The sequence below is a fragment of the Mauremys reevesii genome, linkage group 16 (genome assembly GCF_016161935.1).
Source record: "Mauremys reevesii isolate NIE-2019 linkage group 16, ASM1616193v1, whole genome shotgun sequence".
Lineage (NCBI taxonomy): Eukaryota > Metazoa > Chordata > Testudines > Geoemydidae > Mauremys > Mauremys reevesii.
The window spans coordinates 18,431,877-18,576,055 of record NC_052638.1 but is presented as its reverse complement, the minus strand read 5'-3'; the positions used below and the strand labels follow the sequence as shown (position 1 = coordinate 18,576,055).

The 144,179-nt window shown below is 41.5% G+C and overlaps 4 protein-coding genes across 14 annotated transcripts in view; 2 read left to right on the top strand and 2 right to left on the bottom strand.

Moving 5' to 3' along the window:
• ZNF423 (zinc finger protein 423) overlaps nt 1-59,960 on the bottom strand; it is a 402,730-nt gene extending 342,770 nt beyond the window's left edge. For 2 of the 7 annotated variants that reach the window (XM_039503474.1, XM_039503473.1), the window contains exons 1-2: nt 57,026-59,958; nt 52,737-52,869 (exon numbers count right to left, since the gene is read on the bottom strand). In XM_039503474.1, the coding sequence (XP_039359408.1) occupies nt 52,737-52,827 (91 nt within the window). In that variant the 5' untranslated portion in view covers nt 52,828-52,869; nt 57,026-59,958. Of the gene's footprint in view, nt 1-9,505; nt 9,524-52,736; nt 52,870-57,025 lie in introns of those variants that run through there. The other 5 variants (XM_039503481.1, XM_039503470.1, XM_039503476.1 and 2 more) reach the window with 5 other exon arrangements.
• A 3,046-nt stretch (nt 59,961-63,006) lies between these two features.
• On the bottom strand, nt 63,007-93,804 carry LOC120384591 (nuclear receptor coactivator 5-like). Of its 4 annotated transcripts, none has more exons than XM_039503534.1 (12): nt 93,589-93,804; nt 90,038-90,104; nt 85,758-85,790; nt 82,399-82,479; nt 81,518-81,600; nt 80,512-80,727; nt 75,559-75,685; nt 72,688-72,887; nt 71,534-71,809; nt 70,608-70,826; nt 68,207-68,344; nt 63,007-63,376 (listed from the first exon to the last, which is right to left on the bottom strand). In XM_039503534.1, the coding sequence occupies exons 2-12, from the start codon at nt 90,094-90,096 to the stop codon at nt 63,315-63,317; spliced, it is 1,494 nt and encodes a 497-aa protein (XP_039359468.1). In that variant the 5' UTR covers nt 90,097-90,104; nt 93,589-93,804; the 3' UTR covers nt 63,007-63,314. The 4 variants fall into 4 exon arrangements, with proteins under 4 accessions (XP_039359468.1, XP_039359469.1, XP_039359470.1 ...); XM_039503535.1 differs by having other exon boundaries at nt 80,512-80,724; nt 93,589-93,800; XM_039503536.1 differs by lacking the exon at nt 85,758-85,790.
• Nucleotides 93,805-97,505: 3,701 nt separating this feature from the next.
• CNEP1R1 (CTD nuclear envelope phosphatase 1 regulatory subunit 1) lies at nt 97,506-105,025 on the top strand. Of its 2 annotated transcripts, none has more exons than XM_039503339.1 (6): nt 97,506-97,606; nt 99,445-99,516; nt 101,565-101,638; nt 102,844-102,953; nt 103,059-103,113; nt 103,663-105,025. In XM_039503339.1, the coding sequence occupies exons 1-6, from the start codon at nt 97,582-97,584 to the stop codon at nt 103,702-103,704; spliced, it is 378 nt and encodes a 125-aa protein (XP_039359273.1). In that variant the 5' UTR covers nt 97,506-97,581; the 3' UTR covers nt 103,705-105,025. The 2 variants fall into 2 exon arrangements, with proteins under 2 accessions (XP_039359273.1, XP_039359274.1); XM_039503340.1 differs by lacking the exon at nt 97,506-97,606 and adding an exon at nt 97,672-98,016.
• A 3,887-nt stretch (nt 105,026-108,912) lies between these two features.
• On the top strand, nt 108,913-142,906 carry HEATR3 (HEAT repeat containing 3). The gene is made up of 15 exons (XM_039503338.1): nt 108,913-109,266; nt 116,107-116,279; nt 117,482-117,569; nt 121,038-121,150; nt 123,623-123,732; nt 124,453-124,593; nt 126,009-126,292; nt 127,500-127,590; nt 131,072-131,229; nt 135,775-135,857; nt 136,202-136,338; nt 138,414-138,502; nt 140,199-140,342; nt 140,443-140,619; nt 141,596-142,906. Exons 1-15 carry the CDS (start codon nt 109,132-109,134, stop codon nt 141,716-141,718), a joined length of 2,046 nt encoding a protein of 681 aa, XP_039359272.1. The 5' UTR covers nt 108,913-109,131; the 3' UTR covers nt 141,719-142,906.
• Nucleotides 142,907-144,179: the final 1,273 nt, after the last annotated feature.

The following is a 144,179-nucleotide window of genomic DNA, read 5'->3' as shown; positions in this document are numbered from 1 at the left end:
CTACAGCTTAGTTAGCTCTTCTTCTGAGCAGCCAGCATGAGCCAGGATAGCAAAACATTATTTTGCAGGCCTTCGCAAAATCCTCTGACAAAAGGAGAGAGTTATTTGACAATTTATTATGTGGCTGAGGTTGCATTATCTCCACACTCGCATCCAGGAGTCAAGACAACAGTAAATGACTCCATGAGAGGTGCCTTCTAGCTTTCATACCCCACATAGTGAACGGTAAAGTATTTGTTTTACTTCCTCGAGAAGGCGAAAGCCCTGGGAATTAGCAATGGGGTACAAAGATTTTCAGGTGGGAGGACTTAGGCGCACAAGACCTCTTGAATTTCACTTTTGGGTTGCTGGTTTAAATCTATTTGTATTGACCAAAATCTGTTACCATTTGATGGCTCTTTTATGGTCTGTCTGAAATGAGTCTAATTCATGTTGAACGGGAGCTCTCATCACAATGTCACTGCCACTCTTGGCACGAATTAGCAGGCGCAGCAGAGAGATCGAGACATGAGAATGACCTTTTCTATCACTAGCAGAAGCAGTTCCTTCAGTATGGGATGTTTGCACTTCTGCTGCCATGCTGCATTTCCCCAATGATTGCAGTCTACCAGAATGTAAAGTAGTGCGCAGGAAAAGATCTGGTCTAAAATTTACTTCAAAGTAAATACAGGAGCTTACATTTTTAGGCATTGATATTAGTTCATGAAGCAGCTAACCATGGAGTAATGGCATTTGTCATTTAGCTCTGCTGTTGGGGAGGAGCCAGTCTGTTTTGTGTTTGTGCTAGCTCAGGACTGGTGGAATCAGCTACTGGCCAGTACATAGACCCACGCTCCTATCTCTTAAGACATCTTGGAAGTAACATAATATTGCCTTTCCTTCCCTTCCCCTGACCCCAGTGCAAAACAGTAATCTTGCAAGCCCACAACTTCCATTACCAGAAAAAAAGACAAGAAATATTATTAACCTGTTTAAATTTTATTTTCCTTTTATACTGCACAGCCAAGCCACTGAGCCGCAGCGAGCTTAAATCGCTTGCCCAACGTCCCACAAGACATTGATGGCAGAGCTAGGAACTGAACGCATGTCTTTCATAGCCCAGTCCATTGTCTTAACTACAAGCCCATCCTTCCTCTCTGGAACTAACCCATGTATTTTACATATCCAAAAAGAAATTTTCCTCCCTTTATCTGTGTTTGCAATACATATTCATGTCCATATCTAACTGGATCATCTCCATTTGTGACTTTGTTCCCCTATATTGTGGATCTCCACGATGCTAGATGCTGAATACACATGACTGAACTAAAGAACTTCAGGAGAAAGTACACAAGAACTTTGCAAAATATATATTACATCAGAGTCCTTTGTATATAGAAAATATTCCATTGTGCTAGGAGAAAAAAATTCTGTGGGCATTTCAGACAAACCTACTTTATTAATACAAACTGCTAGATTCAACATGTGAGCAAAGCCTAAAAACAAAAGAAGAAAAATAAATACATCTATAGTAAGCCTTCTGCAGTCCCTTAGGTCACATAACCATGGGTCTGTTGATTGGAGTTAGAGCTGAGCAAGGAATAATAATAATAAAGGTTTCCTCCAATATTTGTTTGAAATTTTAAATGAAGTCACTTCAGCCCTGCTTGTGGCCGTTTTGTATTTGATGTCCACTAGAATTCAAGTGCTTTGAGTTTTGCTGGCCAAAATCTTAATTAAATGGCAAGCAAATTTTAATCTTTCATGAATATTCATAAAAACTGATATTTAAATGTGCATGTATGAGTGTTCACACATGAAATACTTCTGAACTCACTCAGCCAGGGAACAGAAACTACCATGTGATTTATGTGACCCATCACTATTCATACACAATATGGCTCTAATATAAAATATTAAATCAATACATAGAATAAGATTTTCTAAAAGATGTTCCAATTGATTTCAGAACAAATAATTTGAAGACTGAATAAATAATATGATAAAAATTGCCTCTTTTGTTGAGACACAGTGAATTATTTGCTCAGCTCTAATCAGAGGATTAGGAATACAAATGTTTGATAAAATGATGCTGACGAAGAATTCCAATGTTAGTGGGTCAAAGTAAAACAAAAACAAAAACCACAAACTAGAACACCCGTAAATCAGCAATAAATGCAACAAAATGAGTCTTCAACAACAGAATAGATGTCAGAATATAACTCCAATGGGTAAGTACTACTGAAATGGTCTATTTAAAAAAACATGAACGTCCTCATTTTATTATTTTCAGCTATACATCAGTGCAAAGATTTTGGCATGATACAAAGTACCAGACTGGTGCCAGGAGTGGAGACTCATAGAAGATAGAGAGAGCTATGTTATTGATTTGCTGTATAACCTTGGGCTAGTGAGGTAGGGCTCAATTTTCATATCCACATACAATTACTGTAATTGCATGTGCAAATCGTTTATTTGTGCACAATGCCATGGTAACTGTGCATGTGAAAATACATTCACAGATATGAAAATAAGGCCCTCAGACCTCTCTGTGGTTCAGTTTCACACTCTATAAAATGGAAATAATAACTATGTAATTCACAGAGATGTTGTGAGCTTTAATTAGTATTTGTACTGTAGAACTCTTAGAGATCCTTGAATAGAAAGCGCTAAATTAGTGCAAAGTATTATAATAGATATTTGTAGACATTTATGTTCCATTTATTTGTTTCTAAGCCAAACTATAAGCATTTAGCTCTTTTAATCTTTTCTTTTCAACCAATCTCAACTCCAACCCTTTAAATATTTTTCAGAATACATCCGATTAAGTGGGCTTTAGCCCATGAAAGCTTATGCCCAAATAAATGTGTTAGTCTCTAAGTTGCCACAAGTACTCCTCATTCTTTTTTTTTTTTTTATATTTTTGCAGTTCTTCCCTGGACTCCCTCCAACACTCTATTTTTTTTTTAAATGGTGAAATGCCTAGATACGAGCTCCATTATTTCAGCTGCAGTCTCATCAGGGTGTATAACAAAAGGGTGTATAACACTCCTGTATTACCACACTCACCTTGTTTTCTGCCACACCACATTGCTGATTCATTAATCCTCCTTTCAGCATTCCTGCTTTTTTAGTTTTTCTTTACCATCTCAAGAGTGAAACTTCAAATACAGAAAAATGTTAAAGGGGTTTGAACTAAGAAAAGGGACAAGAGACAAAGTCAAGGCATGGAAATAGTCCTGCGATATTCCTGAAAACTTTAAGGTCAAAATTAAATTTACATTTTACAAGGTACTAGGTCATTATTTTTTGCCACAATTACATGAGACTCTCCTGATTTTACATGAAATTTATCACACATGCCTGAAGCCACATGTATAACAAAACATGAGCAGGACAAATTAAAAAACCCATAAACAATGGAGATATATACTATAGGAATGCAGGACATGTGCAGGAGTCTATGATCTGCATTATTTCTTTGCTTAAGGCCACCTAGCAACAGCGCGTAGGTTAATTCTCCATAGACTGAACAGACAGCATCAGCCAACAGGAAAACAAAACATCTCTGGCAGAAAAAAAATCAGAACAAGAATTACCCATTTGTGAAGCGGTTGTAGGGAAAGATGACAGCAAATAAGAAAACGCATGCATAAATCTGCTTTAGAAAAGGAGATTTCCCTTTAAATAAACTATTTCAGCCTTTTCTTGCAGACTTACATTAAAACCAAGGTTCTGGAGTTTGGGATTTTTTTAATCTGCTGTACTCTGATCATACAAAACCACTGTGGGAGTTATAAGATCCTGCTACAAAGGAAATTTGGACAGTCTGAGCTAGGCTGTGGTCAAGGCTGGGTTGCCATTTAAGAAATACCTGTATTCTTTTTATTTTCCCTTAAACTACAAATCTTTGGAAACACCGTTTGCCAGGTATTATCAGTACCATGCCCACCTGAAGAAGACAGCAGCTAAAGTTAAGATGCGCAATAATGCAAACTGGGAGGTTCGTCATGGGGTGCTTGTGCTCCAACTCTGCGGATGTCAGCTCTTGCCACCTCGTATTTGGTGGAGGAGTACTGCACACCAGTATGGAGCTGATCGTCACACACCAAACTGGTGGATACGCAGTTACATGCTGCCATGTGTATCATCTCTGGCACCCTGCATCCGACTCCACTCCCATGGCTCCCAGTTCTGAGCAATGTTGCTCCTCCTCAGATCAGATGAGAGGTTGCCACTGGCAAGTTACTGGAGAAAGTACACGCCAACACACGCCTGCTGCTGCACAATGACCTTTTTTAACGACCAGCGGCATGTTTGCTGTCATGTCACCCATTATGGTCTCATCCACCACGCCAGGATGTTAGGGCGGAAACACTCCGGCGAGAGGACTGGATATCTGCTATAATCCCCAACCAGTCCCTAGTTGCCAATCCCTCAATTTGCCCACCTGGTTTTGACCTGGCCCGTCACCTATGGTCCTTGTTGAACAGGTTCTGGACTGGGCAGGGTCTCTGTGCAGCCAACCAGTATCTCTGGGGCCTTCGTGACAGCCCTTTGTGCAGCTGCGGCGCAACATAGACGATGACACACATTGTCGAGGAATGCCTGCTGACTAGGTTCCGCGGTGGCCTAGAAGAACTGCATCACGCCACTGAAGATGTCATCGCTTGGCTAGATGACTATGCACATGCTAAATAAATCAGTACCAACAAGGGCCAGTTCAAAATATCCAGGGGTTCCTCTTAAAATAAAATAATCTAAAAATACTTCCTTTTTCACGAGCACTGAGTCTGTGTATGGATCACAGACAAATTTTATTAAGGCAAGTGAACACAGAATCAAATTGGGAAAACACAGCAACAATGGATAATGAGTAAAACACCCACCCCTGTGGAAGGGACCTGTGGGTCATCAAGTCCAATCCCCTGCTCCACGGGTTACCGCATCATATAATCCTATTCCTGAATTTATCAAGATCCATTTTAAACTAAGTAGGTAGTTTGCTGCCATTCCCGGTCTATTCCTATTGAAAGGCCACTCAAGAACCCCACTCCTCTGATGATTAGACTCCTAACCCCGGACTAAATCTATTCATGGCCAGTTTTTACTCATTTGTTTGTGTGACAACACTGTCCTTTAGCATAAAATAGCAATTCTCACTCCTTGGTGTTTACCCCCTCCCCAAATGTATTTGTAGAGAACAATCATATCATCTCTTAGCACAGGGGTGGGCAAACATTTTGGCCTGAGGGCCACATCTGGGTGGGGAAATTGCATGCAGGGCCATGAATGTAGGGCTGGGGCAGAGGGTTGGCATGCGGGTGGGAGTGCGGTGTGCAGGAAGGGGCTTAGGGCAAGGGGTTGGGGCAGAGGAGGGGTGTACGAGGGGGCTCAGGGCAGGGGGTTGGGGTGTAGGAGGGGGTGCGGAGTGCAGGACAGGGCTCAGGACAGGGGTGCAGGGAGGAGTGCGGGATGCATTGGGGGCTCTGGCAGGGGGTGCAGGCAGGGTGCGGCAGGGGGTTGGGGTGCGGGGTGCAGGAGGGGTTTGGGATGCGGGCTCCGGCCCGGTGCCACTTACCTGGAGTGGCTCCGGGGTGGCAGCAGCACACACCAGGGCCAGGGCAGGCTTCCTGCCTGCCCTGGCCCCACGCCGCTCCTGAAAGCAGCCAGCACCACATCCCTGCGGCCCCTGGAGGAGGGAGGGCAGAAGGCTCCGCGTACTACCCTCGCCTGTGAGTACCTCCCCCAAAGCTCCCATTGGCCGCAGTTCCCCGTTCCCAGCCAATGGGAGCTGCAGGGGGTGGTGCCTGCAGGTGATGACAGCATGCGGAGCCCTCTACCCCCCCATCCCCGAGGGGCCACAGGAACATGGTACCGGCCACTTGCGGAAGTGTCACGGGATCTGTGGGGTCATGGGGGTGGCAATCCCGCAGGCTGGATCCAAAGCCTGAGGGGGCCGGATTCGGCCCGCAGTCCGTACTTTGCCCACTCTGTCTTAGCATTTGATTTGCTAACCTAAACAAGCCAAGATCTTTTAGTCTCCTCTCCTAAAATAGGCTCCCCATTCCCCTGATCATCCTAGTAGCCCTTTTATGCACCTGTTCCAATTTGAATTCATGTCTTCAACATGGGGGACCAGAACTGTACACACTATCTCAGATGAGGTCTTACTTATGCCCCCATCAAAGGTATTAACATTTCCCTATCGCTATTGGAAATACTGTGCCTGATACAGCCTAGGATCTCATTTGTCTTTTTCATAGCTCTCTCATATAGGATAACTATGGACTGCTGCCAGTGATTGACTAACACACCAGATCTTTCTCCTGCTCTGTCATTTCCAACTGATGAACCCCCAGTTTATAGCAAAAATTCTTGTTACTCATCCCTACGTGCATGACCTTTTAGTTTACATTATTACATTTCACCCCATTTCTGTTACTCTCATCATCAAGACCATCCAGTGCTTCCTGTATAATATTCTCATCCTCTATGTATTGACAGTGTCTCCCAACTTTGTATCATTGTCAAGACTGATTCCCCACTCTGGGACTTCGAGTGCAGAAGGTGGGGGTCTGCAAGGATTCTAAACCATCATACTGGCCGCTCTGGTCTTGTATTAAACTCCCAAGGTTACAGCTTTTCTCTGACCTTGGATGGGTTGGTGCTAACACCACCCAAGTGCAAAAACCCTTTTGAAAATCCAGGAAGGTGCACTTGGGAATTCCTTCCTGTAGGGTAAACTCAAGCTCTTTCACCCCCCGGGGACGAGCTGAGAAAGAAAACAAAGGAAATCAGCCGTTGCCACCAGCTAATTAAACAACCTGTGCAGAAACCTCTTAGGGACACAAAAATCCAATCCTGTTCTTAAAAAAAGGTAAATTTTATTAAAAACAAAAAGAAAGAAAATACATATGGAACTTTGTTTTTTTTTTAAACCTAGCAAAAAGCCTATTACAAGGATTAAGCATCAAGATAGCTTCTTGAGGTCCAGTTTAAAGATTACAAGCAAAACAAAAGCACTTGGGGTTAGCACAGAGGAGTCTACAAGCCATAAAGAAATAAAAAATAAATGAACCTAACCACATCTTGTTAGACATTTCCTGATCTACTTACATATCTGGGGTTTTAAATGAGTAGTTTCTAGGTATGATCTGATTATTTTCCATACCTGGCCCAAATCTTTTTACAGCATTGCTGCTCTGTGCTCCTCTTCCCAGCAGAACAACAACAGACTGACAAAGGGGATGTTTTTTTCCCCCATTTTAAAAGTTCTAGCCTTCCCATTGGCTCTTTTGGTCAGGTGTCCACTCCCTTCCTTTAACCTATGGACTTTTTAACCCTTTACAGGTAAAGCAAGTAGAGAACAGCTAATAACAGGGATTTTATAGCTAACTGGCTGTCTGAGTGTCCATAAAAGGGAGCTACCCGCCTCCCCCATCACAATCAACAACATATTTAATTAGCACACTGGGGCGCAAGGAAGGGTGTGGGCCCCAGTCCTCCCCCGCCTTGACCATAGATGCTACAGCTCACTAACACAATCACAGTTTGGGGCAGAGGCTGAGACACGTCCACCTAAACCCTGTCTGTGGCTGTCCAGGGCCTGAACCCTTCAGAGCCACACTCTGCAGAGACACCCCTCACCCTGAGAGGCTCCTTGTCCCTTCTTTGGCTTGGCGGTTCTGTGGCTCAGGCATTGTGTGGGGGATTATGAGCTCTGGGCCCCGCCTGTGGTTTGCTCTGGTCCAGCATGGAGCGACTCAATGAGATTGGGCTACTGAGCTTCCTCCGCACCTTTGAAGGCAACTGATTCCACAACACAGAGCTGCTGGAGGGATTCAGGCCGCTGATCCAGCATGGGGGCTGGGGGAGGTAGGAGTATGGGGTTGACGGGAGTTTGAGGAGATTATAGTCCCTAGAAGGGAAGGCTCCATACTCCTCTGCACTGGAGTGGAGCTTCTGTCTGTGCCCCTGCAGATGGGGATGCCCCCATGGGTCTTTGAGCACCTCCAGGCCCAGCACAGGGGGGACACTGGTACTGCCCCAGAGACACAGATCACAAAATCCATCTCCGAATGAGAATTCTAGTGGAACCCTGGAGAGACTCATGCCCCCTCAATCATATGCTCATCCCCAGGGAGACCCCCCAAATCAGCACTCTCTGGGCCCCCTCCATAGGAAAATACTGGTTATGCTCCTGTTAGCATACTCCTACTTTCTGTATCAAAGCCATTAATAAAATATTACATACCATCAGTCCCAAGAATAACCCTTGAAGAACTCCACTAGTAACCTCCCTCCAGCTCAGGAGAACTCTGAGCACAACCCATTGTCATCTCCCATTTAGCCAGTTCCTTACCCACCATACTATTCTGGTACTAATCACCATCTTCTCCAACACAAGTTATAATTTCCCTTGTGTTACCATAGCAAATGCTTTACTAAAGTCCAGATAGATTAGACCTACCACATTCCCTTATCTACAAAATCAGTCATCTTACTTACCATCTTAAAGAAGGTCTGCCATGATTTACCTTTGGTAAAGCCACTGATAAACTCCATTCCTTACCTGCTGACCAGTGTGACCAGCTGATGAACAAATGTCCCTTGAACACATCACTGTCCCCTTTTTCCCTCCCCTATATGCCACTAATGATTTGGTATCAGTCCCAGAGGCCATAAGTGCCCTTGTGCAGGCCTGTCTCCAGCCCCAAAGGGAAGAGCTGCCTGGTCTAGTCCCAAAGCCCCACCACCTAATCCAGCTATAGTACTTTCAGCTATGTGAGTGGCTGGATAGGGGGACCTGCAATGGTGTTCACTCAGTTCTGCTGCTGTCCTCTGTAGCTTCACTAAAATGCTACCTCAGCATCATCTCTCATCCCAAAGCCATTTGTGTATCATCTCTGAAGGTTCAATGGCATATAGGACCCTTGAACAGAGTCCCTACTGCCAGGGATGCACTCTTTATACTAAGGCACGAATTTCCTTCTTTTTCAGCTCAGCCCACTACCCCACCAATTCAGAGTTCATGTACAGTTCTGGTGAGTCCCTAAAGTCTCAATAGAGGATTTCTGGGTAGAAAGCTTATGCAAATGAAGCTCTCACCATGGCCATACTTTCCCCTGTTCACCAATAGAAAGACAGATAGGAAAGCAGCTGTCTGTCACTATCTGGAGTTCTGGGTAAACCACTTAACAAGCAGCTCTTAGCTGCTCATTCTCCTGTTCACCAACAGACGATAGTAGCACACTCCTCCCCTCTATAGCTTCAGGCCACAGGGGTTGCAGGAAACCAGACTCAAGCATGCTGGTTTTTCAGCCAATACCTACTGCAGCCTCTCACATCATCCATGAAACTAACATGCACTGGCAAGCCATTGAAATTGTACAAACCATGCAGGGCTGACTCATGATGCTGTTTTACCACCAAGTGAGACCTCCACTTTGGTGAACAAAAATTGGGAACAACTAATGTTTGCAGTAGTCAGTGATGGCGTGATGTGACTCAATCATGGGCTTACCTTAATAAGAAAGAGCATTTCAGTGGCATGCCTGGTGCTGTCTGGAACCCTGTAATAGAAGTCAGAGGGGTGACTGTTTTCACTAACATAGTTCTTCTGCCTTGAAACCCTTTGTTTACTGCATGCTGCTCCCCTGAGGCTGCTGCACAAGTCAAACTTGCCTTCAATGTTTCGATATTTTGTACCATGTTGATTTTTAAAGCAAGTCATGAGGTAAAACCAAATATCTTCAGCATAATGTAGTACGAGACTCTGGCAATGGCCATTGCACTGGGTTTGTACTGTTTTCAGGAGGGTGTGCAAATCAGGACGTCTCTGTTAAATCAGTACTTATAGAGTATTTCAGGAATGACACATGGTAAAATGCACCAACGTGTGTCATTTTCAGTGATGGGCCTGCACCAAAGTCCTGGATCTGAACTTGGCAGCTTTCTCCCATCTGCATTAATGCACAGAACCAACTCTCCAGATCTCCATCCCAGGCGAAATTGGGAAAATTTAGGTTCAAACTGTGCAGCTGGGGCCCAGCTCTTCTTTAAATTAACCATTCTCAAACCACAGAGTTGTGAGTGGGGAAGTGTCCCTTTTGGGAAAATTCTTTGCCACCTCACAGGATAAAGTCCTAGAAACACCACTGAGGAGTGCTTGCTTCAGGGCTTTAGCTCTAGGCACTGTCTGTAGGCAGGGGAGTGGCAGAATCCAGAGAGGGGACATTCTCTCTTACAGCATTTGGAGATGGGGCTGGGTTGAGACCATTGGCAAAAGCAAGATCAAACCCATCCAGTTTCATTCTTGCTGAGAACCCTCATCCTTCATCAGCCTGCATTCCTACTGGGCCCGTTCTCTCCTTGCTGTTGGTCCCCAATAGATTTCACAGGCTGAGAATCAGCCTGGGAGAGGTGATGCTTTTCAGAACTGGAATCAGAAGGTAGAATTGGCATTGGAGACCACAGTGGCTTTGTGCACAGAGGGAGAGCTGAAAGCCCTCTAAAACAGCTGTGGAGCATCAGCCAACTAGAGGTGAGGGGCTCACAAGGGGGTAGAGGGGAGTTCCAAGGAGTTTAACTGGTAGTGAAGTCAGGTGCATGGAAACATTTTGCCCTCAGTTACTCTGCTGGTATTTAGCCCATAGCATGGGATGAAAGTCTCAGATTGTTCCAATGAAATACAACATGCAAATCAAAAATGTGGTTATAAAGATTCTCTGCTTACAGGGAAAAAACCTACAACTTATTCGGTGACCTTACTCAGGCAAAACTCCTGCTGGGCTGAATTTTGATGCACCCAATTAGTCTATGGTCAAACCACCACTGAAGCCAGAAGTAAGGACTGAGTAAGAGCTAATTAAAGACCTCAGGATTTGGCCTATAATGAAAGTCTTCTTTAGGGGGAAAATAAGTTTGCTTTAGGAGTTCCCCTAATCCTGTAAAGTGCTGTGAGATTTGCAAAAGGTGCTATATAATCAATAACTATTAACAAAAAGGTGACCAAACGACAGCTACCACTGATTAAAATAAAGCCCCTGGTGTGTTGCAGAAAATAACAATGCAACCATTTCTCTAGTATCAGAAACAGGTCTTTCCTAGTGCCATATAACTCATGTTAAAATCACAGCAAAAAGGCAGGCTTCCTTGAAGCTGTTCAGAAGTCTTTGGAGGCTTCTGTTATGCTTCACCTTTTTAATGCTTTATGTATTACAGCTTTATTTTCACCTAAGGCTGTGATCCTAAGCTTCCTCACAGCCTTATCTACGACTCACATTTCAAAGCCTAATTTTCTTGCCCCCAAATGTAGAATAAAATAGCTTGCAAAAATGGCTGCAAGGAAACTGAAAGTTCTGTGTTTTTACAGCCTTTCTTCATAGGTTCTATATAGGTACAATTCCTCAAAGGCCTAAAGACTTCCTAGAGAAGTAGTGTAGCTAGAAGATATTTCTTGACCTAGCATAACACTCTGTCCACCAAGGCTGGTGGAGAGATTATGAAATTTTAATTGGTCTGAGAGCAAGATATCACTATAATTGGAGCCCAAGTGTCTGAATAAGCCTGAGAGCCAGGGACTTGTTGGAATTCTGTAACACTGTAGTAATTCTAGTGCCAGAACCTACCTATGCCATCACAATAAGCACAATGAGAGTCCGTTGCTCCCATTCACGTTTCAGTCATTGACGTCTTTTCAGACTAGAATGTTGGACGGAGAGAAGGATATTAGTCTTTACTGTGTTCAGGCCCATGCTCTTTTCTATTCCTTACCCGATTGTGCAGCAAATCGTAGCATTAGGAAATAACAAGGTTTTAAGAATGTTCAAGTCAAACACAATCAGGGCTGAAGTCTGTCATTTGATACACAAGTTTCCCGCCATGCAATTAATCTGTGTTTGAGAGCTATCAATGACCTCTTCATCAAAACAGTTGTTCCCCTGGGACACTATCATTCTCCCAAAACCATGCTAGGCCAGACAGTTATACCTACTGCAGCTGTGACAACACATCAATGGGCACAGGTTGCCTGGAAGTGTCAAGTTTCAGGCCCATGTACTATCTATTTGTATACTACCCTCTGGTGGAAAACAAGAAACATGAACAGCCTCTGCCACTGTGCAGCACATAGAGTCCTTTGAATGGAAAGAGCTGCATACAATATAAATGCAAAATGTTTAATTATTTATTATTACTGTACATATTTAGTCAATACAGTGTCGCCTGGCTACATGCAATCTTACAAATCGTTCTGCTGACTCGGAGATCTAAATGTAGACTCCAGAGCATGGGGATTTGTTACACACTCAGAAGGTCTTTATGTCCAGAAACGAATGCGTGGATTACACTCGCTCACATGAGTATCTTCTAAATCTTTGCCAGACATGACCAAGGCATTGTACAGGTAAACTGTAGTCTTGATTTCATCATGAAATGTATCTTAAACAGTTTTCAGCAAAAACTGATTGTCTGGCAGAGACTGTCTTTATCTAAAGGTCAAAGCAAATTTCCCTTGCAAAACATGCTCTTTTTTTTCCAGATAAGTATAGATTCTAGCTCTGAGTTAGACAAATGTTTTCACTTCCTAATAGCTGTCTGCTACTACAATTGTACACATCTCTTTTAGCTCTAGACATCCCTGCTGCTAAGGAGTTATCACATTTCTGCTACAGTGGGAAATCTTGACTCCTGACATCAGAGTTATAAAAAAAGGCTGTTGATGAAGCACTGTCATTTTAAAAATGCAGCACAGCGAAAGTTTTGGCTTCTTTTCTACTGCCAGGCATAGGTTTGCAGCAACTCCCTATAAAGTTAGCTCAATAGAAATAGCACCCCTGTATTGAAGGAAAGAATTGGGCCCTCTGATTAATTTAATTGGAGTTATTCATGATTTACAGTGGTGTGAGTGATAGGAGACTCAGACCCTCTGTGACTGCCCATTGTCACTTCTGGAACTGGTGCTGTTAACACCAATGCTGGCAATAGGAATGTGGACACTAATAGCAGGTGTCTCCAAAGTACTGACTAGTTTGTCCAGGTCATTAATTGTGCTGGAGAGTTGAATATTTATTACTGACAAAACAAGCAGCCGAAAAGGTAGAAGTCTATTTTAAAGTGGTTGCATAAGACAGGAGTTTGCCTAGTTGGGCTGTCTGCTAGTGCAGCTTGCTGTGTAGTTACTGTTTCTAAACATGATGGGTGAATTGCTGGCCCTATTTAAATAAATGGCCAATTCCCATTGACTTCAGAGGGGTCAGGATTTCACCTCCCTCATATGAGAGCAAAACAAAATGAAAATTGTTCCGACAACAACAAAAGAAGAGGTTGTAGCATTTTGTGGCATGTAGCATGCCTCCCAGTAAAAAGATGAAAGCATGTCACAGACAGCTCTTTGACTGTAACTTGTAACCACCTGAGACAGAAAACTGCTATACAAAAAGTAAGAGGAAGCCTTGTTTCTGGAAAGGCCATTCTGATGCAGTTGCAGATTGTGCAACACTTGGAACGAGGAACAGCATTTTTAAATGGCATGAAAGTCAGTCTAGCTTATAGGGTTCAAGAATGTAATTATATTTGGATTGGGGGCCTGGTCTTCTTCAGTGTCATGACAGTTAAAGTGAATTTTTTTTTTTTTTAAATAGGAGCTTGGACTACAAAGTGCTTTTCCCTGCCAGGGCCGAGGCCTGCTATAGAGGCCAGACATATGTCTTTCTTGATCCCATAAACGTTTTGTGATAGGAAGCAGGCAGACTTTGAAGAAATTCCTTTTGTGATTCTGACTAGCAGAGATCTGTTCCCTCATGGAAACTGTGATTAGTTTTGTGGTTTTTCCCCTAAAAGTTACCTCCACTGAATTGTTATAACAAGATTTACATGATGTTGAACGTGTCCTTATTTACTGTAATAACATGTTTCTTCTCTATGAGGAATCCCAGTCTCTGAGGAAAGTAGCATGTGTGCCCCTCTGTAGGATGGTTTCTTCCTAAGGGCAGGTGTGTAAGTCATAGAGCTCCCTACGCATATGTGCTGCCCCGGTGTGAAGAAACATACAGCTCAGTTATCCAATGTTTCTGTTACAGAACCGACCCTTATCAGAACGAGGAGTACCTTTGCACAAGGTGTGGAACCGGGTCTCCCACCAATCTGTGTATAGGATCGTATTTCCACCACAGATGGGTTCACTTTTTAAGAGTGACATGTAAAGGATAGATGTTGAGTTTGTGCCCTCTTGGCTTCTTTATGGTCTGTAGAGGACCTGGCTAATTTTTATTTTGTTAATCTAGGGTGAGGCTGGGGAAGCGTGTGCAGATCTGTTTAGTGATTGTTAAGAAATTCAGGTCTTGCTTACTCTGAAAGACTGTATGGGTGACTGGAGCACTAGGTGTTTATGACATCAGATATCAAGGAAGCCAAACCTGATTAACTGAAAAGGGGAGTGATTTTTATTCAAATTGTTTTAACTAAACCCCCCTGGGCAGAAAGCTCTGTTTAAGGCCCCAGTACCCCTGCATCCCCTTCACAGTTAAGGACTGAGAAAGTTCCCAGTACTCAGCTGAGTCAGCCAATTGGTCCTCCAACAACAATCAACCCTTCTCCTTGCTGCCCAGAGGGTTGCCAACCCTCCAGGATTGTCCTGGTGTCCCCAGGAATTAAAGATTAATCTTTAATTAAAGATAATGTCATGTGATGAAACCTCCAGGAATTCATCTAGCCAAAGTGGACAACCCTAGTTGCACACAACATGACACTTCTTGGTATTTTGAAGGGAGGTGGACAGAAGCAGCAGAAAAAAAAATTAAGGCATTTTAGTTCATTATAAAGGACACCACCATTTCTCCCCTACCCCCATTCTATTCACCTTGGTGTGTGCAGTGCATTGGTCCACAGGCCTACTTTGGATGGAGAGCCCTGAAGGTGCCTTTTGCCTGTACAAAGCAAACTATTACTTCTTATGTCTCTAACACCAACTCCAGCATTTGCGCTGCTCGAGGGAAATTAAGCACTCTGGCTCTCATAAAATGACTTATGAAAGATGGTGCAGTAGTGATATCACATGATGCTTTCACAAGCTAACGTTCCTGAAGGAATTCTTGTCTTGCCCACATCTTGTATCTTTGTCCCACATCCTCTTCAGATATATAAACATCTCTTAAAAATTATTATACTGGAAATGAGTCAGTGACAGACACATTGCTGATATATTCATTGCTAAATCCAAAGTATCTGTAGCAGCCTGTCACAGGGCAAGTGCACCCCGTCCAGGGCCAGCTCCAGACCCCAGCGCGCCAAGCGCGCGCTTGGGGCAGCGTCCCGCGGGAGGGCGGCGGGCGGCTGCGGTGGACCTCCCACAGGCATGCCTGCAGAGGGTCCGCTGGTCCCACGGCTCCGGTGGAGCATCCGCAGGCATGCCTGCGGGAGGTCCACCGGGGCCGTGGGACCAGCGAACCCTCCGCAGGCACGTCTGCAGGAGGTCCACGGGAGCTGCGGGACCTGGGGCGGCACAAATCCTAGAGCCGCCCCTGACCCCGTCCCCCTTTGAGGGTGCGGCAAGGGCATCGTAGCCCCATGGTTATGTCTACCTAACTACCCTTACCTTCAGGTCAGTGAGGGTGAATGGCCAAAGTCTATATGGTCACCCTTCCTCACAGGGTTAGGTGACCTAGTGGCCACCTGAGTCACTATGTCTGCCCTCTGCTTCAGGGTGGAATGGCCTAACACCCAGAGCCTATGAGGCCACCCTTCTCCACAGGGCTGAGTGGCCTAGTGGCCAGTCAGAGAAGTGGACCCTCACCTAGGGGTGGGTGGCAGCCATGGTAGGGGCCTGGGCCCTCCCTACTCTACTGAGTCTCAGCCCAGGGCTCTGGCAGTGGCAAGTGTACTTGCACCAAATCAGCAGAGATCCGACTGAAACACGCTAATGTCACCTGGCACAAGGGCTAGTCTCCTTGGGCTACTTCCTACCCTGTCCCCAATGCTGTGGTCTGTGCCTAGGGTTGCCAGGTGTCCAGTTTTCGACCACAACACCCATCAAAAAGGGACACTGGCGGCTCTGGTCAGCACCACTGACAGGGTGTAGCAGGGTGGACCCTGCTCCGGGGTTTTATAGGGTTAAAAGTGGCCTGACAGAGCTGGGCTGATTGGGGAAGTGGCTGCAGCTGGAGGCCACGCCCCAAACTGAAGCCCTGGGGCTTATAAGAAGCAGGGAAGCCAGAGCCCAGGAGTCTCTCTCTGCCTCCAGAGAGAGATGGGCCTGGCTGCTTAGAGGCTGAGACTAGATACCTGAGTGAAGCAGGGCTGGGGGACAGGCTGAGGAGCTAGGGAAGCTCCAGCCTGGAAAGCCCCAGGCTGCGGCCTAGCAAAGGGCCAAAGGTACTGGGAGTTGCAGAGGGCAACCTAGGGGTAGGACGAAGCAGCAGGTCCAAACCCCCTTTGCCTGTGATGAGTGGGCTGATACTGCAGTCTGCCCCAGGGTGTGGGGCTAGACCATGACTGACAGTAGCCACTACTGAGGCAAGGCGGGGATAGTAGCGTGGGGGTCCCCTGGGAGGGGGAGACCCAATTATAGATAGCGGGCACCGGGTCCAGGGAGGGACGCCGGGGCCAGAGAACAGGCGGGTCACCAGCCTGCTGAGGGCGCTCCAGGGCAGGACTGAGTGACAATCTGAGCCCAACCAGCAGGAGGCGCGGCAGGGGTGAGTACCGACCCTGTTACACAGGGCCATTAAAAGTCCAGCTGGTGCAGGGCTGACAGGCTCCCTAGCTGGCGCCACGTGGCTCCTGGAAGCAGCGATATGTCCCTTGACTCCTAGGCTGAGGGATGGCCATGGGGGCTCCCTGCGCTGCCCCCCCATGCCACGAGCGCCTGCTCTGCAGCTCCCATTGGCCAGGAACCACAGCCAATGGGAGCTGCGAGGGTAGCGCCTGCAGGCAGAGACAGCATGCAGAGCTTCTGGCCATGCCTTTGCCTAGGAGCTGAAGGACATGTCACCACTTGTGGGGAGCCACCTGAGGTGAACGCCACCCAAGCCCATACCCCAAAATTCCTCCCATACCCTGACCCCCTGTTCCAGCCCTGAGCCCCCTCTCGCACTCTGAACCCCTCGGCCAACCTGAAGCATCCTCTTGCACCCCAAGCCCTGCTTCCCCAGTCCCACCCCAGAGCCCGCACCCCCAGTTGAAGCCCTCACCACCACCCAGTACCCCAACCCCCTGCCCCAGCCCATATCTCCCTCCTGCACTCTGAACCCCTCATTTCTGGCCCCACCCCAGAACCCACACCCCCAGCCCAGAGCCTGTACACCCTCCCACACCCCAAACCCCTCTGCCTCAGCCCCACCCAAGAGCCCACACTCCAAAGCAACTTAGTGCACTATACTAACAGGAGAGAAGCTGGAGTGGAATGTCTACTAAGCCTCCAGGAAATTAGTACGAGCAATGGCTTGCTATATCTATGGTACTTCTATGGTCCCCATAGCTATCCCCAGAACACTCTTATGAGCTAGGGAAATACTCTTATTTACCTTTTCTTCGGAGTGGGAAAACTGTGCCAGAGACACTTGCCAAAGTCATTCAGGAAGTCTATGGCAAAGCATGGAATTGAATCCTGGTTTTCTTTGCCCTAACCACTACTCCCATCATTCCTCTTGTCCAATGCCATGACTACTTTAAGCTATTACTCATGCCCTTCTTTACTATAGTTCCCTCCCACAACATGCTGCCACTTTTCTGTTTATCTTGCTATTTCTTCTTGTCAGAATCCAAGATGTGATCTCTGGGAATGGGCTGTCTGTATTTTACTGCAGTGAACACTGCCTAGCACAACAGATCTTGATCCTTCACCGAGGCCTCTAGTCAATACTGCAGTATAAGTAAATAATACTGAATGGAAAGGGAGGAAAATAATAAAGAAATCATAAAAACATTTAGCATTTCTATAGCACCTTCCATCTGAGCAAAGCATTTTGCAAATCTTATTGAATAAATCCTTAATCAATGAAGCCTTCATTTCTTAATTAACAAATTAAAAAACCACAGTACTAAATATCTTACAAGTGAAGTAATGGTGCAATAGGATATGCTGAATATATTAAATCTATTTATTTCTGTATGAGAAAAATTAATAAAAAAGGAAAATAAACTAGTTCTATATTGAGTGGGAAGCGAAGGAAACTCAGTTCCTTTGTTGTAATAAATTATGTATATCTGTACATATAAATCTTCCAGTCATTCCATTCAGCAAAGTACTGCAAAGATTTCCATTAATTTAAGTATAGACCTTGCTATTGCCGTTAGGAAACTAATGATTGTGCCTGGGCTTCAGAGCTGACTAGTTAAGAGGTTTTCTACTGTAACCTTCATGCTCTACCCAGTTTGTCGTTGTGGGTGGTACGGATTTGTCCAAGCAATATGATGAAGCAGTCAAAACAGTAGGCGCACACCAATTAGCATAGATAATTGGTTTTTCAGCATAAATGTCCAAATGGTTAGTTTCACATTCAGGAACCTTGTGACACTTAGAAAACTAAAGGTTGAAGGTTCATTACTAGGGCAGGGAGCGTATGAATTTTTCCAAAAGACTTCATCGACTGGAATCATCTCTTGATCCAAAAGATAAACTCTTACGAAAGCGGATAAGAACTAGATTCCTGCTGGAGTTTATTGCCATTAGGTTTCATTATAGCTGACTTTTTCCACATTATTTCACTCTTTATGAAACAGGCTTTATTTTTTTAATAAAGAGCTGTTACATGTATTTCATATCAACCAGGGTCTGGATAAAGCAATTCTAATAACAAAGCAAAACAGAATTGCAGATGTAAATGCTATTAATACATCCTTTCTAATTAAATTCCATCAGAAATCATAAACAGTATTTCTGGCCCCATCCTCATTCTAGTCCTATCATTTTTTGATTAACTATCCTCATGCACTAGGAATTAAGGTGTGTCCGCTAACTTTTTTGTGAACGATGTGCTGTTTTTAATATTAACAGCACCATCTTTTCATTGTTCCCTGAGCAGGGTTGGGAGGAGAACTATAATTACACACAATGGGTGTATAATTCATACATTCAAAGTAACATTAAAATGATAGGTAGCAAAATATAGCAATAGAGCAGCTTGCCTGTCATTCCTTTATTGGTTACCGGCACCCTTCAACACCATTACAAACAACTCTCTTGAGTGAATATGTCATGAAGACATGAGCTAGATTAAAGCCACCGGGCATCCTTTGGGAACTCAATACATAGGGGATCCTTCTGCATGAGGTTGCAAGATATCTAATTTAAGATTATGCTGAAACAGTATTTAGGCACACTCTGTCTATGGGGCCAAGCTGCTGGAGTCCACAGTGTGCTAGAAACAATGTGGGGAAGTGGGCATCTGTGACATATTTTCTGATCTTGCCCCTGTATTCAATCCTTCTGGAAAGGTGTGACAGGCCAAATATTGCAAATTTCTCAACTGTCATCTCAATGCTCCTATTAGGAAATAGCATTATGCAGTTTGATGCATTGGGGGAATCAAAGGCCCAGTACATAGCTGACTTTTTGCATCCAGAAAAGTAATTCTGTTCCCCTCAATATATCCTCTTTCACTAGAAAGATGGAACTAAGTTACCTCTGGTCACCCAAGAAAGCTAAGCACTCTCTTAAATATGGAAGCATTAAAAAAATTAGGATTCTTTATGCACAACTGACTTATAATCAGTCTCAGATCTATTCTGATCAGGAGACAGTTAGTGATCCAGTGGTTACAACAGGAGACTGGGAACCAGCATGATGCTTGAATTCTGTTACCGATGTTGCCACTGACTCATTAGGTGACTCCGGGTAAAATGAGTTCCCCACAGAAGCACAACCTATCCTGCTGGCATTGAGAGTTGAATGGGATTGCACAAGATGTAAATCAGTGCAGAATTTGGCTAAGGTGCATATCCTGAGTCCTGTCCATTGAATCTAGTCACACAAATAAATGTTTAGTGCTTTTTATTCCAGTTAGTCCCATGGAGCCAACACAGCTAGCTATAGGAGACAGCAAGTTGGAGTCCATTCTGTCTTGTGTATCATTAGCCAAATTGTTAACAAAATTCCAGTTGCAGAACCTTTTATTACTGGTTACGATGTATGAACTAAAAAGAACCCCAGCATAACAGTCAGATGCAATCTATTCACTTGTCAACCACACAAATCTGATATGAAGTTACTGAGAACTAACAAACAAGATTCTCTTTTACCTAGTCAGTTTTCAGAGTTCAAAGGTTTATAACTTGGGGCAATGGTGTAATTGAAAACATAAATTGTTCACCTTTGCCTGTGTGGAGAAAATTTTTAGTGATGGGTCCCTTTCTGAAATCTTGCTTCAGGCTTATAAATGGTTGGGAATTTTTAAAAAATTATTCACATACTGCTTCATACAGGTGCATTTAAGCACAATATTTAATTCACAGATCTCATTCACTTCTTCCAGATTCTGCCCAGAGTAAGACTTATCTAAGATTTTCATAAATATATTACATCAAGTTTTCTAGCTCTCATAACTTAGTGCATAATATTTGAGATATACATTTCAGAGTAACTCCAAATCTTGGAGCACAAGAAACATGACATACCAAAGTCTGAGGATAACAATACTATTACATTTTTCCTTGTTTTATCAACTTTTCTTTAAGTATAATTTCACTTTCCATTCTCCATCTCCCCATGTGTATGTGTTATATGGACCTGAGTAAAAGAAAGTGTGTGTAAGTAGATATATTTTCCAACTTTCAGTAGGCAGACATTCACGTATCTGTGCACCATGGCACCTGGAGTTCTTATTGCAATATTTTTGAATCAGCTATATTTGTTTTGACCAAAATGGAAATATCAGAGGACATTAAAATTCTGTCACAGACACTTAGGGCTGATTCTTTGCTCCATAAAGCAGCCCTCAACCCAGAAGATTCTCCTTGTGTTGGGGGATCCTTTGGGGGTGTACAGAAGCTGGGAAAGGAGACATGGCTGGAGGAAAGAGGTTGTGGCTGGGGCAACCCTGCACTCCACAATCTTAAACTGCCTTAACAGCCTGTTGAGCTCACATGAATTAGAGCAGTTTTAAGATTACTCTAGTTTATGTGAGAGACCACCCTGGCATCTGGACAGCCCCAGCACAGGGGCTGTACAAAGCCAGCTTAATCCACTTTTGTACTTCTTTCTGTCTCCTGAGCTGCACTGAGTGATTCTCAGCCATAGTTCAGGACTGGGCCCTAGAGTTTTGGAATAACGACTTTTCAGTGTTGAGAGACTAATTTAATCCAATTTTATTAACAGAATATTTTAGTTTGTCTTTTTAATACTCTCTGCATTGTATAAATGTAACACATTTAATGACATCAGATATAAGAATTTGATATGTTAATTACAATAGTTCCAGTGTTTTTACGGAGCTATATGGAATAGTGCTGATTGTAATAACCCCTGCGGAAAATAGATCACTGGAAATGAAAAAGCACTTTTTCAAATTGCAGCACTGAAAGCAATCAGAAAGAAATGGGTTTTCTTGAAGTCTAAAATTAACTGAAAACTTAATTGCCATGATGCCTATCCCAAGTCAAAGCAACAGACTTTATATGACAGAAATTTAAATAGCTCTTAGATTTAATTTGTAATTTGCAGAAAAATTAGACTCATCACACCTATGCTGTGGCTCAGCCTAAGAAAAACCACAGAACCTATGTGACTTCTTCAGTATCTAAGACACTGATCCTGCAAACGAACACTTATGCTCATGTGGGGTCTTGCTTTCGTTATCGGCTCCTGGAGATAAATAATACAATAACTGGCACCTACATAGCGCTTATCTTCAAAGTGCTGTACAAACATTAACTAAACCTCTTAAAAACCTTTTGCGATAGTCAGACAGTGCTAATAATATCTGGCTGAAGGGGAAACTGAATCACAGATGGGTTAAATGATTTGCCTGAGGTTACCCAGAAAATCAGTGGAAGAGTTGGGAGCAGAACTGCTGATACCTGGTATAGTGCTCATTCTTTTAGACCATGCCAGCATTCCAGAAGGTCAGGGCTAAGAGTTTTAGAAGGAGAAACCTCAAGTTAGGTTCCTAATTCTATAGTTAGCACCGTATCAGCATTCTGACAAAAAAAGGATTAAGAAAGACTTTCATGACAATTTTTCCTTCAGTCTATTCCACTTATCTGTGTATATAAAAATACTATGTGCTCCTAAAAAGAGAAGCATGTAAAACACGCTCCAGGGTAGAAATTACAGTCTGTGAGACTTATTTTATCTCTATGCAGACCCAAGTGAAATACATTTAGCAAAACAATGGGTGATTTTCATGCCTCTGTATTTCATTGCTTTGTACATCACGAAAACTTTCCTGTCAGATGGTAAATTGTGATTATTCAGACTGAACTATCCCCATAAAAAGTACATTTGTGACTTTTTTCCAAACAGCACAACTATATATATTCTAGTTTCTAACATATGGCATTGCAATAAATGGACTTCACGTTAATTACTGGTGGTCCATTAAAAAAGGTAAATGTGAGGTCAAAGAATAATTGACTCTTGGAAAAATGGAGTGCTATTGGAATGTGAATACAGGTTAGATTTGTGATTTATAGCAGGACAGTTTCATCTGGTATTTGGGTTACATTTCATTTTCTTTGGACTATTTGTTGCTAACAGTTGATTGTTAGTATGCCAAGAAGGTTAGATTAGAGAAAAGTTGGTTGTGCTTTTGAACTTTTATAGGAATAGCATCCATTCTGTATTTTTAAATAAGAAAATTGTAAAATGTTTTCTGAGTACAAGTTTACCTCAAAGTGTCTGTAGTTCTCTCCCTCTCCCTCCCCCCTGGACCTCCACATACATATACCTAGGGTTTCCAAAAATTTATTTAGTGTTTTCTTGTGCTACTTGAAGAAAGGACTATTTAACAGCATCAAGGCAATGGCATGAAACTCTCTCATTCTACCGGTTTGGTGGTAATGTGACTCCACTGACTTTAACTGAAGTACATCGGCAGAAAACGGGTGTAGCAAACTGGAGATCCCAAAGATCCCAGCATAACAGCTGGAACAAAGTCCCTGGCAGTAAAGAATGAATATCTATGTAGGCAATGACATCAAAATCATCACTGTGGCATCTAACAGTAACAGGCAGCTGACAAGTCTGAAATGCAATAATATCCATCAACTGCTTTTTTTACTAGACAAAATTACCATGATTTTTTTTAAAAGTATTTGGGACCAAATCCTGAGGTTCTGTGCTCAGTCTCCATCTGGGGAAAAAAATACGGTGTTCTTATTAGAGTAAGAACTGAAGATGGATCTCAAAGTTTATCCCAGTGGAAGTTTTAGAGATAGATCCTCAGCTGGTGTAAGTTGTCATAACTTCATTGACTTCAATGTACACCACCTGAGGGTCTGCTCCTTTGTCTGAATAGGAACACAGGGTTTGGCCTCTACAAGTTGGAATAAAGTCTGTGATTTCCATATAAGAGGCTGCTCCCTTTAAACGATCTGAAATTAAAATAATTAGAGCTATATCCTGAGCAGGTGTAAATCAAAGTTGCCTTTAGAACTTAATTTATTAAACAGCTTCCCTGTATTTATTTTCTTAGCATAACTTAGTTTCTTTAACTGCTCTAGATATGTTTCAGAGAGCCAAACTGTGTGTGTTCATGCCAGGAAATAACAAAAGTTAGGCATAAAAACATAATGGGCCATATTTTCAGTGGCCTCAACCCAACTTCTGCATTTGCACGCACAAGGTTTGGGGGGACGAAGGGGAATTTGCCGGGATGACAGCTACCAGACTTTTCCACACACAGCTGCCATTTGTACCCAGCCATCAGAGTTCTTGGGCATCCACAATTGCTTATCCAGGTACTTCTGTGTGCTGTTCATGGCATGCAGATTTAGTGGTTGCTTTTGAAAACTGGTCCAATAGGGTCGAAATGTAATATCCTGGCTAGGGCTGTGCAAAGCTATTGCATGCTACTGACAAGTACAATTGTTAGGTTAAATATCTTACAAATACAATTTAAATACATTAAGGGTTTATGTGAAAGAATATGGTACTGTAGTACAAAGAATGAAAAGACTGAGGTGGATCCAGCTTGCTGGCTTTGTAGTAGCACAATGCTCTCACTCTCCAAGGAGGGGAAAGGATTTGCTTCACTTCTGAGCATCTCCTAGAGGCTGATTCTGATGGCATTATGTCAGACTTTGAGACGGTTTGGTTCTCTCATTTTCAGGCTCCAGGGAAGTTCAAATCAGCATCTGCCCAGGGAGGAGGAAGGTTGAAATTCCAGCCCAAATCCTGATTTTAAAATTGTTCACGTTTACTTCAGTGGGAGCGAGATTGGGCCTTTTAAAAGGAAATTGAACATGGTCAATGAAATCCTGGTCCCCCTTAAGTCAATGGCAAAACTCCCATGGACTTCAATGTGGCCAGGGTTTCACTGGTTAGGGTGGAAAATAAAGCCCCACTTTTGATCAGCAAAATGGTAAGGAGAGCTAATGCTCAAGCCCCTGAAAAAGAGCATAAAGAGAGCTTTCCACTGACTATCCACTGTTACCGGAACAGTGCAACTACCGAATAGTGCAAATTCCTTTGTATTTAGGTACCTATATTTAGGAATCATCTCTCTCCATATTTTGCCAGTTTATTCTTCTCATTCTCTTCTTTAGAGTAGAGGAGTTTATTTTTGTTAGAGTTGCTGAGTAGCCTGATGAACAGGAGAACAGTCGTGTGCCAGCAGGTGGTTTTATCAGTAGGTTTTACATACAGAAGTGGGATTAACACAGCTCAGGAAATACTCACTACAGATTCAAGATTGTTTTTGGGTATGTACTTTGTCCTGTAAATCACCTATACATTTCTGTCTATTTAGTTGTACTGTAATAATCATAAAAGTATTTTGCTGGGATTGAATGACTCAGGGGGTTAGGAATGGGCTATGCTGCAGAACCTTTCACTTTTGGATTGCAGGTTTAAATCCAGCCGAGGTCAGTGATGACCCACAGCGACACCATTTGATGGCTCTTTGGTGAGCTTTGAGAAATGTGTTGGATATCCTGAATCCAGTTCCCAGCTAACAAGTGACAATAAGTCTCATGGATGGACATTCATAGTAGGATGACTTTAGGAAGGAGAAGATACCAAGACAGAGTGAGTGGGCTGGGATTGTTAAACTCCCTTAAAGACAAGTAGCCAGACAAACCAGTTCAGAAAGAGAGGATAATATTTTGGTATAATCCGCTTCTACATAAATCCACCTGTTTTTCCATTCTTTCTACTGGAAGGCTACTATACATTGGCTTTAACTTACTCTAACCTTTAAGGTCTTCTGTAAAGAATCCTGTATTATGAGGAGATATATCAACTTTGTGAGCCCAATTTTCAGAGATGATGAGCACTTGTAACTGTTCTTGAAGTCAATGGGAACTGCAGGTGCTCAGCAGTCAGCACCTCTAAAAATCAGGCCATGGGCATGTCAGATTTGGCTTCATTTCTCATAAGAAAGAGTGTAAGAGGGAGGGGGAGAAACCATGTCCAAATCTTATGGTTATATGGTCTTAAAGCCCAATAACACACTTGTGACCTGATGGGAAAACAGTAAACCCATTGAATCCACTAATACACTTCTAGGTCTTTGATTCCCACAGACAAAATATGATGAACATATGAGAACCAAGTATCAGAGGGGTAGCCGTGTTAGTCTGGATCTGTAAAAGCAACAAAGAATCCTGTGGCACCTTATAGACTAACAGACGTTTTGCAGCATGAGCTTTCGTGGGTGAATACCCACTTCTTCGGATGCAAGAAGAAGTGGGTATTCAGTGGGTAATATTCTTCTTGCATCCGAAGAAGTGGGTATTCACCCACGAAAGCTCATGCTGCAAAACGTCTGTTAGTCTATAAGGTGCCACAGGATTCTTTGTTGCTTATATGAGAACCAAGAAATCTTGTATCTTGGGATCAATAGAGTGCTGCCTACATGACAAAATTTCTCATGAGAAGTTACACTTTGTTTTTCAGAACGTGTTCCGGAGAATGGTATATCAAGTTGACCATATATGTGCCCAGATGTCCCCCACAGTTTCTATTAGCCACAGTAAGTATGTTGTTGCAACATATTTTCATTTACAGAACTACTTGGTGGCAACAAATAATCATGTTTTGTGACCCCATTTCCCCTGGCATTGGGAGCCAGTGATTTATTTTATTGTTGTTCATCCACATCTTTGTCTCCGCAAGAAGCTATATATTAAGGGAAGAGACTATGCAGCTTCTTAGTGATTCGTGATCACTAATATCTTGTGTCAATTTGTGTTTTCATCTTCTTTCTTGAGCTAGACTTAACTTCAAGAAAAGTGATGCTCAGGTCTTGGGTATGCATTATTATGTAATATTTATGAAAGCTGATACTGACTTACCTCTTCTATGAAATCTCTTCTTGTCACTTTCTAATCCTCCCAAACTCAGCGACACAAAGCTCCAGGATACACTTTTGAGATACTGTTTTGACAATACCCTTTAGATGTCTTTACAGAATTGACAAAGCCACAAGAAAGTTGCTAGGAAAAGTTTGCTAGGAAAAGTTTGTACAATATTCTCCACCTGATAGTTATGAGCCCAAGGAGAAATCAACTGCAGGCAGCCAAGCAGCTAACATTTGGATTGGACTATCCTAGGGATCCTAATTGTGTCATACATCCACATGCACAATGCAAGGAAAATAAAAACAAAGCACTTTAGTCAAGAAAATTGTTTTCTAAGTTAAGAAATTGCTTCTAAAGAAAGAGCAAGGGAAGAAAAAGTGGCAAGACACATGATGATTTTAACAAAATCAGTTTACAGCACTTGTGCATGGAGACTCTTGGTGGTATGTTTCCCCTTCTCTTTCTCTTTGGGAAAGAGCAATTGTGAGAAAGGAGATGCAGAATGCTGAGCAAACAGAAAAGTGGAGACCTGTCATGTTTCTTCTGTGGACAGTCTGGTTTAGTTAGGTTTTGGAATTCCTTGTAACTTTCATTTCACCTCCTCTGGGACATGAGCAACTGCACTGGGGTGGGGCTGTTGGGCTTACCAACTTGGTGGTTGCCTGGATAGTCACCTGATTATTCTATTTAGTGTCCTGCTCATTGAAAGTCTGCATTTATGAATCTATATTATGGAAATCATGGACCACAATAATAGGCAGCATCCTTGCCTCAGTGGCAGGAAAAGTTTTGCCAGTTTCTTCCCCTCTCATCTCTGTCTGCAGTTACCCTTCCTTGCTCTAGAATAAGGTCAGCCAGACCCACATAATTAGAGGAGATTGTGTAAGGTTGACCTTGTACCCTGTCAAATCCTTTCATGTGTGGGCAGTCTTTATCAGTAGCAGCATAGAAAACAGAGTGAGAGATGTGCTTATAGGTGTGAGAATGAGATGGTTAAGAATTTTTTTCCTCACTCTCCGCAAACTAAGATAGTACCTCTGCCACTTGGGTGAACTTAGGTTATTCCCACTCATATCTAGCAGCCCATGGTTTCTTCCTTTATCTTGACTTCTGCTATTTTTGTTCTGTGATGTCTCTACTTTTGCACTATTGGGAGTGGATTGTGTGTGGATCACTAACTTTTGGACAGGTCAGCTATCTCAGCCTGAACACCACTAGAAGGATACTAATAAGAGGAAACGAATACATCAAAAAACAATTCTCCCTTTTTCACTCCATACCCCTCTCCCAGGCACACTGCTTTCTGCTGCTCTCGCTGTTGCTGCCCTTTCTCGCTCTGCATTTATACTCTGGTTTCTGTAGATGGTACTGTACCAAGAAGAGATGAAGATTGACTTTTTAGGTCTGCTGGTCCTGCCTGAACAAGTCACAGTGGAGCCTGCAGTTCAAAAGGGGCAATGCAGAAAAAGATCATGAACATTACAAAATCTGCAAAATTGTTTCCATTAAAAAACAAACAACAACAACAAAAAACCACCATGGTAGTTGTTGGAAGAAAAGTGAAGCTGCTGTAGGGAATGTACCTATGCAATTTGAAAATGGCTCTCTGAATGTCAAATCTGATCCCTGGGGTGTTCTGGGGCCCCTAGTACAATTAAGAAGCAGTCACTGACCTCTGGCTGTTGCTGAAGCTTGGCTTGGGAAGACAAGGAAGACCTAGGATATACAAAGTGTATCTGTTCATTCCTTGACTGAAGCTGAGGTGCAGAAACCTTGTAATAACCGAGCTTCATTTTGCACAGCAGGATCACATGGAGTGCTGAGAACAGAAATATGGGCGTGGGGTAGGGTGACCAGATGTCCCGATTTTACAGGAATGGTCCCGCTATTTGGGGATTTTTCTTATATAGACGCCTCTTACGCCTCCCACTCCCTCCCTCAGTCCTGATTTTTCATACTTGCTATCTGGTTACCCTAGGGTGGGGGTTGCTTCAGTATTTTTTCATATGGCTGGGAAATGTCTAAGACTATGCCAATATACCTACCACACACTCTTCTATCAACCTGCAAGGAGTTCTTGTAAACACTTCACATTTGCTTCAGTTTATAGAAGAGGAACTGTGCAATGCAACCCAAGTCCTGTGTTTCATGAAATCTGTAGGGAAAAATATCTACAACTAAATCACGTGAGTTTCACATAAAATGATAGGTATGTAGAGGCCATTAGTACAGGTTTGCCTGGGAGCTAAGTAATGAACCAAGCTTCTGTCTCCAGAGACTTCCAATATCCCTGGAAAACTGGAACTGCAACCTGTATTGAACAAAAATGAGACTTTCACTCTACTTTCACCACAGAGGGAATTTCACACTACCTAGGTTCACTATAAACACCCAATTCCATATCCCTAAAATAGGCAAGGCTACCAGTTAAGTCAGTGGAATTTCAATGGGAATTTTGTCTGCCGAGGGATATTGGACTGGTGTCTTTGGGGATTCCCCTCTGGGGACCAAATTTGGCCTGCAGAATCTTTATTACTAATGATGAACCATGAAAAGGAAACAGCCCATTTGGACTCTCAGAGCCCAGACTGTGTTTACAGGGCTGGCAGTTAGAAAAACTATTCTTTTACTTGTATAAAATGAGCAAATTGATTTGGAATCAGTGAGCTACAGTCAACATGGAATCCCACAATAATATTTCTACAGTCACTGTACTTTAGGGATCTGCTAGGGCAAGCAGCAAGTGTTGTGTCCACTGAAAACCTGAGACTCTCCTCTTTCCACTGGGCTAAAGCTCCCACTTTTAGACCTGATAGATTACAAGTTACCAGACCTTAAAGCTATCACTGGTCCAGCAACCAATATTGTCCATTCTGTAGCCCAGATCACAGATTTTGCAGAAATTAGTAAAAATTTATCTGGCAGAATGTTGTGAACAAATGAAAAGTGCAGTAGTTTGAAGCTGCTCAGATGTTTGATGTAGTCTTAGTGGAAATAGGTTAGTACAGAAGTTCTCAAAGTGCAGCCAAGGACCACTAGTCTGCATAACTTTTGCTGGTGGTCCACAGAGAGCAAGCTGCTAACATGATACTGGATCTATGTAGACACTTTTGACTGCATCAACTTTTCCAAATAAGCAATTGCTGTAGTTGCCACAGGAATGTTAAGAAATTGCAAATGAGAGAAGAGGTGGTTGTGACTGGAAGGGGAGGTGGATAATCAGAATCTTTCCACACTAAGATCCACACTTATTGGAGAAGTTTCCAGACTCTTCGTTAGTGAAGAGGAAGAAAGGGAAGCAGACAAATATGCATGATAAAGTAATAGCTTTGTAGTTTGTCATGTGGATAACACCACTATATAAATGGTGAAGATTTATGTTGGAAAGATACTGAGATCTTGTGCACAAAAAACACGCAGGTAACATTTTGGAACCCAGATTTGAAAATTAAGTCTGGAATTTTTTTTTTTTTATAAATTCCAAGTCTTCATCAATTATTCATTTAAAAGGGCTTCACTTTATTATGGAATATATTTTTTGTTTGATTCACAGAACGTGTATTCTCTTAATAGGTTTGTTTCTTTAAGCGGAATTAATATAAATGAGTCCAGTTCTACCAAGGTTTCATTTAGATATGTTGTATTTCTTATTCCTCTTTATATGTAAAGTACCTGTCTGAAATTGTTTTAATGTCAATGCTATGCACCATCACCCTCTATGTGATAAAGTATGGGCTAGTCCAGGGCCGGCTCCAGGCACCAGTGAAGGAAGCAGGTGCCTGGGGCGGCCAATGAAAAGGGGCAGCCCTCCATCGGTATTGGGGCGGCATGTCCCGGTCTGCGGCGGCAATTCGGCGGCGAGTCCTTCAGTCCCTCTCTTCCTCTTCGGCGGCACTTCAGCGGCAGCTCAATCGGGTTTTTCTTTTTTTTTCCCCACCGCTTGGGGCGGCAAAAAAGCTGGAGCCGGCCTTGGGCTAGTCATTCCATGAATGAAACTTTTATATGGCATCTCAATTGGCTTTTCTTTTTATGAAATAATAACTATATTCTCCATTAAGTTCTAGGGCCAGCTGTTAGTTGCAGCTCTGGTTATTAATGAGTTAACAGGAATCACTGCCCATTTATTCTTAGAGGACCTGTTCCAAAGCCTATTGAAGTCAAAAGAAAAACTCATGTATTTTGGATCCAATCTATACTTACATTGTTAATGGTTCAAGTAATCAGAAATTAAACAAGAAGTTGAGGCAGATGTGGTTGCTGTATGTACAGACAGTGTTGTCTAGTGGCTAGACCATTAAACCAGGACTCAGGAAACCTGGGTTCTAGTCTTGGCTCTGCTGCTAGGTGACCTTCAGCAAGTCACTAGACCTCTATCAGCTTCAGTTTCCCTATCTGTAAAATGGGGATAATCATGCTTACCTCCTCTGTAAAGTGCTTTGAGATCTATGAATGAAGGGCACTAGGTGAGAGCTAGATATTATCATCATTATGGATGTTTGGAGCCAGAGTGCAGGGAATTGTTATACTGTACTCTTTATTGAGACCAGGATCCTGATAGGCTATCTCTACACTAGAAGCAACTTGCCAGTATAGTTATACTGGTGTGCTATACCTGCAAAGGGCTTGTACTGCGGACACAGCTTACAGCAGCAAAACTGAACTTTTGTCAGCAGAGTTTATTCCAGCTCCAAACTCCTTACCCCAAGTGGGAAAAAAATAACCACACCACCACAAAAAAACCTCAGTTTTGCTAGTAGAGCTGCATCTATGCTCGGGACTTCTGTCAATATAGTTCTGTGGGTCAAGGATCACACCTCTTCACGCTCCTGACCCACAGAGCTATATTGGCAGAGGTTTGTAGTACTCAATCACAGTGGTGTTACCATAGCATTGTGAGTCAGTCATTGGACTCTGGTCTGGTTTGTTGAGATCATTCCACTTCATTATGACTACGTAAGTGGCACTTGCAAGTACATTCTTCACTTTATGTTACGGACCCATATTTTTGTTTTCAAACAGCACTGTTTCCATGCAGTATTTCAAAGACTAAAACACTAGTCACCTCTGACACGGTTTCTTTTTAAAACCATGCACATTTTTATGTAGGATGACATTTTTATGTAGGGTTATGTTATTCCCCAGTGGCTGTACTGGCAAAGTGCAATATGTTTAAATTTCTCAACATAGACTGTGGAAGGATCCTCCTGAATATTTTCTGTAAGGCTGCCTGGAAAAGTAGGGGGAGGAGCTCTGAAAATTGCTTTTAATTTTTCATCAAAATTTCAAAATCTTAGAAATTTGCTGACCAGCTGTCATTTTCTGCATTCTAGGGCATTTTCAGCCTGCTGACGGGGACCTGGCATGTTTTTCCAGCACACCCGTGTTCAGTAGAAAGCAGTTACCGTGTCACCATGATGAAACGTTCCCGTAGGAATTAATTGTGAATATTGGGATATTATGCACTAGTCAGATGTTTAACTGTGTCAGGGAATAGATAAACCTGGTGGAAACATTTTGAATTTCAAAATTTTTCTATGAAAAACAAAAAACATTTTCTGATAAATTAGCCTCATTTTCTAACCAGCTCTAGTGACAGATGATATCAAAGGGGGGTAGGGGGAGCTCTCCTGCTGAATTTCCTGTGCTATGAATGGGAAGGAGCATCTGCCAGGCAGTTATTTATAAGAAACCCTTGACTCTGGAATTCGCTTCTTGCCATTCCTTGATCTGCCAGAACCTAGATTTTTTTTTTAAAACCATCTTATCTTGCTACACCGTCCTTTTCTCCCCTTTGACATTTTCAGAGGGACTGATTGCTCAGAGCAGGGGTCAGCAACCTTTCAGAAGTGGTGTGCCGAGTCTTCATTTTTTCACTCTAATTTAAGGTTTTGTGTGCCAGTCATACATTTTACCGTTTTTAGAAGGTCTCTTTCTATAAGTCTATAATATATAACTAAATTATGGTTGTCTGTAAAGTAAATAAGATTTTAAAAATGTTTAAGAAGCTTCACTTAAATTTAAATTAAAATGCAGAGCCCCCTGGACCGGTGGCCAGGACCTGGGCAGTGTGAGTGCCACTGAAAATCAGCTCGCGTGCCGCCTTCGGCACACGTGCCATAGGTTGCCTACCCCTGGCTCAGAGCACTGGTGAGCATAGCTATTTAGCCCCATCCTGCTATTGGTTCCAACAGTATGAGCAGACTCTTGTGCCTGTGAAGAGCCGCATTGACTTCCAAGGGGCTCTGCACTGGCCCATGCAGATCTGAGCTATCCAGCTAGTCAGCGTAATGACTTACAGCGAGATAGCATCTTTCCTCCCCTATCACTCCAAAGGGCGTTACAAACTCATTGACAAGATCTGAGTCTAGGAATTGCTTGCCTTCGCTCACCACTGAAATGCAGCTCCCTCTGGGGTGAAATGCTGCAGCTGTTTAACAGATCGTAGCTATTCAACTGGACAGTTTAGGACAGGAAGTGAAGAAGGTCATGTCCATTTACACTGCTGTGTGAGATGAGTGGGGTGGAATACCTCTAATTTCCCAAGGGACTGAAATCTCTATTGTTATGCATTGGCTCTGCTGCTGGTACTTCAGTAAGGCAATTCATTTAAGCAGCCTTGGTGGTAGGCAGACTGGAGTCCCTGAGATGCCAAGTAAAACAACTTTTTCCTGCACGGCTGATACATGGATGGAACAGTCTAGTGAGGGGGGCGGGAAAGTCCATTTCTGGACCTTTTGGCCTGTTGAATTGTTCTATTTGTAACTTTTTGTACCAAACCTGTAGCATGGGACCAATGATTCATAGATGCAGTTGAATGAATTAATACAAATATTGGTCCAGATCATACTGCTGTGCAGTAATACTCACATGGCAGCAGGAAGCACTGCCAGATTATTCTTGAATCCTCACAGGGTTTCCTCTGCATTTCTCCATTGCGGGGGCAGGGAGGTACGGGGTTCGCTTATGGGAAGAGCAAGGGATCAGATCCACAAATACTGTGAGTCTCCGAAGCTCCATGTGGGCTGCATGGACTACAAGGGGACACAGAAGCCTGGTTCCTCTGCAGCAACTCTGGTAGCCTCTGCCCCAGGCAACCTGAGTCCACTGTCAGTAACTCTCTTGACCATGCCTTCCCTCAGAAGCATCTTTCAGGGGAGTTGCAGCGTAGAGGGGCTCCCAGAGAGTGTTAATATATCTGTGAGTCCCCTGCTCATTCCTGGGAGTACCCTCCACCCAAACATGGATCCCCAGGCCTGGAAAACCCTCCTTTCAGGGGCATAGCAAGGCTCCAGAAGGCCCTGGTACAATAATATGATAAAGGACCCCTTCCCAGTTCCAAAATCTAAAATTTTGCTTTCCTTTACTACCTTGGAAAATCAAAAAAAAAAAAAAAGAGCCATCTTACCCATAAATACATAAACACACTGTACAGGCTACCCAAAAGGTTCTACGTACACCTTTATACAAAATGCTCACTGGCAGCGATGTAGTGCAGAAGTCCTGCAGAAATGATCTCTATCTAGCAGTTCTGTCACATGTGAGATAGTCGCCAAAATCTATTGTACATGATGTCATCAAAAGATAAAGCATCTATACTCAAAACTTAACTTTTACAAGTAAATTTTATCTAACACACATCATATCACCATAAAACCCAAGTAACTCAGCTTTTATATGCCAGCTTTCAACTAAGTAGCAAGGCACATATGTAGTTAGTCAAACAGCCCAAGGGCTTGAGTCACCATTGTATTACTCCAGTTTCGAGTTTGTGCAACTCTTCTGGAATTAAGAGAACAGAGTTACACTGCTTTAAAAGGGGAATAATGCAATGGAGAATCAAACCCCAGATCTTTAAACCTGAACCCACAATTTTACCCATGGAGCAAAACTTGCAATTTGAGCATAAAGAGGATTTTACTTGCATTCACAAATCACATGGCTGGGCACCAAATGCAAACAAGGGTTGTCATAAATATACAAAGCACTCTTGAAAATGTGGTGTCTGAGTCACAGAAGCAGAACACAAGGATCCATACTGCCATACAAACAAACGAACAAAAACCACTAGTCTATTAAAACAACTACTCCCTCAGCACTTTTTCAAATATGATAGCTAGTCCATTTCACACTGCTATCTAAATCAAGCACTTATTGTATATCTGCTTCCGTACCATAGAAATGTTAACTGGTCTAGATAAAAAGCCAGCCACCACCACCAGCTGTAACATCTTCCAAGTATCTCTAAGATGCACTATTCAGATAGGGTTTGATCCTGCCCCATATGGGGCAAGTTTCACTACCAAGCCCCAGCTATCTTTGGACCACTCCATAACTCCAACTAAGTGGCTGATCAGACCAGGTTGATGATGGTTTTCCACTGTCAAAATGTTCCCTGGGAGCTAGAGTACACCAGTGAACGTAGCCTTGTTCAGAGAACACATTCTAACAGAGTAAGGAGACTGATTCTGATCAAGGGCTGCTCCCTATCTGTCCCCTGCAACCCTCCCCTGGCTGCCACCTCCTCTTTCACTTCATGGGGACGGAGACCATTCACCATCTGCCCTCCACAAACCTCCCCCAGCCTCCTCATCCTCCACCCCAAGGGGGCTGGGGCCTCCTGCCCACACCTGCAATTGTTCCCCTGGCGTTGTTCAATTCAACCACAACAGGACCCAGGAACCCCCATCCAGTCCCCTGCCCTTTGCACCCCACCTGCACACTGCACCCCCAGCCCACATACCCCGCCTAGGCCCCCATCCTGCCCCCGACACCTGTCCAGATGAGCTCCTCCCTGTTGGAGCAATGGCCATAGTGTGAGTTCATGGTGGCAGTCAGGAGCTGCCCAGAGAGCAGGGCCCTTGGGGGCTGGGCTTGCCATGAAGCCCTAACCAGGAGCAGGCCTAGCTGCTCAGAACCTGAGTCACAGCTGCAATCTTAGCCAGGGTGGCGGTGGGGAGCCCAGCCGGGGGCATTTCCTGCTCCTTGGAGCCCCATCCGCCTAGACTGTGACATAACTACAATGATGCCGAAGGTAGAGAGGTCTCTGCTAGTTGGGTCCCCATAGCCTCTTGGGCCCTGGTGTCACTGCACCACTTGTGCTCCATTGTAGCTATGCCACTGCCTCCTTGGAGGGTGCAGGGGGAGGGAGAAATCTGCAGGAGACCGATCATAAGGAGATGATCTGGTCTGTTGTATTAATAAAAAAAATCCCATGTATCCCATGGTACAATATCTAGGAACCAGCAGATGGGAACTGTTGAAATAAGTGTTTGCTATGGATGGATTCTATTCCTTCCTGTGCATCATTATCAGAATTATTTACTACATTCCAGTTATAAGGCCAATCAGTAAGACCTATGCAAACCCACTGAAGGCAAGGGTGCTGTTCAGGTCTGAGCAAAGGCATGATGTGGCCTGCTAAAGCTTTATCTTTAGTAATAAATAAAAAGAAAACCCTCAGCTTGGCTCTCAGCTCAGGCAGAATTTCCAGGGGTGATACCTGGGAGGAAAAAACTTTGCTCACAGAAACTGAACACACTGGATATAGAACAATGGAGACACCTAACCAAGCAACCCCACAATGCTATTTTTATCATCCCTTTTCAAAGTAGAGCTTCATTTTCTGTAAATGTACAAGACTGATAATTGTGGAGATTAAAGTCCTCATAACCCCCCCAAAATTACAGCATGAGCAGCAAGTTCCCCCTTTGCTTTTACCATCTTCTGCAGGGATCACTCCTATACAGTACTGGTAATATTAAATTCTGAAACCTAGTTCTTATACAGCGCTCTCCATCAATAGATCTCAAAGTCTTGGACAAAGGAGGTCAGTGTCATTATCCTCACACTTACAGAACTCGAAACTGTGGCCCAAGGAGGTGAAGTGACTTGCCCAAGCTCATCCAACAGGCCAGCAGTTGACCCTGGTGTCCTGAGTGCTCTATCCAATAGGTCACCTTGCTTCTCATAACATATAGTCACTGCCCTTTCTGCTGAGAATGCCAAGAATGGTGCCGATGAGGGACAATGAGGAATGTGGTTTTGTAATGTGAATGCCTGTCCCCTAATAACCATACGGAGACCAAAAAGCAAATTTCACATAAGCTACCAAACACCTGCCAGTAAAGCTTGGAAAACATGTGATTAAACAAATGAAACAAATTCTTTTACCTTCCTAATTTTCTAAATGTCCAGCCATTATGCATTTATTTAGAATTCATTGCCATGAAGTCATTGTGTATTCAGGTGGAATGTAAAGTGAACACCATAGGAGTTTGACAGTAATTCGGCATTAGTTAAGCATTAGTTGACAGATGTACAAAGCAAAACCATTATTTCTCCCATACATTCTGTCATGACTTTTTTTTCCTATTGTGGTTTTCATCCAATGAACTGCCTCTGAGCTCTATATAAAATGCTGAAATGAAAGCCTTAGCTTACAAGAAATGTTAACTATTGTATGGCTATTATCGCAAAGGGTTTTCAATGATAATTAGAGGTGAGCAAGAGGGAAACAATTTTGTTTAGGATGGAAACATTTTGCAAAACATTAGGATTTTTCATTTAATCTGTGTTTCTCTTACCCAGATTTCACCAGCCTGAATTTCAGGTATGTACAAAATTTCAAATATAATGTCTTGCCTAGATATACTAGGATAAGTTATACAGCTAGATATATTTAAATAAAATTCAAAATTCACAATCGTTTATGTGAATCCCAAATTTTATCCAAGTAAGAGTTTATTCGAAATTCAGCTCATGATACTGTGAAATCACCAGAACTCTCTGGAAAATGTTGCCTTTAATTAGCACATTAGTATGTACAGTACACACTGACCACAAACACTATCAATACTGAACTCATCAGGCATCTTGCACTGAAATAAGCAGGATCTATAATTATATAAAGGAATAGATCTATATTATTATTCTATAGAGTAAATTTCTGAAAATATTAAACAAAAACTTTTTTTTAAATCAATGCAAATTACGGCTCCACATGAACTCAGATTGTGGTTACTGGGCACAAACCTGGAGATAAGTTGAGCAAATCATTAAATCTATATTAAGTACTTGTATGTCCCCGTTTACTATAGTATCTGAACGCCTCGTAATTTTCAATGTATTTCTCCTCATAACAGACATGTGAGATAGGGAAGTGCTATTATCCCCACTTTACATTATAATCATTAGAATAGATCTAATATTTATACACCGGTATGGAAGGATTCAATTTTTATTGGTAAAAGTCAGTAAACATCAATTTCACGACACACAAACTGACAAAAAATACTTCCATTGATGATAATCAAAATTTACAGATAGGCAAAGAAAGAAATATGCTGCTTGAGAACTTAGAGTTTGATTTAAGGATATTTACTGTGTATATTTTGATATGTGATGCTGACAATTAGTGTTTTACTGGTTAAAATGTTTTAACTTTTTGAATCTCAACATCTACTCATTAAATAATTATTGTCCAGCCTCCCTCAGTGTCTGACCTTCCCCATAATTTCCCACAACTGTGAACATTTAAATCGATTAAAAAAAATTAAAACACATTGATATTATCCATTTAAATTATTTAAAAAAAAAAAGAAAAATCTAATTTGCCAGGCCAACTTAGATAGCACTTTACATCCTTAAATCTCAGAGCACTCTAGAGGTGAGAGAACATTATTCTTCCCATTTTACAGACAGGGAAACCAAGGCACAGAGCAAGTAAATGATTTGCCGAAGCAAGCCAAAGTCAGAGCCATGAATAATGCCTGTGTTCCCTGACTTTCCGTCCAGTGCCTTAACATCTGACCCAGATTGTCTCCATAAACTTTGTACTGGTACAAGGAAAAGAATGTATACTTACTGTTGGATCTCAGCCTTGGTAGTATGCTAGGAAAAATAGATTGCACAGTTCATAGCTAAATTCACCAGTGAGAAGACAAGTGGAACCAGACCCTGTGCTTCCATGAGTAACTACTGATAGACTTTACATTCTGTGTTCATATTGGACTAGAAAGTCTTAAGACTTCGAAGTCCTTATGATCCTACTGGAGTTTATTAAATGTTTATGTTCAACCATTTGAATAGGAAGGTTTGTTACATTTCAGCAAGGTCAGTCGCTCCTGGTATTAATTTTTAGTGTTTTCCCCTATATATTTTGCTGTGTTGTTTCAGTCATTTTTGAGCATACAGCTGGACAGTGCTAATAGTAAAGATATTTGGCTGTAACAAATCTTTTTGTTTTAGCTTTGTTCAAAGGCTCATTGGAACAAGAAAATCAATTAGACAAAACTGGCCAGCACATCTAAGCAACAACAGTCTATTGAACAGTTGTGCAGGGGTGACCCTGGCATTCCCATTCTTTGGGCAAGTGGAGATCAGGAATATTTTGGCATTTAATGTTTGATTTCCAAGAGGATCAAACACAAACCATTTCTCTAGCAGTGAATAATGGAGCATTAATGCAATTCTTAAAAAGGCCACAGATTTTTCCCACTAGCCCAGAAAATAAGTGCCAATTAAGAGTGAAAAAGAGACAAGCTCCCAAATGGAATTTGCTCCAACTTGGGGTTTCCTGCACACACACACACACACTGGAAGAAACTAGAGCATCTCCTGTTGAACACACTTCCTAGCACTCTAAATATCCAACTCAGTACTATGCCAGTTGATCAAATGTATTCTTAGGGCTTGTCTATATACAAAAGTTGTACTGCTTTAACTGTACCAGTATAGTTAAAATGGTACCCCCTGCCCCAGTGTGGATGCATTTATATGGGTATAAAAGCACTTTATACTGGTGAGCTATTTTCCTCTCAGAAAGGGAATAAGGTATACCACCATAACATACCCTATACCAATATAACTGCATTCGCACTAGGGTTGTACTGGTATAATTAAATCAGTATATCCTATAATCATGGATAATATTTAACCACCTGTGCAGTGAGCTGAGACAAGCCCAGAGCAGAGGCCATAGTGTGGGCTATGATGTGGTATGACTTGAATACTAGTGTGGACAGGGTGGGGAACAGAGAGGGGTACTGAGTTTCCTTTAAATAAAAAGCCTTTCAAAAATTAAAATAAATAATAAATCCCAGGAAGAAGAAAAGCTGGTGAATGAGCAGCAGTTTGCTGAGACCCCAAAAATGCATAATGTGTCCTCTAAAACACTTTTTATAAATGTAATTTTAAATTCAAATGCAGGACTCAGGTTGGTGATTTTATCATATTTTATCTTATCCTGTAACTTTTGACTAGTTCATTATTTCCTGCAAAATTTGTGTGGCATATATCACCGTCTTCAACAAAATAGATGAAGGCTAAACAGCAAGTCTGTCCCCCTCTCCCCGCGGTATCATGTTGCTTTAACTACTTAGACACCAGCTAGCTTTTAATGATTGTCTGGAATGTATTGTTTTCCTTTCCTATTTCATATCAAACTATCCTTTTTCACTTCCCTCCCACCTGTTAGATGCCCCTCTTAATAAATTATTAAATGCATTTATTTAGATCACAGAAGGAAGACAAAGAAATTAGATTAAATTGATCCATGGCAATTTGCTCTCAAGTCATTTCTCCATGAAATCCGTCCCATGTTTTATTCATGCAGACATCACTAGCTAACTCTTATTGCCATAGTTCAGTAACATTTTCATTTTGCTCAATTTACAGTTACAACTGCAAGTTACACTTGGGATGGGCGTGAGTGTCTGTATATAGACACCACAATGGCCTGCATCTCAGTGATGCCTCAAATTGTCTAAGTGATGGTGTCTCAGCCAGGCAGATGCTTTGAAGCATAACAGACGGTGATTCTAGTAAGATCTAGCAGGCTTTGGTCTAAGGGAAAAAGGTTTCAGAGGGCAGTCTAAGAGAAGATACAGTGAGCTATAATGAAGAAGCTACTGCTCTTGAGGGAAGAAGTGCTGAGGGAGAAGTGGTCCCCACTGAATAAGAAGAAGTTTCAGGCAGCTGTTAGTGCTAAAGGAGAGAACTAATAGTAGTCTCTACCATGACCACAGGGTCAGCTTGAAGGAAGATGTCGGCCATGACCAAATCCATTCAGACTCAGGTTCTTATACTAAGGCTGCAACGTGTCCCTAAAGAAAGGTTAAGCTTTTCAAAACTTAAAAAGTGATATTTTCTTTTTTCCCCGGCATTTTCACTAGAGCAGAAAAGACCAGACAGTTGGATTTTTTTTTGAGACTTTCCCAAAGAACAAATCTCTCACTGAAGCAAATAAATGTTGACAAATCCAGCTGTGTTAACCTTCAAGGGTATAGTGTGTGACAGCAGACCTCTGATAATGTTTGGATAGCTACATTCCACAGTAATGAGGTTGGTATAGCCAGCCTCAGAGCTCTGCTGTTCTAAAATGCAGGCATGAGGAGACTTTCTAGCTAAATGCCTTTTTTTTTTTTTTAAGTACAGACTTTCTGTTGCACATTGAAGGCTTGGTTTGCAAAGATTGGCATCAAAATTAGGCCACCAAATCCTGCAGTTAGGCGCTGAAGCCAGCACAATATCCAAAGTAGTATCTAACTGCAGACACTACCCAACAAATAACTCTAACAATCGTATTTTACATACACGGATAAACAGTATCTTTCACTAGAGGATTGCTAAGTGCTTTGCAACTATTCGTTAAGTCCGACTCATTCATAACCCCCTCTTTTGTAAGGTAACGACTCCAATTGTACTGAAGGGCAAACTGAGGCACATGTAATTGAAGTGTTTTGCTCAGGGTCACATGAGGCTGGTCCTCTCTGGTAAATTGCATTCCAGAAACTAACTGAGTGTAAAACACTCCATGTGGATCAGGCCTGTTTAGTTTAACATCACATCAGCTAGTTGTGGTTATTCCTAGGGTATAGTTAGACACAACCAGATAACAGGATATTAAATAGGACAGTCCTTGTCTACACTGAGTGCTAAGTTCTGTTTTGTAAACTGCTAATTAGCATGTGGTCTAACATGTTGTAATTTCCCCGTGTGGATAAGGGCCACAAGGAGCTGGTAGTAGGAATCCTACTCTGACCACAAGACAACACTTGACAATGGTCCACACTATGAAAAGGGGCCCGTTTTCCACTGTAGCCTTATCAGTTACAAAATATGCTTGTTTTTAATCTTGTCATTTTGTTTATTTTGGGTCTAATTCTGCTTGTCTGACTCACATCAGTAATCCTGACATCCAAGAAGCTATTGTGAGAGTAAGAGAGGCTGGATCTGTGCCTTGTTTTAACACTGCTTTCTAGTGGGATCACATATGTTTTATCATCTCTGTCTGTGACCTGTGATATAACAGTATCTTTTTATTGCTTGAAATTTAGAGCAATGGCCTGAGATTTTGTTTTTAATTTCTAGTGGCAATGGGGTAATGAATCCGAGCTGGAATACAGTGGGTGACATTATTTCAGACAGCTACGAATCCAGCTTGGTACATTGTTTTGATTTACAGTTTGGTCTCTAAGTACATTTATTTTTAAATCAATACATCTCTGCTAAATTAGCATTTTGGAGGCTAAACACGTGATATTCCACAGGCATAATGTTTACAGGGACAAATTCTGCCCTCACCTCTGTATGTGCTCCTTTAGCAGCAAAATCAGTGCAGTGGGGGGCAGGACATAGGGAGACCATGCAGGGGGAGATCACACCCTGAAAGTGGTCTCTGATCTGCTACACGCAGGGAAGTTGGGAAGTTAATGGGCTGGAGGATCTTTTGTTACAAAGCCCCCCTAGCCCATCCTCCCTCCCTAACGGGGGCTGTGAGTATCATGGAGGCGATGCCAGCCCTTAGGCTGTGGAAGAGGATCCCTTTCCCCATGGATCTGCCCAGACAAACTAATGGTTGGATTGACAGAAGCCTGCAATGACTTATTGACAGATGGCAGAGCCACAACTGAGTCATACAGGTCTACCCACAAGTGCTATTGGAAGTGATAAGTCAGTGAGAAGTAGAGGAGAGAGCTGTGAAAGAAAGGGTTTGGCAGGGCCTGCCAAAGTGAGTCCATGGGGTTCTACATAGATACAGTCAGCTGCCCTCATCTTTCCTATCTGTCCAGGTATTTACAAGGCCCTAGTCACCTTAGGGTACGTCTATACTACCTGCCGAATCGGTGAGTAGTGTTGGATGTATCGGGGATCGATTTATCATGTCTCGCCTGGATGCGATAAATCAATCTGCTAATCGACACCTGTACTGCACCTCGGCAGGAGGAATAAGCACAGTTGATGGGGGCATCACGACTCGCTGCCGTGAGAACGGCCAGGTAAGTTGAACAAAGATACTTCGATTCGAAGCCGCCCCACCCCCCGCCAGTGTAGACCAGCCCTAGTGTGCGAGTAACACTGCTTCCAGCGGAGCCATCTCTGCTTGGACCAAGGTGGATCATCATCCTTGTGGAAGGCACCTGTCCATTAAAGAAGAAAGCAAATACAAGCTGCTCCATTTATGTAAATTAGGTGCAGCTTCTTGTTGCCAGTGTGGTGCTCACTCATTTGGGCAAAGTTTGGACATCCCTGTTGTATAAACGTATCAAGTAAATTCTTGAGATGTTACGGATGTTACGGGTGGTCATTTTGCTGCCTTTGCATCCACGTCAAATCACTTTGTTTCATTTTGCCACTTTAGAAACTCGTGAAAACCAATATTGTAAGTTGACTTTGCCACTACAATGTGTTGGGCTGTTACAGGAAGGAGCCCATGAGTTTTCCTCAACGAGGCAGATTCAGTGGGAAACAAATGCTCTAAAATTGTTAAAGCACTTGACAGATAGAAGCCTTTCAATAGCATTTGTTGGGAAAGTCTAGGATTCATAGGAGAACCAATACAAATGAAATTCCATCTGCTACAGCTCAGTATGACAAATTAATACAACTTTTGATTTGAAGATGACGTCTAGGTTGAAATCACCTTAAATTTTGCAATATCCAGTTAGATGGTACACGCTCTGTTTGCCTCTTCAAAGGCTTCATGCTGTGTGGCTTAGGAGAAATCCTTAAGATGATAGGACAAATTCAAGGCCTTTCAAATGAAATCCTAGCTGAGGATTCAGGCTTTTCTGTTCCTGGCTATTTGAGCTGGGCAATAAATGGTATTGTCACTGAAAACATTCAGACAACATGAAAAATTGTTTCCCTTTTTCCATTGACATTTTTAATTTTTTAACAAAAACAAAAAAAACCCAAACTATTTGGGCTTGGAGGTTTTCAGAAATCCCAAAATGTTCAGTTTCCGTTCCCCTTCTCTCCTTTTTCCTATTTCCATTTCCAGTTGCAAAAAGGAAATTGGAGGGGCGGGGGCAGCGCAAGAAACTCTAAACAAATAGTTTTCCTTGTAAGGCTTTAATGAAAATTTTCATTTTGTGGGGGAAAAATATTTTGATTATTTTTTTCCTATCAGTGCTTTCAGCGAACTTTCCTTTGCATTTGATTGTCATAGACGCAGGGCCTTGTTTTTACCAAGGCTGTAGCTGCAAGACTCACCCACAGAAAATGGCTTTTACAGATGTCATTGTTCTTCTGTGAACACAATTTTCTTTTTGGAAATTTGAGCTTTTATCTCATGGTCTCTTTCTGCCCTATATCCCCCAACCTTGGTTTTTGGATTGTTGCCTTTTAACTCCGTGGTTTTCCCCTTGGTTATACAGTTTCATTTGAAAAATCCCATGTTATTCAGACTTACTTTTCCCTTTGTATTCCTTCCATCTGCGCATTATTTCATAGTTTGAGAGAAAGAGCTGTTTATTGGCTAAGCACACTATAGAGTACCAAATCCAGCACAAATATTTACACCAATGGAAAGACAATTCCTGCCAGCTTCCCCGCCCCTACCCCCCCCCCCCCCCAAAAATAAAAAAATATTCAAGTCAGATATCGTAGTGTTATACTTTCAGGGCCTGTGCCACTAAAATCAGTGACTTCAAAAGGCTGGCTCATCAAGAAGCAAAATTTTGATGCATTTTTTTTCCCTCCTGGGAGCTTCCATAAGATCAATCTCACCCAGGGGTGGCTCTAGGTATTTTGCCTCCCCAAGCACGGCAGGCAGGCTGCCTTTGGCGGCTTGCCTGCGGGAGGTCTCCGGTGCCGCGGATTCGGCGGCACGCCTGTGGGAGGTCCGCCAAAGCTGCGGGACCAGTGGACCCTCTGCAGGCATGCCACCGAAGGCAGCCTGCCTGCCGCCGACCAGCAGAGCGCCCCCCCATGGCTTGCCGCCCCAGGTATGTGCTTGGCGTGCTGGTGCCTGGAGCCGCCCCTGATCTCACCTATACTACCTTGGGTTATTCATATCACCCCTCTGCAAAGACCACAGCCAGTTCTGCTAGTCTTTTCTCCCTTCTATCTTCCTATTCCACTCTGCACCTCTCTACCTTCCTTCTTGGTTAACCTTCAAGGAATCACTTAAATAACCCAGTGAATCACAATAATGAAACTTTTGGCCAGAGCCCCAGATAAAGGGCAGGCAGGCAAAAACCACCACTGACAACACTGTCCAAAGGGTCAGCAGCATGGCACCTTCTCTGTTATGACTGATGGTTATTTTTACTTTGCTTATATAGAGAGAATATGGTGTGTGTGTGTGTGTGTGTGTGTGTGTGTGTGTGTGTGTGTGTGTGTGTGTATATATATATATATATATATGCAAAGTAAAAATAACCATCAGTCATAACAGAGAAGGTGCCATGCTGACCCTTTGGACATTATATATATATATACACACACACACACACACCATATTCTCTCTCCAGCCAACAAGTTTAGTGAATATTTTTGCTTTTTCATCATTTCCTTTCTTGCTGCACTTTCTCTCATTTTCTTCTTCTAAAATAAAGGCGGTTGTGTGGGGTTTATTAAACAAACACACTCTCTTCTCCATAGCCTCTTTCCTCCAGCAATCCTACCCCCGGAAAAAAAAATCTGATGATTTAATACCTGTGAATATATGGTTTGCTGTTTTATCTGTTTTTACAATGTTGACAATTTTGCCTGTATGGAAGAAGTGTTTTCCTGTGTATTGAGAAAAGCAGACCGTAAGTACCTAGTGATTTATTAATTTTAAAGCTGGAATACAAGAGCCTATCACATTTAAAAAAAAACACACCACACGATGATACAAATATAATGGTTTTCATTCTTAATTCACTCACATTGCTGTTTGTTAAATTGTCTTTTAGTAACATACCTCTGGAATCTGCATAACCTCGCTTTCAAAAATTACCAGAAAATACATTTTAAAATACCGTTATTTTTTAGACAATACAATTCTGCAAGGACACTAACATCCATTCCAGGATTTTTACCAAAGTTAGACATTTCCTGAAGTAGATGCACCACAAAACTGCTAAAATGTGGAGTCTGAGGCAGTTCGCAGAAGGGAAACAGCCCAGCTGAGCCCAGTTTGGCTGGGAGAAAGGAAAAGCTTATACCAGTACTATGAGCATCTTACTGGCCAAAATCTGACAGGAATAGAAAGGAACTGTTAAATGTTTTAAAATATCAGAGTTACATCTAAATCACAAAGATAAAATAGAGAAAGTCCTATATCACTAATAGGATTTTTTTCCATTGTTCCATAGAATATTTTTCCTATGGTGGGGGAATAATAAAATAATAGTTTTTATACTGAAATGTTATTTCCACATTGCCACGCTGTTTAGTACTGTTAACAAAATTGTAATGTCATTCTTCCTTGCACACAAGTAAATGGGAACTGTCCATATTTTAGTCAATGGATGCCCCCTTCTGGCAGAAAGCAAGTCTTTCTGTAACCAGAAAGTGTGAGAGGCGGGGCACTGTAATGCACTCTCACCTGAATGATGTGCAGTGTGATCGTGTAATTCACAAAGGAGTTGTGGCCAAGTTGCTTTCTAACTTTCTTCCAGGGGAGTTTTGTTTAATAGCAAGACCACCCTGTTTCATGCTTATTGCCCATATTTAAATTTTGCATGGGATCGCTGTGTGTGTGGGAGACGGAGTGGACAGATGAAGTCTAAAAGGTATTTTATCCATCTTTTTTCCCCCCTCTAAATCACTGCAACATTCTGTCTTTTCTCCCCAAAGCAGAAATGGCAGAAAAACCATCCTTTCCTGCATACCTCAAGAACTCCTGGGTGTAGCCCATAGGATTATTTTGCTAGCTATTATATTTTATTAATCCAGCCAGCAGTATCACTTAATATGTTTCTTTTTCTGAAATTCATCCAGTTTATTCTTATATTTTATCAGTATTAATTCCTTGGAATTTAGGATGTGTTGAGGCTATGTTTCCTAATAATAAGTTTTGCTGAAATGCAAGAAGCCTGCTGGCCTGTAAGATCCAGTAAGATCTGCTATATAGCAAAAAGTAGAATTAGTTATAAATATATCATAAAAGCTGGCAAACCTTTGGCACTGATAAGAATGGTCCCTGAACTATGGGAAACCAAAGGGAGGAACTATCCACATCACATCACAGGTTTATCTGGCATCTACAACCGGTTGGTAACCACAGGGTACACCACAATTCGAGGTCATCAAGAGAGCCTAGGTTGGCAGTTTTGGAGTGAGATAATCCTTATTAATATATTTAGAAAGTAAGTGTCATAACCCACTAACCTATAGAAGGGTACCCATAAATTTCTTAGGGTACAGAAATAAGATTTGGGTATAGTAGGTTGGGCCTGAATTATATAGGTCAGAATCCTATAAAATACCTTGTAAGAGAGCTCTTAGTAAGCTCTCGCTCCTCTAAATTCTAAGCTCTTCTAACTCCTGAAGCTTCGGTTACTTGGAGTCCTTTTCATTTATCTATTCTATCTTCTATCACACTATCAGCTCAGCTCGTGCAGTGTAGTAGAACTACTCAACATTCCTAACCACTGAGGAAGCCAGCACCACTGTGTAACTGGGCATGCCAGGAGTGAGGCTGATCCTTCACCTCCTACTACCGGGTGCTCAAGGAAGGGTGCGAGTAGGTCACTTACAATAGAAATGTTACCACCAGGAGTTTTGGAATTCTTTTACTGCTTTGCAGTTAAGTTTCATTGCATTCCTTATTTTTATGTTAATGGCAATAAAGATTTTAATCAATTTGGTATGGTCCTCAGTGTATGCATTCTTGCCAAGCACCCCGAGAATCCTCTCCTGATATAGAACTCTCTAAGTTCTTGAACTCTGTAGTCTGAAGCTATAAGTCTTCTGGTCGGATGCGATCAGTGGCGAGCCATAAAAACTAACCCATCAAATTCAGGTCAACATGGGTCCCAGTCCAGTGCTTCAGCTACTGGCCCACTCTTCTCTCTTGAAATAACTAAATTAAAAGGGGGTAAGAAAGAGGAAGGGGTGCCAGGAGGAAGGGACTAGAGGACCTTTTGCTTTGCCTCTCCTGGAATTGACACCTCCTCCTCAATTATTGGGAGTGGACTACATCCACCCTGATTGAATTGGCCTTGTCATCACTGGTTCTCCACTTGTGAGGTAACTCCCTTCTCTTCATGTGTCAGTATATTTATGCCTGTAGCTGCAATTTTCACTCCATGTGCCTGAAGTGGGTTTTTTACCCACAAAAGCTTATGCCCGAATAAATCTGTTAGTCTTTAAGGTGCCACCAGACTCGTTGTTTTTGTGGATATAGACCAACACGGCTACCCCTCTGATACTTTTGCTTAGTTTCAGTTCGTTTCTTGCTTCTGCCGTGTTCTAAGCATCATTTTACCTGAGAAGAACTGGCAAGAAAATGGAGTTCTAGGGGACCAAAAACTTTACTTTTTAGCCAGAAACTTTTTGGTTATCAAGTTTTTGATGAAAAGTCAAAATTCTCCATGGAAGACAGACACTGTCTGTGAAAATTTCAACTTTCCCTGAAAAACCTGATTTTTCATCAAAAAAACTGTTTTAATGAAAATTGTTGACCAGCCCAGTTTTAACAGCCTCTCTCTAATTACCAGAGCTGCCATGCGCTGACAACTGCTGTTGTTGGGCACAGGCTTCATCTGGAGCAAATTCAAAGAATCACAGGTGTGACGATCAGGAATACGTGGGAACGAAGGTAAGAAGGGGATCGTTGCTGTGTAAAAGACCTGAAACAGACACATCCTGTCCTGCTTGGAACTCCAGGAAAGGGGGCCAGGGAGAGGAAAATTCCCATGCAGCCTCAGGAGTGGAGTCTAGGATTCTGCTTGTGCCTCTGAAGTATAAAGCTCTCTCTATTTTATTGGTTTTGTTTATGTGAACTGTAAAGGCAAAACAAGGCTTGTGCTCTGGTGTGCATCTTCATGGCATATAAAAACCCTACAGTTTTAAAGCAATTCTTTTTCATTTTTGTCTTGTCTGGAAACACCTTAGACATGTCAGGTCTTGGTTTTCCTTCCTCGTGTTTGCTGGAGGAGTCCTTGGGAAGGCTAGAGAATTGGAGTGGGATCTTTTGCCTTCCCCAGATGAAGGGGCACAGGGGTTTCAAACAATTTCCACTTCAATCTCCCCCTTTGCAAACTGCCTTTCATAGATATTTTGTAGATTAAGTCTTCTTTGGCAAATATAGTGCCTGGCCTGGTAACACTGAATTACCCTGAACCATCTTAAAACTGGTTTCAGAGTAGCAGCCGTGTTAGTCTGTATCAGCAAAAAGAACAGGAGTACGTGTGGCACCTTAGAGACTAACAAATTTATTTGAGCATAAGCTTTCATGGGCTAAAACCCACTTAATCGGATGCATGCAGTGGAAAATACAGTAGGAAGATAGATATAGATATATACACAGAGAACATGAAACAATGGGTGTTAACAGATCATTCTTGTTATAGTGTGTATGGTAAGGTGAGCTATTACCAGCGGGAGAGGGGGAAAAAAACAAACTTTGTAGTGTTAATCAAAATGGCCCATTTCCAGCGGTTGACAAGAAGGTGTGAGGAGCAGTAGGGGGGAATTAAACATGGGGAAATAGTTTTACTTTGTGTAATGACCCATCCACTCCCAGTCTTTATTCAAGCCTAATTTAATGGTGTCCAGTTTGCAAATTAATTCCAATTCAGCAGTCTCTCCTTGGAGTCTGTTTTGAAGTTTTTTTGTTGTAATATTGCGACTTTTAAGTCCATAATCGAGTGGCCAGGGAGATTGAAGTGTTCTCCAATTGGTTTTTGAATGTTATAATTCTTGACATCTGATTTGTGTCCATTTATTCTTTTACATAGAGACTGTCCAGTTTGGCCAATGTACATGGCAGAGGGGCATTGCTGGCACATGATGGCATATATCACATTGGTAGGTGTGCAGGTGAACAAGCCTCTGATAGTGCGGCTGATGTGATTAGGTCCTATGATGGTGTCCACTGAATAGATATGTGGACAGAGTTGGCAATAGGCTTTGTTGCAAGGATAGGTTCCTGGGTTAGTGTTTGTGTTGTGTGGTTGCTGGTGAGTATTTGTTTCAGTTTGGGGGCTGTCTGTAAGCAAGGACTGGCCTGTCTCCCAAGATCTGAGGGAGTGATGGATCATCCTTCAGGATAGGTTGTAGATCCTTGATGCGCTGGAGAGGTTTTAGTTGGGGGCTGAAGGTGACGGCTAGTGGCGTTCTGTTACTTTCTTTGTTGGGCCTGTCCTGTAGCAGGTGACTTCTGGGTACTTAAAACTGCAACCACTGTTCCAGCCCAGCACAGACACTGTAGGGATGAGTGCATGTTACTCTTCTTCATATAATTTTCTGTTCCTGGGCACGTGCCAGGCTCATCATTCACATACACAACATTTCTGCACTCCGAAATGTGGCAATATAAACACAAGCTGGATATTTTAGAATGGGAGGTAGCGTGTGGCTGTCACAATATACATCTATATTTTTAAATACTGGCAGCCCTTCAGGAATAACAGAGCCAAATCAGTTCTTCTCTCAGAAGTTTCCTGGTATCTCTGATCGCTAAAAAGCATTCACCATCTTGCCTGTGTTTGGGCTTTTTTAACTGTTATGTGAAAACACAACCAGATACGCTTAATCAATGGGAGTTTATCTGCAGGAGTAGGACTGCGGGATTGTACAAAGTGTTACCCAGATTAGGATAGCTCAGAGATCCTCATCCTCCCATTCTCCATTTCAGTTTCTTCTGCTTGTAACACGGTTCTCTTTGTTGCTGGAACATTGATCTGCAGAGAAGTTTCTCACTTTGCCCATTATTTACCCTTGGTCAGGGATTCCCTTTGTGTCCATACTTTGTCTCTCTTCATTTTTGTATCTTCCAATGTCCATTTTTCTCACTGTGTTCTCTTCCCTTCTCTCCCATTCTGCACCCACTGAGTAATTCCATTACTGTTTAATGGTGACTGCACCACCTGTCATGGCTGCCCAGGTTTCCACAGGCTGCATGTCAAAACCCCTTTTTAAATATCCTCAAACTCCAAATGGGAATGGAGATTGAGACTGTTTACAAATATGGAGGGGGAAATCAGTCCCCAGACCATGCAAAATATCTTCAAGATATTGAATCAAGATTTTTACACATATGCAGCACAAAGAAAGGGGCAAGTACTGATCCTCCTCTCACAGGTTGGAGGAAGGAGAGGGAATTTTTTGGGAAACAATTTGAAAAGTAATGGTGCACTTTTCATTCTGCAGAGTGGAAACGTTTCCCTCCATTTCCTGTTGGGTCACTGCACTTAGCACTCATAAAACAAGGTGCCATCTTAAGTAGTCAGTAATGAGCTCACTATTCAGTGCCAGGTTTTGGTTCTGCCAAATCCTAAATAAAGAAAAAGCCACTGTTTTTCATCATTTGACCTCTGCTTCTTCAGCTATTCTTGCAAGAAGCTAGAGCCTAATCAAAGTGGCCATCCTCCCCCCCAGGGAAACACTGCTATAAGCCTATTACTACACATTACAAGAGGAGCAGACCATTGGCAAGTGCTAACTTGGTACTGGTTTAGGACTTCCAAATAATGGTTCATTTTATGTATAGGAAAACTAGTTCTAAGGAAGGACTTTTGGCACTAAATGATCTCTGGCCTTGGATTAGAATGATCCCTATAGAGGCAAGGAACCAGGATGTTCAAAAACATGCAGTTGTGCAATGAAATAAGTGCACCTGTGCGGCACAGGATTGCTAGAGAGAGTTGTCCAGTTCCCTTCAAAGGTCAGGCCCTCAGCCCAACAGATCCAATCAGCTTTAAATAAAACATTCAGAGGGTAACAATCTCTCAGTCTCCTCAGAAGTGGATGGCAATAGGAGAATGGTCCAGAGATAACCATCCCTCCGCAAGTTCCTTCTTCTCAGCAGAAGTGGAAACCATGACCTGCCAATCAGTTTGCTTTGGGAGGACTGAAGACCAGGAGTGAAATCCTGGCCCTGTTAAACTCGATGGTAAAACTTGCTAGACTTTGATAGGGGCAGGATTTCACCCAAAGTCTCACCTGATCAGCTACAACTAGACACCTTCCAGCATGAATGGCAAGTGATATTTTGTACAGTGGGCTGTGGTGGGTTGGGAGTGCAATGAATCAGCAATATCGTTAAATGGCCCAATAAAGGTGACACTACACCAGGACACTGCTTCAGCTACAAGGATAAGAATACAGCGAGTTAGCTGTGGAGTTGCATTAATACCAGAGCACAGTTTGGCCCACTCTAAGAGACAGCCACAGGGCAAGGAGAGGGCTACCGCTAGTGCGTACTCTTTTGCTGTGTGACAGAATACAGCTGGAATCAGTTCCTAGTTTTAATGGTGTGGTGGTTGTGTTGTAGAGGCACATTTAATGTTTAAGATTATTTACAATGGAGGAATGGAACCAAAAAATTACCTGTGATTAAATGTATTAACTAGAAGCACTTTGCAAAGTAACCACTTATGGGGAGGTCCATGAACCTATTAAATTAATTTTCAGATCAACTCCTCTTGCTTGAGACCCAGCCAGGCAGAAGTTATTTTCTGTCATAAGCCCTGAATTATGTAACTATGTCTTGGTACTACTAACTCAACAAAAAAAATGAAGGGCTAACAGTACTTTAACGCTGTAAGCTATTTTGTAACCTTTGAGGAGAGAATCTGAATGTTTTCAGTGAAAAGTTAATACAGGCTGAAACCTCACCTTTTCCTATTAAAAACAGTGATGTATTTGCTCTTGCAATTTCAGTTCAGCTCATGAGGGAAAACAGAGCAGATGAACTTTCATCATACACATTCTCATGCCTACATTGATGTGTCATATTCACCTTCCTTACCAGTGCCTAATGCATTTTTAAATCACGTCTGGCATTGTTCCTTTTAAAAGTCAGTTTACTAGCAAAGTCATCAACAGAAAAGACACGTAGAGTAGGAAAAGTTACTTACTCTTTCCATAATTGTCTTGTATTGTACTACACTTAAGAATTGCCATTGAGCAAATAGAAAATGGATTGCTACAGTTGTTGCTGTCAAGCATGTTACTCTGACGGGTTAAAAGGAACAGAAACTGTCAAGAAATCTGTAAAAAATGAAAGATTGTGACAGTTACATTTGCTCATAATTGGGAGCTCAAGCTTTTAAATTATGTAAAAGTGCATCTTTTAACAGTTTTAACATTAAGCAGAAGCTCTAAAGGCTAATTTCAATAAAATTCAGTAACGGGGTATGAGTGTCTCAGTTCAGCTCCAATATCTTCACAATTTTGTTACATATGACAAGAGTTAAAGCAACACACTAACCCAGGGGTCGGCAACCTTTCAGCAGTGGTGTGCTGAGTCTTCACGTATACACTCTCACTTAAGGCTTCACGTGCTGGTAATACATTTTAATGTTTTTAGAAGGTCTCTCTCTAAGTCTATAATATATAACCAAACTGTGTTATATGTACAGTAAACAAGGTTTTCAAAATGTTTCAGAAGCTTTATTTAAAATTAAATTAAAATGCAGATCTTATTATTTTAGTGTGATCCTTGCCCTTGCTTTTCCTTGCTGAGTTTTCCAATGTCTGGCATGTATTTGGATACTTTAGGCTGCACACAGGCTTCTGAGTGATCAGTTGTTGACTGGCTGGAACCCCAGATCGGCAGCTGAGGTGAGTGGAGCTGGCGGCTGGTAGGGCTGAGCAGGGCCAGAGACCTGGACCCTGTCTGGCAGGGGGCCTGTGCTGGAACTCCAACCAGAAGCCAGGTGAGTGGGGCTGCGGCTGGCAAGGGGCCAGCGGCCAGAACCCCAGAGCAGTGACTGAGCGGCTCAGCCCACCGCAGCTCTGGGGTTTCGGCTGCTGGCTCCTGCCCGCTGGGTTCTCAGCCCGCTGCCAGCCTGGGGGAAGGAACCCCAGGCCAGCGGCAGGTGCTGAGTGGGACCCTGGCTGGCAAGGGGCCAGTAGCAGGAACCCCAGAGCGGCGGTGGGCTGAGTGGCTCAGCCCGCCCCACATGCCATCAAAAATCAGCTCACGTGCCACCTTTGGCACACGTGCTGCAGGTTGCCGACCCCTGCACTAACCTATGAACTATTCCTTTAGCAATGCACATCATACAATTCTTTTGAAATCCAAATAGAAAGTCATTGTAGATAGGGCTGGTTGTGCCACCTATTATTTAGGTTGTCTGACACTTCACACAATAAGACTCTTTTTTCAGTTGCTTACAACTTCGCCAGACTTTAACTGTTTGGACTGAAATATTGTGTGCAGGGTGCTGGACTTTTCTGAGCAAATGTCAGCCAGAATGGTTCTGCCATTTCCAAGAACAAAACTAGGAAAACACATAATTTTGCCCATGTTAAAAAATTCAGATAACCCTTTCTTTGAACAGCTCTAGTGCCTCCATGCTTTAGAGCCGGGATTCGAAATTTGGAAGGAGGATGACCTCTGCATCAGGGCTGTATGTTTTGTCATCCACATGAAAACTTGCCCAGATTTGGCCATTATAAGCCTCTGGAAAAAAAAAATCATAATTCACACATGCGACGTAGAGACTTGATTTTAACAGCTTAAGTCTCTGAAGAGTCTCTCCTGGGTATGCTTAAGCCTTTCGTATCTCCTAGGCTGACCAGCCTGTACATGCACCATCCCCACAAAGCAACTGAGCATGCTCCAACCCATCACTGCTTGTGCATTGACCAGATTTGACCCACCCCCACAAAGCAACTGAGCACATGCTCCCTCCAGCTACAAGGGTGAAGTTGGACTTCCTCTTTAAAGGCTGCTTTGGGCTAGGGTGAGACCCAGCCCTGGAACGGAGAGCAGTGAACCTGTCTCTTCTGTGCTCACAATGACCTCCCTGATGGCACTCAGGCCGTGTGAAGGAGAAAGCCATGTGACTGGAATGTAAAGGGAACAAAAACTAGAGTAGGATGGGGAGGGAAAGCCATAGACAGAGACTGCTGGAGACTAGGACCGGGGTGAGAAGCCTGAGTAAGCAAGGAACGGGTTAAGGAGCCAGGGATGGGAAGACCGAGGACTAGGACAGTGACAGATCGGAGGGGACAGGGCAGAAGAGTGTGTCCACTAGGAGCATTCCAGAGATTGGAATGGAACTCAAGATTCCCAGGTCTCAACATTCTTCTGCACATATCTGTGAAACTCACTGGCAAAGCACACGTCTCATACCATGCAAGTGCTGGTCCACATAGAGGATGACAACCTACTGCTGCTAGTTACTCTGTTAGCTCAAGTGGCAGAGGTCTGTGAGGTGCATCTAGCAGTTTGGTATCTGTTTGCTTTTTTAAAAACCTAGGAAGTTATACACCAAACCTGCTATTTTTTTTCCACAGGACCTCTGCCTCCTGCAGCACATAGAATAGACCTGCCTTGGGAACGAATCAAGGTTGTAGAGTGAAGAAAACTGTTGGCTGCATGACCCCTGGTTCTCTTGTTGCAGAAGTTGGAAGGTGTGTGTTGAATGAGACAAGGCTGCAGGAAGAGAAAGGACGGTCATATGGCTAAGGAAGTTGAATGCTGCCCTGCAGAACTGAAATCTATCCCTAAGTCTGCCACAGAATTTGTGTGTGATCTGAGCAAGTCAATTAAACTAAACTTTTCACTGGTAGCCACCAATTACGCGTTCCTTATTTTCTGGATGCCCAAGTTCATACCCCCAGGTCTGATTTCCAGAAGAGCTGAGCACTTACAGCTTCAACTGAAGTCAATGGGAGTTGTGCTTTGAACATATGACATGCTATATAATGCCAAGTACTCTGACAAAGTCAAGCTTAGCAGGGACTTTTCATCTTAACTTCTCTGTGGCTCAGTTTCCCCATCAGTAAAATGGGGATAATACACACACACACCTTACCTCAGGGGGTTGAAGAGATAAATCAGTTAATATTTGTGACACACTCAGGTACTATAGTGATGAATGCTACAGAACAGCCAAGGACGGAATTAATAATTTTGTCTTCAGAACAGAGTTTGAATAGTGGGCTGCAAATAAGGCCTGGGGTCACTGACCAACAAGGGTAAAACAAAATATCGAACAGATGCTCATGTCTACCCTGTGGACTGAATGAGGCAGGGGTCCTGTTGAAAGATATAGTCTCTAATCATGTAATTAAAGACTTTATCGTGATGCATACTCATGCAAGGGCTCAATTAAGGTTGCACAGGCAACATTAATTCCTGCATTTCTTAACTTTTAGTGCTTGACTTTGCAACCTTAATATTCTTTTCACATACAGTTTTTATATGATATATTATACACAGTGCTATGGCAATACACAGATGGCAAGTTGATATCCCCCTTTTATTAATTTCAGAAGCTGCCATTCAGTCTAAGATCTACTAGGGAAATAAGGAATTGTAGTTACAGTGTACACAGAATATGAAAGCGAACAAGTCTGAATAACTAGTTCTCATTGAAGTGATATCAAGAAACCAACAAGATATCAAAGCAATTTAAGTACTGTTAAGCCAACAATTTACACCATTTCATTCATGACAGACCTGAGAATGGAAATCCTTCTCCCCACAAACACATCCCTTCAATATGTAACAATGTTATAGTTCATTAATAGTAAGTAGTAAAATAAGCTGCAAAAATAAAGTACTAAGAAAAATATGCAATAAAATATTTATTTTTACGAACATCAGAAAGCTTACAGTACACAAATGAACACAAAAGAAAGCAAAAGGACTTTGTGTTCACCCCATTTAACTTAGTCTACAGCCCAAGGAAAATCAAGTGCCATACAACATAATTAACTGTGTGTAACAAGTGGAAATCTCTCTTGCTGGATATCCATGCAGTTTTCCCCATCTTTAAAAGAACTCAAGTTTAATTATCACAAACTTTTTTTAACTATGTCAAAGTAAAAAGTATTTTGTATAACTGACCCATAAGCTGACGGACTACCACAAATAACTTCCATAAAAATGTTTGGGGAAGAATGATAGAATTAGTAAAATATTTTTTTAAAAAGGTATTACAAAAACATTAAAATGCTTATTTACCAAAATTTCAACATGCATTAATAAATAAAAGTAAACATTCACCTTCTCATAACAAGTACTACAATTAAAATATTAAACTTCATTTGTATTTTTCAGCATACATTTGTGAAAGTTTCATGGGTGCAGACTGATGTTTACTGCCATGACAAGCTGAATGAAGGTAGCCAAGCTTCTGGCCTGCATGCTTTGCTTTTAAGTAACTTGCAAAGAAAAAAGGAAACTTACCCTTTTCTTTTTTATGAGCCACACAGTTGCCCTATATGTTTGGGGATTTCTTTCTGTGCGTGTCTTGGAGGTTTTCCCCCCTAACGTAACAAAAGCATTGCAATGTTTGTCCTTAGAATAAGGCTCAGCTCTCCTTTCTGCACTACAAGGAACCAGCAAATGGGCACAAAGTCATTTCCCTCACCTTCTTCCAATTACATTTAAACAGCCAGCTCAGATCTAAACAAACCTCTAACTGAAGCAAGCTGTGCTAATTCATGGGTTATTCTGATCATAGACACATGTATCATAAAATAGCCATTTACCAAAGTACGCATTTCCCCCTGTACAAATACAGCATTATGGCTCAAGGTGTTAGCTGCCATTACAAAACTGCTGAAGCTGTGGAAATGTGTTAAAAGCTAGTTTGTGTTTCTTCCCCTCTACTAAAGCTATCTCAGAGACTGCTGTTCTGCAGAGGGGAATGAATGAGACTAGTACCTAAATGCTAATGTCTCTGCACCTTAAGGGTCCCCTTTGCCTCACTGTGCAGTACAGCTGAGCTCCCCATCCCAGACTGGTGTACAGCCCAGCGTCTCCCCTCTCTCTCACCGGCCATCTCCGCACACAGCTTTTTCCCTGCCCCAATCCTAGCTATATCTCTGGCCAACCACTCTCATTAATGCCACTGAACTCCCCTAGATCCCTTCTCAGCCACCCTGACCCACTTTCAGAACTCCCTTCCCTCCTCGTCTTCAGCCCTAACCCACACCCTTGCCCTCATCCACCAAATGTCCCTTCTGATCAGTCTGCCTCTAGCCTTTCCTAGACTATGAACACTGACTTGTAGTGACACTACATATAGAAAACCATGAAAATGCTCTAAATATCACTTTTAATCTATTCTGGGGCTGCAAACGCTAACGTGCATTAATCCTAAATGTGTTGTTATTGCACAGCCTCACTATGGGCAGAGCGAGGGCTGTTTGAGTGCCTAAATGGTATATTTTCTCAGCATAACACATTGGAATTTAGGTTTAACCTTAACTCTGAACTTCTTGCATTTGTACCACTTGGCTTTGGCAATCATTCCAACATCTCTGTTATGTTTATACCCTTACTTTATTAATATCAACTCTCAACTTTAGCAACCTCTTAAATTTTTTTGGTCTGGAAATTCAAATAGAATCCTTCAGAACTGGTCCAGGGTATTGCATTCTCTCCACTGCAGCCTTTGGATAACGCACTTTTAGCAAACATTCCTTAAACTGTTATGCTGAAAAGTAATTTTGTAAAAACTGGCATTGTGGGGTTCTATGCTTTGTCTCAGCTAATCCCAGCTCTGTTTTCTGAGTGAGTTTACAAGAAAAGATGTTTTAGCTGCTAGTCCTGCAAATTTAGCCAGGAATCTGAAAGACCAACTATTTAGTTTTGCTTATGTATCATAACCCATAATAAAAAAATTTCAGGCCTACATTCTTCCTTCTCTTTGAGAGGATATGGGGGCAGAAGGAATTTAGTTAAAAATTCTGCATGTGATGCATAAATGGACCATAATCCAGCACTCTCACCCCTAGCTCTGGTGAATGAGTAGCTATACAGGAGTAAAATGCTTTGTAAAGAATGGGGTTTAGTAAATTGCTAAATGACTCATCATGGTCAATTTCACTTCTTTAACAATTAATTTAGGGCTTATACCCAATTTCCCCTTTTCCAGAGTAGGTATATTAGGTACCACAGCCGCACCTGCCTGCAGACAGCCAGCTGCTGCTCCCAACAACAGAAGGCTGCTTAGATGTGTGTGTAAATAGCAACTGCTCCCAGCTCTCTTCAGCTGGGGGGCAAACACTATGGGTCTTTTTTATCCTCATTAAAATAAATGGACAGCTGAGGGAAGGAAATGATCTGCTTTGTCACACTCACGCTGCTGAGATTGTAGCAACTACAGGGTTTTCTCTAGACCCCTGGTAGCCCTTTGACCGGCTAGTGCAAGGGAACCCCAGACAGCCTTTTACCATTCTAGCCTGTGTGTAAATCCAGATTCAGAGTGAAGAGCTGGAAGAGAGGAGGGCAGGGTCCTGCTCTCTTTGTGTCAGCCCTTTAAACTGAAGTGCCCACAACAGCCCCTACAATCTTTCAAAGAGCTCAGAGGCAGCTTCTCTTTCCCATTTATTTTGGGGGAGAGGCCATGGTTCTTGCCTCTCTCTCTCCGCAATGTCTTCAGGCTGACGTTGCTATTGAAAGCATCAGACTGATGTGGGCCTGGCCTCAGACACTGCTGTATTAAGCTATTTGCAAAAGGGAAAATGAATCCGATGTCCCAGAGTAGAGTGAACTGATGTCCCAATACTGGGGCTTATATATAGGCAACTATTACCCATCGCCCTGTCCTAATTTTTCCTATCTGGTCACCCTATCCCAGAGTAACCTATTTTTTTAAACTAAGAAAGGTTGGTCATTAAGTCACCAGTATCTTCCCTTTTCAAAAGGGGAGGTCAAGTGAATAAAGCAATTACATTCCCCCCCACCACCACCACCAGTTTTAGTGTTAATTACCAGAACAGGATCATTGCTGAACAGGAGACTTGGCTTCATCAACAAGACTTCTATTTTACTCCAGTTCCTACACATATAACACTGAGTTCAGAAACAGACAGGTATCCATTGGAAAACTAGTGAAAAAGCAAGACATACTGCCAGAAAAGCTAACCAGAAATAGCTGGGGAAGGGTGAGAAGTCAAATACAGCTTTGTGAAACTATGATACTCAACCACTAAACACAGAAGTCAACTGAAGTCTTGGTGGTGTGAGGGATGTTTCACAATTCAAGCATCCCGGTGCATATTGGCTTCAAGTTCACAGTGAGTGTCTCTCTTCACTTTTTTACTCTAGTCCTAGACCAAGTTTCTGGTTAAAATCTCACCTGACTTTTTTTTTTTATTATTTTAAACATGATTGAATATTATAGTCACTAGATCAGGAGTGGGCAAACTTTTTGGCCTGAGGGCCGCATTGGGTTTCCAAAATTGTATGGAGGGCCGGTTAGGGGAGAGTGTGCCTTCCCAAACAGCTAGGCATGGCCTGGCCCCACCCCCATCCGACCCTCCTGATTCTCGCCCCCTCAGGACCCCTGCCCCATCCAACCCCCGTTCTGTCCCCTGACAGGCCCCAGATCCCATCCAACTCCCCCTCCTTCCTGATGGCCCCCTCAGGGCTCCTGCCCCATCCAACCACCCCTTCTCCCTGTCCCCTGATCACCCCCGGAACCCCTGCCCGCCCCATCCAACCCCCCCTCCTTCCTGACTGCCCCCCGGGACCGCTGCCCCCACTCAACCCTCCTGTTCCCTGCCCTCTGACCATCTTGACCCCTATCCACACCCCCACCCCAAGCACCACCTTGAACTCCCCAGCCCTCTATCCAAACACCGCCCCGCCCCGCTCCCTGTCCCCTTACCGAGCTGCCTGGAGCACTGGTGGCTGGCGGCACTACAGCCGCACCGCCCAGAGTGCCAGGAGAGGCAGCCGCGCTGCCCAGCTGGAGCCAGCCACACCACCGTGCAGCACAGAGCACCGGCTCAGGCTGCGGCTCTGCAGCTGCGCTGCCCGGCAAGAGCTCACAGCCCCGCCACCCAGAGCATTGCGCCGGTGGTGGGGCGAGCTGAGGCTGCGGGGGACGGGGAACTGCAGGGGAGAGACCAGGTGCTAGCCTACCAGGCCAGGAGCTCAGGGGCCAGGCAGGAGGGTCCCACGGGTCAGATGTGGCCCGCAGGCTGTAGTTTGCCCACCTGTTCTAGATTATACCTTGATGCAGCTAGGCAAAGTAAACTCAAGGCCTTGTCACCACTAAGATTTTATATTGAGATAGCTACCCTGACGTAAAAACCAAAACCCACTCTTTTTTGTAGTGAAGACATAGCCTCACTTCCACTGGCTTTCATGGGTGTAGGATCAGACCCTTAATGAATACAGACTATATTAATCTTTAAACCCTTCTTTTAAGAGGGAAATGAACTTGTGATTAAGGCATTACACTGGGGTTCAGGAGATCTAGGTTCAATTCCTAGTATTGTGACAGACTTCCTGGGTGCTTATGGGAAAGTCTTTAAGTCTGTGCTTCAGTTCTTCATCTGTAAAATGGAGATAATACTTCTGTACTTCACATGAGGGAAGATGCATGTATTAATGCTCGAGGCCCTCAGATACTACAGTGTTAGCAGCCAGATAATTACATAGTAGGAACTAAATGGGCTACAATCACTTCAGAGGACCTACGATAGCAGTTTAGTTACTAACATAAGGGCTTTGAAACCCATACCTACTTAGAAACAAAAAACCCCACAGAAGTTAGGGTAAGAGTTGATTAAAGAATAAATTACATACACGCACATAATTTAGTTTGAATAAAAGTTTCAGTTATCTGGCAGCTGGTTCTTAATTCAGGATGGTTTAGCTATTACTAAAACCAAAAAAGTAGCAATAAGATTGCATAATGCCAATTAAAATAGATTAGCATGCTTTGCTGCACTGTGTTTAACCTGCAGTAAAAACCAGGACTATTTTCCTACTGTTCGTGTTGGGGACTGTACTTTGTAGCAGCTCTGCTGAACTGAGACTTATAGATGGATCCTTAGCTAAAAAGTTAAATAAATGCATTTGTTGAAACAAGTGAATTTTGACACAGCTGGCCAACTAAATTCTTTCTACTATGAGAAGAAAATTGCACTGGAAGTTAGTTTTGTAAGCTTCTAACTGATCAAATGCTCTACTAAAGAATCTACAGTGAAAGTACTCAAGAGTGGCTATAAATATGACAGTGAAACACCAACAAAAATAGATTCCACGTTAGTCAGTGCTGCTTTAGCTGGATGTGTTAAGACTCGAAAATCCTGCATCCATAAAATGATTAAGAACAATTATAACATATACTTTCATATAATTTTGTCAGTTGTAAGAACTCTTCAAGTTAATTCCTATTCTTAGGAAGATACATCAACTTACAAAAAGTCATGTTTTTGTCTGAAAAAGCATTTTACCTATTGTTATCACAAGTGATACCTATGATTAGTATAACTGAAATGTTAAAGAAGTTTTTTCAGTTCTTTTAACTTGTGTTTGTCCGAAGTTTAGTTACTGAGCTAGCTCATTCTTTTAAGCTGTATTGCCATTTTCCCCTTTTGTTTGTGTGGGTCTTTCATAAAAGGTGCGAGGAAAAGGAAACCCACAATAAAAAAATAAAATTTAAGGGGCTAGTATTGTAATTTTGAACTTTGACACTGTAAGTGGGTAACTGGGTGCTAAACTATTTTTGGCAAGTTAGTTATTTTTTGTGATAACTAAAAAAGTACATGTCAGTTGGAACTATACTTCATGTTTCTGTGGAATGACTGTACACAATTCTTTTTTAAACATTTTACACAATGTAACTGTATAGCTTTAAATTAACAAGTTAAATCTGGTACATTACTGGTCTGTGTGAAACTACATGGAAATTAAGGTAGTTCTCAACATTAATTTTCTTAATTGCATCTGGGAGAGTACAATTAGTATAGAATTTTCCTTAATCCTTTCATATCCTGTCATTAAACTTCAAATTACACTAGAAATGGAAAGACTAACATTCCAACACATTGAAGACATAAGCTATCATGGCATAATATAGTAATAAACATGAGATCTCATTTTAAAATATTTCAAAAACATTAGAAGTCCTAAGCAAGTGACATACTGAATAAGGGTTGAGATATGGTCAACGTGTATTTATCTTTACTCAAGGAAGATGCAAGGAAAGTAGACAACACTTTTGTATTATATAAAAAACACAAAATCCCAACAACCCATAGAGACTTTTCACATTTAGAAAGAAAGAACAAGAAAGAAAAAGAAATTGTATCCCACCCTATCCAGCACAAGCACTGAAATGAAGTCTGACTGGGTTCTGCTTATCTTTCTAAAATAATCATACGGAAGAGTCAGGTAAAACTTAACCACAAAAGAATCAGTGATGAGTTGTGTAAAACAAATAGTTTATTTTGTGACCATATCTATTTAAACAATTCCTAATTTATAAGACCATGAATCTACAACACTGACCTTCCACAAATACCAATTTTGTTTGAACAGAAGAGCGCCCTGAAATTTTAAAAAGTTCCCATAGGAATGTGTATTACAGAAAATGAGATACATTTAAGTTTGTCTGGGTGTACGGACACTAGCAATACAAGTTTATCATGCTCTCTGCTGTCTTGGAAGAGGGATGCCACCATCAGGTTTAGTGTATTCCATTATTAGTCATGGTGTCTGTGATGTCGTCTCAGTTAAGCAAAGGCTTTGGTTTAGCTGCCCGTTGGTGTTGCACAGGTTTAACATGAACAGCTACGACAAAGATAAAAATAAATAGTGAGGCTGTTTTACATATAAATGCCCTGCCCCTTCCCTCCCCCCTAACTAGCTTGATGTGCCACAATCATCGAGGACTCCTCACCCTCTTGCACTGGCAAAAGGCTAACAGCTACCTCCACTTTAGAGAGTTCTGTAATGTCCATCTCCGCAGCTACTGTAAAGAACTTGATTCTTCTATAACTTTCCTGCTACTGCCTTCAGATTTAAATCTGCCTTCAAATTTAAGAGCAATTGTCCACAGCCCTGGAGTCATCTCAGATTCCATGCCACTGAAAGCCCAAATAGCAGCCAAAGACTTCCACAGAAGAGATTGCACCCCCAACTTTTTGACCATAGGTATGACCACCATCTTCATTACTGCAGTTCCTATCTAGGAACAAAACCACCCCTCAATGGAAAGGCTCCAACATATGCTTGAATAATATGTTTCCATGCTTGAATAATAAGAATATAGCAGTAGGGATATACTACCGACCACCTGACCAGGATGGTGATAGGGACTGTGAAATGCTCAGGGAGATTAGAGAGGCTATAAAAATAAAAAACTCAATAATAATGGGGGATTTCAACTATCCTTGTATTGACTGGGTACATGTCACCTCAGGATGAGAGGCAGAGAAAGTTTCTTGACACCTTAAATGACTGCTTCTTGAAGCAGCTAGTCCTGGAACCCACAAGAGAAGAGGCAATTCTTGATTTAGTCCTAAGTGGAGCACAGGACCTAGTCCAAGAGTTGAATATAGCTGAACCACTTGGTAATAGTGACCATAACATAAAAAAATTTAATATCCCTGTAGTCGGGAAAACATCAAAGCAGCCCAACACAGTAGCATTTATTTAAATACTTTTGGATATTTTCTATGTTTTCAAATATATCGATTTCAGTTACAACACAATACAAAAAGTGTATAGTGCTCACTTTATATTTATTTTTATTACAAATATTTGCATTGTAAAAAACAAAAGAAACAGTATTTTTCAATTCACCTAATACAAGTATTGTAGTGAAATCTCTTTATCATGAAAGTTGAACTTAGAAATGTAGAATTATGTAAAAAACTGCTCTCAAAACTAAAACAAATAATGTAAAACTTTAGAGCCTATAAGTCCACTCATTCTTACTTCAGCCAATCGCACAGACAAACAAGTTTGGTTACAATTTGCAGGAAATAATGCTACCCGCTTCTTGTTTACAATGTCACCTGAAAGTGAGAACAGGCATTCATGTGGCACTGTTGTTGCCAGCATCGTAAGATATTTACATGCCAGATGTGCTAAAGATTCATATGTCCGTTCATGCTTCAACCACCATTCCAGAGAACGTGTCTCCATGCTGATGATGGAGTCTGCTTGATAACAATCCAAAGCAGAGTGTTCATTTTCCTCATCTGAGTCAAAATCTCTTTTTTGGTGATTCAGGTTCTGTAGTTTCCGCATCTGAGTGTTTCTCTTTTAAGACTTCTGAAAGCGTGTTCCACACCTTGTCCCTCTCAGATTTTGGAAGGCACTTCAGATTCTTAAACCTTGGGTCGAGTGCTGTAGATATTTTTAAAAATCTCACATTGGTACCTTCTTTGTGTTTTGTCAAATCTGATGTAGAAGTGTTCTTAAAACAAACATGTGCTGGGTCATCATCTGAGGCTGCTATAACATGAAATATATGGCAGAATCTGGGTAAAACAATCCTCCCCGAAAGAGTAGAGTCACAAATTGAATTAATGTTTTTTGTTTTGTTTTTAAAAAGACTAACATCTTCAGCCTCTGGAATGGTGGCTGAAGCATGAAGAAGCATACAAATGTTTAGCATATCTGGCACATAAATACCTTCCAACACTGGCTACAAAAGTGCCATGCAAACGCCTGTTCTCACTTTCATGTGACACTGTAAATAAGAAGCAGGCATTATCTCCAGTAAATGTAATCAAACTCGTTTGTCCTAGTGATTGGCTGAACAAGAAGTAGGACTGAGTAGACTTGTAGGCTCTAAAGTTTTACATGGTTTTGTTATTGGAGTGCAGTTATGTAACAACAACAACTCTACATCTGTAAGTTACACTTTCACGATAAAGAGATTGCACTACAGTACTTGTATGAGGTGAATTGAAAAATACTATTTCTTTTGTTTATCATTTTTACAATGCAAATACTTGTAATCGATAATATAAAGTGAGCACTGTACACTTTGTATTCTGTGTTGTAACAGAAATCAATATATTTGAAAATGTAGAAAAACATGCAAAAATGTTTAATAAATTTCAATTGGTATTCTATTATTTAACAGTGCAATTTAACTCAAAAAAAATTGTGATTATCACATGAGTTAACTGCGATTAATCAACAGCCCTAATGTATAGTTAGGATTGTTTTCCAATGTGGATTACTTTGCATTTATCAGCACTGAATTTCATTTTGTTGCCCAGTCACTCCGTTTTGTGAGATCCCTTTTTAACTCTGTGCAGTCTGCTTTGGACTTAACTATTTTGAGTAGTTTTCTATCATCTGCAAATTTTGCCACCTCACTGTTCACTCTCTTTTCCAGATCATTTATGAATATGTTGAATATTCCTACCCTCTGTTTCCTATCTTTTAGCCAGCTATGAATCCATGGGAGGATCTTCCCTCTTATCCCATGACAGCTTACTTTGTTTAAGAGCCTTTGGGAGGGACCTTGTCCACACCCCTCAAAGAATTCTAGTATATTGCCGAGGCATGATTTCCCTTTACAAAAACGATGTTAACTCTGCCCAACGAATGGTGTTCATCTATGTATCTAAATAATTCTGTTCTTTACTATAGTTTCAACCAGTTTGGTCAGTACTGAAGTTAGGCTTACCGGCCTGTAATTGCCAGGACTGCCGCTGGAGACTTTTTTAAAAAATTGGCATCACATTAGCTATCCTCCAATCATCTGGTACAGAAGCTGATCTAAATGATAGGTTACATACCACAGATAAATGTGAAATTGCAGAACTACTGAGTTCTTTCAGAACTCTTGGGTGAACAAACAGTAATAAATTACCATCTGGTCCTAGTGACTTATCAATTTGTTCCAAAGCCTCCTCTGATGACACCTCAATCTGGGACAATTCCCACTTAAAAAGAATAGCTCAGGTGTGGGAATCTCCCTCACATCCTCAGCAACGAAGACAGATGCAAAGAATTCATTTAGTTTCTCGGCAATGGTCTTATCTTCCTTGAGTGCTCCTTTAGCATCTTGATTGTCCAATGGCCCCGCTAGCTGTTCTTCAAATTCTTTTTTGGCCCTTCTAATTATATTTTTTACACTTCACTTGCCAGAGTTTATGCTCTTTTCTATTTTCCTCAGTATGATTTAACTTCCGCTTTTTAAAGGATGCCTTTTTGTCTCTAACTGCTTTTGTGGCTTTGTTGTTTAGCCACTGTGGCATTTTTTTGGTTTTCTTACTAAAAGTTATCTTAATTTGGGGTATACATTTAAATTGAGCCTCTATTATGGTGTTTTTAAAAAGTTTCCAGGCAGCTTGCAGAGTTTTCACTTTTGGCACAGTACCTTTTGATTTCTGTTTATCTAACTTCATTTTTGTGTAGCTCCCCTTTCTGAAATTAAATCCTACCGTGGTGGGCTGCTGCGGTGTTCCCCCCCATCCCTGTAGCGATGTGAGACTCACCCCTGTGGTGCCTCCTGCTGGTGCCTTGGGAATTAGCTCATTTCCAGCCTTGGAGTGCCCTCTGCAGGCTGATATACCTCTGCTGGTAGGCCCCCGCATCCCTCCCTGGACTCCGGTGCCCTGTTATCTGGGGTGCTGCCCCCTGGCAGTAACCCCTCACTCTCGGGGTTTCCCCTCCCCGGGGAACCCCCACCTCTTATCCCCACTTCGCCTCAGTCAGAGGCTACTGCCAGTCACCAACTAGCCCCCGCTCCCTGGGGCAGGTGCAGTATAAGCCACTCATCACAGGCAAGGTTGGGTTTGGACCTGCTGCCTCTGCCTAGCCTTGGGCTGTTCCCTGCAACCCCAGTACCCGTTTGGCCTTATACTAGGCCGCAGCCTGATGGGGGGTTTCCAGGCCAGAGCTCCCTAGCTCCCGTAGCCTTCCCCCAGCCCTGCTTCACTCCAGGTACCTTCTCTAGCTCCCCAGCAGCCAGGCCCGTCTCCTTCTACAGCTAGAGGAGTCTGTGTCTGCCCCTGGCTTCCCTGTCTTTTATAGGGCCAGCTGAGTCTGTTTGGGGCGTGGCCACAGCTGAGGCTGCCTTCCTAAGAAGCCTGGGCTTTTCTTTACAGCCCTGTCCCAGGGCTGGCCTTAACCCCGTCAGGGCTGGAGTGGGTAACCACCCCGCTACAATCCCTCAGATTGTAACATTTTTTATGTTATAGTCACTGTTATCAAGCGGTTAGCTAAATTCACCCTTGGACCTGATCCTGTGATCCACTTAGCATTTTCCATAGCCTATAGTACATAAACAAACAGAAAGGTTTTTGTATTAAAACATCTTGGTTCCTTGGAGATAGTGTAATTAGTACAAGGGTTTTCTGATTCTATATGTTGCTTTCACTCTAATTGCAATCATTAAACATAAAGCAAACATATCTCTCATTAGCAGATTAGCCTTTTTTAAGGAAGATTATTGCATTTTTTTTCCACTGGAAATTTCAAAACTTTTTAGTTAGGAGAGAAATCTGGTTGGCTAGCATCAGAAAGTTTTTAGCTACAAGAATTGCATCTACTACAGTAAATAATATTAAATCAATATTCAGAAAGACAGCAAAGTAGCTGGTCTCAAAATATTACAGATTGTAAGAATCTACAAAGCTTTCCTATCCTTACCTGGTGTTGGCAAAAGTCCAGGTTTCTCTCCAAGTAGTGGTCGTTTTGCAGGCTGATGGGGTGAATATCCTAGAAGACCAGGTCTTTTAGCAGGTGCTGCTAGAAGAGGTGGAGGTTTACCCTTTGCACCGGACATCCCTGTTTGCAAATCAGGGTGATTTTTTTATTTTATTTTTAATAACAAGAACATTTAATTTGTTTGAGCAGGATACTCACATTATTATTTAAACAAACACTGATTTTAATTATAACAATATCTGGAAACATTCAGCTTGTAAATGCTGCTTCACTATTTGAAGTTTCTATAAAAAGTACAGTTGCAGACACTAGCAAATCTACTAGCATCATTCAGATTTTGCTAAGTCTTCAACCGATGCCAGTAAGAGCATTACTTTATTAAAGATCTAACACTACAGAAGTACAAGTAAAATCCTTCCAAGTTATTTAACACTACACCTACATGCAGGCATGCATATTGGAAAGTTTTACATCTCTACCACAAAGTACAGTTTTCCGCTGCATTAGTGGTGACCTGTAAACATGTTTACACTACAAGACAGACAGACACAAATTAAATTAATAGAGTGTCCTCGTTAGTAAAGGAAGATTGATAAAGACAGCAAGTAAAACAGGACTAAATTACCATGTTACAATTCATGTCAAATATATTTGACAAAAGACCCTAAGCAGACCCAATAACGACTAAGTTAAGACAGCAGGACACCAGTTGTGATGCAAATTTGTGCCTAGTATTAGCCCCGAGGCTGAAGACTCAGATCATGTACAAACAAAATTGTGAATGTCTTATATTCTTATCATTAAGTTATGCTGATTTCCCGATAATTGTTAATATGCATCCCAATCATAAAAGCAACAAGCATTTAATTTAACCCAGCACAGGCTTAGTACTACACAAGAGTCTTAAGATCTAGGAGAATTCATGTTTAAAACCTCAACTGCTCTCAATGTCCCCGACGCCCCTTTGATTTTCTATAAGCTTTCGTAACTTCAAAGAATTCTTTTACTAGAGCTTACCTTTGGCAACTGGAAAAGAAAGTCCCTTTACTATCATAATATTACAGGAGATTCATTTTTAGATAGGAATAGAATAGTTGTTCTCCTCTACCCCCCCTGTCCTGGAAAGTTTGCTATGAAAGGTAGTATGGCTAAAATCATCCAACTTTTCTTTTCTTTTCTTTAAGCTATTGTAGCCTTTTTATTTAATACAAAATTACTAAATTCAATATAAACTCCCATGGGTTCAGCTCCTGGTGCTACAGTTCCAAGCTCAAAGTGAAAATCACCTCTGGTGCTTCTCTCAAATTTGGAGACTCCAGGAACATGGATAGTGACCATAGAGACAATCAAGTACAAAGTTTTATCTGTACTACAAGTTTTATTAAACCAATAAGCGAAGCTATAAATTACCCATGCATATATAAATCCTACAAAACCCAAGACTGTAGTCATATTCACATCCTCAGATATTCTAGGGTCCGATGGACCTCTCAACAGATGATCATCGACAGAGGATGGTTCCTGCGACATCTTTCCACTTTTACCCAACCAGGAAACATCTTTTATATTGTTGTTCTGACCACACCTAACACCCTATGCATATGCAAGGGCGTTTCAACCCTCTTTTCCCTTATCTGTACTTCCACACCCCACGAATACTGGGGTACCTCATTTTTCATAGGTTATTTCTTAGTTCATTTTATTCTCATTAGCATCTACACACAACATGTAACCTGTGGTCAGGACATGATGTTACAATCAGGTGTCTCGTGCTCTTGGACAATACATTACAGTCTATTCCAGTTTTCTGTAACATCACCTAGTGGCACATCTTTTGCAGTAATCTTGTGACCTTACTGGCATAGGGTTATTCCTAGATCAACAACTCATGTCAAGCATTCTTAAGCCTATGGCTTACTATGGTGCAGCTAAAATCTTACAGGCCTCAGACTGTAGGCCTTTCATTCCAGCCATGCTTTACTTATATACCCAATACATACTCATCACTCCTAAATACGTGTAAGATTATAGAAGTGTGAGACTGACAATTTAAATCTATTTAGCATATATTGATTATATATGAAATAGCATATGAATTGACCATAAAAACAAAACACAATGATACATGGATGATAAAATAAACTAATTGGCTACGCTATTATTGAATCACCACTCTAAATATTTGCAAACGACTGATATTTTTGGGGTCCACATCCCTTCACTTTATTATACTTCCCGTAACATTGATAATAATATTTCTATTACATTTTTGTGAGCAAATCTATTGCGTGAATGATCGAATCAGTCATGAAAAAAAAATCAAGTTAGTAAAATAGTTTTAAATATAAAATTTGACATACGAGGAAGTTAAATTGTTACTAACCTGGTGTTGGAAGAAGAGCTCCTGATGGCCTATCACCCAACAATGCAGGTTTAGCTGGAGGAAGGGGCGACTGGCCTAAAAGAACATTCCTGTTGGGTGTCGGCAGAAGGGGTGGAGGTTTACTTAAGGTATGGGTGGAAGTGCTTGTACTTGGCATCACGTTTGCTTGATACAACGTGTCTTCAACTTCAGTTGAAGGATCAGTTTGTTCAACAAGGGCTAGTTTAAGAGAACAAAAACAAACAGCAGCAAAGTAACTCCTAAGAGTACATCATTACAAAGACGGCGTGACCTATAATGATAAGATTATTTCTAATTATTAACCCCTTAACCTAGAGATTCAAGAAGTTTCTATAGGGCTGCTCCTAGGGATCAAGAGAACACCAGAATATCTTTCCAAAACACACGTTTTCTGCAACTTATGCAAGTTTGTTTTATCTGTTAAAGTTGTTCTGCTGAATTTCTCTTGAATACTTTGCAAAATATATATAATGGTTGAATTAATGGTTTTTATTAAACCACATGTGAAATTCTGCATAATGGTTCCTTCCAAGTGACTTTAATTTAGAATGCTTTTATATGTGTATGGTATTATTAAAACTTAAATGTGTGTCAGTGTTAACAGAAGAGCTACAAAAATTTACTTGTAACAGTGAATCTTATGGGAGAGTGATTGCTCATTGGGTGGCTTGGATATAAAGATGAAGTGTTTGATGTGTGACCATTTCTATAGGGAATATGTATCTGATTTTAGGATAGATATACACGTGCTTTAATATACATTGACATTTACAGGTGGACTTTTGACCTTTATCATTTATATTTGTAGACTATTTATGTGTAATGTACCTGAGAGCTGGTTTTGTAACACAGGTTGATTTAAAAAAATGTTTAAAGTTGTATTTTGGGGAAAAAAGCATGAATACCTTCAAGCTCATCTTTCCTGGTCTTCAGGTAGTCACTTATTGAGTTCAACTCCTCACGATATAAATATTTTCCCTCACTTAACAGAAAGAGGAGATGTCTAACGCCTAGAGGCACACTGTAACTCCCACAGAGCTCCCGTTCTAGGTAGTCATCCGCCAGATCAGCTGCTTTGTGTGAAATTTCGGCACGCTCCTGCTGCTCACGCTCAGCAAAAATTTTCCCAAATGCTTTAACTACCAGAGCCAATGCATCCTCCATGGGCATATTACGGTGTACTACAGAGAAGAGAGATAGCTTGCTTTATCAGTCTTGTGTTCCCATCTACTTGACACATTTACAAAAAGACAAAAAACAGAGCTGTTAAGTCTGTGTGTAATTCAACTGAATGAAATTTAAAAGGTTTCTGTTTCAGTATTGATATGGTTACCCTGTAATTACAAAAGTTAGTTTGATTCAGCACAGCTATGTGCAATGTTACTTAACTACAAGTTACATTTAAAAAAAGTTTCCCCAATTAAAAGATACAGGTCACTTGTCATCTTAATTTAAGCTTGGGCTAAAAAGATTCCTGGTTTCACACTTGAACAGTTGCGCACACATCTGATTGAAATAAGAGGAAAAGTAGGATTAGCATAGACTTTTTTCTTAAATTCAGAACATATTTTACCTGAATGGGGGAACAGGACAGTTAGGTATTTTTCATTTAAAAAGGAAGTGCCTTTTTAATAATGACTAGAACAGCTGTGTTCTTGTTAAGGGGAAAGATGTGAAATCTGAAGTTAAAGTTTTAGAAAATTGAAGACTTAAAATAGATGGATTTTAATTTGATCCATCTATGTAGCAGTAAGATAAGAATGTGAACTGTAATCATGTTATTTATATATAATGCCCTACTATGTTTGACAGCTTTTGTTGTCTATTTCATGCCATTTAAGAAAAAGTAATTCAGGGCAGATGGATTTGTGTTTTGTGAATTATTGGAAATTAATTCAATGAAGTATTTACAAATTGTCACATCTTAACTAGGTCAGGCTTTGTTAGCAAGAGGTGTAATGTGTCAGTATTTAATATTTTAACATGTTCAAAGAAAATTAAATTGCAGTTTTGAATGGGGACTATTTTAAGTGACATCTCTACATGAAGCTAAACTTACTTTTGATAGACTCATGAAGCATGATTACGGTGCAAGAGGAAAGTGCTACATTTGACTGTTCAACAAGAATACAAAATGGGGAACCATCATTTTTAACTTCTTGGAGGGCGCGTGTGAGACCCAACTCAGATGTAAGGTATATCATTTCCACCACAAGGCCATGATCCTGCAACCGATGGCCTATGACTGTTGCATATTCCCTTAAAGAAAAAAAAGAGGCTGGTTATTTTACAAATAAAAGTCTGTGTCACTGTTAGTTGTTGCCATGCTGTAGTTCATGTTTTGTATGCTCTAAGTTACAGGTAACAATTCTAGTTATGTGAAGTGTAAGAAACAATTTTCTTTCCACAAATGGCATGTTCCTTAAATAAGACAAGCTCTTTTAGATGACAGAATGGAGATATTTAAAAAAAAACAAACCCAACATATACTGTACCGACTATTTTAGAAAATATTTGTATTAAGGTTCAACTGTTTGGCAATCTGATCCCTCCATATATGGGAATTTTTAATTGAGGATCCCTGTGGGTCATGTATTAAGTGCTATTTTTGGAAAGTATGTATATATAGTAATACATTAATTATTGAAACTATTTATATTTAGCATTTTATTTATTCTAATTCATCACCTATATATCATCACTGATATAGTCAATTAAAACTTGACTTCTTTTCTCTTTCCACAATAGTATAAACTGTATGACTGGCTTTAGTGTAAGCCTTTTAGTTACATTAACTAGTTGGCTTTTTAAAAATAAATGTGTGAAGATAAAGAAAGGGCATTAGGTTTAAAGGGTATTTATGCTCAGCAAATGTATAGCACACATCATACTATATGTACACTGCTCCCTTTGTAACTTCTGAGTCTTATCTGCTTATTTTGCAGTTGAAAGTTTATTAGTGTCAACACTAGGGAAGCAACATAGATAGGGAAAAGCAAGCCCTGGTCATTTCGGCTTCCTCATCAGAACTGTTAGCTAACAGCCAATAACTATATTATAATATACACAAGACAGAAATGCAGATAACTTTGTGTACCACATGGTACTTACTGTTTTGGCAGTTAGGAAGATTCTGCTTTAACATGTAAACTAAGTATATTTGATGTGAAAGCCAGTGAAGGAAAATGGAGATCAAGACAGAAATAATTGTGTGTATAATTGATAACTGTATCAACTTTAGAAGTCTATTTTTACTAACTGCTTAGAGAACTGGAGTATGATCGCTGCACTTCAGGTGACTCAACCAGCCCGGCTAAGTTGTTCCTTCAGACAAAGCTATAGTAATGGCAGTGTTTTCACCATGATTGCAGGTCTCTCTACTACTGAATACAGAAGAGACATTTTACAGAGCACTGACCCCCGACATCGTGCTATGCTGGGTACTGACAGAGGATTTGCCAACTGCATTTGAAGCGATCACCCACCATAACATCTTTCAGACCAGTGCCACAAATTAAGAGATGAGCAAAATATCTAGTGTAATCCAAGTAACATCTGAATATCAAAAGACTAATATGTCAGATGGAGAGAGGAAAGAAAGGGGATTCTCAGGTATAGTATTTACAGCACCAGAATCCAACACTTGAAGGACAGCAGCAATAACAGCACCACTTTAGATTGATGAGTTTGTTGATTCCCTTACTAGAAGTCGTGTAAGATTCTAAAAAGTACGGTTTATTATCTATAAGTTTCCATGTAGTTAACCCATTTAAAAATAGCATATTGGTAATTAATTTTGTATTGGACACTAAATATAAAACATTCACTTTGTTATGGAAATGTAGAAGGCAAGAGAGAAAGGAAATAAATACAATTTAAGTGGTGATGTTGAACATTAACTAAACACTGGATGTTAAAGTTAAGCTTTCTTGCACCAATCCTCCTGGTCCTCAAATAAATCCTATGACGAATGTATCAATGGATTGTCAAGACCTCCATATCGAAGTTGATCCTGGTCATCTCCAGGAGATGGACAATTATGATATGAAAGTTAATAGTTCTATGATAACCAAGAAGAAAGTTCTTTGCACTCTGCCTCATTTAACTCTCGTTTTGCCATATATATAATTTCATGATGTTTCAAGCCTTTACTTTGTATTTGTTAGAAAATGACACTGAATGCTTTAAATAGAAAACGTAAGGTCTTGCTATGAAGACTTCACTACTCAAAAGGATTAGTCTGAAAGAAAACCAAGTAACCTAAGAGGGAAAAAAAAACTAGAAAGTTTGATTTTAGTTTAAAGGGATGTTGCACTTAAAACTTTCAGAATTTTTTTTTAATTTCTTTTGCTGTAAGCACCATTTAACATGACTAAAAGATTAGAGAATAAAACCTATCTGAGTTTGCACATTTGATAGTGGCTTGTATATAGCCAGTTTCCCTTTTGCTTATGTGGATCTTTCATTTTGCAGCTGCAGAGAAAAACATTTTTTAAATTAGGAAAATATGTAAAATATTAAAATTGTCAAGGTGATTCAAGGACAGGTGTAGGATCTGAACCTACTTTTAACATTATTTTATATTGATTAGATTTCATGGTTTCTAAGAAGATTCTCCTATTAAATGCTAAAATGTAAACAAAAAAATTAAGAGTTGAGTCAGAGTTAATTTGCTTTAGAAGTAACTTTTTAAAGGTTCCTCCGTGTGCCCCCCATGCACACTTAACATGCTCAATGGCCTAGGAGATGCATAACAATTTAAAATACTTTAGAAAAGACTAAATAGAATTATGTTAAGGAATTTCAGAGAGGAAAAAGTAGGCTTAACACTCAAATATTACCTACATCCTCAGCTCTGAGAGAACAGTATTATTAAGTGAACATCTTAACTGGAAACCTTAAACACCTCATTTTTAAATTAGAAACCTACGTTTGTTCCTTGCTGATGGCCACAATGATACAGTCAGAAGGTCTTTCTTTATCATACTCTTTCTGTATCTGTTGGTAAAACTGTAGGTATAGCTTCTCCCTACGATCATCCCTGGTATAGTCATCATCTAAAATCAAAGAACAAATTGATTAAAAGGTAACAGTGACTGGAAACCAGCATCGGAGCTTCAGGTGTCTTTCCCACTCAGTTAAGTATTGTGGAAACAGAGAAGTCCACTAAAAAGTGAACTGTGAAACTAGTAAAAATGTATTTGTCTTAGACATGACACAAGGAATGTTATTTAACTAGGCAGCAATTTTATTAACTCGTCTGGGAATTATCCAGTAATAACTAATCCTATGCATGTCACCCTTCCTCCCTAAATCTGTTCTACCTGGTGGAAGACTGTCTTCAGACCCCCACTCCAAACCTGAGCCCAGCCCATTGTTAGCCCACTGCTCACCCCTCATATTAGGTCTAAAATGCTGGGGGGAAGAGTTGGTTCCTCACTGTACGAGACATTCGGAGGCCCAACCCTGTTCCCCCATCTTCTTTGGAAGATGCCTTCCCCTAAATCCACTTCCAACTCTGGTTCATCAAGGAACCAGACCTCTATTTAAAAAGTACTTCCACTGGAAACATGCAATCAGGAGGTGGCAGCAATTAGCTTGGCTACCTCCCCACATCCCTAACCAGGTTCCCATATGTTAACAACTCCTTCCCTAACATTGGCCAAAAATATACTCGGTCCCTGTCAGAGTCTTCCCTGAATAGCTGAGGTAATGCAATAGATTTTTACCAATTTAATCACTTCCTGATTTACACATTTTCTGACCTCATGAACATGTGGAGGCCTGGTGGCTCTCTACCATAATCTCTGCTGCAAGATTTCAAACCAGATTACAGATATCCACAGGAAAAGGTCCTGATTCTGCCCTGTCTCTTTGCCCTAGTTGTTAAGTCAACCCCCTTACAAGATCCCAAATTGTTTTCACCTTGGTGCACAATAATCGTTTCAGATGGCTACCAAAGAGCGTAAACAGATATCAGCTAATCCCAGAGTATGCTCCTCCTTCTATGCAATCATCCCCTCCCCAAGGCCTAATACTGTGAACCTTCTGGGCAACTGTCTGCCCACTTCTGGGCCCAATGAACAACATTGTGCTCACAGATCTAATCATTATCTCTTGTCATCTGCTCCCTTGATCCAGAAAACCAGGTATGCAGCAAAACATAGCACATTCACACCACTGGTCTCTAATTCTCAACTGGAGGCCTCATATGCACCAAGTATGCATTTGGATGCCATCAACCAATTATATCCCTCAAGCCCCTATTGCCAGTTGCACTGCAGAAGTTGCCCTGATCCTGAAAGAATGGCACCCAAATTCACCAGCAGGAACCTGATAATGTAAGCCCCTTTTATAAGACTGCCACAAACTGGAATTTTCTTGAGAAACTCCTGTCAACAGGAAGAAAGAGTGGCCTAGCATTAGCCAGCCTCAGCAATATGTGGGTCCTTAATGCTCGGACTGGACAAGTCCCTGCCTTCCCAAACTTCTCAAACTCTTGCAATACTATAGACTCCCCTTCCCCTCCCTAATCCATTGACATTATCAGAGTCAAAATGACTGATCGCTCCCCCAATATAAGTCCCTAAACTCCAAAACTCTACCTGAAATACCCCCTTGCTGATGTAGGCACGAGCGCATTGAATAAATACTAAAGACCATTAATACAGCTGCCTTGTTCAAATCTCCATACTGGCTCTATTAACATACCTGATGAACTCCCACTGGATCCCAAAGAATCTGAATAATGATGGCTCAGCAGGGATCTTCTGTAAGGTCTGTGGGGCGAGACCACCCATCTAACAGCCTCCTAACTAAAAACCCGCCACAAGGATCCAGAATATCCAACATCCTGCTACAAAAGGTGATTCTGATAAACAACTGAGACAGTCATTGATGCCAGCCCATGGCGTATCAGACACCACACACTTCAGGAACTGGCCAAATCTTGGGCAAGCCTACCCCAAAACTGAGTCAATTCTCTAAAACCCTAAACGTTCATTGGGCTGCTGATCTCTGCATTAATCCAAGCACAGTCACGAGCCAAGGTTCCAAAGGGCCAGCGACATCTGCTCAGGCTCCTTGTCAGTTCCTGGTGCCACATCTCGAAATCCATCCACCTGCAATCAAGACAGCATGGGCTATGCCATTATTAATCCCAGGCATATGTTAGCAGTAAAATAGATTTTACAAGTTAAGCACTGCAGGACAAGTGCCCTCACCAACCTTGTAACTCTGAGTGACCTGGAGGAGTGGGTGTTAATATGTACCAATGTCATGCTGTCGCTATAGAATTTCACTTGTTTGCGAGCTCCTCTCCCCCCAGATCATCACTGCAACTAAAATGGGGGAAAAAACCCAGTATACTATCTCCCAGCGTATATGATCACTAGGCATCTCCAAGCGCACTACGTGCCCTGGTAAAGGCCCCAAACCTGGTGTCCCCAATGAGTGAACTTGGGTATTCTGGAGTGAACTTTCAGGTCCGTCTCTACCCCAGCTAGGCATCTAGCAGGAGATACTCTTCTCTCCAAAAGGTAATTCCATTAAAGTGATTTAGGAACTGAGCTGTTCCCACGCCCATAAATTCATCTTCATTTCTTTACTCATACTTTTAAAATGGCTGGGCCTAGCTATCCCTGTCATGGCAGCTGATGGCAGGGCACAAAATGTTTATCTGGGCACTATCAATCTGCATGCAAAACTAAGAAGGCAAACAATAGCCTGCAGTTCATGCAGCATAATCTACTTGGCTGCTCTGTCCTTCTTCATCCCAATAATTCTGCAAGTTTATGCACAGAAAGTCTAGGGATGCCAGTCTCTATATCTAACTTGATCCCTTTTTTCTTCTGATAGCAGTTATCACAGGCACTGGCTAAGAGGAGATCAACAAGCTGGCACACTTTAGAATCTGCCCTGCCCATAAACAAGAAGGCATCCAGGTAGTTTGCTATTTGCTGTAATCCCAATTCCCATACCACTGACCTCCAGCGTGGGGCTGAGCCCAATATTGAGCATCCCACTGCTATGGCCTTGTCAAAATAAAAGCCGACCTACCAAATAAAACCCCACAGGTCTGAAATCTGAGGGGGTTTACTGGTAGCAGTCAAAAAGCCAACCTAATGTTACATTTCACTAAAATTGCCCTGGGGCTGCAAGTCCTCACCATGTTCACAATGGCACCAAAAGAAGAGTAACATACTGAACATAATTCCCGGTCTATTGCATCATACATGGAGCTTCCAATACTCCTTGGTGCCTTTTTGGGGACCAAACCCAAAGGAGAAACTTGCAGGTCAGTCATAGGTAAGTGCATGAATAGCCCTGTAATTCTGTTAGAAACAATTTGTTAAATCTTGCCCCTTATTATGTCTCTCAAACCCTCTACAGATGTCAAATTTTGAGACCTGTGAATTCCAACTCCTTCATATGGTATCCCAAATCCTACTATGAACTCCTCCCAAAAATATGCCCCATTTATCTTGTTAGGGTAATCCCAGGGAAACACCCAAAGCACCTTGAGCTGGAGATAAAGCTCCTTCCTCCATTCCTGCTACTTGGTCCTGTGTGTGGGGATAGAGGGAGCATCTGACTGATCCCTCCTTCTACTGGTCTGGAACTTTCCACAAATGCTGTGGCAAATGAGTGCCCGGTGAACACCGAAACACTTCTCACATGTGATTTTTTATCTGCAGAAGTTCCAAAAACATCCACTTTCACTGAAGTCCCAGCATACTTTACTGCAAGAATCAGATCTCTGGTTAGCCTGCTGTGGAAACAATAAACTGCTGTTGGTATGTATGAATGGCACTGACCAAGTCAGGATCATCTGCTCTAACCAGAGGCCATTATCAGCCCTGTCACACCTCATTTGTGGATATGTAGCATTCAGCCTGTAACTTAAATTCCTCACCTTAATGGGCCCATGCTATACCCCCAAATGTATTGCAGGCCCAATAGAATATGTACATATATTTGTACAAGGCTAAGCCTCTCTGGATATTTGCCAGACATCACCCCAACATATATCAAAAAGGCAGGTTGTCAGTTTTCCCAGGTTCAAGCCACCCTTTGATACCTCGCATTATCAGTGTCCCTCTTATTCCTCTGCACTCTACCTTCCATCATTGCTTCCCTGTACAATGAGAATATTTCTGTGGGGTTTTTTAAGTGGCTTTGAGGAGGTGCACCCCCGACTGGAGATGGCATTCCTGTACAAGCCTGTTTTATTTTCACCTGAAAGACAAAAAGCTGACAGCTGCAGTGGAACCCGCCATATCACCTGCTCCCCCCACCCTGTGATGTACTCATCTCTATGGCCTTGGCACCTATCCCTACATTGCAAGCCTAAGTGAGATTCAGTACCTGCATTCCTACCACTCCTTGATTGGTAGCTCTTACCCCTGCTGATGAGACCAGAATTGATTTGGCTGCTGCCATTACCCCAAACTGGAGTCCATGTTGGGCATGCAGTGGTTCCCATGCTAGATTCCCCAACAGAAGTTAGGGGATAAGGAGAACAAACTTCTGTAATTTGAGGACCAGAGAATCCACAATGATGTTTAAGTCTGGCCACCTGGCTGGAAGAGTAATTTCTCCTGAAGCCTGTACCCCAGACTGCCTGGGGAACCCAGGGCAAATGGGATGGAACCCTCTGTGGAAGCCCTCCCAGTCACCCCAAGAGGAGCTCCAGGGGTATCCTCCAGCTCAGAGGCTCCCTCCATTATCCCTGTGGAAAAATCTGCTGCCTGTCTAGTTCTGATTCTGTCCATGGGGGAAGGGGCATGGCCCTCCACACTGTACCATCCTGTTCCGCCCCCCACCTGTCCGGGTGCATCTTCCAAAGTACATGCCCTCTGCACTCCCCAGAGCCCAAACTCACCCACTACCGGCAAAGGAGATACCCCTGCCGGGGGGACCACACTTGCAGCCCTTGCTGTTCTCCACTTCTCTCGGGAGCAAGGGGCGGTTGGGCCAACTTCCACTGTTGAGGATTCATGCTCCGGATCCTGTCGCCTGGAAGAACCTGGCTGCTGGGCTGCCACTGCTGCCTCTTGTCTTCCGGGTATCCCTGGGGTCTCATGCAGACTGGGACCTGCTGGGACCATCGCCGTCAACTTGATGTATCTTCGGACTCCCTCACACCAGGAGGCATCCCATGCTCCCACTCTGCTGGACTACTTCCCTGCCAGCATCTAAGCTATTGCTTTGAGTGTGTAATGACGTCCCAGCCAGGGGGAAAGGGCTTGAATGCATAGGAGTCCCTGGGCTTCTAATGTGCTGCTCAGACCAGACAATTGTCCAGGATAAACCCAATCATCCCTTCTATACCTAAGAGGAAGTGGAGTTCTCACAGGGCGTGGGAGACCCTTAAAGAAGCCTGTAGACTGCTGGCCTGTCTCCCCAGCCAGGAAAGATTGACACCATAACTAGAGTGTGATTCGGGCCCTTTTCTCAGGCTTCAGCTTTATTCTTCCCACATAAACTAACACAATATGTCAACTGTCTCTTCCTCTCAGTGCAAGGTCTTTTGAAGAGGCCTACTGATTCCCCACACAATTAAATTTTTTCCCAGCCATTTGCCAGAATCATCCTGCTCCAGGGCCTGCCAAAGGCGCCAACTTGCTTCCTGTAGCTCTCGCACATGAGCCAGGAATTTCTTACCAGAGCCTCCCTGCTCCGGGCCTGCTTCCGAGTCACCTGCTGTCTTTTACAGTAACCTGATTCCTAACTGATCAGTCAAAGGTGAGGTTGGGCCCCAAGTTCCCTTAAGGGCCAAGCACTCTGTGACCAAACCACGGAGTTCCTCTTTCTCCTGCAGACCCACACAAATGCTGCAGGGGGTATATTCTAACAAAAAGGAATATCAACTAGTTATAAATTCTTACCTTTGGGGGAATACTGATATCTCTCATAGTAATCTTCATTTCCTGTTGAATAGTCATACTGTTGTCCAAATAGTTCTTCAAAACTAAGGAGGAAATAATATTTTTGGGGAAAAAAATATATTCAAAACATGATAGCAGGCCAATTCATACAGATATATACACAAACTAGGAAGATAAAGGCTTTAAACAGTTGTAGTGCAAAAGTTGTCAATATTGAATTTCAGAATAGATGACTTTAAGCCATGGAGAGGTAAGAAGTGTTAGTCTTTCCATACTTAAAAGACTAAGCTAATTTTCCATTAAAAAGCATTTGACTTCCCAAGTAGCTTCACTAAAGCTAAAGTACATTACAAAAAAAGATCATTGTACAATGATCTATAAAGCCCTGAAAGTTCTTGGATCCAATTGCTAGAGTTCAGTCAAGACTGGTTGAAGCAGAGAGCGGAAATGCCTCCAAGACTCAACTCTAAGATCAGTGGCAGGGCATCTTCAACAGACAGCTCTCTCCTCCAAAATTCACCCCTGTGAAGATTCAAAGTTTGGTGTTTTCAGGGTGCAACCTTGGTATGTTTTACTACTGGGGTCTGACCATCATATAGAAATAATCTTATTTTAACTCTATTTTAAAACAACTGTAGGGTGCCCAGGTGCTATAGCATTAGATGCCATGAACAAACTAGGTGTTTAAAAAAAACTCAACAACTAATTAGGAAGTTTTAACAGATATACAAATTCTTGTCATGTAAATATCAGCGACAAAACCATAGTCATTACAAAAGTGAGGTTGTTTATAGACAGAAGTATTTTCCTACAGACAAATGGGTTGTTCACAAAGTCTTTAAATAATTTATATAGCTATCCTATTGAAAAGTGTGTCTTACCTATTCAGATCTTCAAAGTCCTTTGAATAACCATCTTGGGGAGAATAAGGACTTTTCTGGTATGGTCTATAAGGATTTATGCTAAAAGAGGCAAGAAACAGGAGATTAGGTATGTTTGATCAAAAGAGCTTTTGCATGGCTACAATTAAAAAGCTTAAGTTTTACATACTAGTACTCTAAAGTTCTTAATGGACTTTCCAAATTCCTGTTAGTTTTGGTTTTAAAACAAATGCCATTATAAAAGAATCTGCTTAATTCCAGGGCGGCAGTATTATGGTGAAGCAAAACATATCTTCCTTTCAGTCAAAGGAAGACAAAACATTCCCAAAAACTTTCCTTCACAAATCTTGGGCATCTGCAAGCCAGTGACACTTCCATATTTCCTTGTAAGGTTTTGCCTGCATTGATCTAGGTCTACACTGCAAGCTAGGGGTGCGATTCCTCTGCTCCTCACACATACTTACACTACCTCTCATCAAGATAGGTCAAGTATAAATAGCAGTGCTGCCACAGTAACACTGGTAGTGGCCATAGAGGCATGGCTGAGCCATGCCAAGTATGTACTCGCCTGAAACCAGCTCAGCCATGCTTCCATGGCCGCTATCAGTGCTAACCCAGCTGCACTATTATTTATACTTGCGCTATCTCAATGAGAGCTAGCATGTGTGTAGAAGCAGGGGAAATCACATCCCTAGCCTGAAGAGTAGACAGTCTTAGAAAAAAATGCCTTATCACATAAAACAAGGCAGCTACATTTTGTTTACAGCCAGCTTCTGCTGATGTTTTATTCTTCCTTTTAATGAAACGTTGATGTCATACCAGCTGTCATTAAGTTTTTCAATCACAGATGAGACATTTTAGGGCAAGTCTTATTTACATTCTGCTTACACCACCTCTATCTGTAGCTTTGGATGATCTAACATTTCCCCCTGAACCCATAGTTGCTAGTGAGTGTAGAGTCTGAAGCACATGCTGTTAAGCACAAGTTAACACAACTGATTTTGGATCTTGCAGTTAAGACTTAACTGATTTGTTGTCCATAACAAGATGTGGTAAAAACTAAGTATATAAATGTAATTTAAGCAAGGCTTTTGAATGGTAGTAAACTTCAGTTTACCTATAATTTTGAGCATTTAATTTGCTATAAAAATCCAATCCTATACACTGGTTCATTTTGTTCTGCAAGAGATGCCTATGCTAACAAAGCCAAATATATTTTCACACGAAAGGTCAAAGGTGAGTGCTTCACTTTCTTATTCTTAAGATTTACATTATGGTGGTAGCCAGAGGCCCCAGTGAGGATTAGGGTTCAAAGTGCTATGTATTGTACAAACTGTTAGACAAGGTTCCTGCCCCAAAGAGCTTACACTCTAAGACAAGCAACACAAAAAGGGTGGGGGGAACAGGGAGACAAATAATGTATAAATATACACATACATACTGTTTTAATTGTCTTGATGTAGAGACACCCTAAATTTGCATACAAATTACGGATAGAAAATGAGTTTAGTTTATGTATTACAGTTAGGAGAATGCAGTTTTTCTGCACTGGCAAGAGGACTGACTAAAAGCCCTAATAGAACTTGATCTCTAATGTCTATAATATTTCAGTTCTACTTCATCAGAAAGAAGAGCAAGATAGGATTTGACATAGAAAGGACTGGACACACAGAAAGGATCACAAGAGTTATTTGGGAAAACCTTCTTACTCTGAGGTGAATGGGGGAGGCTAGTATGAGAAACTTAAGTCACGAATAGACCTTGTGCCTGGGGATTTGATGAAGATCACATAGGCGTGGTAGAAGTTTTGTTTCATGAAGGTAGTGCCAAATATGAAGTCCATAGGATAAAAGGAGTAAGCAGATGGCTCAACATGAACAAGTCAAAAGTAAGTTGCTTTGAATGGGAAAACAGGCTGACTAGGATGATGTCCAAAACCAAAATCAATAGGCACAATGAAAAGTAGCATGATATTTGGATGCCAACCAACCAATAGGAGAAAAGGCAAAGTTAAGACAAAAATCTCTTGTCAAGAGATCAGGAAACTTGCGACACCAGCAGAGAGCCAGCTTCACTTGAAATAAACACTGTAGTTGACTTAAGTTATTCATATTTTTAACTATGTTGTCAAAATTACAAATATTTTATCACCTGAAAAATGGAACTGATAGCTATTTATGATAATTAGAAAACTGCTTTGGAAATCCTAGCACGTCAAAAAACTATTCAGGAACTAACTATATATAAACTGGATGTGCCTAATTCTTAGTTGCATGCCAGGCACCTTGACAAGGTAGGTCCAATCTACCACAAGAGAAATGGTACCAGCAGCAGGTAATACAGATTATCACATTGCTCAAGTACAGAAGTGCTAACATCTTGGGAGATATCAGCCATTTGAAATGGACGGGGATCCTGCAACATTATCCTGTTGCACTTGCAGCCAGCTCTACCAGTATCAGCACTTTTGAGCTGTGCTATTCCATGGTTGCTGCTGAGATAGCAAGAAAAAGACAAGGATGAAAGGATGACTGGATGGACAAAAGTGGTGGTCCCAATACTAGTCCAAAAATTATTTTGCAAAGAATGAGAAGAGGACACTTCCATATCCAAAAGATTAGAAGTTTAGTTTTAAAAACTTAGTTTCTCAACCTAGTTAGTAAGAATTTGGATTCTCCAGGAGTCTTAATTATTTTGATGGAATAATCTGATATAGCCAGGAATCTAAGGTGGATAATTCTAAATAAAATATTGTTTCCACAACACAAATCTAGTAACTTCTATAAGTTTTCATTCATTATCAGAAAACTTTTGAGAAAGCCAGTAAAAGAATTGCAACTGTACAGTTACTTCACATTTCAGGATTTCTTCAAAAATAGTCATTCTGGGAAGTATCAATGTTTATCTCATAAATCGAGAGAAACAGACCAAAGTCTTAAATCACTGTGTTGGTAATATAAAACAGAATATGAAAATGTGGGAAGGAAATGAAGAGGGAGATAAGAGGCTAAGGAGGCACTACTTGGGAAAAGAAAATGGTAAGAATAGAAGAAACTGGGGAAAATAATGTGCACATTGTGAAGACCTGAAGACTATCAAGAACTCATTCATGCTAGTACTAAAGGAATATTAAGAAAAAGTGAACAAAAGCTGTAAGATTGTCCCCTCTAACATTTACTAAAGGAGTTTTATGTACTTTGATACAAGTCTAACTTATGAAGACATCTAGAAGGGAAAACAAGTGTATGCTTACAAATAGAATGCACAATAGCGTTTTTATACACAAAACTGGATGAAGAAAAAGTCCACCTTTTTATAATCTACTTAAAAACTCAATAAATCTGTTACATATTACTTACTCCAGAAGGCGTGGAATCCATCCGGGTCTATGCCTGGACCCAAAATGAAAAGAGCTTGGATTAAGTTATATTGACGACAAACCGTAAAAAAACAGCAGTTAAATCAAGATTAGTAAAATGTGCTGAGTTTCTTCAGCAGCACGACCTTATGCACCACACTTTCAGATTATCACAAAATGTTTTAAAGAGTGAATGACAAGCTAAAGAAAAAATGGAAATTGTGTTGTGTTGTAAAGGAATCTGATTTTTGGAGTAAGTGTGTTCCTTGAAGCTCTCTCTTGTAGGCCCCAAGTACCCAGAGGCATATGCAAACCTTACTCACCTCAATTGTAGAAAGAGAAAAAGAGCAAAGAAAGGAGAGTTAGCGATACTGATTAAATGAAATTCAACTACTAACCCTAGCAATCTATATTTTATCCCTCATGCCATGAGCTATGCAGCAGTTCTGAGCCATATAGCAGGGCATTAGATTGCTCCTAAAATTGCCATTTCTAATATTCTATCAAGAGATGTGTACAGAGGAATATTTTATATGTATTTATACAACATACCCAAAAAATGATCCAGTTGGCTGCTCTGCTACTGTCTAACAAAAGATTTCCCTTTTTCCAGATGCAGATTGTTGGTAAATCTGGCCTTTCCATGACAAACTTCAAAGGGTTTTGAAATACTTGATTTTGTTCAACTGGCAAGAATAACTGTTGGCCAAAATAAGTAATCCTAAATTCTGATCTCCTTACCAAAAGACATTCTTGGATATGTATATTAATTTTATTTAGTGAAATGAAAGTTTGGAAAGAAATAAAGGTAATTGCTTGCTAAACATGAAATTTAGAAAGCCGTTCAGAAAAGAATTAGAAATTGAGTAAGAAATTACCCTTGTGTAACTGAACAAAAATTAGGATAATAATCTTAATCCTCCAGAACTTCTGGATGAAGTAGCTACAATAATAACTAAATGGTCTTATACAAAAGTGGGACTGACTGAAGATCTAGTCTCAAACACTTTCTACAAGAGCTTGAAATTTTAATACTAGAACTTTAAAGTGACATGGTGCAATAGGAGAGTGGACTGTTCAGAGAAATAAGACGACCAGCACAGGAGGAAAGAAAGAAACAAGTGAGCTGTCCTAATTATCTCATATAGACACTGCTACCAGATGCTCTTGCTTATGCTCAAAGTATCACTATGAGATCTAGAAATGGATACCAGAAGATCCTGTACCAATCAAGAGATATTTTTTTTTCCTCTCTGTACCACAAAGAAAAGACACTTCATATCTAATTCTATGCTGAAAATGCAGGGGTCTTCACACTCTGAGTTTCAGATATTCTGTGCATTTAATTACTGAGAAATCAAAATGCACTCTAAGCCCTTCTATTTAAGCTGTTAGTTATAAGGCTTCACGCACGACAGCAGAAAGGTACATCTAGGATTACACTGACAGCTGTATTACTTAGAAGACACAGATTCTTCAAGCTACAATGGTAGTATAATGAGGACAGCTGTTTGGTCTTACTTCATTTACTTTGACTATTCTCAAATGAATGTCATTGGACAGGAGAATGTAAAAGCTACTTAAATTCAACTGATGGTGTCAGGTTCTATTTAACTGCTTGAGTTAAAAATATATATATATATATATATATATCCATCCTGGAAGTTTTACATGAGGTCTGAAGATAAAGAAATAGGTTTGGACTTAGTGCCTCCTGGGCAATTCTCATTGCTCTAAAAATTGCTTCTTGGGGTAGGTCAAGACTTTTAGTGTCCCAAAGGTCAGAAAATTGACAAAGTTACTAAATATCTACTAGCTAGAGGAGTAAACCTACTAGTCAATGATAGATACAAAAGATAAGTAGAGAGCCTCCACATCAGTCAGCTCCAGGAAGAATCATGTGTTGTAAAGTACAACCTCCTGCCATAGGTAATGGAAGTGCTAGAATTCATGCATTGGGCTCCAGCTTTCATATCAGCATCTGGCTACTTGATATCTGATAAATGTGAAGCTTCACCAACTTCTAACTACTGGAAAGGAAAAGACGCTCTCTGGATACTGCAAGGGTAAGAAAAACACAGAACAAGTTTCCGGTACTCTAGTCTTCTCCCACACCACAGATTTTTATTATTATTTATTTATTGGGGGGGGGGGGATTGTGAAAAATTCTAGCATTGATTTATGCTGATGAGATTTTGCCAGATGCCAGCAGACCAAAACTGATACTCTCCACTATTTCATTGCTGCCCACAGGTTGCCCACACAAATAGGAGTGATTAGTCTTATTAATTTTACACTGCTAGTGGGCACAGCTATGAGGCACTGCAGACTCAGGAAACCACCACCACCACCAGCACATTGGCTTATGTTCAGTAGGTCATCTTCACAACAGAAGTGGCTAGAAACAGTCTGTTTTTTTATATGAAAGCTTGAATTCTGCAAAGAAGTGATGGTTAGGCCTCTCCATGCAGAGAAGGCTTCCCACTGGTGAGCAGGCACATGGTTTTTTCAATCTCTACCCTTAATATGATAATGCTTTAATGTCTGTGTTACCTTGAATAAGCTTGTTCAAAAGATATTTTGTAAAGATAGTCCGTCTTATCTATTTTAATATACTTTTAATTTAGACAAGTTGTAATTTAGTTTCATTTTGGTCCTTTATTATTTATCAAACTATGGAACTCTAGGCCTTACCCACCCCTTAACATTTTCTTGAGCAAATATCCACATTGAAAGTGGGTGGAAGGACAAAACCTTTCAGGACACTGGCTGATAATTAGCCACAGTAGTTCCTCTGTAAGAAAACTGTGAATTATTGCTTCCCAATCCTTGGAGACTAGGCTCCACAACAGAACCCTGCTCTCTACTTTCACAGTTCATCCATTTAGCTCTGAATTATTATGCCCCTTCCTTTGAAATGTTTAACAACAATTACAGAAAGAAGCATATGAAATTCTTTGAGTCGCAAACTGACCTTCCACCAGAGCACTAGAATGTCAAATTTATCATCGTGGATGAGATTTCTCATACTTAATTTCAGTGCAAGATTGCTTTTTTTTGTTCTGTTATGCAAGCACAAAAAGAAACCACTTTTACACAGTGATTCCCCTCCCCCCCTTCAAAAACAAAGAGATATGAAATTTGAAAAACAACCTATTTGTCATATACTGGTCCTCACTGATATATATGAAAAAATGTTCAAAGTCTTGATCCTGCAATTTACAGCATGTAGGCAAACTACTGCACCCTCATGGAGCCCTACTGAAATCAACATGGCTCTGTATGGGCACAACAGTCCATCCATATGTTGTCAATTGCAAGATCAGGGCTTAAGGGTGAAATTCACTCCTGTACAGAGGACCAGCACTAGGTCTGTGCACCACTTGAATTCTCATAGGATGTAAAGACTGCTTTTGGACATCAACTGGGATTGAAGTGGTGCATAGACTTTGTGCTAGTCTTCTGCACAGGAGTGAATTTCACCCCATATTAGTTAGAATTGAAAATGTAACTGACTGATTGAAAATGTGTTGTCCAAGCACAATATTTTAGGAATGTTTTGAACACCGATTCACACAGACATCTGAAAGGTGTACTCAGGGTGTGTTCAAACAGTACAGTATACCAACAACTGGATAGAGTAATTCCTTATTCCTCTATAAATTACACAAATGACACTAACAGTATATACAACATTCATTTCAGAAAATTTTACAAATTGTAGTTCTGATACTGACTACAAAGTTCATTTCAATCTATTGTTTCATAACATAAAATGCACACGATAAAAGTAACAATTTCCAGCGGATATCAAATGCTCATATGTTGATATTTTAAATGCTTAGCTAATTTGTTTTCTAGATTATAGAAGTAGAATATCACTGTTTCATGCTAAACATAGGCTCAAATGTTAAGCATGTGATTAACGTCACACACTAAGTAGTCCCACTGTAGTCAATGGAACAACTCACTGCATCAAGTTAATATGCTGAAGTCTTCCCAGGACTGGGGCCTTAAAGAATACAATTATGTATTTCATTATAGTAAGTAGAATTGTAGTAAGTAGAATTGTGTGTGGCTGTTTCTATTTCCTTTCTTATATATTCTTTATGTATGCATGTTTGTTTTGTTAAAGACATTCAACTCTTTAAAGTGACTGAATTTTAAAACAATGACAGTGAAATGAGCACAATTCTCAGACTCGTATATGAAAACACTAACACATTTTCATAAGTATCTGTAGAAACAATTGTTCAAGTATTTATATTTATTTTACTTTACCTTTTATCCACAATAGGTTTCTGAACTTGACCCCTGGTAACCTTAACCCAAGATGACATTTTAATTCCTAGGAAAACAAAATACATTGCATTTATTCTCTTCACAAATGAAGTGAGAAAACAGTCTTAAAACAGCAATAGTACATTGCAAAACTGACAGCTTGCAACTTGTTAAAAATATTGTATTTCATAATCAAGCTTGTGGATCATCTCTAGTTGAGTGAGATCCCTTTGTATGCTTTTGCAGTAACCTTAACTATCTTGAGTAATTTTTATCATCATCTGTAAATGTTGCCAGTTCCCTGTTCACTCCCTTTTCCAGATCATTTATGAATATGCTGAACAATACTCGTCCCAATACAAATCCTTGGGGGACCCTGCTATTTACATCTCTGCTGCAAAAACTGACGATTTATTCCTACTCTTTGTTTCCTGTGTTTTAACCAGTTACTGATCCATGAGAAGCCCTTCTTATCCTATGACTGCTTACTTTGCTTAAGGGCTTTTGGTGAGGGATCCTGTCAAAGGTTTTCTGAAAGTCCAAGAACACAATATCCACTGGATCACCCTTAACCAAATACTTGTTGACGTCCTCAAAAAATTCCAATAGATTGAGGAGCCTGGTTTCCCTTTACAAACATATTGTGTTCATCTAGCTGTTTGAATTTTATTCTTTACTATAACCTCAATCAATTTGCCTGGTACTGAAGTTAGGCTTCATGACCCGTAATTGCCGGGATCACCTCTGGAGCTTCTTTTAAAAATCCAGTATTACATTAGCTATGCTCTAGTCATCTGATACAGAGACTGATTTAAGCGATAGGTTACATACCACAGTTAGAAGTTCTGCAATTTCATGTCTGAGATCCTTCAAAACTCTTGGGTGAATATCATCTGACTCTTTACTGTTTAATTTATCAATTTATTCAAAAACCTTCTCTATTGACACTTCAAACTTGGACAATTCCTAAAATAGGTCACCTAAAAACAATGGCTTAGGTGTGGGAATCTCCCTCACATCCTCTGCAGCAAAGACTGATGCAAAGAATTCATTTATGTTTTCTGCAAATGTCTTGTGTTCCCTGAGTGCTCCTGTAGAACAGGGATGGGGAACCTACGGCTGGATCCAGCACATTGCTTCATTTCATCTGGCCTGCAGCAAGCCTCCGCTCTCTGAGTTGCCAGAAGTCCGGTCGGCTCTGCGCAGCTCCCGAAAGCGACAGGCATGTCTCTGTGGCCTCTAGGAGCTGGGGTGACCAGGGAAGCTCCGTGCACTACCCCCGCCCCCAGCGCTGGCTCTGCAGCTCCCATTGGCCAGGAACCATGGCCAGCAGAAGTTGCGGGGGCAGTGCTTGTGGGTGCGGGGCGGCTTGCATCACACAGAGCCGCCTGGCTCCTCCGCCTAAGGGCCGAACATGGTGGCTACTTCTGGGAGCGGCACGGAGCCCCAGTAGGCAGGGATCCTGCTTTAGCCACGCTGTGCCAGCGACTGGGAGCCACCTGAGGTAAGCGCCATCTGGCCAAAGCCCACACCCCAAATCCCCTGCCCCAGATTGGAATCCCCTCTCAAACCCTAACTCCTTTTTTTTTTTAGCGCAACTAGCCAAGAACACAAAAACTTTCTTGGACTGCCTAATAATACTTTTACATTTGACTTGCCAGAGTTTATGTTCCTATTTTTCTCAGTAAGATTTTACTTTCAACTTTTAAAAGATGCCTTTTTGCCTCTAACGACCTCATTTACTCTGCTGTTAGCCATGGTGGCATTTGTTTTGGTCCTCTTACTGTTTTGTTTTGGTTGGGGCGGGGGGACAAAAATATTTAACTTGAGCCTTTATCACGCTGTTTTTAAATAGTCTGCATGTTGTTTGCAGGGATTTCACCTTTGTGACTGTTCTTTTTAATTTCCATTTGACTAGCTTCCTCATTTTTGTATTAGCCCCCTTTTTTAAGTTAAATGCTACTCTGGTGGGTTTCTCTGGCAATTTCCTCCCTACAAGGATGTTAAATCTAATTACATTATGGCCGCTATTACTGAGCGGTTCAGCTATATTTACCAGTTGGACCAGATCCTGTGCTAAATCAAAAATTGCCTCTTCCTACATGGGTTCCAAGATAAGCTGCATTTATTCATGTTGTCCCTGCTTCTAGTGTCATACCTAGTCAATATGAGGATAGTTGAAATCCCCCATTATTATTGCATTTTCTACCTTTGAGACTCTCTAATCTCCCTAAGCGTTTCACAATCATTGTCACCATTCTAGTCAGGTAGTCAGTAATATATTCCTTCTACTAAACTCTTATTGTTCAAGCACAGAATTTCTATCCACAGAAATCCTACAGTACAATTTGATTAATTTAAGATTTTTATGTTGACTCTATGCTTTCTTTTAGTGCCATTCCCAAACAGCATGACCTATATATTCCTATATATTTGAGCCCTTGTATTACCGTGTCCCATTGACTATCCTCATTTCCCCAAATTTTCATGATGCCCATTATACCAACATACTCATTTAAATGACACTCTAGTTCACCCATCTTAGTATTTAGACTTCCAGCATTCACATATAAGCACTCGTACATTTCAATATGAATTTGAAGTCCAGTACTGGTAGGGTGAGCATATTTCCCCAAGGGAAAGCGGACACTGTGTGGGGCTGGCCTGAACCCCCACGCAGGGCTGGCATCGCTGCGTCGCCCAGGGCTGGCATCGCATGTGTGGCCTGACCCCACTTTTTTGACAAAAGTGGTCATTTGTCCTGTTTGCTCCTGCCAAATGATCAGGGCTTTAAAAAGGGACTGCCCCAGGCAAATCAGGACCATATGGTCACCCTAAGTACTGGTTTCTTTGCAGCATAATTTCTGAAGTAACAGAGTGTGCAAAATGGTCTGGATACATGTACACTTGGATGTAGTCTCAAAATATAGTTTATGAAAACAGTGTGACCTGATTAGAGCAGCCTTCCAGACACCAAGGCCCCATCTCGACAGGCAAAAAGGTGTATTTTGCAATTGAGGACGCTTAACACCCACAGAGGTGCCAAGTTCAATGGATCTCAGAATGGTGCAATATAAACGGAGAGAAACAAATGGCTGCATCGCTACCTGGCTTAACAACTGCTTGGCAAGATACAGTTAAAGAGCGATAACTAACGGAACGGAAGCCCCCCTTCCCTGCTCGCTAAGGGACCGCAGGAGCCCCAGCCCGTTAGTGCAGCCGGCTCCCTCCATCCCCGAGATGGCTGCGTGTCGGGGGCGGAACGGGCCTCGGGGGAGAGGATGCTCTGCACAAACAACGTAATCAGAGGCCGAAGCTTCACACCCGCCAGCGCTTCAGGGCCCCCCGCGGCCTCCCGAGCGCGGGCTGGACCCGGAGACATTTCACCCGCGGCCGTAGGGCGCACAGTGGGCGCCACCCACCCCTCTCCTCTGCGCCGGGGCTGGGCTCCCAGGCTCGGGCGGGGACACCAGGGGAGGGCGGGCAGCCCCGGCGCCCGCCACCCAGCAGACCTGCCGCGGCCCGGCAGGGCCTGGGAGTCCCGCACTCACGGCTGGGGGGGGCTCCGCGCAGCAGCCGCCGCCGCTACCTCCGTTCCTCGCGCACAAAGTAACGGCGGCCGGTTTGCCGGAGGCTGCCTGGGGTGAAATGGAAGCACCTCCCCTTCCCCCTCGCTGCCAGGAGAAGAGGGAACCTCGGGGCCAGCAGCGGCTGCAGCCTCCCGCCACAGTGACCCCTTTTGGTGGTGCCGGGGAACTGTGCCCCTGAGAGAGAACCACTGGGGCACCCATCTCTCCCTGCCCCCAGTGGGGCCCTGGTCACCATGGAAACCACCCCAGCACCCATCCGTCCCCTCCCTCTGTGGGACCCACTTACCCTGGGGACCCCTCCCAGCACCCATCTCTCCCCTCCCTTTGTGGGGCCCTGTTCACCATGGGAATCCCTCCCTCTGTGGGTCCCCACTTACCATGGGGACCCCTCCCAGCACCAATCTCTCCCTGCCCCCTTGCCAAGGAGTAAAAATATAGTTGGTCTTAAGGCACTCTTATGAATGGTGTTCCTGTTATTTCTAGTGTTTGGTTTGAAGGGGACTAGTTTAAAGCATCAAAAGAAATAGTTTAGAAGTTTTATTTGAGGTTCTCTTAAGCCAATTTACCTGGATTTACAAGGAGAAACATATATAGATACAGCATTACATTGTTTAAAACCCAAAATATATTTCCTTGGGGTGTCAACAGAAAGACTGCAGCTGCAGCAAGGTAACCTTAAGAGAATGGAAAGGCTATTGGCTGGTATAAGCATCCAATAGCACTTACAGGGTTCTGCAGTTTCTTTGATGGGTTCAACAAACTCTGAAGTTCCACACTGAGGTTCCACTGTTTCAGTTTTAATTGGAGAGCAAGTCACTTATTTTGTACTGGTCATTTGTCAGGCTCTCACTTTTCTGCTCCCTCAGTTTCTATGCTACTTACCTTGATATCCAGTAGATGGCAATGGTGTATAACAAATGTCTTTTATCCTTTTCTTTTCGGAGGCTTTTTATGTTTTATTCATTTCAATTACAGTACTGTATTTCTGAATTAACCCAAACTATAAATTGGAATGTCCCCTTTAAGTAATTTATTTCAATATTTTAAATGCATACACAGAGTAGGTGCTTATATCTTTCAATATTCTTTTTCATTCTCTATCATTTCATATCATTTCTAGAATCCAACAATCATTTAGAAAAAAAAATCCTTTACAGTTCCTCTAAATTTAGTGGACATAGTCCATACATTCCTTGATTATATATCATGACTTTAATTTCACATCCTCAGGGCTTACAACAGAACAAGAGACATTGTAGTGAAGGAACAAGATAATCATATATAGAGAGAGAAATGTCAGAAATTTCCAGTCAATTTCCCTGTGTAGACCTTTGTCTCACAAGTTTAAGGAGTGTATTGTTGGTCTTCTATTCTGGGCAAACAGAGGTGGAGTAAACAAACATTCTTTAGCCTTAATTGTCTTTGATAAGGAAAGAGTATTTCTTTTCTGATTTAAAGACCAGAAAAACCAACCTATAGTTATCAACAATATATTCATGACATATTTGACATTTGTATGTCTCACAGGACTCTCCAACAACACCATCCATCTCTCCACCTTTCTCAATATCAGAAAATTAAGGACAGTGCAAAGCAGTTTTCTCTTCTACCTTCCAGCCCCATACTCTACTTTTAGGGCACAGTCAGGATGGGCTAAGCACTCATTTCTCCCTATGTAGAATCTGCATCTGTAGGGGCTCCCCTTTACCTTCTAAGTACTCAACTTTCTCCCTTTGACTGATACAGGACACTCCAACCCCATTATTAAGGAACTAAAGACAAAGCACGTAATGCTATTTTAGATGTATGTGGCATGGTTTAGAGATGTCACCTTCTGAACTGGTCCAAGGAAAATGTGCCACTAACTAGAAAACTTTACTGTTTGAATGGGAGAAAGGGATTATGCCAATCACCAACATCTTTGTAGGAGCAGCAACAATTTTAATAAAGTTAGAGGAGGCCATGAGAGCTGAACTCTAATAGTTCAAGAGAGACTCCCAGATCCTAGGAAAATATAAACTTTAAACATTGCTGTTGGCCACTGTCTTTTCTAAGCAGAAATCAACAAGCCATTTTCTGAGTGTAACATTTAAAGAGCAACACAAGTAATCCAGATTAAACTCTGGCATCTTTCATGATAGTGTAGAAGTAGCAGCCAAGCATTTTTATAATTTCTCCACTCTTCAATGTTTGTCCTCTCTCTCAAGTATATGGCAGCATGTGCAGAGCATCATTCTATAGATGCAGTTGTACATCCATAAACCTTTTCAAGGCCTCCTCTGTGATATCATGGGTATCATCCTGAATCCACATTTGGGGCACTGCATTATGATTGGATGGGTTGGATGTTCTCATCACAATTGCATGAAAGGGAGTCTTTGATTTTCCACTTCTGGGTCATGCATCCTCATCTTCCATGGTTTATTTGGTAAGTCTGCCTGGCAGATCAAAACCATGAGGTTGGCTTTTTGGGTCCATAGTAGCATGTTTCTTTGGAACGGTAGATGTGGTCCAGACACTTTGCTTGTCCTGACAATGATTAATATCTTTCACAAGCAGATAGAGACAGAAAAGGAATACATGTGTGTGAATTTACACCTTGTTGGCTTTGAAAAAATTAAATCCATACATAAAAAACACAGGGAGTTTGGTTTTTGTTTTGTATTCCCTAGTCACTTCCCCAGGCCACTACTTTACATGGTTGTTCAGACACATGTAAGTTGCTCTGATCCCTGCTGTGTGTTTGAAAGTGTCTTCTTTGTAAACTAAACATAATTTCTAATGATCCTGAAAACTAGGCTCTCGCTGTGGAGTTTTGGCATTACTCAAAGGGGGCATTTCAACTTTGTTATTTTTACTACATATATTGAAGGCTGACATCAACTCATTAATCCTCATGACTAATCAAACCTACTTACAACACTAAAACAAGAATGAGGTTTGATGGTATAATAAAGTTACCAAAATAAGTTATACCCCTTTTTGGACTATATTTTTAAAGTGGAACCCATTAAACATACAGTCAGTGTGCCAATATAACAGGTATTCACAGAATCATAGGGTTAGAAGGATCGTCTAGTCTAACCCCCAGTTTTAGTGACTGTGACTTGTCATGTGGACCAGATTGCAGGATTGCGGCCTGTGTATGCCCCCACTGACAGAAAAGAGAGGTATTAAATATTCTAACAAAGAACTATGGGAGAATTTCTCACATTTATTTTCAACTGCAACCTCCAAATCAAGCAGTTATTTTTGCTGGCCTTTTATAGTCCACATCCGAGTATTGTTTATACAGATGCAATTTTTGATTAACATATAATAAATATAAATTGGTTTAATATGTCTTTGCCCCACCCCCCACACCTACACAACCCAATGCAGGAATTTACAGTACTTAACATTAAGGAGATACATTTACTGAAATGGAAAGTTACCCTGCACACATTTTTAGGGGAATAGTCTGAAAGAATTGCAGAACTGTCCCTAGAGCTGTAAGTGGAAGAGACCAAGAAGTCTTTTCACTGATCCCAAGTGGCCTGTGGATCGGGCCTCTCCTCCCCGCTCTGGTTTTGCACGTGCAGACCGATGCCCTCGGGGCTGTGACACATACAAAAGAAAAGCAGCAGCCGCACAGTTTGCTCGGCCGGGCTCCCGCCCGCAGCTCCATAGCGCGCCGCTCTTGTCGAACGTCACAGCACCGCCACGAGCCGGTCCCCCACCGACCCTTTGCCGGAATCTTGCTCCTGCAGCCACGCCCCTTCCCTTCTCTTCCCAGCCAATGGGGATGGGGTTTGCTAGGGAGGGGCGCGGTGTGGAAGGGATGCCCAATGGAGAGCGGCGTTGTTGTGGGGGGCGGGGGACTGCGGAAGGGGCGGAGGGTGGGACTAGGAGCCGGCTCGAGGCGCTGAGGAGGGGGCGGCGGCTGTGCGCTCTGAGCGCCCTCCCCCACCCGCCATGAATTCGCTGGAGCAGGCAGAAGGTAATTGCGGTCCCCGCCCCGCCGGGCCCAGTGACCCTTTCCGGGGGCAGGCCGCGGGGGGCGTTTCTCTGTGCGGCTCCCGCGCCCCAGAGCGGCCCCCAGCCTCTGCCCCGCGACCCCGGACCCTTCAGCTGGAGGCGTCAAAGGGCGCTGGCCGGTAGCAGCTGGGGAGCTGCGAGGCCACCCCACCTCAGTCCCAGAGTGGGGAGGGACGTTCTCCGCGGTGTGGCCCGGTGACAGCGGGAGCCAGCGAGGGGTGTGCGGGGCGGGGAACGGGGGTGAGGGGCGCCCCTCACCCGGGGTCACAGTTTTCTGTAGGGGTAGAGGTGCGCCGTGCCAACCTGCCACAGGACAAGGTCCCTGGTGCCCACAGCCTCACCCTGGGGGAATGGCTCAGAGGCGAGGGGCCGGTGAGTCGAGCAGTCCGGGGGGTGGTTTAGTGTTTTGTTTGCTCGCTTATTGATAGAGGAGGGGCATGTTGCTGCTCTGCAAGCGGCGCTTGGTATAATGATGATGTAGAAAGCGGATTCGGTTGTAAAAGGACAAAGTTCCACCTTTTAACTGAGCCAAGTTATTTGAATATCAAACTTCAAGCGATAAATTAGTGGGACAGTTTTAGGCCCAAAACTTCTCTGGTTGGAAAGGAAATCTTCACAGACGTTAAAATGAATAATTGACCTTTGTTTTTTTACATCTGAAATATTTATAAAGTAGACTTCACTTCATGTTGAATAGTTCCCCTGTAATGTTGCAACGCCAAACATTCTATTTCATGAGTCAGATTCTAAAGCTGGCTAAAACTTAAATAATTTATGACTGTATTTTTATTGTCCAAGATGAGTGGCATGTAAAAATAGATTATTGAAACTGAAAGGACTGTAAAAAATCTCTAATAATGCCAACTGAGGTAAGAATTTTTGTAGCGAGTTATGGTGATAGAATTATTCTAATCACAAACAAAATACCAAACTCTGCTTATCATTAGCACAGACCATAGAGTATAACAAGGTTTTCCTGACACATTTTACATTTCAAAATATACCTTGTTTTAGAGTATTTTAATCTATCAATATTAATGGCTTGCATTTAGACTTACAAAGGGATACCGTGTCAAGGTATTCTAATCTCTTCAGCAGGACCGGCTCCACGCACCAGCCGAGCAAGCTCGTGCTTGGGGCGGCAGATTCTATGGTGTGGCATTCCGCCCAATCCTAGGGCTTTTTTTTTTTGTTCGCCGATCCGGCGTGGAGGAGGGGAGCGCCCTGCTGGGAGCAGTCTGCATGCTCCGTCTGCCCCAGCTGGTGCCAGGTCTGTAGCAAGCCCGGCAGGGCAGCCCGCCTCCTTCCCTCCCCTTCTCCCTCCTCCCTGCCCGGGGCATGTCTGCAGCACAGGGAGTCCCCCTGCAGAGTGTATCCATATATATATACATGTATTCAATATATAGATACATTTATTTTTTCCTACTTTGCCACTCCGTCTGCCTCGATTATTTTTTTTTCCCCCGCTGGGGCGGCAAAAAAGCCAGCGCCGGCCCTGCTCTTCCATATATATTTCTGTATATGGACATGCCTGTCACTTAATATATTACTTTTTGGTGGGGTGCTTAACCAAAAAGTGTGGTGAGATGTAGTGCTAAACATCTTTCCATTATCTATTGCTTAATCTGAGATGCAAGCGATTTTTGATAATTACATCATCAATCCATTACAGCTTTCCTCTGCAAGTTATTCGTCTGAGCTGCACAGGACATAAGTAACAGAATAGAATATGAGGCATTAACTATTAATCTTCAACTAATAGACCAAGACTTATTAGATCTCTGCCTGTCTTTTCCTCAGATCTCAAAGCTTTTGAAAGAAGACTTACTGAATATATTGCATGTTTGCAACCAGCTACAGGACGCTGGAGAAGTAAGCTTAATATTTTAAAGAAGTTGGATTGACTCTCTAATACTTCAGTTGGCATTTACCCATGTATATTCCTATGGATTGTGTTTACAAAAACAAATCTAGGCTTTAAAAACCTTATTGTATGTACTTTGTATGTGAGCCTAAAAATCTTTCAAATATTTGAAGGTACCAAACATACACAAATTTAACAAAAATTGCGAAAGTAAAATAATGGATTGATGTTATTGCATCTATACCATGTGCACAAAATGCTTATAGCATTTGCACAATTGCTATTCAAAAGTAGATATTGGCAAGAACAACAAAGCTAGAAGTATAATCAGTATGATGATGATCTTATAGGCAGCCTCAGCAAAGAGGGCCAGGACTGAATTAGTCTTTTTAAAAGGAATTCTTCAGGACAAGTTTGAGGCATATTGAGGCTTTGTGATTAAGGCCATGTCTACACTACCACTTATGGCAGCAAAATGTAACACCCCCCACCCCCCCGCCATGAGTGACATAAATTTCACTGGCATAAGTGGTAGTATGTATGTGCTATGTCAGCAGGAGAGCTCCCACCAACATAGCTACCACTGCTCATTGGGGGTGGTTTAATTATGTTAATAGGAGGACTCTCTTCTGTCAGCATAGAGTGGCTACATGAGAGAGCTTATAGGAGCGCAGCTGCATAGGTACAGCTGTGCCACTGTAAGCTCTCTAGTGTAGGCATAATCTAAGTCTGCACTACCTTTTTTCAGTCGTGTATCTATTTTGTGGCTGTATATAGGGGTTTGGTTTCCAAGTTGGGCTATTTTTCACCATGATAACTTAAAACAATTTGCTTATCGATGGCTTTCTCCTATTCCTTAGTATATTTTCCATGGTTTTCCCCCAAAATCAATATATTAAGGTCACTGGTTCTATAGTTTATTTTTTTTAATGAGTGTGTTCACTTTCCAGTTGTTGGCAATCTCTTTCAAACTTGTTCAAATATATCTAAATGCAGGCTAAAGTTTTACTGACTTAAAGCGCACTCATGAAGAAGTTTTAAATAAAAATTGGATGCGGCATCTAGTGACTTCATAATTCTGTTATCTGTTTAATAATACCAGTTTCCCAGGAATAAAGTAGTTGATATAGGTAGATCTTTACTATCTTTCTGTGTGAAATTGGAGTAATAACTTTCATTTTATATGGCATATAAACTTCTTTCATTCCCCTTTGAATGTGCCAATTCTAGCCCCTAACCGGTCCATTTTTATTTTCTCAGTATTATCACCAAAATTAAGACATCATGAATATGCTTCACAAGTATTGAGGTCTGAACCTTTAGAATGTGCACTGTTCACATCTTTCTGCTTTTTATCCACAACTATGAGTGGAGGGTTAGAAATAAAACTTTTTTAAAATAAAAGCTGAGATTCTCACATAACCACTTGCCTGCCGGAGCTGGAGCTTTAAGAAAAATACCTGATATTGCTACACTTGCAAAGAAATTGAAAGGGTTGGCAAGGCTGCCTGCCTCCTTGCACAGCAGCTTGCAGGACTGGCACCTTAGTGTTATTGGCTCTTGGATGTTGCATGCAGAATACTCTGTGGGTTTTTAGCATATTGCTCAAGAAAGTTATTCTGTACTACTTTCCCTCAATTTTCTGACTAATGTTTCTAAATCCATGTCTCTATTAGAAACTTCTCATACCCTCCACCCCCCAAACCACAGCATGTCTTTACTTATCAAAACACTATTTGGTACTACCTTTTTGTCCTCTCTAGGAGGCTGATAGAATCTTCAAAGGGTTGCATTGTTTTAAATGGTAAAACATTTTTTTACCTCCTTCCACTTTGACTGCATAAATAGAAAGGTGGGAGTCCAGATGAGAGAAACACATGATATGCAGGTACACCTCTTCAAATAAATCTTGCTCTTCTTTGGACATTCTTAATAGAAGAATGAAGAGGGGAAATAAAATAGAATGTAATCTCTTTCAAAGCTTTTCATGAGACATTAAATACTTTCTAATGAATATGAACCAGATGTGTTGCTTATGACTTTTATTTTTCATCAGTGATTCTTATAGTGGTATCAGTGTGCACGGCAACTGGTGCTTGGAACTGGTTAATAGATCCTGAGACACAGAAGGTAAGTTATACACTAATGTTGAAATATTAAATGTCTCAATGTTTGTAATCTAGATAATAAAAACCAAGTGTATGTAGTGAGGAGTTGTGGACTGCTTTGAAGTGTGAAAAGCTAATAGCAGGGTTATTTCCCTGACTGCCTAACTCAAGACATTAGTGACTAAGAGCAAATTCAGTGGATTATTTACATCACAGGAATCACACTTTGATTTGAAGGGGGAACTAAGAATATTTGAGGCATTCTACAGCTGTGCTGTATAGGGGTGATTTCCCCAGAAGAATAACTTTATGCTCTATAGATAGAGAACAGTCTGCTGAGGCCACCTTCAACTAGAGTGATCCATGATCAAGAAAATTGAACTTGTGAGAACACTAGCAAGTTAACTAGTCCTAAACGTTTTTTTTTTTCTTATGTACCTCTGCACTTTGGAAATATCTCCCCCTTTCTCCTTGAAATAACTTTTTTGTAGCAGTGGAACAATTTAAAATTTGTCACTCTAGATATGCATACACCAGCTATGCATTTGTTTTTTAATGTGGATATCTAAGATGATCAAACTGATTTTTTCCTAAATTGTGTGGGTGGAGTAGCTTGAGGCTTGGTATTCTAAATTTCAGACTTAGGGTGACCAGATGTCCCGATTTTATAGGGACAATCCCAATTTTGGGGGCTTTTTCTTATATAGGCACCTATTATCCCCCACCCCCGTCCTGATTTTTTTACACTTGCTATCTGATCACCCTGTTCAGACCAGACATTTGTGGCTTATATTGAACTGATGCCAGACTTCTAGGCTACATTGTATCTGTGAAACTGAATCTGAAAGTATAGTTGTTCAACGAACTTTATATAGTGCAAGAGAACTTTACCACCAAACTGAAGGAAATAGATAAAGGATTCTTAACTTATTTCCATTTGTACACCTTAGCAATAAACTGAGGTAGAGCTATTATATTCTATTCAGAAGTGGAAGGAAAAATACAAGATGAGTGATGAACAATTGATTATTTTTTTGTGAAGAGTTGCAGGGTTACAAAGAAGGAGTAAGTTCTGAGTAACAAGGGAATTTTTAAGAGATCTATTCTATCTTAGATCAGTGGCCTAAACATCAGGTTTGAAATACTTAGTCTCCAGCTTGATGATATCCCTTCAATCATGGAATCTTTTAATAATTTTTCTTCAAGACGATTTTATTTCTCTCCTAGGTGTCCTTTTTCACATCACTGTGGAATCATCCATTCTTCACAATTAGCTGTATTACTCTAATAGGCTTGTTCTTTGCTGGCATACACAAAAGAGTGGTGGCACCATCAATGTATCCTTTGATAGTTTGTCAGGTGAAAGTTGAGGTAATTCTTACTGTAACTGCAACCCACATAAAATCTTTGTTTAGTACTTTTCTTTGACGAAATCCACACAGCATAGCAGCCCGATGTCGAACAGTCTTGGCAGAGTATAATATGTCCTGCGATGATGTAAGTGACTCTAGTCTCACTGACTACATGTACATGTTTAAGGCAGGAATAAATGCAAAAAAGATGAAATTGCTATTTATACCTGTGCCATCTGGGAATGCAATGTCTATTCAGAAAGAGAGAGCAATATAGATGGTGAGACAAGGTTTAGGTGTGTAGACTGGCTTACTTGCATCAACTGCCTCAGCAGTGCCTCCCACATAGCAGCATAGTATCCCGATATTGGAGCGTTCTCTGCTGCAGGGAAAGGCCCTGGCAGGGAGGAGCAGTAGTGAAAAGCTCTGGCAGTTCCCTGTTGCCAGAGCCTTTCACTGCAGCACCTGTACTCCACATGTTGTTAAAGGGTAGACAGCCTAAGAGTGCATATTTACATTTTTACAAATAATGTATTGTTAAAATGTGAAACTACAAGTTACTTAATGGTTCCATGGATACAAACCCTTAGTTCTCACCCCAGTTGCAGAGTAAAGAGAAATTAACACAGATAACATTCACCTTTGTAGTAAGGCTATTTCAGGGTTTGTCTGAACTTTAATTTTTCTTTTGCAGACTGGAAAACTAATTTTGAAACCTAGGCCCCATGTTCAATAATCGAGATCTTCCTTCAACTCTGTCCACTGCCATGGAAATCAAAAATGACCTTTTCTGAAGGTAGTGTGGCACAAAAAAGCCAAACAGGACTGGTTTTCAGTTGCTTAGGAGTGAGTCTTATTTACAGTTGACAGTGAAAGTGTGCAATATTACCGTCTGGCATATTTGTCTAAATTCTCTTTTGACTATCCTCATGTTATCAGTGCTTTTGCTACCTTTGATTACCTCTGTTTCAGTATTAGTGTCACTTTTGTTCTTCAAGTAGAGCAAAACATGCAGGTGAAGTATGTTAATTGGTTACTAAGTTAAACTTGGAAACCAAACCTTGTTTGTTTTTTATAATGTTTTTTTTTTTGCAAACTACTGTAAATAGCAAATCAATGCCAATGTTAAGCAAAGAGTAATACATGCTGTGTGAATTCTTGTTCTCATGAACCAGTATTTAAAGGGATGCTCATTTGCCATTCCCAGAGCTTTTTATTAATTACAGTTGTCTTTTTCATTCCTGGTTACAATATTTTTGGAATCAGCAAACAAAAGACTTAAAAGAGAAATCTATGGTATGGGGAGAAAGGTCTTATTATGTTTAAGAATATTGCAAATATGTTAAATTATCACTTTGTCTACATGCAGTACTTCAGCCACTTTCACTGTGGTTATCCTTAGTTTAATGCTTTCATCTAATTCTACAACCTGTTTTTAATGATTTTAACTTTTTTAAAACTCTTAAATATGCTTACATCTTTCAGATTAGAAAAGTTCTATACTGTATCTGAATTCCATAATCACACTGTTTTAAGAGTGGATTTTATGATGTGATAATCTGGCCATGAAACTAGTATTGCAAATATTTAACTTTGGATTCAAATCATTTGATACAGGAAATATATGATCAGTGCCACAAATAAATTAATAAAACTTTCTAAAGTGTTAAGAGAAACTAAGTGTGGCTGTTATGTATACACAGTACAATAGTTCTTGAAATATTTACAATAATCATAAGTTTATTTTTAAGTGTTCAAGGTGCCTTTTTACCTGTTTCAGATTTTTTAAAATTAATTGAGCATAAGTCAGCATAAAAACACAAAGTTATTGCCGGAACACAGTAACCTCTCAGTACAGATAAGACTAGCAAGGATGCCTCTTAAAGTGAGCATAGTTTGACTTTCATGTATGTTAAATTTTCACTCAGTTGAGGCAATAAAATCCTTTGCTCCTAAAGTCTCTTTCAGAGGTTTTGTACTTCTGTCCTGCCATTGTTTTTAACTGATGTAAATTTTTGTAGGTAAATATGTGCATTAAATAAATACTTTATATATAATATGTTTGGATTTTTTTGTATTGTAAATTGACAAATATGTAGATACAGGATAGGAAGTGACAAAAGCTGAACAGTTATGTACTTTATTTATGAACAGCTGAAGACTCCAGTGATGGAAGTATGGCACTTGTTTTTTTGTGAAATGTCATGTTTGTTGTTCTGGATATTGATGTCACCAAAATAGGGACAGCATGGAAAGCAGCAGCCCATAGTCCCTGTACAATAATTCACCAGTTTACCTCAACCCTGTTCCAGGCACCTTCTCATGCCTAGAGCAGGTATTGTCTCTATCTCCATTCAGGGCTTGTCTACGCTGGCAGTTAACAGCACTGCAACTTTCTTGCTCAGGGGTGTGAAAAAACAGCCCTCAGAGCACAGCAAGTTGCAGCGCTGTGAAGTGTCAGTGTAGACAGTGCCCCAGTGCTGGGAGCTGCACCCCTCGTCGAGATGGGGATTTTTTTTAAGAGCGCTCGGAGAGCTGCGCCGCGACCACACAAGCCACATTAAAGCGCTGCTGCTTTAATAGTAACTTCTTTTAGACCCTTCAAAACTGGTCTGGATTTGAACTAATGATCTACAGCTTCCCTGGAATGTCTAAATCAGTGGCTGTCAACCTTTTCAGAATGCTGTACCCCTTTCAGGAGTCTGATTTGTCTTGTATACCCCCAAGTTTCACCTCACTTAAAAACTACTTGCTTACCAAATCAGACGTAAAAATACAAAAGTGTCACAGCACACTATTACTGAATTTTTTCTCATTTTTACCATATATTCCAATCGATTTATTTTATAATTATAAATACTGTACTTACATTTCAGTGTATAATATGTAGAGCACTATAAACAAGTAATTGAGGGCTTGGCTACACTCGAAACTCCAAAGCGCTCCCGCAGCAGCGCTTTGAAGTGCGAGTGTGGACGTGGCGCCAGCGCTGGGAGAGAGTTCTCCCAGCGCTACAGGTACTCCACCTCCCAGAGGAGATTAGCTTACGGCGCTGCACGGCTCCCAGCTCTGGGGCACTGTTTACACTAGCGCTTTACCGTGCTGTAACTTGCTGTGCTCAGGGGTGTGTTTTTTCATACCTCTGAGCGAGAAAGTTGCAGCGCTGTAAAGCGCCAGTGTAGCCAAGGCCTGAGCGACGTAAATTATACTGATCTAAGCGCTGTGTCAGCGGGAGAGCTTAGAGTGTCTCATGTGCCACTGTAAGTGCTGTAGTGTAGACATAGCCAAGTTTACATAGAGCTCTTCAGGTCTGGGAAATGTCTCAGCTAAATACAAGGTGGAATAGATAGCACATTTCAAGGGCCATTCAAGGTGAAGTGATTTGTTAACACCAGTCCAGTCACGGGAAGGGAGCGCAGAAAGGTAGGGGGAGCCAGTTTTGGGGGTTGTTAGTGTTGGGTTACAGATTGTTGTGAGAAGCCATAAATCCAGTGTCTCGGTTCAGTCCATGATTTTTAGTATCTAGCAAAGTTATGAATTTAGCTCCCAGGCTCATCTTTTGAAAGTGTTGTGAAGGTTTCCATTGAGGATGAGGACTGATGGGTCAGTTACAGAGTGATGGCTTTATGAAGTGTTCATCCACAGGTGATTAAAGCTTTGTTTACACTACAGCTTATGTCTGCATAATTTATATCAGTTGGGGGTGTGTGAATAAATCCCCCCACCCCCCCCCCCGAGTGACTGAGGCTATGTCTACACTGGCAATTGAACGACAAAACTTTTATCTTTCAGAGGTGTTAACTCCCCACACCTCCCCCAAAGACAAAAGTTTTCCATGACAAGCGCCAGTGTGAACAGCGTGTTGTCAGCAGGAGAGCAAACGCAAATGCCGCTCGTTGTGGGTGGAAGTTTTTTGTTGGCAGGAGCTGTGTAGAGTAGACCAAACTCTGAGTTACACTGACATAAGCACTGGTGTGGGCAGCAGTATGTTGGTGGGAGAGCTTCTCCCGCTGACATAACTACTCCAGTCCCCGCGAGCGGCTGTAGCTAAGTCGATGGGAGAGCGCTTGCCTATCGGCTTAGAGTAGTGCAGCTACATCAGTGCAGCTGTAAAGTGCCCAAGGTATTTTTTGGTCGTTCATCACTTTTCTGTGTGAGTTCATTCAAGAGTTTAATGATTGGTTTTGATCAGATACACCACTATGGGCCACTTCGCCGGGAATGGCCCTTGAAATGTGTTAACTACTTACGTTAAACAATCTGTTCCACCTTATGTTTAGGTGTGACACAGAGGGCATGGCTACATTTAAAACTCTGTTGGCGCAGCTGCACCACTGTAGCGCTTTAATGGAGATACTCTAGGCTGATGGGAGAGAACTCTCCCGTTGGCACAGTTAATCCATCTCGCAGAGCAGCAGTAGCTATGTCGCTAGGAGAAGCTCTCTTGTTGACAAAGCATTGTCTATATGGGGGGGGTTAGTTATACCAAGTTGTGTTGCTCAAGGGTGTGGATTTTTCACACACTTGAGTGACAGTTATACCAATATAGGTTGGTAGTGTAAACCAGATCTGAGGAAGAGCTTTGTGTACGTTTGACAGCTTGTCTCACCAATAGAAGTTGGTCCAATAAAAAGTTACCTCCCCCATCTTTTGTCTCTCATATTCTGGGACCAACCCGACTACACCAACGCTGCATATAACTGACAGATAACTGTCAAAAGGCTGCAAAAACTAAAACCAGTGTGTCACATGTAAAAGCCAAGGATAACAGTTCTGGATAATTTAGGAAGAATCTGTCTAGGCTGTGTCAGAATCTGGATGTTTTTATTTCCTATTGGGTGCTGCTCCACTCTGTGGTTCCAGTGTTGGATACAACACAAGAACAGTAATTAAAAAATATTTATTAGATTTTAAAGTAATCTGCCTTTGCTGCTGCTGTACAGAATTTTAAAGAAAACCTACACCCTCCTTTAAGCCCTGGCCTGGTCTCCATTACTCTATAACAGCTCGTAGTAAATATGCAGCTAAGTGTTAGGAACAGATTAAAAAAAGCATCCAAATAATTTGTATCTGATGTTGAAGTGGATTATGTGTGTATTTTGTAGCCGTATTATGTAGCAAACTGTCCATTGAATAAAACATTACATTTGTGCAGAAGTGTCCATCTACATTAATCACTTGTGCTATCCAGCTGTGAACAAATGAGATGCAGTTTACTCTAGTTACTAGGGTATAGTAGTAGACTCAGAAGATGTTTTATTATTTATTTCTATTTAGGGCCTCCTACATTCTCCACTAGTCATTGGATTTGTAGGAACCTAGCACAAAGACTATTCCTATGTCTACACTACTGCGGTAAATTGACCTAAGTTACACATCTCCAGCTACCTTAGCACTGTGTCGATGGGAGATGCTCTCCTGTCTACTTACCTTACTCCTCTCGTTCCCAATGGAGAACCAGGGTCGAGCAGAGAGTGCTCTGAAGACATGGTAAATCGACGCCTGGTGTATTGATTGCTGGAGCATGCATCCCCTGGTAGTGTACACACAGCCTAAGGCTATTTGAGGCACACATAGGCTACGTCTACACTAGCACTTATGTCACTTGGATGTGAAACACCCCCTTAAGTGACATAAATTACACCACTGAAAGCGCTGGGGTGGACAGCGCTATGACAGAGAAAAGCCTTAAGCTGTGACTCCACGAGTGGGAGCTTTAAGAAAAACACGAACTGTGCACTTTGGGATCAAAGGGAGTTGATACCACTGCGGGTCTCGTCTCACCTGTGCAGCTGCGGAAGGAAGGAGCGTCCAGGCCGGCTTAGCTTCTTTCCATCCTGGTACAGAGCAGCCGGGGCTGGCCTGGTCTGTCACAAAGCAACGTGCGCTGCGCTGCCCGGGCCCCGGGTCTCCTGCCACCGGCCCGTGCCCCGGGCTGCCCGCCGGGCTGGGGCGCCGAGCGAGCCTGCAGCTGCGCACAGCCCAGGGCGCTAGTGTGCGCCGCGGTGTAGGCGACCGGGCCGGCGCTGCTCCCCCTAGCGGAGCGGGGACCAGCCGCCGCGGCGCCTGCGCCAGGGACAGGGCCGGCCGGGTTGCGGCCGCACACGTGGGGTCTCTGAGCCGTGGGTCGCTGCCCCCCACCCCCCATCCGCGGGCAGACACCATGGGCAAGAGCAAGGCCAAGAGGTTCCGGAGCGCCCCGTTCTCCCCAGCAGGCCCGCAGCGGGCGGCTAGCGGGGAGGGGCCGGCCGGGGAAGACGGCGATGGAGGCTCCTCGGCCGCTGAGCTCCTGGAGAAAGTAAGCGAAAGCAGCTCCTCCCCTTCCTCCCCGCAAGTCGGTGTGCAGGGGGCCGGAGCCCTGCTGCTCCCCCCTCCTACACACGGCCAGGGCTCTGCAAGCAGCTCTCCCAGCGGGGGGGGGTCTCCTTTTGTGGGCCGGGACCCCCCCCAGCCTGGACGGGGGAATTTGCCCCCCCCCACGTGTGTCAGGGAGGAGGAGAGGCCTGTGTGTGGCGTCAGTAACGTGCTCTGAGCCGTGGAGGCTCGGGCAGATTGATGGGTGGGTGTTTTTTGAGCCTGGTTTTCCCTTCCCCTGAATCTGGGAGGGGAGCAGTGGTGCCTGTGCCGGAAGAGGCTGCACTCTGCACCTGGCTCAGGCTTGATCTGTGGTGGGCAGTGAGTAGCTTTGGCTGGCCAGTTTCTCACCTGGGATGTGTATGCTAGCACCATACAGTAGGAGTTCTCAAACTGAGCTGTCAACCTCCACCTCCAAATCCTGCTTTGCCTCCAGCATTTATAATGGTGTTCAGTATATAAAAAAGTGTTTTTTAATTTATAAGGGAGGTCACACTCAGAGGCTTGCTATGTGAAAGGGGTCACCAGTAAAAAAAAGTTTGAGAGCCACTGCCATACAGGGAGATGGACTCCCCCCCACCCCCACCCCGCCGCATCTCTTCAGGGGGGAAGGAGCTACGATGTGGGCAGTAGCTTCTGTGAGAGAGAAATGCACAGATTGCTGTCAAACATCAAGTGGTGGGTTGTCATCTGCTTAGTAGAGAATCATACAAGTGTAGGGCTGGAAGCGCCCTTGAGAAGTCAAGTCCAGTCTGAGGCAGAACCAAGTAAATCTAGACCATCCCTGACCAGGTGTTTGTTCAGCCTTTTCTTAAAAATCTTTGATGATGGTCATTCCACAACCTCCCTTGGAAGCCTATTCCAGAGTTTAACTACCTTTATAGTTCAAAAGTTTTTCATAATATCTAACCTAAATGTCCCTTGCTGCAGATTTTAAGCCCATTATTTCTTGTCCTGCTTTTAGTGAACACACAGAACAATTGATCACTGTTGTCTTTACAAAAGCGCTTAACATATTGGAAGACTGTTATTGGTCCACTCTGTCGTCTTTTCTCAAGACTAAACATGGCAAGTTTTTTTTTTTTAACCTTTCCTCATAGGTCAGGTTTTCTAAATCTTTTATCATTTTTGGTGCTCTCCTCTGGACTCTGTCCAGTCTGTCTGCGTCTTTTCTAAAGTGTGGTGCTCAGAATTGGACATACTACTCCAACTGAGGCCTGATCTCTGCCAATTAGAGCAAGTACCTTCTGTACCTTACATATGACGCTGCTGTGACTACACCCCAGAATATTAGCATTTTTTGAAACTGCATCATATTGTCAACTCATATTAACCTCCACATCCTTTTCAGCAGTACTATGACCTAGCCCAGTGGTGCACAAACATTTTCAGTCACCACCCCTCCTTAGCATTAATGGAATCTGTTCTCACCCCTCCCTCCATTACTGCACAGCCAAGGCTTCCACAGCCATGGAGCTTGGGCCGAAGGTGGAAGTGGGGAGAGGAAGGAGTTGGGGCTAGAGGTGGAACTGGTCTGGGAGGCAGAGAAGGAATGAGGGCAGAGCTGGGTAGGAGGTGGAACGGGGGGTGAAGTGGGACTGGGGGTGGATCTGGCCTGTTAATATTAATTGTGTTGCATATTTGGTCACTGTTAACCTTTTTAGTGATGGTTGAAGCAAAATCTTAACTGCCTGGATGTCATCCGTTATTATTAGCTCTCCTTCCCCATTAAGTAGAGGACCTACGTTTTCCTTCATCTTTCTCTTACTCCTAATGTATTTAAAGAACCTCTGATAATGTTTTAAATCCCTTGCTAGGTGTAACTCATTTTGTGCTTTAGCCTTTCTGATTTTGTCCCTACATGCTTGTGGTATTCTTTTTTTTTCTCCTCCTTAGCAATTTGTTCATGTTTCCACTCTTTGTAGGATTTCTTTTTAATTTTCAGGTCATCAAAGAGCTTGTGATACAGTCATATTGGCCTTTTACTAGTCTTCCTATCTTTCCTTTGCAATGGGATAGTTTGCAGCTGTGCCTTTAATACTGTCTCCTGAATATTGTCAGCTCTCCTGAACTCCTTTTTCTCTTAGATTTTCTTCTCAGGGGACCTTAGCTACTAGTTCTCTGAGTCTTTTTGAAATCCATTGTCCTTATTCTGCTGCTTTCACTCCTTCCTTTCTTAGAATCATGAAATCTGTCATTTCATGGTCACATTCACCCAAATTGTTTTCCACCTTCAGTTTCATTACCAGTTCCTCCTGTTGGTCAGAATCCATCAAAAATGGCAGTCCCCCTGGTTACTTCCTCCACTTTCTGAAACAAAAAGTTGTCCCCAGTATATTCTAAGAACTTACTGGAAATTTTGTGTTTTGACAAATTTCTTTTCCAACAGATGTCTAGCTCTAACTAAAATAATCCATTATTACCCAGTTTTGTGTATTGGATATTTCTGTTGTTTGTTGTAGAAATGCTTCATTCAACTCCTCTTCTTGATTTGGTGGTCTGGAGTAGCCCCTCCCATGACATCACCCCTATTTTTTATCCATTTTCTCTTTCCCCAGATACTTTCCACTGGTCTGGCTCTCACCCCCTGGAACTCAAAACAAGTCTATATATTCTTGATGTATAACGCAACACCTCCTCCTCCTTTACCCTGCTTGTCCTTCCTGAACAAGCTATACCCTTCTATACCAGTATTCCAGTCATGAGATTTATCCCTCTAAGTCTCAGCGATGCCAGCTAAGGCATAGTATAGCTTGTGTACTCCTATTTCCCCTTCTTCCTGTTTGTTTTCCATACCTCTTGAATTTGTGTATAAATATCTAATATGTTGAGCAGATTTGTCCACTAATTTCCCTCTTGTTGCTCCTATGGCAATTGTAATTTTCTGTCTCTCTCCCTCACCCCCCAACAACTTGTACTCTGTTAAGGTCTTTTTTTTTTTTATGCTTACCTGTGAGCATTTATCCCCTGCCCCTTTTGCATGTAGTTTAAAACCTTCCTTGCTAGGTTGGCGAGTTGGTGCATGAAGATGCGCTTTCCCTTCTTGGTCAGGTGGACCCCATCTCTTCCCAGCAGACCTTCTTCCCAGAACAGCATCCTGTGGTTGAGGAAACCAAAGCCCTCCTGTCAACACCATCTATGAAGCCATGGATTCACCTCCAGGATGTGCATGTTCCTCCCTTACCCTCAACCAGGAGGATACATGAAAATACAGCCTGCACTTCTGATTCCTTCACCCTCCCTCCCAGAACCCTGTAGTCATTGTTGAACTTTTCAGGGTCATACCTGTCAGTATCATTGGTGGCCATGCGGATGAGCCACCTGGAGTAGTGGTCAGAGGGACAGATGAGCCTTGGCAGCCTTTCTGTAATGTCTCAAGTTGTAGGTAGGCAGCACACCTCTCAGGACATCATGTCAGGTCTGCAGTTGGATGCCTCTGTCCACTTCAGAAGAGAGTCTCTGACTACCAGCACCCTGTGCTGCCTCCTCTTGTGTGCGGTGGTCGTGAGCCTCCCAGCTTGGGGGCAGATGGCTCCTCTTCAGCCATTGAAGTCTGCTCCTCTTCTCCTGTTGCTAATAATGCATACTGGTACTTTACCTTGATGAATGGGGGACCTGGGTTGAGGGCGGAACACAGTCTATGGCCTGAGGTGGCAGGCAGCCAGTTCTTCTTCTCTGGTGTAGTCGTCGTCTGTAGTTGGCTAGCATCCTCCATCTCGGATGTTTCCATGTGCATCCTGTCAATAAAGTCCTCATGCTCTTGGATGCTGTGCAGACAAGCTGCCTCATCCTGCAGCTCTCTTACCTGTTTCCTGAAAGACTCAATCAACAGATACCTCTCACAGCAGATGGGAATGTGCAAGCTGCGTTCTCAGCAAGTCAAGACCAGGGCTTGGGCGGAAGCCTTCAGGGTCAGGTTGTCTGGCGAGGGCCCCATAGGTGCAGATAAAGGAAAATCTAGCTGTGGTATTGGCAACCCATTATTGTCCTCCCATGGCAGGTTCTTCGTTGTAGAGTATCTGCAAGTTAAGGGAACAGGGGTGGGGGGGAATGAAAACAAAACCAACAGCAGAAAGGGAGGAAAAAGTGATTTGGGAAACCACAGTCTTGTTAGTTTGACCTCAATTATATGCAAGGTTTTGGGTCAAATTTTGAAAGAGAGAGTAGTTAAGGACATGAGGTAAACAGTAATTGAGATAAGATGCAACATAGTTTTATAAAAGGTAGATTGTGCCAGACCAACCTGAACTCCTCCTTTGAGAAGATTACAGTACTGCAATCAGTTGATCTAATCTACCTGGATTTCAGTAAGGCATTTGGTACAGTTCCACATTGAGAACAGAAAGGTGGATAAGGAACTGGTTAAAGGGAAGACTACAGTGGGTCATACTGAAAGGTGAACTGTCAGGCTGGAGAGAGATTACTAGTGGAGTTCTTCAGGGATCGGTTTTAGGACTTATCTTATTTAACATTTTTATTAATAACCTTGGTACAAAAAGAGGGAGTGTGTTAATAAAATTTGCAGATGACACAAAGTTGGGAGGTATTGCCAGTACGGAGGAGGATTGGGATATCATATAAAAAGATCTTGACATTGAAAACTGGAGTAATAGAAATGAGATGAAATTTAATAGTGCGAAGTGCAAGGTCATGCACTAGGGACTAACAACAAGAATTTTTGCTATAAGCTGGGGCCTTATCAGTTGGAAGTGACAGAGGAGAAAGACCTGGGTGTATTGGTTGATCATAGGATGACTATGAGCCGCCAGTGTGATGCAGCTGTGAAAAAGGCTAATGCAGTCCTAAGATGCATCAGGCGTGGTTTTTCCAGTAGAGATAGAGAAGTGTTAGTACCATTATACAAGGCACTGGGGAGACCTCATCTGTGTGCAAGTTGGGTCTCCCATTTTTAAGAAAGATTAATTCGAACTGGAACAGGTGCAGAGAAGGGCTACTAAGATGATCAGAGGAATAGAAAACCTACCTTATGATAGGAGACTCAAAGAGCTTGGCTTGTGTAGCTTAAACATAAGAAGGACGGTTGTGCTCTATAAATACGCCAGAGGGGTAAATATCACAGAGAGGGAGGAGTTATTTAGTGCCGAGGTTGAGACAAGAACAAATGGATACAAACTGGCCATCAACAAGTTTAGGCTTAGAATTAGCGGAAGGTTTCTAACCATTAGAGGAGCGAAGTTTTGGAACAGCCTCCCAAGGGGTAGTAGTGGGGGCAAAAAACATATAAAGCCTGAGCTTGGTGAGTTTGTGGAGGTGATTGTATGGTAAGGTTGCCATCAATGACATGTAGCTGATTTGTGACTGCTAGTAGCAGATGTCTCCAATGGCTGGTGATGGGAAACTAGATGGGGAGAGCTGTGAGTTACTACAATGAATTCTTGCCCAGGTGTCTGGCTGGCTGGCCTTGCCGATATGCTCAGGGTCTAACTGATTGCCATATTTGGGGCTGGAAAGAAGTTTCCCTACAGGTCAGATTTGCAAAGACCCTGGGGTTTTTTCGCTTTCCTCTGCAGCATGAGGCACAGGTCACTTGCAGATTTAAACAAGTGTAAAGGGTGGATTCTCTGTAACTTGAAATCTTTAAACCATGATTAGTGGACTTCAGTAACTCAGGCAGAGGTTATGAGTCTACTACAGGAGTGAGCAGGTGAGGTTCTGTGACCTGTAATGTGCAAGAGGTCAGATTGGATGATCATGATGGTCCGTTCTGGCCTTAAAGTCTGAGTCTAACACACAACCATACCTCCCTGCCTTCCTCCACGGGCAAACTTTCAGGTGCCTCCATCTCACCGGTCATCTGTTGCGCCACGTGTACCTCAGCTCTTCCCTTGAGTCTTGGTACCATTCTTGAGGCGGGGAAGAGGAGGCAACTGGACATCTGAAGTTGGACTCACTCTTTTTTCACCCTGACTATTGCTTTTCGCAAAGAGAAGGTCACACAGAGTAAATGGCCAAACTTACTCTCCCTTTGAAAGAAAAATGGTGTAGTTTAGTCTTTGACACGTAAGGCCCCCTGACCAACCCACTCCTCTGTGTTCTTCCTGTTTGCCACCAGAAGCCCTGCCTTGGGGAACTAGTACGTCACTGGAGAGGGCAGGGGCAGCAATGGTGGCCAGTCTTTGGTGGGTGGCACAGCTGTGCGTCTTCCTCCTCTTTCCACATGTCTGCTGCTCCTGCTCTTTGAATAGCTGTTGGCCCAGCGGGCCGTAAACCCTGTGAAAAATTGAGTCTACCTGAGCGGAGCTTTCGCCTGCAGACAGGGAGAGGAGATTGTCAAGGACTCAGCAATATCAAGAGAACATACATGAATTCCCGCCCCCATAGATATAGCCACTCGCCCATCATAACCCTTCATTTTTCACTAGCCTCATTGAAGAGGTTTGTACTTAAAACTCACGTAAACATGTTATATGAATGTGAGAAATCAAATCTGGTTTTCAATAATCAGACTTTTGGTAGTCCCTGATTACTTGAACTGATTCAACAAATCATTGCTTCCCTTGTCTCTTGTATGCTCATTTTTCTTTTGATATGATTTTTGCCTTTCAGAGTTTAAAACCTAGGTGAAGATCTTCTGATTTTTAAAAGTCTTTATTTCTTTTAAAAAATTGTTGTCTTCCTTTACAGAAATAAGAAAACATGATAACGAAAGAGAAGACAATGCAGTGTGGTGGTGGTGGTGGGGGAAATGACAAGGTTTGTCTTTTGCTACAATGTAACCTTCTGGTGAACTTGCTTTCTAATCTCCCTTGTCCTATCTCTTCAGCTGCAGCATCCAAGTGCTGATGTAAGAGAGTTTGCCTGTGCCAGCATTTCCAAAATGTTGCAGCAGAAGCATGCAATCCCAGCCTTTCTGCAGAGAGATGTTGTCCGGTGTTTGGGTCCCATGTTGCTTGATCAAAGTTTAGCTGTTCGTGAGACAGCTGCGGGAGCACTCCGGTAAGTGATTAATAATGTATTATAGAAGAAGGAGTTATTATTGGCTATTGGTACAGTGGAGAAGAGGAATTTCTGATAGAAGAAAACAAACTTGAATATTGTCATCTTTGGGGTTTTTTACTTTAACCCTATTATATATGTTGTTGTAATCAGAAAAGTCTTGATGTCCGAATGACTATGATCCTGATCTCACAATGAGATTCATATGGACAGATGCTCATTAACTTCAATAAAGCACAACAAGGGTCTCATTGCAAGATCACAGCTTACCTTTAGTAGTTGTTGCTACTCTGGTACCTGCTTCTTGTGGCATGTTGTTTTCCATCTCTGTAATAGAAGGAAATACTAAGGGATAAAATTTTAAATGCTTGAAAATGTTTCATGTGGAAATCTTTGTTTTGATAATGGTTTGGGAGCAGTGGGTTAGTGAGAAGATTCAAAATAGCTAGCTTTTAGATCTGACAAAATTGTATGGGACTAACTGTACTGCACCCAGACCTACTGTTGGTTTTCTTTGTTTGCACAAAAGCATAATGTTAGTGTTTCCTTTAGAAATGTGTTTAGTAACAGTTTCCTGTAAATGTTTTGCACACACATGCTTTAAAGATTAGCTTCCAGGATATCAGAAGGAAGGGCCTGGGGATCCGTTTCCCAAATGAAATCTTGCCATATTTTAGTAGGAATAAAATAGGCTCAGGGTACATCCTCGCTGCGGGGGGAAGACTCATGACAAAGTCTGAAAGCCCAGGTCATCTGACTTGGGTTTGTGCTGCAGGACTGAAAATAGCAGTGTAGACGTTTGGGCTCGGGGTTGGAGCCTCACCAGGTCACAGAGCCCAGGCTCCAGCCTGAGCCTGAACATCTACACTGCTATTATTCGCCTCGAAGCGCAAGCCTGAGTCAGCTGACCTGGGCTCTGAGACTTGCTGCTGTGCCTTCGGCTCATTGCTATGCTATCTACATAGGTCTGGTTTTGTTTTTTTAAACTGAGTTTAATATATTTTTAGATTAAGACATGTAATAGACTAAAAGCAGGTGATTCATGCAGTATCACCTTAGTAATTAAACGTTACTTTAAAAAAAAAAAAGTGAAGCCTGTCATAACCTCTAAATCTGTTACTGTAGAAATATTTAAATATATTTCAAATATTCAAGGCAGATAACTTTATAATATGTGATCCAAGGCATTTAACTTCTTCCAGAAATCTCAGTGCTTGTGGAGGATTTGAAGTTTGTGATGACATGGTGACTAAAGATATCATGACACCCCTTGTAGCGCTTTTGAAAGAGGTATGTTAGTTTTTTTTAACTTCGATACAATTTTTAAACTTTCCAGGTCTTTCTCTTTTCAAAACTACTGTGAAGTGTTTGTAAAATTGTTCTGAAGGAGTCACTTGATATTTAAGCAGAAATTCTGGCAAGATTAACGTATAGTGTTAGAATTGTAAATGGTTTTTTTCTATTTGTAGTAGATACAATCAAGCAGAATTAGGATATTAGCTGAAAATAAATTGCACATGTGACAATCAGCAACCAGACACCTCAAGGGGAGAACAGGGGTTTGAACTCTAAAGAATAAGAAGTTGAATCAACTGATTATTATATGATGATGTTATACTAGACAGACATGCCAAATAAGGTCTTTTGTGAAAGGTTGTAAAGTTCTAAACTTAAAAATCATTATGAGGTATGTATACAGACTATGGTTATGAAATTATGTATTTGTGTATATGGAGAACTGTGCTCATAAACTTCAGTTCCACCTCCCAGCAGGACATTGAGCAATCAAACAGGGAGAGGCACCTCCCGAGCCAGGTGCTCACACAAAATCAGACTCAATAACCATTGCACAACCCAGGAAAAGACAATGATGGGCCATTAAAGTTAATGAAAGTGGTATTTTTTGAATATCTGTAGTGATTGAAGAAAAAGAAAACCCTGCAAACCCTTTTAAAATGGAAGGATTTAGAAGTGAAAGGCAACTGAGGGACAGTCTCTAGATGGGAAGCAGTCTGTGGACGCTAATGCCCCCCAGTATCTACGGTGTATGCTGAACTGTTCAAAGGCAATAGGTAACTTGTATTAGAAAAGGGATTTTATTGAAGATGGAAATGTAAAGCCTGAGGGCAGTTCTGCGCTACAAATTCACATTGGCACAGCTGCAGCGAGTCTGGTGAAGATGCTCTAAACTGATGGGAGAGAGCTCTCCTGTCAGCTTAATAACTCCACCTCTATGAGAGGCAATAGTTATGTCGATGGGAGAAGCTCTCCTGCCGACATAGCACTGTCTACACAGGAGGATAAAGTCAGTATACCTACGTTGCTTGGGGTGTAGATTTTTCACACCCCTGAGTGACTTCATTGTACTGAAGGAAGTGGGTGGTGTAGACCAAGGGCGAGGCTGCATCTTTGTTTGCTGGGTAGCTTGTGTATGTTTGCTTTCCTTTACTATTTCATATTTTAATCTGGGGTTTTTCTATTAAATCCACTTCTTTTGTATTTGTTTTTTACCCCCAAGCAGACCTGTTGTGCAAACTGTATGGAGTGTGTGTGCTAAAGTAAACTGATAACTAGAAGGCTTGTTTTATGCCTTCACCGGAATGGTCCAGGTGACTGGTATTTATGAACTCGGGGAGGATGGATTTGGGGAGACTCAGGACTCCAAGGGCTGTTGGAATCACCCCTCAAGGAGTGACTAAGCTGGTGGAGGCCAGGGTGAGACCTTGTGCTTGTGGGCTAGCTACTGATATCAGGGTTCTGAGCCATACAGCGTTTAAGGCACCCCAAGGTACAGGGCGGGTGGTTACAGGGCTCCTTACTCATCTGGATGATCTCCAACATGTCACAGTAGTGTAGTTGGTACAGGAGTTGCACTCCAGTATCAGTGAACTGAGGTTCACACTCCAAACACTTGCTGAACAAACCCTAGTGGATTCAAAAGTGAGGAAACAAAGTACAAGCTCACAGGTTGTTGTTTTCTTTTGTTTATTTCGGGTCAAGAGGAATAATGAAGGAAAGGAGAGAATGAGAAAATCAGAGTCTTTGTATGCAATGGATAAAAAGCAGCTTGGGAGCTTATGTTTGAAATCAGAGCCATAGCAGTAGAGCATTAAGACACCCGAAGGTCAGAGGGCAGGCAGTGACTGAGCCCCTTACTGGTTGGGATGATCCCCAAAATGTCACAGCTCCCTAAGGAATTGCTACTAATCACTTTTCACATAAATTATTATACAAATGGAACACTTTATTTCTATGAGAGTTTACCAAAATTATATGCAAATCTAGAGAGAGATCCCAAGCAAGGACCTGATTCTGCACACAGAGGTCCATTGAAGTTAATGGGACCCCACACAGGTATAGGGAGGGTGAATCATGCAAGCAAATTTGATTGCAGGATCTTTACAATTTTACATTACATGCTGTGTCTACTGAGGTTCACAGTGAGTGCTGTCGTCCAAATTAATGATTGAATTTACAGTTGGCAACGTTGTTATTGTACCAGTCATAGTAAGATCAAGTGTTTCTAATACTGCTAATTGTACTATATAGTCTCCATTTGGTCCAGTGGATAAGGCCCAAGACTGGGAGTCAACACCTGGGTTCCATCTGTCTGCTGACTTTACTGTGTTTTGGACAAGCTACTTAACCTCTGTGTCTAACTTTCCCCATTTATAAAATGTGGATAATTGTCAATCCCTGTGTAGGCTGCCCTTCTGAGATTCTTTTCCAGTCCACTGAGTGCATCCCTTTTAAGTGGAAGGTCTTCACTTCCCTTTGGGATGGGATTCCACGAACCTCCGCTCTCCCATTGGGTCTCTGATTTATACCCGCTAGCTGTCAACCATATTATATAGTAAGCCCATGGGCTTGGCACCTGCAAGAGTTTTCCTCTGGGGGTTTGTGGACGGGAATAGTATGCAGTGACACAGGAACAGATTCTTGAAAACAAAGAATATTTGTTTTGCCAAAGGGTACTCAGCTCTTAGTGAAGTGGATTTAAATTAACGGAGATCTATATGTATATTGTCTTACCTACACTTGGCATTCCTCTTGAGGCCCTGGGTAGATCTGATTTAGCTCTGGTGTCCCTCTCTTCTCTTTGGGCACCAAGTTATAGCATGGTTGCTGCAGGTGATTGGTATTTACGAACTTCCAGTAAGTCTCTGTGTCAGCCTGACAGCTTCCCTCAGCATAGGGGCAATCATTTAACAAAACAGTGTTTCTCCTAAATTCCAAGTCTTTCCAGTCTGGTTTCTTTAACAGTCCTTTTTGGTCTAAATATGCATTCAGACAGGGTGATTACACAGGGGGGCATATGACATTTATAAAAAACCAACATATTTCCCAGTTCTCCATATTAGCCATGTTTGTAAAGTGCTGTGAGATATGCAGATGACATTCTGTAAAAGTGTTTAATTATTAGCATTAATGGACATTCCAGTGTTTCTGAGAAGCATCTGGCATTGTTTTTTCTTGTGACAGTCAGACAAAAGTTTAACAAGTTTATTTGTCTATAAGAAAGTGCTTTTGAAAACGAGGGTATGTATGACAAGACATAGTACAAGGTGATTTTGTAAAGGTGTGTAATTTCTTTTCTATAGAAAGGAATAGTTGAATTCGTATATGACCCTATTTGCCATGAAGAGTTGCAGATTCACTGTAATTTCTGTCATTAAGTAGCTGTCCTGAGATCTCTGCTTTTAATTTTTTTCTCTTGTCCAGTTCTTTTCCAATTCCTTTTTGCCTATTTGGTTACAGTGCAGTGCTGGACTAGAGGCCAGCGAGGTCTCCCCTATGAAATGCAAAGATACAAAGAAAAATTGTGTTGAAGACATAGCCAATGAGGCTGTTAATGTGCTGTGGAATGTATGGTAAGCTCCATTTTAATATTAACACAGATGCTTTTCTTTTGAAAAATTGTTTGACCTTATATGCCCCAGTGAAGATAAAAGCAATAATATCTAATCACTTCATTCCTGAAAGTAGTTTATATATCAACATAGTTATTCCTCTTCAAACTTGAAAAATGTATTTATATACCTTTCCCCATAAATGGCAAATAAGATAAAACATATTTTGTAAGTGAAAGATCTTGAAGCTCCAAAAAGTTATTATTTTAAAATTATTATTAATCAAACAGGTCGGACTGTGATGAAATCTGACTTCCAAGAGCTACTCAGCCTAAATCGTGATTTTGGCTTTTGTACTATATCATAGTCACTCTGAAAGTGAAGACTTTCTGCAGTTCATGGGAGAATGAAGACTACACCTCCCAAATTTCCTGTAGGACCATTCTGTGATGCAGAAGTAGGGGAACATTATATTCCAACCCGGAGACTCCAGTGCTGTCCCAGCCTCAATGGGGAATGTAGGCCCCACTTGAGTCCCTGCTGCTGGAGCCTAATGTTTTGCTACAATTAAACTACTCTCTGTGGGCCAGATCATGTGCTCAGTGAAGCCAGTAGGAGTTTTATAATTTATTTTTTTGAGTTCAGGCCTCTTGAGTTCCGGAATGCTCCAAATCATAGCTTATATAAATGGGAGTCCCCTAGAATTCATAGCGAAGCCACAGAATGGAAATCTAGGGTGCCCAATATACAGCTGGGCTCTGCATTCTCCACTGAAGGGGCAGAGTGGAGTTTCCTGATCTTCTTGTGCTATGCACATTCTATCAGCACCTGGGGATCACTACATGAAAGTGTAAAGAGTGCTGAATCTAGAGGGAGAGGACATTAAGGAAAATGCAGAATGTCTAGATAGGTATATGGAGCATTGAAATAGGTAAAGAATTAAGACCTATAGAACATAGAGGTTAGTAAACCTTTGGGGTGTCTGTAATGGAGAGAATGCTGCAGAAGAGTAACAGAATAGGGAAGAGAGAGCTGAGATAGGAGCCTTAAAGTGACCTATGCAGATCTGTAGCATAAAGAAAGGGGACACTGACTGGGAACTAAGTTCAGCAAAATGTTAAAATCAAAGGCAACTGAAGCAATGCACAACCTGATAACACAGATTTGTCCACCGTGTGCTTTCCCCGGGTACTGCAGTCATGAGGGGAAGATTAAAATGATGGATCATGCCGCCCTTGCTAGAAATAGCTTCCCCCTCCCTCCTGCTATCTGACATTGTAAAGAGAAATGCCACTTGTTTTAGGCAGTCATCTTCTCTGTTGGGTCAAATCCTGCCACCTGCTGTGTGGGGATGGGCAACCTTGTAGCAATGGAACACATCCAGTTATACTATACATAAGAGCCATGATTTTCTCGCTATTAGGTGCCACCACTCTGCGGTCATATAGGTGGAAAGAGTGAGGATTTCTTTTCTTCCTCCTCGCTCTGCAGCTGTTACCAGTGCCCGTTAGTGCTTGGTTACAGGATGGGTTCTTAAGCATATTTAAGCATGTGAATAGTCCCGTTACTAATTTAGGGTCGATTTGTGTAATTGACATGAAGAAAATTATAGGTTGCGCAAAGGGAAACAGAAACAATATTAATAGAAACTCTAGTGCAAACATCGGGATGACACAATCTGACAAAGACTTGGGCTAAGAGATCAAACTGAATTTCAACCTAGAATTGTTTTTTGTTGTTCTTCATTTAGGCTCCATCATGTAAGATGCTCCATGGGGGTGGAACCTTGAGACCATATGAAGCCCTACTGTCTTCATTTGGGCTCCAGGCATCTACCAGCATGGAGTAGTAGCAGGGTTGGGGCCTTAGTATCTAACGCACATAGAACTATAAAATAACTGCATGCACAAGTCTCTGTGCTGCCACATAACCTTCTGTTGTGTAACCCTTGTCCTCAGTAGAACTGGATTTCTTGTATTCATTTGTCACTTGTCGGGTCTTATTTCAAATGTAAGTGACTTTGAGACAGGGACCATGTTTTGTAAAGCACTTACCATATTTTGGGAACTAGGCAAATAATAATTCTCGCAAGTTTCCTGGCCATTGGCTGGGTTCTGCGGTGTTTTTGATCTGTAGAAGTCACGGTCCCATCTTAATATTTTAGTTCTAAGTGAACTAGGTGAGGCAATTTAAATAAATACAAATAAAATCAGTAAGATTATTAAAGTAAATGGCACCTTTCGGATGGTTTTAGAAATGTAGTATAGACTCCTGAATGCCAACTATCTGTGCTGGAACAATGACTTCTTATTACTGACTGGAAATTATTTCCTTTAAAGTGGAAAATGTGTCCTGGAGCTGTTAGTTTTTTAAAAAATGGATTAATAAAAATATAAATTCAAAAAATAAAATGTTTGAATAAATTGTTAGAGTTCTACTAGAGTGACTTCTGTTAAAAGTGAAAAATGTTTTCTCATTCTTTGTTTTTCTTAGTGAGTGCAATGGTACGGCAGTATCTGTATTTAATAAAGAAGGGTGCTTGGATGTTGTGTTACAATATTTGAAGAAATTTTCCACAAACGTAGATCTGGCTCTCTCAGTAGGTAAGTGGTGGGTAGGGTAGTGATCATGATCTAGTTTGAGCTACGAATATATATCTAGCCTTGCAATACACTGTATTATATGGTCATGTTAACGATCCTATAGACTCACAACTGAAAATAAGAACTTCAGAAAGGCTCCTTCTAAAAATTACACTTTGGAGTTTGAAATCTTGTATGCTTGTTCTCACTCCAAAAGGGGAGTGATGTATTGTAGTGCTCGAGTGAGAGGGAAGGTTTTCCGGAGAAAAATAAACTAATTTAGCTTTTTTGGGGAAAGGGGATGTGTTTGTAATGCAAGAGGGCACCATCAATTGAAAAATCACACTTCTCTCTGAAAATGTTTGCTCTCACTAATATTGTTACAAGAACTTCACAACACTTCCACTGTTTCTCTTGTACAGTCAGTCAGGGCTTTATCCACATACTTCTGCATGTGAGTAACTCAGTTCAGTGGGACTGCTCCCTTGGTAAAGTTATTCATGCCCAAAAGGGTTTGCAAGACTAAGCTCTTACGTTGCTTTCCCCTGTTTGTGCGTGTCTTTCATGCAACAAAAAAGGAGACAAAAACCCTTCTTTAGTAGAAAAAAGATTATTGTTGGGGCAGTGTACTACTTTTATCCCACACTTGTGAAATTGAGCAGCTTTCATGATGATAGTTTACTATCCAGTTAGATATCTGAAAACGTTACATTTTTGTTTGATTGGTTTTTGTCACTACAGCACATTGCTTGCAGACAGTGACGGAAGATAACCCAGACCTGCTTTCTTCTTTCAATGCTTCTGCTCATCAAGTATTGGAATCCATAATGTTGTCCCAAGACAATACCATGGAGCATATCCTTTTAAGGACATTGTTGGCAGGTATGATTCAACTGGACCCTAACTTTTGTATTTGGAACATGCTATATAGAAGGTAAAGTGGGATGGGAGAGACAGAGGTTTTAGTTCTCCATCATGCCAAAGTAATAGCAACAAATTATGTTGTTGCCAAAGTGCCAGCTTAGAAGCAAGAGCTGGGTGGATTGTTCTCAGATCTATTCCTGCCACTGTTATACCTTTGTCATGGAGCCTGGGGTTTCATATGTCATCTTTCACAACCAGATAGCGTAAGAGAGCCAATATCTGAATCATGCCTAAAGGCAATGCTGTCTCTTGATTGTGACTTCAGTCCCAATTTGGTTTTCTGTTACTCATTCGTTAGTTCTTACTAAGGAAATAAAGCAATAGTAAATATTAAAGAAACTGTGTTGCTCTTGATCTTACCTATACTAGGCTTTGAAGCATTTGGAAATAGATTTTGAACTTTGGTTTAGCAAGAACAATGTTTAAATCATTTCTAACATGATTTATCTGGCCACTCTATTACACTGCAACCGAGATTTTGAAAGCAGTTTTACAACAGGCTGGCCTGTCCAGGCTGGCCAATCAAGATTTGTCTGAAATTGGTTTAGCTGGAAGCATGTTGAAACAGACTTTGAAAATCTGTTTTCAAGCATGGTTTTTAAAGCCCAATATAAAGTGCCTGGACCATTGCGTGCTTTCCCTTCAGCTTCACCATCTTGTGCTATACCTTCCAGTTAAGATACTTTCTGGCACTGAAAGACAATTAACTAGAATTCTCCAGTGCTTAGAAAGGGAGGGTTTTATTTAATTTCTCTTTATTTTTTGACTGTTTATAGGTCTGACAAATAATAAAATCAAGCAATGTAACATGGAAGAAAATCTCTCCCTTCATCCTTTTAAGACCATGAATAGCTCAAAATTAAGCTCATTCAGTGTCCTGAAGATCTGCTATATCTATCAGGCAAAATGTCACCAGGATTTCCCTATGGAAATATTTTGTCCATCTTCACATGATGAGGTTTGCCCCAGCTTACGGTTTTGGGCCCTGAATGTTCAGTATAGGTTGGCACTTGAAAGTCACAAGTCTATAGGGAACTCCTGAAATTTCAATTCATAAAGTACTCATACCTTTCTGAAGGAGGCAGTTGTTTCTCAGTTAATGCAAGGGATTGGAAATCGGGGGACATGGGTTCTGTTTTCAGCCATGCCATGAAGCCTCTGATCACGGGGAAACTTTTTTGTGCCTTAGATTCTCCTTTCGTAAGATGGGGATCTATATCTGTCTTTGAAAAGTATTTTGAGATTCTTGATGAAAGATGTGTCTTAGATACTGAGTACTACAGTTAACACAAGCTCTGGTTTTGCAATGGCTACAAGAAGGCCATGCACCATGTAGTTTAAAGGTTTTGACATTCTAACTCTCCCATGTTTAGGCTCTGTCTGGAATATAAAGGATACCATTCCATCCAGTAGCCAGGCAAGCACAATTAATGCTATCCTGAAGATTTTCTCAGAATCACTAGTGGTGGATGCTGGAGAAACAGTTATTCACATGAAGGAAGCTGAAACACAAAGGTTAAAACTCACTGCAGAGGCAGAAACTGAGGAAAATGTGGGTGATACAATAGACAACTCTGTATTGAACGAAGATGATGAAATGGAAGAACCACCTAAAGGAAAAGTCAAAAGAGAAAATGACATTTCAGATCTACTTCCAGTAAGTATGGCTGATTGTGGCTGACATAGCACTTAGTGCAGTGTTATGCTTCTGATTAGTCTTTGGTTAATTGTCAATCTCATTTCTCCATAACTCATTCGCAGAAGGGTGAAACTTTCCCAAAATATTCAGCCTCAGACTCCTGGCATAGAGAATTTCATCCTGATCTGTTAAAGTTTGGCAAAGTTATAAGCAACTGAAAATAGGGTCCTATAATGGAAGGTTCACCCTTAATTATAGGCAGAGCTACCAGCATGGTATCAGTGCCACCTCCTTTTCTCTGCCAGCTGGCCGCCCAAACAGGAAGCCACAGTGGCTGCTGGGGCTGGAGCATGGCTTCCCCCCCATTCCTCTACCCACCCCCCTCTGGCATAGGGCCATCATGATAACCCCCATCATGCAGCCACAGCCTCTCCACAGAGTGGGAGGCGAAGGGGAGCTTGGCACTTGTGCCTGTCCTGTGAAATTCCAACCCTTACCCATGATTCTGCTGTGATTCTTTTTTTTTTTTTTTTTAAACCCTGCAGTTTACAAAGGGTCTTACAAGTAGACCAAATTTGGGCAGATTTTCATTGGGACCACAAAAGGCATATGCCTGACACAAAGCCCAACCCTTGTCAAATTTCAGGTCCCTGCTCCAAAGCATGGGGGTGCTAGACCTTTTCAAATTAAAGAGTGCCAGAATTTAACAAGGGCAAAACAATCGCCTCATTCTCAGAAACCGCTGAGTCATTTTGGCTGAAATTTTTTAAAATACATTCAGCCTGAGGCAGACACCCAGCCTGTCAAATTTCAGCCCACATGGTTAAAGTTTATGAAGTAACTGAATCAATGGGAAGTGCCTGTCAACCTTAGTAAACAGTGGTACCAGTCACAGCTGTAATTCTTTACAAATTATGAGAATTCAGACATACTGAAAAGGGGGAAAACAGAACAACTCTGAGTTTTTGGCAGGTTTTGATGAGATTAGACCTTTCAGGATAACAAGTGATCTGTGCCTGTTAGTAGGTTCTGTTCAAAATACTAAACAATTTCTGAAGTTTGGCACACACCAGTATTAGTAGAACATTTGATATTCTCTATTCTGTTAGTTTTTTATGCGACATCTATTCACAATTATCGTATTTTATCTGCTTTGGTTGACAGTCTCGCCACTTTAAAACTAGAGTGCTATCCTCCAAAATTAAGTTTTGTTTGTTTTCTCTAGTCTGATAAGTGGGAGCTGAAACAAGTGACAGCCTTACTGATGGCTCAGCAGACTGCCCTGGAAATCATTGTTAATATGTGCTGCAGTGAAGGTATGTAGGCAGCTTTTTCATTGTTCCATTTTTAGTAACATGGCAAATTTAGTTGGACGGTTCTGGGATCTTATCTAACTTGACCTGCTAATCCTCTCATTCTTAAAAGTGAACAAACCATAGATTTGCATCGTTTAATGCCCCTTACTGTATATAAAGAATTTCAAGATATTAATTTCTAATCCTTTTTTCGGTGTGTTTGACGTTGCATATTTGAGGTGTATCAGTTTCAGACTTCCCTCTTTGTTGAAATCCTTCAGCAAAATCATACACAATCTGAAGCCAGATCTCCACTTAAGTTCCACCAGACTTAGCTATGTTGGTTAGGGGTGTAATGTTTTGTTTTTTTTTCATGATATAGCTGTGCTGTCAGAAGCCCTAGTGTCTGCAGTTATATTGGCAAAAGAAGTGCTTTTCTGGCATAGCTTATTTTGCTGGCTGAACACACAAAAACTGTATCAGCTTTTGCTGGGATAACTGCATCTACGGTAGGAAGGTTTTGCCTGGCTTTCAAGTATAGGCAGGGCCAAAGACTCAATAGCTATTTTGTCTTCAGTAAGAGCTGGGAGCACTGTAGCTCAGGTTTCAGCTTTTTGTGGTGTTGCTAGGGTGACCAGACAGCAAATGTGAAAAATCAGGACCGGGGTGGGAGGTAATAGGAGCCTATATAAGAAAAAGACCCCCAATTCAGCATGGTCCCTATAAAATCGGGACATCTGGTCACCCTAGGTGTTGCTATCCAAGTCCACCATCAAAGAGGGAAATTTGAACCTGATACCGTTGATACTTCTAAATTAAAACAAACAAACAGAAGGGAAATGTTTTAAAGAGTAATGTAGCAAATGTCTTTTTTATGGAGCTGGAGCAGCAACTCTTTTGCTTACTCACTAAATGATAAAGTCAGAAATGGTTGGTTTTAAAAGAAATGGACAGTGCCATTGAAATGTGCATTATTTATCCTTTTGACCTTCTGTGTGAAGAATCTCTTAGTTTCTCTTATGAGTGCAGTGATGTCAGAGAATCATGAGTTTGTTTTTAAATCATGGTTTGTATATATAATATGGTTTTTATCTCCATTTTTGCTATCGGACTTACTATAGCAGCTGCAGTTGAGCATCCCAGTTGCTTTCTTTAGATTTGAAATAATGACAATAACTCTAGCTCTGTTTTTGTTAATCTGTGCACCAGACATTTTTCTTTTGCGGATATTAAGACCCTCCCCAGTCGTCTTGCAACTGTTTAAAAATATCAGCTTGAGCTTCATGAAAGTAATTTCAAAAATTAACTGTCTGATAGAGCCCCTTTTTAAATAGTATGTCCTGACTTTCCTTTTTATTTATTGGGGATGGGGAATAAATAAATAAAGGCTTTTCTGACCCCTTGTTTTGCTTATGAGAGTTTCCTGGGCAAGCCAGAGAGCAACACCACTAAACCTGCCCAGGCCCACCTCTCTTCCCATCCCCTTCCTTTATGTGCATAGATCCACCTCTTCAATTTTAGCTTTGCTGCTGTTACTGATAAACACTCTCTTGGGGAAGAATATGTGCATAAACTCCTCCTAGAGCAATGCATGAAAGTGGTGGAACTAAACACCAACAAAAGAGAAACTGATTAATACATGAACTTCTGTGCAAATATACCTAGTAATTGGAAAAATATATTTTTTTCATTAATTTTTTTGTTCTAGTGAACTTAATGTTTATTTGCAGGAATAGTAGGTACAACATTTTCAGCTGGAAATGTTTTTGATGATTGATTTTTAAGAAATACTTACAAAAAAATTTCTCTTTTCTTCCCCCCCCCCCCCCCCCCCCTCCTTCCTCCGCTTTTATGTCCCAGGGCTTTCAGTGCTATTAAAGGCTTTGATCCTACATTTGGATCTGTATGGACTGTGCAGAAAGGTGGCTCTTGAGCAGAATCCTGGACAGTCAGTAGGATTCCATGAGCACCTGGATCCACTTGCAGGATCAGAACCTCAGTTTGTTACAGTAGATTGATCTTCTGCTGTGCAATCACTTTCTTGTTATGGAGCTATCTTCTTCATCTTGCATTGGCTTTCTTATTCTCTTTTGTTTTGTACCATTTTTCCTTTAGTGTCTTTGCATCCTAAAATTATGGAATGCAACTTCAAAAGTGGGAGGAGAAACAGCTTTTGTACTTTGCTGACAATAGGAATTATATGCGGACAATGTGGTTTGTGCGGGTAGTTCACAGGGCTCTACGTACATGAAGCTTCTTTTGAAAACAGCCTGCTTTACTTTTAAAAGGGGAACAATATATATATATATATATTTTTTTTTTCCCCCAGTTTTGGCTAGTCTCTTCAGTAGTTAGTCTGTCTCTTCTTTTCAATTCTAGTTTATTAGTCATTCTTCTGACAGTTAATAAAAGAATCAAATAACTGAGGAGTCCTCAACATGAATATTAAAATGAGCAGCTGAAACTTGTAATCTCTGACACTATTGCTCCTGACTATAACGTAAATTTGATCCCTAGGCTGCCCACATTTAGGTGATAACTTTTTAAGTAAATCTTGCCAGTTCTGATGAAAACCCTACTAACACCATGTATTCCCTTTGGTAATTTCTGCCATGTGAGAAATTCTGCACCTAGTAAATGAAAGTCTTTTAAAACTGAATATCTCATCTAATGAACAGTAATTCATAAGATTTCCTCATTTAATTAGAAAATCTCTTGTGGGTCAGTTGAATATCCTGCTGTTTGTTTACTCACTATAAAATACAAACCCCTTGCGTTACTACAGTCCATGATTAGACAGAAATAAGGTCTGTATGAATTAAGAGGAATCCAGAGACGGGTGTTCATTTAATTTTCAGGTTGCTTAGGGACAAAGATATTTTGATTTCCGAACTTCAGCCAGTGTACTGAATTCACAGACATACTCTGCTCACCAGGGGACCCAAGGGAATTAGCTGAACTGACATGAGACAGACTCCACACCCCAGGTCCTGGCTTCCTCTCAATGGGGGCATAATGCAGGGAGCAGGAGTTGTCAGGTGGGGCTGCAAATGTGGGTTGACTGAGGATCAGCTGTAATGAGGAAATAGCTAAATATACTGTAATATATGTATAATATTTATATTACATATGTATATATGTAAATATATCCCTTGCCCTCTACAGATGCAGTCTCAGAATGCATAAAAATATACCAAACTCAGCAGTATGTTCCATCCTGTAGTACTTGATAAATTGAATAAGCTTAACCTAAACATGAGCCTTTTATTAAAATAATTTGTATGATACTGTGTGTGTGTGTGTGTGTGTGTGTGTGTGATGCACAAGGCTGTAGGCTTGAAATGTACTAGAGCACTAGTTCCTAGAGACTGTCTTGTAATATTTTTCTGGAGTTAAACTGGGCATCAGACACTGGTTTGCATGCTTGATAATTCAGGAGTTGGGGGTACCTAGTTTGTGTGTGACTTCAGATTTCATTCTTAAATCTGTGTTCTATTCTCAGATCCCTCTGATGACGAATGGGAAGAACTCTCCAGCAGTGATGAGAGTGATCTGTTTATGGAGAACTCCTACGATGAGGGAGGTGGGCAGCCCATGTCACCCCTTTGCCTCTCTGCTGAGGTTCACGCAGCACTCATGAACAACCTCATTCCAAAGAAGGTAGAACCGCTATATGTCATCTGATCACAACTCAAATTCAGTCTTTTCACTGTGTTTGATTTAGACCTTAGTTTAGACCAACAAATTATTCTAATCCAACTTCAGTACAGGAAGATTTATTTTTAATCAACCTTTTAGCGTTTTTAAAAAATCCTAGATATACAGCATAATTCATACAAGTTGACTTGACTTAAATAATTCTGTGGTGTAAATGGGACAAGACAATTCCTCCAGTATGTCAGGAATGAAGTCAGATATTGGTCTTTTCTGAAACTGTACAGGATTTTCCAAGTTGGATATGTTAAGGGTGACTTGCATAGAGAAAATGGAAATTGAACAAGCCATGGGAATAAATGCCAATTTCCACTCCTAGCCAGGCTGGGGGAGAATGCCAGAGAGCAAACTTCTCCTCCCCATCCCCCCACTCCTTAAATTGTTAATTTCGGTAGTCTACTTGCCAATTCTGAGTTTGCTGTTGGGTCCCCAGAACTCATCTTAGTAGGATTTCACAGGCATCAGAAAATATGAAATAGTCATTTTTTAAAGTGACTATAGTAAAGTTTTTCTTAAACACTGTACACTAGTCCCTGTGTCTACACACTTGGAGGCTCTCTCTGTTGCATCAGTGCTTAGATAGATTCTGTAGCATGAGCCGTTCTGGAACCTCAGCAACTAGCCTTTAACTAGTGAGAAGACTTCTATACGAGCTGTAAGAAGGGCAAAATAAATCATGTGTGCTGACTACCCTTCACAACCTAGATAGAGACAAGGTGGGTGAGGTAATATGTTTTATTGAACCATCTTCTATAGGTGAGAGACAAGCTTTTGAGCTCCAGCTGAAGCTGGAGGTCACCTGAAGAAGAGTTCTGTGGAACATGAAAGCTTGTCTATTTCACCAACAGAAGTTGGTCCAATAAAATATATTACCTCACCCATCTTGTGTGTGTCATATCCTACATAGCTACAACACTGAAAACTGCATAGCCTACTCACATCATATAACATTCTTCCTAGTGTACTAATAGCTCAAGAGGATGTTAAACAGTGGCTGTTCAAGATAGACATTTTAAAATCAGCAGTTCCAGATAACTAGCATCCAAAAGTTTTAAAGAAGGTGGCTGAGGAGCTTGCAGGACCATTAATGTTGATTTTAGGTTTTGGAATGCTGGGAAAGTTCCAGAAGACTGGAAGAAAGCTAATGTTGTGATTTAAGAACATAAGTATGGCCATACTGGGTCAGATCAATGGTCCATCTAGCCCAGTATCCTGTCTTCTGACAGTGACCAATGCCAAGTGCTTCAGAGGAAATGAACAGAACAGGTGATCATCAAGTGATGCATTCCCAGCTTCTGACAAACAGAGGTTAGGGACACTTCAGGGCATGGTTTTGCATCCCTGTCCACCCTGGCTAATAGCCATTGTTGCACCTATCCTCCATGAACTTATCTAGTTCTTTTTTAACCCTGTTATAGTCTTGGCCTTCACAACATCCTCTGGCAAGGAGTTCCACAGGCTGACTGTGTAGCAGTACTTCCTTTTGTTCGTTTTAAACCTGCTGCCTATTTTTGTTTGGTGACCTCTAGTTCTTGTGTTATGATAGAGCGTAAATAATACTTCCTTATTTACTTTCTCCACACCAGTCGTGCTTTTGTAGACCTCTATCATATCCCCCCTTAGTTGTCTCTTTTCCAAGCTGAAAAGTCCCAGTCTTATTCATCTCTCCTCATATAGAAGCTGTTCCATACCCCTAATAATTTTTGTTGCCCTTTTCTGTACCTTTTCCAATTCCAATATATCATTGTTGAGATGGTGCAACCAGATCTGCTTGCAGTATTGAAGATGTGCCAAATATTGTGCCAATATTTAAAAAGAGTAAATGGGACATCCTACGTAATTATTGGCCACTCTGACATTGATTCTGGGCAAGATAATGGAGTGGCTGATATGGGTCAATTAATAAAGAATTAAAGGTGGGCGATATAATTCATGCCAATCAACATGGGTTTATGGCAAATAGATCTTGTCATACTAACTTGATACCTATTTTGGATGAGATTGCCAGTTTGATTGATAAAGGTAACTGTGTTGCTGTAATAGACTTTTGTAAGGCATTTGATTTGGTACCACATAACATTTTGTTTTAAAATTAGAACAATATAAAATTAACATAGTACATATTAAATGCAATGAAAGCTGGCTAACTGATAGGTCTCAAAATGTAATGGTAAATGGGGAATCATTATTGAGTGGGTATGTTTCTAGTGGGGTTGTGCAGGGATCGGTTCTTGGTCCTAAGCTATTTTACATTTTTATTAATAACCTGGAAGAAAACATAAAATCACTGTTTTCAGGCGACACAAAAATTGGGGGAGTGGTTAATAATGAAGATGACAAATTACTGATAGAGAGCAATCTGGAGCGCAAGCAAGCAATTAGCATTTTAGTACGGCTAAATATATACATGTAGTAATAAAGAATGTAAGCCATACTTACAGGATGGGGGACTCTCTGTTGGGAAGCAATGACTCTGAAAAAAGATTTGGAGATCGTGGTGGATAATCAGCTGAACATGAGCTCCCAATGCGCTCTTGTGGCCAAAAGGCTAGTGCAGTCCTTGGATGCATATACGGGAATCTCAAGTAGAAGTAAAGAGGTTATTTTACTGCTGTATTTGGCATTGGTGTGATTGCTACTGGCATATTATGTCCACAGTTCCAGAAGGGTGTTGATAAATTGGAGAGGGTTAAGAGAAGAGGCACAAGAATGATTAAAGGTTTTGAAAACATGCCTTGTAGTGATAGACTCAAAGAGCTCAATTATTTAGCTTAACAAAAACGAGCTTAAGGGATGACTAGATCACAGTGTATAAGTACCTACGTGGGGATCAGATTTTTGATCATGGGCTCTTCAGCCTAGCAGAGAAAGGCATAACACACTCCAATGACTGGAAGTTGAAGCTAGACAAATTCAGACTGGAAATAAGGAATACATTTTAAAGTGTAGGTTATCAGGCAGTGGAACAGTTTGCCCAGGGTCTTGGTGGATTCTCCATCCCTAGCAATTTAAAAATCATGATTGGATGTTTTTCTAAAAGATATGCTCTGGGAATTATTTTAGGAAAGTTCAGTGGCCTAACAGGAAGTCAGATGATGATCACGGTGATCCTTTCTGGCCCTGGAAGCTATGAGTCTAGTTATTTCTATTCCTACCCTTCTCTGCCCCAGTCTCAGCACAGGTTTCTGTGGTTAGCACAATTTTTGCTTTTGCTCTCTAGGCCACTTTAACAGAAGCAGAGCCATGACTCTTATTGTTTATTTTAAAATATATGTACATATGCTTGGATCCTTCTCAAAAATACACAATATTTTGTTAACAGGTTAAGAGCTTTGAGTTGTTAAAACTTATTTCTAATTCATCTTTATAATTGATGCAGCCCAGGAAAATAACTTTTAATCCTCTAGTACTTAAAAGGACACCAACTTAAAAAATCATGTTTCTGGAAAAATATTTCACCTGCTACTTTTACAAGTAACAACTCAGATAACTGTAACTGGCAACATGAGAAAAATATTTGTTTTAGTTTGTTTGCTTTATTTGACAGTGTTTTGGGGTTTTTTGCTTGGTCACTCCTGACTTTACACAGAAAAAGCTAGTGAGTTTCCCCTGTGTGTGTAGGTTTTTCATGCAGTGACAAGGAAGAGGAAAACATTTTTTAAGATAAGAAAATAGGACTGTAAATTAACAAAAATTCAAAGGGGAACTTCAGGCTAGGTGTAAAATCTGAGACAAGTTTGAGTACATTTAGAAAGAAAATTGACTGATTTCACATTGAAGCTGTTCCTTCGTAATAAAAAGATCAAACTTCCAAACATTTTGTTCAGTGATAGTATATAGTCATATTGGGGACTCTGCCATTAGGGGTTGATGTTACCATAAAAATGCTTCATCTAGTTGTGCAGGTGAAGTAGTTTGATTTCTTTCAAACGAGGATCCAGAATGGCACTGGATGATCTGAATAACATCTGATTTTTTTTTAAAGCCTTTCCTGTCATTCTTTGATAGTCTAATTTGCTCCCTACTTGCTAACAAGTTCTTTGTGTGAACAACAGGAAGAACTTTGGAAGTTCTCTAGTTAATCTTTCTATCTTTTCAGCTGCGGGAATCTTACCTAAACTTTTTAACCTTGAAAACTTGGTATGAGGGATTGGCAAAAGTTCAGGGTTGTTTATTTGTAAAGTGCCTAGCTCATTCTTAATTGTGGGTTGCGAAGCTAACATCCTTCATCTTGTAGTAGTAGTAGTATGGCAATGTGATAGAATTGAGAACAAAGGGGGTGTTTACGTAAGGTTAACTGTATTCAAGGGCCTGTGTACTCTGTGGCAAACTGAACCTAAAATCTCTGGTAAGGTCCCCGGATTCTTCAGCATTGTAGAAATTATGCAGCATATTCATTTTCAATTGTTTGAAGAGGTTTTAAATTAAATATGGAAACATTAAACTGTCCTTCACCCCCAAAAAACCTGTTGCCGAACTTTTTTTTTCCAGATTCTTGAAAAAACCGCTTTTCCGAACAGTGTTGCTGTAGACATCTGTACACACAGTCCATCTTGGAAGCCATTAATTAGAAAGTAGGAATTTCTTTGACTTTTTTTTTAATTTTTTTCAGTGCATTTGTAATTAAATTATTAATGTAACATCAGATCTTCAATTTCAAGATTTTCTGTATTATAAACATTGATACTTTAATGTGTGTGGGGTTCTTGGGTCACCCTAGAGAGCTGGATCTTACAAGTCTGCTACATTGTTTTAGTAACAAGATACAAATATTTACATGCAGATATTTTGTGATCCCCAGGTAAATTATACCCCACCTCAACACTGCATAATTAAATTAAAATTCCTTGTTTATATTGATCTTTTTTTAATTAATAGAGCCTCAAAAGGCATATTCCTGTTATTTACTTTGTTCCAGAATGAACACGGTACAGTGCAGAGCTCTAACATGTCTCCATAGCATTTTGTTAGTATCAGATGTGGATTGTCTTGGAGGAGCGTCAACACTTCAGTCACTTGCACAGCACCTCTCCCAGCTAGTTTTTTCTCAACCAGGTAGGTTTAAGGCCATAATATTAGAGAAACTTAATTCAGAAGGGTTTGATTGCTTCTGTTATAAGTAAATTTTATATACACCTCTACCCCGATATAACGCTGTCCTCGGGAGCCAAAAAATCTTACCGCGTTATAGGTGAAACTGTTATATCAAACTTGCTTTGATCCGCTGGCATGCACAGCCCTTCCCCGGAGCACTGCTTTACCGTGTTATATCCGAATTTGTGGTATTTTGGGTCACGTTATATTGGGATAGAGGTGTATATAGCATTTAATTTAATACAATTTTATTACTAATCCCCTCCGTGCTGCCTTCCAGATGCAAGAAAAACTGGTGTTGGGAATATGTTGCCATGCACCAAGGCTATGTAAACCTCACATAATCTCCTTACCCAGGAAAGCTCTGATCGAATAAAGTTTTTGGAGTGCGTAGTATGTTTTACATCAGTATATGCAAGCACTGAAATATAAAGTGACTTAACCAGTGTGGGAGCCCCATCCTAACATGAGACCACAACATCTATATTTGGTCATGCCTGAGATGGTGGCAGTTTTTTCCTTTGATCACATAAGACAAGCTATTGTAATGGAGAGCAGGACATCTCCTGAGTATGTGTAAACAAATCTGAATGTGAGAGAATTCACTTATCTGAAATGACGTCACCAGCGTTATAATTCAGGTTCGACATCACAGGACGCTATTCCCAAAGTGAAACAAACTCTAGTATTTGCATACTTATCAAAATAGGAAATATAGCAGGCCTCTCTTTCTCTGGGGCATAAGTTATGCGTATATTTTTTGCGTACCACTCTTGAAAATGTATATCTCTAATAAATGTAATCATTTGCCCCAAACGTTTTACAGTTAGGGCTAAGCATCAAAGCTGCTTATCAGATTTCCTGGTGTGATGATGATTTGATTTGAATGAAGATGATAAACCTGTTGGACAATGTTCTTTTAAAACAGTACTGTTGTGGAGTAACAAACTTATTCCTATGTCTCTAAAAAGCTTCTGTTAATTTCTCTGAGAGCTATTGTGAAGATTTCCCAGTTACTAATGCTGCTTTCAGATTGAGAGGTGACCAGTTGATGAGCAAGCATGCTGGAAATTAATAGTTTAAGGGCCCGTCTACACTACAAGAACAACATTAGCTCATGATTCTCTGCTGAGGATAGGTGTGTCGGATGACAGATGCTCCTAGCTGTAGCAGATAATCATGCTAACACACGGTTCTTGTAGACAGGCCTAAAAACACTGTAGTGAATTATGTGGACTACTGGTATAAGTAGCTGTTCAAAGCTCTAGTCTCCTAACTGGGATAGGAATCTGTAAGGTGCCACTGCAGGTTTTTACTCCTGCCAGAGCCTGTAAATAGCAACAAAAGAACATTAGCAGAGAATGAAAAGTGTTAAAATACAGAAGAATATGCATGCAAGAAGATGGTTGGTATTGGGGAGCAGTTGAGTATTCAAAATTTTGTGGGCGCAGTTCGAGTCCTAGGTTTCCCAGAGTTTACTGCATGCCAGGGGGAAACTAACAGGTGATGTAGAGATGCTAATATTCTGGGTGCATGTTGGAGCTCAGAGTCCCAGGAAAAAGACTGGACGTCTTACAGATTTTCTTAAGAGATCTAGGAAGTGAGTTTTAAAGTACCCGCTTAGCTTCTTTGCAGTGCTCCTCTTAGTGCTCTGGTGGTGCTTATGGTCTGAAATATTGGTGTGGGACACTTGTGCTAAATTTTCAGTTTGTCCTTAATTAGGCCTCACTTTTTGCGTGCATAATTTTACACCTATATTTGATGTCACTTAGAAGTCCTAGTCCTGGATTGTGTCTGAAAACTAGGACTTTAGACATCTGTGGCAGAAATTGCAGATACAAATACGAACATGAAATTGTTGGCAATTTCCACCCACAATGCTAGAGGCCCAGTCTCTGAAAATCTAGGTTTTAACATGGGGTAGCACCAATAGATGTGGAATGGAAGGACATTTTTCTCTGCTCTCAGTGCAGAAAGTCCTTAAAATGATTTGAAGTTTGTTTTGACTCTTTGGCTTTGTGTTTATTTTTGAGCAGAATTTCCTACACACACTGAATTCCTGGAAGCTGTAACTAGTGCTATGAGGGCTCTCTTGCAAACAATGGCATCAAAGAATATATCTCAGGTGAGAGGTTTTTCTACCAAACGTTGGGCATTCTGGTAGATACAGGTTCAGTAAATTTACATCAGATTGTACTTGAATGGTTTTGAAACAAACCAATCTTTAAAGAGTGCTAAATTCTTGTAACTTGATGTTTAATGTTTTAAGCATTGTAACAGTGCTTATTAACGCTGCTAGATTTACAGGTTTAACAAAATTCATCCTAATTTTTCTCATAGATCAATAAGGTTGCTGAAAAAAATATGCTCCTGCAACAGGAATGGGCAAACTTTTTGGCCTGAGGGCCACATCTGGGAATGGAAATTGTATGGTGGGCTATGAATGCTCACAAAATTGGGGGTAGGGGTGTGAGAGAGGGTGAGGGCTCCGGCTGGGGGTGAGGGCTCTGGGATGGGGCCAGAAATGAGGAGTTCAGGATGTGGGAAGGGGCTCTGGGCTGGGGCAGGAGTGCGGGGGGGAGGGAGGGGGAAGGATAAGGGCTCTAGCTGGAGGTGCGGGCTCTGGCGTGGGGCCATGGATGAGGGATTTGGGGTACAGGAGGGGGCTCTGGGCTAGGATTGAGGGGTTTGGAAGGCAGGTGGGGGATCAGGGCTGGGGCAGAGGGTTGGGGCACAGAGGGGGTGGCTCAGGGATGTAGGCTCCGGAGGTGGCGCTTACCTCAAGTGGCTCCCGGAAGCAGTGGCATGTCCCCTCTCTGGCTCCTACGCTGAGGTGCAGCCAGGTGGCTCTGCACGCTGTCTCATCTGCAGCTGCCACCCCTGCAGCTCTCATTGGCCATGGGAGCTGAAGAGGTGGGGGCAGTGTGCGGAGCCCTCTGCCTGCCCCTATGCATAGGAGCCGGAGTGGGGACATGCCAGCTGCTTCCCGGGAGCCACACTGAGCCACAGCACATGTGGAGTGGGGGATGCCCCCGACCCCACTCCCCGGCAGGACCTCAAGGGAAGGATTAAAAGGTCTTGGTGGGCTGGATGTGGACCTCGTGCCATAGTTTGCCCACCCCTGTCCTAGAAGAAACCTTTCACACTAATTCTGAGCCTGGTGGTTATTTTGTATACATATTTAAAGAAAAACAGTTGGGCTAACTTTTCAAAAACAAAAGGAAATGTAAAACCCAAGCTGTATCTGTTTGTGCAGCAGCCACAGTTTTTAACATTTTGTGTACTAAACTACCAAGGCTAGTGTCGGATTCTCTCTCGCTTGATAGCGTCAAGACTGGATGCCTTTCTAGAAGATGTACTTTAGCCATACAAGTTACTGGTTCATTTGAGCGGTTACTGGGGGAACTTTAATAGCCTGTGATACTTGTCAGACTAGATGACCTAATGGTCCTTTCTGGATTTAAATGCTATCAATTTATGAATAAAGAGTTTCTGTAGTGTTCATTAGTGGCTTAGAAGGAGTTATTCAAATATTTCAGGTAAATATGTGGCTTTTGGTTCAGGGCTTTTTACCTACAGAGCCATGACAATGAGCCTTGAGCCTTTTCTGGAGAAAATTCCTGAAGGAGTAAAAGGATAGTTTAATAATCTCCATGCTGATTCCATCTTCAGTCTTATCTTTTTTCATAATATACAGATGCTGCTTATCTGCTATAGGTTTGTCTGTCTTATATAGAAGCAAATGACCTAAAGATTTTTCTTTGAAATAGTGTTTCTCTGGAAATTTAAATTTATCTGACATTTACTTTTCTTTTAAACAGTGTATGACTCCTGAGCAGCTGATGACTTTATGTGAAGCTGGTATTCATAGCAGTAATATCAGTGTTAGAGTAAATGTAGTTAGCATCCTGGGAATTGCTGGCAGCGTGCTGGCAAAAATAGAAGATACAGCTGAAACACTAAAGGTAATAAATATATGGGTAGCAACCCCTAAACTGCTTTAGTGACAATTACGTGCCATTGTTTTATAATGCCATGTTTTTAAAAATAAGTCTCTCTTTTCAGATGATTGGAAAATTTCTTCTTGAGGTTGCTATGAAGGATTCTTCTCTTGTGGTAGCTGGAGAAGCTCTGGATGCGCTCTTTGATGTTTTTGCAGATGGGACAGAGGCTGAAAAAGCAGCAGTTCAGATTAAATTGCTCCCTGCACTGAAAGAATTCCAGCCAGTCTTCAAAATAAGGGTAGGCATCTCGCAAACTAGTAGCCAGTCCAAGGCCTCAAAATACAGTTTAAGTTAACACTTGAGATTAGTTTTGCTGCTTGTACTACTAGGAAATTATGTGAAATATGCCCACATTATTTTAAACAATTCAGTGCACAGAAGAGAGCAAAAAAACAAATCTCACTTACTCTTAGTATGCTTTAGATGGAAAGAAAAGTTCCTTTCTTGACAGTCAGTTTAACCATGTGCATAAAGAATTAATCCCATATTTACTACGAGGCGCCTTTGGTGTCTAAGTTATTGGCCATCTTTTTCTGAAACCCTGGTACATTGATTCTCTGAATTCCTCCATGGGTAGAGAGGGCCACACATGGTTAACCTTTAGAAAGGAGAGAGGAAATCCTCTTCTGAAACTAGTTTGACTTCTTGTTTTAATTTGCATGGGTGTCCAAATGTGCATGTATTTATCCTGTTGCTGCTTAGTTAAGATAGGTCTTAACCAGAATCCTGTACTGTTAAGTGAAATTATACAAGTGAAACTTCCGATCCCTCAAATTAATTTTTTTTTCTTTAAAAGGGGGGTAAATTTTCAAAGCATTGTGTTCCTTTAGCCAGGTGACACACAGGAGGCTAGAAGCTCCAATATACTTTTAAAATAGATACATTTTTATTTCTGTAGTTTATTGCTGGATGGCCTAATATCTACTAGCCCATCATTCTAGGGCACAACAAATTCACTCTAGCAGAAGCGGCTGTCATACTCCACCAATTGACCCTTCATTAAATATGAGTGCTTTGCACTTCATTTTATTTCTGAGTGCAGTGCTAGGTCTTTTCCCTTAAATATCTACAGAGGATAAATACATGTTACAGATTTAACTGTGTAATTATTGAAAGGCAGGAGCATCATATCCTGCCAGAGGCGTGCTTGGCTGTCCTAATCTGAAAAGCTGCCTTCTTAATTTTATGTGTGTGTGTATTTTTTTTTATTGCAGATGCGAAAAGAAGGAAAAGGACAGTACAGTACAGATCAGTTGTGTGTTCTTGACAATGTCAAAATGAATTTGAGAAGATTCATTGCCTATCAAGAGACATTAGGGGGAAAAAAGACTACTTGAAACGGACTTTAAGGTTTTCTTTATTGATTGTCAAATATCTAAGTTTTGAATTCTAGAATTTTGGGGAGAGGGAGTTCTGTTTTTATGTTAACATTGCATTTCTTACATTATATGTATTTTATACTCTCTGGGAAGATGCAATATTAAAGCTGGATTCAGCATATGAAAGTATTGCATTACTTTGAAATTTCATGTTCATGCTGGTAAGAAATGGTGTTGCAATCTTGGGATATGTAAATACAGTTTACTCTCATTGCGTGCAAACCTTCATGTACCCTGGCACAAAATTATACCACAAGAAGTTAGTTTAAAAATAAGATCACAGTTACCTAAAAAGTTGAGAGAACTCATGAGAAGCGTAGAGTTTTTTTTAGAGGATCTAAGTAGTGGCTGAATGCCTATGAAAGTTAAGGTATACTATCAGCTGTGTTCAGAATTGAAAGGGAAGCTTTGGCAAGTTTCCTGAGCAAAGTATGATAGGTACATAGATTATGATCAGCATTTGGATTTTTTGTCCTTTGAGGCTTATCAAAGAAGAAGCTATGTCATTCACTTTCATCCAGTATAATAAATTCCTACATGACAGGCAATTATTGTGGAAGTTAGTTTAGAAGAAACCTGCAAAAGATATTCAGCCTGATTTTTCACTTCATTTTGTGGGTGTTCAGCTTTCTGAAAATCAGTTCAATAGGCTTTACTTCCCTTCTGTAGATCCTACATTAAGGTAAAAGTTTGGATTCGGGGAAGTAATACACCTAATAACAAATACAACTATTTTTGTATTGAAATGTGATATAAAAGATTTTTTTAAAAATTGTTTAAATGATATCTACTCAAATGTGTTTGTTAGGGATTTTAAACTGAGACCCGTGAAATGCCTGTAAAATACATCACCTATTTTGAAAGAAGTGTCACTGATTGTGGATGCATAAAGACAAAGATGGACTTTTATATATGAAACAATTTTTATTATTTTTTTAAAATGTATTCGTTTAATTCATGAAAACAAAAGTATCTCAAATACACAATGTAGAAAAATAAGTTTAGGGGATGTGTGTGTGTGTGTATGTGGCTTTGAAGAACTGGGAATACAGACATTACATCTAAAAACCAATCCGTTTTATTCATTATGTGAGGTGGAGCCTTATTCAAAGACAAATAAAATTGGGAAGAATTGAACACTTTAAAGATGTAAAATATTGTATAAACCTTTGGGAGGGGAAGGGGGGTTATTTTTAGAGCTTACCTGTTAAGCCTTGTTGCATGATTGAAATGGAATATTTGAAGACTTTAGTGTTCTGATGCTGTTGTGCCAGTTCCACAGAGGTTTTAGTAGCGAACACCAAATTGGATTCTTCTAAGTACTCAATATTTTAACTGTTCTGATCAGCTTTTTACCCCTATCAGCCCAGAAGTTTTTACCAGATTCCAGGAACGGATGTATTTTGCTTTATTGTTCAGTGTCCTAGTCCCAGTGAGGAGAAGAAAAAATATATTACTTTATTCCTCTGGAAGTGGAGATTTTACTCACGGCTTCTGTGTGTGGTTTTCCTTTTTGGACAATGTTGAGTTTGTCCATTGTGAATATACAAATCATTCCTAAGTGTGAACTAGCAGACTTTTTAATAAAATATTTTTTGCAGTAAAAGTTAGAGAAATTAGTGTTGGAAAAACTAACTTGGTGGTTATTCAAGAATGCTCTAGTTCAAACAGGAATTAATTCAGGGAAGACCTATGACCTGTGTTATGCAGCAGGTCATTCCGCATCCTACAGCTCTGATACCTCTGTTCTAGTCCCTCATGTCTGCAGTTTCTGCAGGCGGTGAGAAGCTGTAGCACAGCCCATCCTATCCATGCCACTTCTCCGGCCTTCTGCCAGATCTGCTTCTGCAAGAGCAGTCAAGTGGCTGTTCACTTGGCTCCTGATCTTTCTTTCCATTTTGTCCAGCAGTAGCATGCAGCCTTTCTTTCTTGTCTCTCTCCTGATTCGGATATTGAGCTGTGCAAATACGGAGCTAAATCCAAGCAGTGTTCTATTTGTGAGGCAGCTTTTACAGGCTCTTTGGAGAACTAATTATGCCCTTCCTGTTCTCAGTCAGTTGACAGTTGCACTGAATTGGGTAGCCATGTTGGGTGGTGGTGTCCCCACATTCACTCAAGAAGCCATGACTTCAGCACAGAACAGCCCAATCTGGAGACTCAGAGCAGAACAAAAAGGAAAAGAAAAGGTATAATAATAAAAACTAAAAGGTATTTTTCTTCTGACTCCAATACCTTATCCCCTACTGAGGAAGGGGAGCTCTTGAGTTCAGATTCTGAGCAGGACATTTAAAAGATACAATAAAATATTTTCCCCCCCCCTGAGATCATAGAATCCTATGGTTAGAAGGGACTGCAAAGGTCATCTAGTCTAACCCTCCTGTTTGAAACCACGTGCATCCATAGTGTAGATTCAACCTGA

Coding starts and splice junctions, on each gene's coding strand:
- CNEP1R1 (XM_039503339.1), top strand. CDS start 97,582: ATGAATTCGCTGGAGCAGGCAGAAG. Junction 99,517..101,564: donor AGCTACAGGACGCTGGAGAA/GTAAGCTTAATA, acceptor ATTTTTCATCAG/TGATTCTTATAGTGGTATCA. Junction 101,639..102,843: donor TAGATCCTGAGACACAGAAG/GTAAGTTATACA, acceptor TTTCTCTCCTAG/GTGTCCTTTTTCACATCACT.
- HEATR3 (XM_039503338.1), top strand. CDS start 109,132: ATGGGCAAGAGCAAGGCCAAGAGGTTCCGGAGCGCCCCGTTCTCCCCA. Junction 123,733..124,452: donor AGATCTGGCTCTCTCAGTAG/GTAAGTGGTGGG, acceptor TTGTCACTACAG/CACATTGCTTGCAGACAGTG. Junction 131,230..135,774: donor ACAACCTCATTCCAAAGAAG/GTAGAACCGCTA, acceptor TTTTTTTTCCAG/ATTCTTGAAAAAACCGCTTT.
- LOC120384591 (XM_039503534.1), bottom strand. CDS start 90,096: ATGTCATCTTGGGTTAAGGTTACCAGGGGTCAAGTTCAGAAACCTATT. Junction 85,791..90,037: donor AAACCTATTGTGGATAAAAG/GTAAAGTAAAAT, acceptor TTTTGGGTCCAG/GCATAGACCCGGATGGATTC. Junction 71,810..72,687: donor GCTTCATGAGTCTATCAAAA/GTAAGTTTAGCT, acceptor TCTTCTCTGTAG/TACACCGTAATATGCCCATG.